Here is a 131,239-nt window from a genome sequence, read left to right on the forward strand (position 1 = left end):
AAATAGAGTCAGGGTCTCCTTCTATTGCCCAGGCTGGAGTGCAGTGACACGATCATAGCTCACTGCAGCCTTGACCTCCATGAGTTACTTTTATTACCTGGGTCTGTCTGGTGGTGAGGGTTTCTGTGATATATGATGGCCTTGGTAGGGTAGTCAGCTTAAGCCTGGCTTTTTCAGTTTGACTGCACCACCCTTTGAGTGTAGAAGCCGGGGCTCTGTGACCCCCAGGGCAGCCGCAGACTCCCACGTGCTGGATCATGGGTTCCACGTGTCCTTCTCTGTGTCAGCCTGGGATGGGACACACTGCAATTCCTGGTGCCCAGACAGATCAGAATCACTAGATGGAGAAACAGACTTTGTTCAACATCAGAAGAGAACTGGGCCTGGCGTGGTGGCTCACACCTGTAATCCCAGTACTTAGGGAGGCCGAGGCAGGCGGATCACTTGAGGCCAGGAGTTTGAGACCAGCCTGGCCAAAATGGCGAAACCCCATCTCTATTAAAATTACAAAAAATTAGCCAAGCATGGTGGCACATGCCTGTAGTCCCAGTTGCGTGGGAGGCTGAGGCATGAGAATTGCTTGAACTAGGGAGGTGGAGGTTGCAGTGAGCCAAGATTGTGCTGTCCTGGGTGACAGAGTGAGACTCTGTCTCAAAAAGCAAACAAACAAACAAACAAACAAACAAACAGAAGAGAACTGCATCATGCCTCTTTTGCACCCAGAGTGGCAGTTGTCAATGGATGGAAAATGCCTTTCCCTTCTCAAAGCTCCCCAAGAGGGGTAGGTGCCAACGGATGGAGAAGGCCCTCCCCTTCTTGAAGTTCCCCAAGTCAATGTTCTCGCCCAGACGCCACTCCCTGGGCGCTACTTCCTATGCCTCTCAGGGCACCAGAGGCCAGTTCACTCTTTGTGGCTGGGAATCACCTCCAGGGTAGAGCCTGCCCCTGTCTCTTAAAGGGTGGACGTGGGACAGAGGTCAGGGGGTAACCCCAGGAGTAGGAAGGGCCGTGGACCCTGTTTCTCATCAGATTTCACGTTTTTACCCATCTTCTGCCTGCCTCTGAGGGATGCTTGCATGTGCATTAGGCTCTTCTGTCTGTCCACCTGACTAGCCTGCGTTTCCTGCCCCACCACAGCTCCATAGATGGGGAGGGTATTTCTGGGTCTCCATCTTGTGCTTGTGAACACAGAAAGGAGACAGCCAGTGACCACCCTCGCCAAGCAGCTTGTTCCCAAACCAGATCAGGGCCTTCTGGTTCTGGTTTTGGAGTGGAGTCCCAATGTCCGGCCAGCTACCCCAAGAGAGGATGCTCACTCTGTCCCTAGAGTGGCTGCTGAGGAAGGTCCCAGAGGGCTGGCCTCGGCGCCTCTCTCTGCACGGCCTGGGAGCCGTGGTCAGTGATGAGATCCCCGCTGAAGCCATGGAGGCCCTGCCATGCGCTGAGCACTGGGGAAGACCCCAGGCACCTACACGCCCCGAGACGGGAGGACCCTCCAGGCCCGCAGTCTTCATGAGATGCCTTTTTTTGTGTGTGTGTGATGGAGTCTCGCTCTGTCACCCAGGCTAGAGTGAGGTGGTACCATCTCGGCTCACTGAAAGCTCCGCCTCCTGGGTTCACGCCATTCTCCTGCCTCAGTCTCCCTAGTAGCTGGGACTACAGGCTCCCGCCACCACGCCCGGCTAGTTTTTTGTATTTTTAGTAGAGACGAGGTTTCACCGTGTTAGCCAGGATGGTCTTGATCTCCTGACCTGTGATCCGCCCACCTCAGCCTCCCAAAGTGCTGGGATTACAGGCGTGAGCCACCGTGCCCGGCCGAGATGCCATTTTTTAATGATGAGAATAAGTGTTGGTGAGAGTGCCCATCAACAGACACTGCCACACTTCACGGGGAATAGCAAAGCTGAAACAAACCTTTTGGGACGTAATTGGACTCCGCATCTCAAAACACTTAAAAACCAGGTCCCAAAGGCACTTCCAGTGTTCTCTTTGACCCTCCCTTCTCATTTCAAACCTCATTTCCAACCCTGATTTTTTGTTTGTTTTTTTTTTGTTTTTGAGACTTAGCCCACCTCTGCTCAAGCCTCCAGGCTGGAGTGCAGTAGCCAGATCCTGCTTCTCACTCTGTAGTCCCTTCCCAATGCCCCTGGGTCTGGTGATTTGTAAGCCTGAGCTCCCAGTTTGGGACTGGCCAAGACACAAAAGCCACATGCCTAGCTAATTTTTGTAGCCTTTAGGAGATGGAAGAGCTGCCAGGCTGTTCTCAAACCTCCTGATCTCAAGATGCCCGATCACCTCCCAAAAGTGCTGGGATTACAGGCCTGAGCCACCACTCCCAGCCTAACTCCTGAATTTTACAAAATTTTGGGCTTGGGTTCACCTCTTCTCTGACTCTTCCCAGGACAGCACAATGCGGCTCCCTCGTGCCTGAGCACACGGCACCAGGGATGACTGCTACTGTGGATGCGGGTGACTGTGCTATCCAGTAAGCAAGAAAGTTGATCAAAAGCGGCTCACGCCTGTGTAATCCCAGCATTGCCTGGCAGGCCGGGAGATGGGGATCACTTGCATTCAGGAGTCTGGAGACCAGCCTGGCGGTACTGCAGTGAGTTCCATCTCACTGTACAAACCAGCCAGGTGCAGTGGTGCACACTCAGCACTCCCAGCTACTCGGGAGGCCGAGGCAGGAGAAGTGCTTGAACCCAGGAGGCTTAGGCTACAGTGAGAGATGAGATTGCACCACTGCATTCCCACCTGGGCGACAGAGTGAGACCCTGGTTCCCAAAGGAGGGAGGAGGGAGGAGGAAGAAGAAGAAGGAAGGAAGGAAGGAAGGAAAGAAGGAAGGAAGGAAGAAGGTGGAGGAGGAGGGAGGAGTGGGAGGGAGGAGTGAGAGAGGGAGGGGAGAGGGAGGAAGGAAAGAAAAGAAGGAAGGGTCTAGGTCGGCCAGAAGTTCACACCTGTAATCCCAGCACTTGAGAGACTGGAAGGGGAGGGGATTGTTGGAGACCAGAGTGGTTTGACCGTGCCTGGGTGAAGGAGGAGTCCCCATCTCTGGGTTTAAAATCTCCAGCCCAGCCGAAACAATGTGGTGGTGGCACTCTATAGTCCCAGCATGGGGCTGGAAGAAGCGAGGATCTCTGGAGTGTGAGAGGTTGAGGCCGGGCAATGAGCTGTGGATGGTAACCACCGCACCCTGCCTGGATGATAAAGTAAACCCAGCAGTTGGAAAGGGAAGGGAGGGAGGGGAGGAGGGAGGGAGGAAGGCAGCAAGGGAGGGAAGGAGAGGAAGGAGAGGAAGGAAGGAGAAAATAAAAGCCAGGCCAGGCGTGGTGGTTTCACCTGTAATCCCAGCACCCCTGGGAGGCTGAGGCAGGATCACCCGAGGTCAAGAGATCACCTGAGGTCAGGAAGTCCAAGACTGTTTCTCCCAGGCTGGGTCATGGCAAAACGCATCTACTAAAATGCAAAAAAAAAAAAAATAGTCAGGCTGGAAAATTTGGTGGCGGTGCCTGTAATCTCAGCTACTTGGGAAGAGAGAATTGTTTGAACCCGGGAGATGGAGGTTGCAGTGAGCCAAGATCACACCATTGCACTCTACCCTGGGCGACAGAGCAAGACTCAGTTTAAAAAAAAAAAAAAAATCTGAGGGTTTGGGGTCTCAATCAGACTGCAGAGAAAAAGACTCAAGCTGTGTCTAAGAAAAAGGCCAGTAACTTCATCAACTAGAAATATTAGGCATATATACAGGCAGCCTATAACCACCTTCCAGACAGGCTGCCCCTCAAGTCCACCCTTAATGTTTCTTCCCCCCTTTTTAACAATGTGATGTCTACTATCAGCGTTGGGGGCTGCGTAGGGCGTAAGCGTGACTTTCTCCGTCCATCCCTCACTAAGGGTGTCCACAGGGGTCTAAGTCCCGAGAGCATGCCCTCCAGAGCATCTGTCCTCCCTCTCCTCCCTCTCCTCTCTCTCCTCCCTCTCCTCCCTCTGGGGCGCTGCCATGTGGTGCAAGTTTCCCAGAACATGGCCCATGGCTAGGACCCCAGATTTTAAGTCCATAGACCTGGGTTCTTTCCTTCCCGGCTGTACGACCTTAAGTGAGTCATTTAACCTTTGCAGGCTACAGTTTCCTCATCTGTGACAGATACAAGAAGTCTTGTTCTTTCTCCCTTCCAGGTGGTAGGAATCAAACGAGACCACCAATGTGGGCGGCTCCACACTCTGCAATGCTTGCCACAGTCTTGCCATAGCAAGACCCTGTCTCTACAAAAATAAAACTTTGTTTTAAAAGAACTTTTAAAAAGAAGACAAAATGACTTAAAATGGATAACAAGAGCAACCTGAATCAGTGGGACCAAGACCGTAAACACCAGGCAGAGCTGCAAGGGGCTGTGTGCAAATCCTTGCACCACAAGAAGCAGGAGAGACCGTCTAGAGTTGCGGTGGCAGATGGGCTCTGGAGGGACCCCGAGATCTTGAGGTCCTCGGATGCAGGAATGGGGCCTATTCTTTATATTCTCCAGAACTAGCAGAGTCCCAGGAACCTCCTAAACTGCTGAAGAAGAGCAGTATAGAGCCTGAGAGGTGTGGGAGGGGAGGGATGCAGCGGAGGAAAAGGGAGGCCTTGTTTTCAGGCACCATCCTGCCCATGTGCCCTGGGAATGGAAGAAAGGGAGGAAGGAGGTTTGCAAAGCTGCTGTGGCCACCCACAAGCTGAGCCACTTCGCATCCCCGCTTCCTAGCATGATTCCTTGCGCCCCCACGGTTACTCTGATGATTCCGATTTGCCCCGCCATCACACTCCTGGTGATTCTGGGCACCGGTCTGGCTCCAGTGTATCCCCAGCACTGCCGCCACCATGAGCTGCATCCCCCTCCCAGGCCCCAAGAGCGCCGCTTTCCATCACTGTCTGCCCATTGGGTCTGCTCAGAGCTGTGCACCCCCTGCTGGACCCCACCCCAAAACAGTCATCATAGCAGAGGCTTCCCTGGAGGGGCGGGAGAGGCTGCAGACAAGCTGTCGGGCTGGGTATTATTGTCCAGACCTAAGAGGCCACTTATCTGGGCCGCCCACACAGGGAAATGAGATAGTCCAGCACGACTTTTCCCACTAATATTCTTATCTTGACTGGAAAGAATACTGTGTTTGTGTGTGAAGACGTGCGCGTGTGATTTTGCAAACTCCTGTGTGTCTATTTGAGTGTTTTCATCCCATGACTTCTGACCACATGGCCATACATGGGGACCATTTTCTGTGAATCATGTCTGCCTGGGGCGTGCTGTATGAGAAGGAGATGGCAAGAAGGGAGACAAGAAGTGGAGGATGCCAAGGAAAAAGACAACAATCAGAGGGAAAAAAAACATTTTTAAATGGAAAACAACTAGTTTTGGTAAAAGGATGAAGCAATGGGTACTTTCATATACTGATTATGAGGGTGTGTATTGATATAGTCCTTATGGAGAGCAATCTGTAAATGCTAAAATGTGGAAATGTTAAATGTGTCTTCTCTCGATTGGAAGTCTACCCGCCATATCTTCCCAAGAGAAATGCTTGCATCCAGACACACAGAAATATGTACAGGAATGTTCATGCAGAATTATTTGTAGTAGTGAAAATTATAAACAACCTAAATGTTCATTGACAAGGAAGTGATTAAATATAGTATTTTGTTGTTGTTTTTATATCTTTCCTTTAGTTTTTTTCTTTTTTTCTTATCTCTGATGTTTCCTTAGATAAATTATATTGTAGCACAGGATAACAGTGCTCTGGAATACTATGTATCAGTCAGAGACAACAAGAAAAGTCTTTATACCAGAATGAAAAGATTCCCCAAATATGTAAGTTTTTAAAAATTGTAAAACGCACATGGATTGTACCATATAAGCAACTAAAAGGAAAAAGCACATGTGTGTGTGCATATATATATGCATATATATCGATATATATATATCGAGAGAGAGAAAGAGCTGGAGGGAGTATACACTAAAAGGAAGACTAGAATTGAAGGTGGGAAAAGTGTCTTTTGCTTTCTGTGCATTATCTGAATTATTCTACAATAGAAGTAAGTTTCTGTATTACTTATGAATTTATAAACACTTTTTGATTTTTAAAATCAGCAAGAGTAGAATCCAGTCACTGTAGATGCTACGACATAAACAAAAGCCAAGAAAGAAAATAAATACCTTGTTTTCTGTGACGACTGTGATGTAGCCGGATTCCCATTCTGCAGGTGAAGTGGAGAGGGACACAGGAGGAGAGGCAGGTGGGAAGAAGGCATCCCCAATGCCAGGACATCCTGGAAAATAGCTCCCACTGCAGGGAACTCAGAGGGGTGGCTGGAAGTGTTCCTCAGTGTTAAATTCAGGAAAGGGTTTAATTTGGGTCAACATTGTGTCTTTATCAATGGTGAAACTGAGGCCTGGACTGAGAAAAATGAGATAGAGCATCACACTCAAAGTAAAAAGTAATTTCTGCAAGTCTACAATTATTTCTCTTTCTCTCTGTGTCAGTGGAGGAGGAGAGGGAAATTCAATCTATAGACACCAATGAGTGTTCATTCCTCCTCCCAAGGAGAAATTCTGGCAAAGTTCTTGAATGTGAGCAGACCCACAGATACTCACGGCCAGCACGCTCCAAAATCTAACTCTATTAGGAGAAAGGGGAACCAGGAAGCCTAGAACCAGAAGCTGAAGAATAAAGCTCCCAGTGCCTACTGAACCACCCCGCCCCAAATCTCCTTGTCAAGATGGCAACTTTATTCAGAAGGGGGCTGCCAAAGTTAAACAGAGCTATTGAAGAAGAAATCATTCCCCACCCCTCCACCACAGGCCCAAAGAAGAACTATAAGAGGATCCTTTGGAAAAATGAGATTGAATTTTGCTCTTGTGGCTGCAAGGGCACATAATGTAATAGTTCTTTCAACTAGTGTCTATGAATAGATAAACTCCATCTTTGTATGAACATGTTTTTGGTTTTTTGGGGGATTTTCCCCCCTTATTATCAAACAGTACCCAGTTTTGTTGGGTATAAAATTCCAGGTCTCCAGTCATTTTCCTTCAATGCTTATTCCATTGTATTCTGGTTTTTAATAACTGTTTAAAAGTCTATTGACCACCAAAATGCTGTGCCTTGGCATGCTAATCCATTCTTTCTCTCTAGTTGCTTTGGAAATTTTCCTCCTGTCTTTGGTATTCTACAAAACGTATGGAAATCGATTTTTTAAAATCTTTTTAGGACTTCTGTTTCCTGAATCTAAGGATACCTGTCCTTCATCAATTCTGAAAAGCACTCAAGTATTATTGCTTCAAATATTGCCTTTCCCTCACTCTTTGCATCTCCTCCTTTTGCCTTAGTTTAAGTTCCTGTGAAAGCGAAACCTGAAAGGAAGACTTGAGTTAATTTAAGAGGTGGTCACAGTGAACTGAAGTGATGGAATCGGAAGAGTAAAACAGAAAATCCAGTAAAGTTGGATTATGAGCTGGCTACCACTGAGATTCACTGAGGCTCAGTCCTGCAGAGGATTCTTTGAGTAAATTAATAGAGAATGCCTTAGATTGTCTCACCAAAGGACAATTGAGTTGATACATTTATCTACTTACTCTCATCCCTTAGTTGAGGGCTACTTCCCGCTGTGTCAACACCTTCAAAGGTCTGAACTCTTTGTGCATAAGCTAAATGGGCTTTTGCAGTGTTGGGGAAAGCCCAGAGTCAGAAGAACAGAGAGACACTCTGGTCTGCAGTTGAGAAGGGATGCTGGCATTGCCCATGAAATATGCATGAAATGTTGGCATTGTACTACGGCTGCACAAAATCAGGTGGGTCAAGCAAATTCGCACAATGCATGACCGGAATCATCTTCAAATTTATAGTGACACTTCTCATTTGATCTTTCATATCTCTTATCCTCATTTTTATATTTTTCATTGCTTTTTAGCTTTTTAGCTTTTTAGCTCTGAGCCTCATATGTGGCAGTTTCCTCAGATCTATATGATGATCTCAGATCTTGATGATTTTCTCTTTAGATGTATCTAAATAGCTCATCTCTCTCATAATAGCATTTTCTTATAGTTTCATCTCCCACATGTTTGTTTGCTTTCAGATTGTGTCATTATCTCAGTATCTTTGGCAGTAATCCTGCTACTCATTGTGCCTACTGACTATCATGGCAGGCTATTTTTCTATATGTTTTGTGATTTATTTTCGGTGAGGATTTATTGAACTTTAGTTTACTGAACTTTAATTTATTAATTTATTGAACTTTAATTTATTGAATTTTAATTTACTGAACTTTTCAGTGAGGATTTACTTATTCACTTATTCACTTATTTCAGTGAGGATTTTCAGTGAGGATTTACCACCCCACTCCCTGCCATTCTATTGTAGAAATTCTACACACTGGGAAGAGAATCATGTACTTTACTATTTGATTCTGCCAGATGCTCCATGAGGGGTATCGTAAACTTGGGATCATTTTTGTCTATTGTGATAAAATACACATAGCATAAATTGACCATTTTAAATATTTTTAAGTGTACTGTTCAGTGGCGGTAAGTACATTTGCATTGTTGTACAGCCATCACCACCATCCATTTCCATAACTTTTCCATCATCCCAAACTGAAGCTCTGTACCCATGAAACACTAACCCCCCATTCCATTCTTTCCCAGCCCTGATAACCACAATTCTACCTTCTGTCTCTATTAATCTGACTATTTTAGGTACTTCATGTAAGTAGAATTATACAGTATTTGTCCTTCTGCATCTGGCTTCTTTCACTTGGCATGATGTCCTCAAGGTTCATCCATATTATGGTATGTATCAGAATTTCCTTCCTTTTTATAGGCAGAATAATATTCCATTGTACATATATTCCACATTTAGTCTGTCCATTCATCCATGGATGGATATTTGAGTTGTTTGGACCAATGTTTAAGTGAATTTCTCAGCTTAGGTTTTGGTTTATTACATGAGAGATATTTTTTCCCCACCAAGAGCCCTAAGCAAATGAAGTCTCCCTCACCAGCAGGTAGGATTTGTCGGGTCCCCCATTCACTGAGCAGGCAGATTTTCAAGGGTCCTGGCTTTTGCACGAATCTCAGATCCAGCTCCCCTTTCTTAGAAGCCTAAGGCCTCATCATCAGTCCCCGTAAGTGTTAAAATCCAAGCCTCTGGCCAATAGGACTGATTTCCTGGTCCTACAGCCATTCCTCAGAATGTGCGCCCCCCCCAGGCTCCAGCTCCCCAGCATCAGCTCTCACACTTGCCACTCTACCTTTCAACGTCCTCTTCATCTCTGGCATCTGGGATTCCCCTTTCTTGATTGGAAGAAATGGTTTTCAATCTTGGCTTATATTTACAATCAACTGGGGACATTTTTTTAAAATCCCAGGACACAACCCAGACCGATTACATTCAAACCTCTGGCACAAAAAGTGAGGTTTTAAAAACATATTAGACAAATAACAGAACAATAGGCACCTGGATATGTAAAAACTCATAAAGGTATAACTTGAATTATCAAAATGTTGTGAGCCCTGCTCTAGTACCGCTGCCTGTGTTAGGTGCTTCTGGACTCTGGTTCTAACAGTGGGAGGTTGTGCTTGTGATCATTTCTAGGCAGCAATTTTAATCTGGAAATAAAATGGTCATTTGGGCTTTCTCTTTCAGCGTCCTACGTGAGAGTTTCCCAATTCTAAGAACACTCTGATGTTCTATGCCACATCTTCCTATGGGGTATGAACCATTTTTCAATAATAGCAAAGAAATGAGCCTTCTCAGTGTATCTTCATCTCATCACCACTGTTGAAGACGGCGATTCTCCTCTAGCCTATACATGAGTTTTGGCTGCTGTTCAGTTACTCCAGGAAACGCCAGGAAACTTATTACTGATGATAACAGCAGCCAACAAGTATTAAGAACTTTTGCTATTACATTGCCCTGCTACCATTGGCACCAAGAACCTGGACCACAAATTTTCCATTTTTATTTTTTATTTTCCTTCCATAAATGTAAGTATACAATATATAGTGAATATAAAATGTATACAATGTAATAAATATATAGTATAATAAATATATACTGTATATTGTTACTATTATTATAAACTGTATGTTTATTATGAACTATTCTAAACATAGAGATAAGTACAGAAAAACAGACCTCAGTATGACCGCCAGAAAGATTTAATAGATGTCAATACTTTGGCACATTGGTATCGGATCTTTTGAAAGAAAAAACAAATTGTGGCCAGGCACGGTGGCTCACGCCTGTAATCCCAGCATTTTGGGAAGCCAAGGTGGGAGGATTGCTTGAGACCAGGACTAGCCTGGGCAACATAGTGAGACTCCCATCTCTACAAATAAATAAGTGAAAAAAGAAATGGTTACAGATAAAACTAAAACCTTTACCACTCCTTCACCCCTACCCAATCCAAAGGTAACTACTCTCTTCAAGTTATGTTTACCATTTCCGAGCGTGTTTTTCCTCTTTCTACATGTGCATATATTCATAAATAGCCTATGATACATGTAAATTTTCTACATAAATTCCATTGTGTTGGAATGACTGGAGTGACTGAATGGCTGCCCGCGCACGTGCAGCGCCTGCTTGCTCCAGTAGATGTCACTCGGGTCCCAGTCAGCGAGGGCGCAGCTGTTCTGTTCTCAGCGGCGAGTTTGGGATTCGCTCTGCTGTAGTGCTGACTGGCTTTGCAGTCTGAGACTGTTCACCTGCAAAATGCAGTAGCTTTATTTTTCAAAACTTAAAGTAACATCGGAAACAATGACACCTCGAATGATTTCCTTTGCGGCCGGGCGCGGTGGCTCACGCCTGTAATCCCAGCACTTTGGGAGGATGACAGGGGTGCATTACTTGAGGCCAGGAGTTTGAGATCAGCCTGGGCAACATAGCAAGACCCGCATCTCTAGCAAAAATACAAAAATTACGCAGTCTCATAACCCGGTCTCAAAATAAATAAAAATGTAAAAATTAAAAAAAATAGTTTAACAAAAAGAATGATTTCTTTACCTAGAGAGAAAGCTCATGAGAACACAAGCACAGGGCAGAGGACGAAGAGCTGCGTTCAGATCCCTCCTGCTCAGCCGAGCAGCAGATAGGGCTTGGGCTGGCCAGGCCCCTCCCTGCCTCAGTGCCCTCCTCCTAGAATGGGAGAGCTGAACTGATTCAGGGGTGGCAAATCATCCCATGTCACACACCGCCTCTTGTCCATTGATAGTGGCTCCCTGGAGGCTGCTCTGGGCAGAGAAAGAAAAGGTTGTCCTGGACCGGCAATAGAGGGGCATGAGAGGGACGGGGCACCGTGCGTGCTGCTGACCCAGGAGGCCACCTGAGGCCCTCCCAGCATAAAACCCACCTCCTGCTCCCACCTGTATGCTGGGAGCAGCCCAGAGATGCAGACCCATGGCCAGGACCATGCTCCCATCTGGGTTACACACAGGTGTCATTATTTTGGAAGCGGTGTGGCTTCCTTTCTGGCCCAGGAAGGCTTAGGAAGCTTGACCTCACAGGTGACAGACTCAGGACCAGGGAGCGCAGAGGCTGAGAAACCCGCAGGTGCTGTGTGTGCTGTGATCAAGCTCTGGCCTTTCCCACCTGAAACCACCAGCAGGTTAACCTCGGCCCCCAGGTGCACAGCAGAGCCTGAACACACATCCACAACTTCCCCACTCACTCAAATTTGCCAACAGATCCAGCAAATTTGACGAAACAAAAACAAGTCCAGAGAAGTAAGTGCTGCCAGTTTGATATGGTTCCAGGATGCAGTTGTGGCCGGTGTCTTCCCTGGGACATCTGTTGGTCCTAGTGGCTGCCCTGGAGGCAGGAGCATGGACAAACTGGTCCCCAGGGCACACTCCAGAGGGCTGAGAGCCCATCAGCTGAGCCAAAGGCGCCAGCAGCCTCCCTGCCTGCTCCTCCTCTTGGCCCCTCCCTGACCTGCCCTCTTGCTGGCCTCAGGGCCCCGGGGGAGGCCTAAAGAGGCCGTGGGAGTTTGGCTACCATTATCCGGCCCTTATCACCACTAACGTTCAAGCTGACACTGAGCCCACTTAGTTCAATGACGAGGAGCCGACCTGGGGGTCACGCCTGTCTCCAGAGAGCCGGTGCTATCTCGGTGACCTGCGGAAACCTTGGCATGAGCTCATGTTTTCTGACGACAGAGGACCCCAGCCGTATCGCCGGCCCGCACCCCCACCCTCCGCGTCTGGCATAAGCCGGGTGAAGGCTCTACCATTACTCACTGAAATAGCAACACTGATAACTGCAGCAGACAGAAGCACATTGATGAATTTCCATTCAGAAAAGCACCTACTCCCGCCCTGCCCACTGCCTGCGTGTGTCCAAGGCGGTGGACACCCAGGCACAGGCAGAGCCGTTTTCAGACACAGCCCCGAAACATCAGCACCCCCAACCCCTGGCCCCGTTGTTGGGGAACAGGCCTCAAAATCTGGCCATAAACTGGCCCCAAGACTGGCCATAAACAAAATCTCTGCAGCACTGTGACATGTTCGCGATGGCCATGACACCCACGCTGGAAGGTTGTGGGTTTACCGGAATGAGGGCGAGGAACACCTGGCCCACCCAGGGCGGAAAACCACTTACAGGCGTTTTTAAACCACGAACAATAGCATGAGGGGTCTGTGCCTTAAGGACATGTTCATGCTGCAAATAACTAGCCAGACCCATCCCTTTACTTTGGCTCACCCCTTTATGTCCCATAAGGAATACTTTTAATTAACCTATAATCTATAGAAACAATGTTTATCACTGGCTTGCTGTCAGTAATACGTGGGTAAATCTCTGTTCAAGGCTCTCAGCTCTGAAGGCTGTGAGACCCCTGACTTCCCACTCCACACTGCATTTCTGTGTGTGTGTCTTTAATTCCTCTAGTGCCACTGGGTCAGGGTCTCCACAACCGAGCTGTTTTCAGCACCCCGTGAAGATATGATGTGTCCATATGCCCTTAGAGGAATATGTATCCCGAGAATTCATGCTACAGCGTACTCTTCTCCTCACTCGGGAAAATGCCTTTAGGATAGAAACCTTGTTTGATATATTTGTATGTTCCAAAATTGTCCCCGGCCTCACCAGCACAGGCTGTTCAACATAAACGGGCTGGGTTGAATTGAATTGGGCAGAGTCGACAGAACACAGGACCAGGAAGCAGGTCACCTGGGCTGCTGGCCCTGCCATGGCTCCTGGTGGACCTGAGGCAGGTGAGTTTCCTCTCCATGGTCTTAAGATCTGTCTATTAACAAGAGCACTTAGTGCATTTACCTTTAATGTCATTACTGACATATTTGAGTTAAATCTGCCACTTCTTTATTTATTTATTTTTGAGATGGAGTCTCGTTCTGCCGCCAGCTGGGGTGCAGTGGCACGATCTTGGTTCACTGCAACCTCTGCCTCCTGGGTTCAAGAGATTCTCCTGCCTCAACCTCCCAAGTAGCTGGGACTACAGGTGTGCACCACCACACCCAGCTAATATTTGTATGTTTAGTAGAGATGGAGTTTCACCATGTTTACCAGGATGGTCTTGATCTCTTGACCTTGTGATCTCCTTGCCTCGGCCTCCCAAAGTGCTAGGATTACAGGTGTGAGCCACTGCACCCGCCTCTTTTGTAATTTTCTATTTGTCCTGACTGTTCTATGTTTATTTTTCTCTCTCTTCTTACCATCACTTTTTTAATTTTTTTATTATATTCTATGCTTTTTTTTTTTTTTTTTTTTTTGTGACAGGATCTCGCTCTGTTGCCTAGGCTGTAGTGCAGTGGCATGATCACAGCTCACTATGGCCTCAACCTCCTGTGTTTAAGCAATTCTCCTGCTTCAGCCTCCTTCATAGCTAGAATTACAGGTGGAAGCCACCACACCCAGCCAATTTTTAAATTTTTTGTTGCGACAGGGTTTCACCATGTTGCCCAGGCTGATCTCAAACTCCTGGGCTCAAGCAATCTACCTGCCTCAGCCTCCCAAAGTACTGGGATTACAGGCGTGAGCAGCCACACCTGGCTCTTCATCACTTTATTTAATTTTATCATTCCATTCTTTCCCCCTACTAATTTGAAAAGTATATGCCCTATTTTATCGTGATTACCCCAGCAATTAAACATACAGAGTTAACTTCTCATCAAAGTGTAAAATTGAGTGCTATTGGCTGTGAGTGGTGGCACTTGCCTGTAATCCCAACATTTTGGGAAGCCAAGTTGGGAGGATCATTTTATCTCAGGAGATCGAGACCAGCCTGGGCAACATAGCAAGACCTCATCTCTACTCAAAATAAAAAGTGAAATAAATAAATCAATAAAAATTAAAAATTAGTTGGCTTTGGTGGTAGTGCACATGTGTGGTCCCAGCTACTATGGAGGCAGAGGCAGAAAAATCACTGGAGCCTGGAAGGTCGAGGCTGCCCTGGGCCGTGATCGCGCCACTGCACTCTGGCCTGAGTGATGGAGCAAAACTCTGTCTCAAGAAAAAAGAGGTTGGGTGCATTGGCTCACACCTGTAATCCTAGCACTTTGGGAGGCCAAGGTGGGTGGATCACCTGAGGTCAATTCAAGACCAGCCTGGCCAACATAGTGAAATCCCATCTCTACTAAAAATACAAAAATTAGCCGGGCGTGGTGGCACGCACCTGTGATCCCAGTTACCGAGGAGGCTGAGGAAGGAGAATCGCTGGAACCTGGGAGGCGGAGGCTGCAGTGAACCAAGATTGCGCCATTGCACTCCAGCCTGGGTGACAGAGCAAGAATGTGTCTCAAAAAAAAAAAAAAAAGAAAGAAAGAAAGAAAGTATTTGATTACCTTCGGGATTCTATTATTACCTTTTTTATTTTTTACTTTTTTTTTTTTGAGATGGAGTTTTACTTTTGTTGCCCAGGCTAGAGTGCAATGGCGTGATCTCGGCTCCTTGCAACCTCTGCCTCCCAGGTTCAAGCAATTCTCCTGTCTCAGCCTCCTGAGCAGGATTACAGGTACGCGCTACCACACCCGGCTAATTTTTGTATTTTTAGTAGAGATGGGGTTTCATTACATTGGTCAGGCTGGTCTCGAACTCCTGACCTCAGGTGATCTACCCACCTTGGCCTCCCAAAGTGCTGGGATTACAGGTGTGAGTCACCGCACCTGGACCTGAAATGAGTACTATAAATATATTTTTAGTGAGTCATCTTATTACCTTTCTTATCTGGCTACTTTAAGATATTTTTGTCTTTGGTTTTCTTCAGTTTTATTAAGATGTGTGAAAGTATATTTTATTTATTCAGGTAGCGATTTATTCTATTAGACTTGAGCTGTGGATTTGGGCGTTTTATCAATTCTAAAAAATAACCAACTATTATCACTTCAAATATTGCCTCTGTTTTATTCTCTCTTCTGGGATTCAAACTTATTCTGTCTTCTATGTATCTTATCCTTTCTTTTCTGTTTTCCATTTATCTCATTTCTTCATGTTACATTCTGGTTGATTTCTTCTGGATAATTTTCTATTCACTTTAATTGTGTCCAATTGGCTGTTATGCCCATTCATTATTGAACTTTTAATTTTCAGTTATTGTATTTTTCATTTGTGCAAGTTCTTTTTGCTTCCTTTTAAAATCTGCTGTGTCTCAAAGTCATTGAAAGAGAAGGAAAAAAAAATCTGCTATATCACTCTTGAAAGTTTCCTGCAGATATTTCCTAGCTTCTTCTTTATTTCCTTAAGCATGCTAATTGTATTTTTGGTGGGTTTTATTTTTGTGTGTGTCAGCGGGAGGGTCCCTCTCTGATTATTCCAGCAGTCAAAGCATTTGTAGATCTGATTCTCTTGCCTGTTCTTTCTCCTGGTTCTCCTCACAGTACCTTCTTTTCTTTTGGTGTTAGGTTACCTTTCATTGTGTGCTGCTCATTGCACTAAAAATACATTTATAGTAATCATTTCAGGTCCAGGATGACACTACCTTCCTCCAAAAAGGATCTTCTTGCCTCTGCCGGGTGCCTAGAGGCTCTGTCTCTCCAGAGCTACCTTAAACCAAGTCCAAAGTTTGATGTTCCTTGGACCACCCAGGCAGTGAGAACTCTAGCTGATAACCCCCAGAAGGACTGGTGTGTATCTGGTTTACCCTTACTCCAGAGTTGTGGCCTTTTGCAATCCAAAATTTTCTATTCAACTTCCCAACTTTCGTGGGCTTAAATATTTTTTTCTCTCTGGCATCATCCATGAGACTGTTAAAGAAAAGTCTAAATTTGTCAGGATCAAAAACTACCATCAAGGCAAAAATGATTTCTGAATTCTGTTTACATCTCCCAGTACCTATTTACATTTCAATGTTGGCCTAATAATTTGGTACTTATCTGGGTAAATCCCCAAACTCCTTCCCATGGCTGAGCCCTTTCAGGTCACATCTCCGAGCTCTGACTCCATCCTTCCTTAGTCCCGAGCTGCCTGCCACCTCCCAGGCCCCCACTTCTGCCCCCACAGCCAGGAGACTGCCACCACCCACCCGAGGCCACCCTCTCAGCTCTGTCTGCAGCCACGTCCAGCCCGGGCGTCCCTGAGAAGCTCCCAAGCTGGAACCAATGGGCATGTAGGCAGCGTTTTGGGGACACTGTGGGGAGACGGAAGGTGCTGAGGAATGGGAGATGTAAACAGGAAGGTGGAAGTGATAAGGAGGTCATTTCAAGGGAACTATAATGTATTTTTAAAAACAGCAAGGCTTGGGGAAATCCTGGTCTGAAGAATAGCAGTGCCTGGTCATCAGGATCAAAGCAAAGCTGACACACCCCTTGGCACAGAGCTGGGAAGAAGAGGCAGCTGTGTGCTGCTGGGAGTGGCTCCTCCCGGAGCTGCAACCGTTCATTCGTTCAATCCAACATTGATCAAGGGCCTATTTCTTTTAAGTTCTGCACAAACACAAATCTGGCAGGTCCCCCTGGGCCATGGCACCTGGGGAGTACCCAGGTTTACTTTTCCTGGGCATCCCAGGCACACAGCTGCCTCCACACCTTCGTACTCACTTTTCCTCTGCCTGGAGGGCGTTTTCAGTGATATCCACACATACCACTCCTTTCCTCTTCTTTAGCAAAATGTCACCTTCCCTGCCCATTGTATTTAAAACTGCAGTGACACCCCACCCCCCAGTCTCCATGCCTATCTTCCCAGGCCTGTCCCTAACATTTGGAGAGCCTGGAAAAAGAATAAAAATGGGCTGGGCATGGTGGTTCATACCTGTAATCCCAGCACTTTGGGAAGCTGAGGTGGGTGGATCACCTGAGGTCAGGAGTTTGAGACCAGCCTGGACAACATGGTGAAACCCCGTCTCTACTAAAAATGCAAAAAATTAGAAGGCGTGGTGGCATGTGCCTGTTACCTCAGCTACTCAGGAGGCTGAGGCAGGAGAACCACTTGAACCTGGGAGGCGGCCGCAGTGAACCGAGATCACCCCACTGCACTCCAGCCTGAGTGACAGAGTGAAACTCTGTCTCAAAAAAAGAAAGAGTAAAAATGATGGTTCATCCCCTTTCTCTTCCCACCCCCATTTCCATCCTGCACCTCAGTCATGCATCTGAACATCCCAGCTACATCCCCAGGAAACAGTCACCTCTTGACCACACTTTTGGCTTACAGGTACATTCCACCCTCTCAGGGTGAGACCTGTGGGAACACATACAAGCCCCGAACATGGGTTCAGTGCCATTTGAGCAGGAACTCTTGAGGTCTTGGATAACCAGAGTGAAACCTAGAGAAGGATCCTGGGCTCCCAGGGACCACATCCCCTAGTCCTGGCCGACTCCTTGCCCTGGAGGGACTTAGAGAAGGGTGGAGCTTGGGGCGAGGGTCCCTCTTGCCCAGGTCTAAGGATAGGACTGTCCCTTCCACTTTATTTTTCCGCAAACACTCAACACCGTCTAACATACTATATATTTTAAGTATTTAGTTTGTTTATTGTCTGAAAGCCTCCAGTAAAATGTAAGCCCCGTAGAAGGCAAGGATTTCTGTTTTGTTCACTATTATACTCTCTGAACTTAGTATCTGGCACATAGTAGGTGCTCAATCAATATTTATTGAATAAATAATGGATTGCCAGGTTTGAGATTCCAGAAGATAGGCTAAAGGCCCTAGTCTTCTTAAAACTTCCTTGTTCTGCAGAGAGCTTCTGGCAAGAAGAGTGTTAGGTGCATGGTGCAAAACCCCCTCTTTTCAAACCTGCAAACCCTAGAGAGGAAACGATGCATCCTGCTCTTTTAGAAGATAGCGGCGCCTGGGCAGCTCATGCTTGTAATCTCAGCAGTTTGGGAGGCCGAGGCAGGTGGATTGCTTGAGCTCAGGAGTTCAAGACCAGCCTGGGCAGCACAGCTAAACCCCATCTCTACAAAAATAATTAAAAATTAGCTGGGCCTGATGGTGCCATGAGTTCCAATCAAGTGGAGAATTCAGATGCATAAACCAACAGCCAAATGTAAGACAATAAGCACCAAAATTAAAGGGTGGTCAAGGTATCATCCACAGCCAGGTGAGAGTACAGTAAACACTGCCTGTGTGAGTCACAGAGACCTCCAGGGTGGAGTGACATGGGCTGCTCTTTGAAGGATGAGTAGGAGCTTCCGCTTTCGAGAAGCTCAGTAACCGTCTGTAGAGGCATAACTTCTTCACACTAAAAGATGGTTAGCACATGTGGTCCTATTCTTGTAAAATACGTATATGTATTTGCACAGAAAAATGTTTTTAAGTCTAAGCAATATGTTAATTAAAAATTAGCAATAGGGGCATGGTGCAGTGGTTCATGAGTAATCCCAGCACTTTGGGAGGCCAAGGAAGGCAGATCGCTTGAGGCCAGCAGTTCAAAATCAGCCTGGGCAATATAGCCAGACCCTGTCTGTCTGTCTGTCTCTCTCTTTTTCTCTCTCTCTCTATATATATATACACACACACACTTATATTAGTTATATACAGGTAGTGGAATAATTCAAGAAAGTGGGTGATACTTTTTCTTTACACTTTTTTCTGTATAGAAGAGCACATATAATTGGAAAACGTTAAGATAATAACAGGCCACATCTACACATCCAATATGAGCATTTGTGTAGATCTCAGGGTGAGCTGGGGGAGATGACTTCCAGGCCAAGGAAATGGCACCACAGATCGTGTGGAAGTGGGAAACCATGGAGATATTTTGGAGAACAGTGAGTCCCTCTGGCTGAGTAAAAAGTAGTTGGAGTCGGCCGGGCGCGGTGGCTCATGCCTGTAATCCCAGCACTTTGGGAGGCGGAGGCGGGTGGATCACGAGGTCAGGAGTTCTGAACTAGCCTGGCCAATATGGTGAAACCCCATCTCTACTAAAAATACAAAAATTAGCCAGGGGTGGTAGTGTGTGCCTGTAGTTCAGTTACTTGGGAGACTGAGGCAGAAGAATCGCTTGAACTCAGGAGGCGGAGGTTGCAGTGAGCTGAGATCGTGCCACTGCACTCCAGCCTGGGTAACAAAGCAAGACTCTGTCTCAAACAAATAAACAACAAAAAAATTAGTTGGAGTTGAGGCTGGAAGAGGAGGCCAGGCTTGGTGGCTCATAACTGTAACACCAGTACTTCAGGAGGCTGAGGCAGAAGATCCCTTGAGGCAGGAATTTGAGACCAGCCTGGACAATACAGTGAGACCTTTGTTTCTGCAAAAACTTTCAAAACTTGACTGGGCAGGTGGTGCTGGCTTGTGGTCCCAGCTTCACCAGAGGCTAAGGTGGATCACTTAAGCTCAGGAGTTCGAGGCTGCAGTGAGTTATAATCGCCCCCCTGCACTCCGGCCTGGGTGACAGAGCGAGACCTGTCTCTAAAAAGTAAATAAATAAAATTGGAAGAGGAGACTAAGGCCAGACTGCGGGGCCGTAAATTTCAGGCAAAGGCTTTTGGCCTCTGACCTACCTTCATGACATGGCTTGAAGCAAGAAGGTTTTGCTTTCAACCGGGGATGTCTCTCTGCACCCCGTTTCCCAGATGACAAGAAGCTCAGACGTGGCCGAGCTGAGCCGGGATCCCACCTCTGGTGACTGCATGGCCTGGGCGGAAGGGCTGGGGTAGGGGCAGCAGAGGTGCAGGTGCAGTTGCGGGTTGAGAACTCGGCGGCCCCACCTGCCCGCGAATGCGCTCCAGACACAGGCAGGAAGGTCCTGAGACAGACCTCATGGGAGAGTTTCCCAGTCCCCCAGACACAGCCCCAGCCACAGACCCCACTGGAGGAGGGAACGCTTACGTCACAACAGAAGCCACGGAGGCGGGCCTCAGGATGCTCCAGCAGGCGTGTGTGTCGCCCTCTGTCCTCGTGGGAAGGCTCCTCCCCGCCGGGATGGTGTCCACCGGATCGCAACCCAAGCGGGGCTCTCGCCACTCTCTCCGCCTCCCCGCTTCCTCGGAGTGAGGTGGCCGCTGTTTCCCAGATGGCCGCTTGGTGGCGCTGCCAGCATTAACCGAGGGCGCCGCCGGACCCCGCCGCCGCCGGAGCTCCGTGGAGAAGCGCTCCGTGGTGACTTCCAGTGGCCCCAGTGGCCTACATCACTTGAGCCCTGCATTCGACTCAGATCCAGGCCTGGAGAGGCCTGTCAAACCCACATAAGGTAGACAGATAGGACAGAAATGGTGGCTGTCCATCATTCAAGGACATGTGGTCCCTGTGAGGTTATACGCTCAAGTTTCCTTGGCTCAAATATCCAGCAAGCCACCCTGGGCAACCTAACGAGACTCATCTCTACAAAACATGAAAAAAATTAGCCAGGCATGGTGGCAGGCATCTGTAGTCCTAGCTACTCCCGAGGCTTAGGTGGGAGGATGGCTTGAGCCTGGGAGGAAGAGGCTGCGATGAGCCATGACCACACCACTGCCTTCAAGCCTGGGCAACAAAGAGAGACCCTGTCTCCAACAAACAAACAAAAAGTTTAGTAAACAGAATTGCTTCCCTTTTTGTTGTTTGTTTTCTGAACAGTGCATATTTATGTAGTAAACAAAATGCAGAGCTCAGAGGGATCAACAGGATATTGGTGGGTCCAAACTGTCCCCAACAGGATTTGGGTAGGAAAAAAAAAAGCGGACAGCCCTGAACTTTGATTTCAGAGCTCGGAAACTGTGGGAGGTCACAACTATAAGATGCAGGAGACAGCGCTGGGAATGGCTCAACGTGGGTCTCTGGACTGAGGAGAGAGTCAAGGCCCTGAACTGAGCCTGACTCTTCCTCCCAGCCTCTCAGGACCTGGCTCAGCTTAACTGTGAAGTGGGAACACTGGCCAATGCCCTGCTCAGCTGGGAGGGAAGAAGTCCGGTAGGCAGAAAAGACTCTTAAAATTATTACATGCTCAATGAAGACAAAGAATTATTAATATCATTATCTTAATCATCATTATTGGAAAAAGACTTCTCATCCAGTGCCCAGGAAGAGCAAAGACCAGAAAGCACACACTCCTGGCTCCTCCTATTTTACGTGGACATTAACATAGATGGGATTCATCTATGGTGTTTTCACTTTGCAGCCAAATTTCCTGGTACTTTATAAGTCATTAGCTTGAGGGATACTCAACCTGGAGTCATTTGGGTACTGGGGCCAAAAGCTTTCTGGGGGAACCCAAACTCAGAGTGTGACCTCCCCCACCGCAAGGGCCCCATTTCAGAGGTTATAAAGCCATAACCTTGACCTTGCCTCTCCCTCTTCTCTACCCTCTCCGCCTCTGCCATGTGACTTTTTTTGCTGCATTTGCTCCAGGTCCTCACAATTGCCCTCCACCTCCACCAACAGATTCCTAGCCACATGGCTGCAGCAAGCTACAGAAGTCAGGAGCAAAACTGGACAGGGACCACTGAATAACTGTCATGTTTATAACATCCTTTATATTTCTCATTTCACTCATGTAGAAGAAGACAAATGGCCATATTTCAAAAAAAGCTTGAACAAACATCTCATGAAAGATGTATGAATGGTCATTGGGCACAGGAAAAGATGCTCAGTGTCATTAATCATCAGGGAATTAAAGCCACAATGAGATCCCACCGCACCCCCACGAGAGCAGTTACATTAAAAAGACGGACCCCACTGATTGTCGCCGAGGATGTGGAACAACTGGAACTCTCATCGCTGCTGGTGGCAGTATAAAGTGGTACAACCACTTCAACACAGTTTGGTCATCTCTTTAAAAGTTAAGCATGTACCTACATATGATCCAGTGGTTTCACTTTTAGGTATTTACCCAAGAGAAATGAAAACACAAGACTTGCAGTAGAATGGCCACTGTGATTTTCCTTATAATGGCCAAGAAATGGAAACTTAAACTTCTGTCAACAGGTAAGTAGATAAACAAATTGAGGTCTGTCTATTTGATGGAATACTACTCAGCAATGAAAAAGAATGAAGTGTTGATACAGGCACCTGTATAGAGAAATCTCCAAATAAGAACCCAGACCCACTGAAAAAATAATGCATACTATGTGATCTCATTTGTATATAATTCTAGAACATGCAAATAAATCCCAAGTGAGAGCAGAATCAGTGGTTGCCTAGAGATAGTGGTGGAAGGAGCAGGAGGGAAGGATGATAAAGGGCCACCAGAAAGTTTTGGGAGGTGATGAGTGTTTTCATCGTCTTGATTCTAGTGATGGCTCACAGTGTATATTAAAGGGTTTAATGTTATTGGCAGGGCATGGTAGTTCATGCCTTTAATCCCAACACTCTAGGGGGCTAAGGCAGGAGGACAACTTGAGGCCAGCCTGGGCAACACAGCAAAACCCCACCCATACAAAAAAAAAAATCAAAATTTATCCAGGTGTGGTGGTGTGTACCTCTAGTCCCAGCTACTCAGGAGGGTGAAATAGGAGGATCACTGAGTCCAAGAATTAAAAGCTGCAGTGTGCCATGATCGCACCATCGCACTCCAGCATGGGCGACACAGCAAGACCCTGTCTCCAAAACAAAACAAAACAAAACAAAACTTATCAAAGTGTACACGTTAAACACATGCAGTTTACTGTATGTCAGTTATGCATCATGAAAGCTGTTAGTTTTTTTTTTTAATTTTTAAAAGGAACAAACCACTGATACACATAACAGATGGATGATTGTCAAAATCATTCTGTTGAATGAAAGAAGCCAGACGTGAAAGATAATGTTCTGTATGGTTCCATTTATTCAAAATGCCTAGAAATGAAAACTCATGGGGGCCAGGTGTGGTGGCTCACGCCTGTAATCCAAGCACTTTGGGAGGCAGAGGCAGGCAGATCTCCTGAGGTCAGGAGTTGAAGACCAGCTTGGTCAACATGGTAAAACCATGTCTGTACTTAAAATATATATATATGAATTAGCTGGGCATGCTGGCACACGCCTTTAGTTCCAGCTACTCAGGAGGCTGAGGCAGGAGAATCACTTGAACCTGGGAGGCACAGATTGTAGTGAGCCAAGACCGTGCCACTGCACTACAGCCTGGGTGAGAGTGAGACTCCATGTCAAAAAAAAAAAAAAAAAAGGAAAATTAATGGGAACAGACAGAATATCAGTGGCTGCCTGGGGCAAACATGGAAGTAAAGACAGATTGCATATAGTTGTTTAAAAATATGCCAGACACTTCAGGAGGCTGAGGCAGGCAGATCACTTGAGCCCAGGAGTTCAAGACCAGCCTGGGCAACACGGCAAGACCTCACCTCTACAAACAAAATACAAAACTTAGCAGGGTCTGGCGGCGCGCACCTGTAATCCCAGCTACTGAGGAAGCTGAGGCGGGTGGATCACCTGAGCCCAGGAAGTTGAGCTGTGATTATGCCACTGCATTCCAGCCTGGGCGACAGAGTGAGACCCAGTCTCAAAAAAATAAATAATAAAAATATATCAGAGCAGCCGGGCGCAGTAGCTCACGCCTGTAATGCCAGCACTCTGGGAGGCCAAGGCAGGCAGATTGCTTGAGGTCAGGAGTTCAACCAGCCTGGATGACATGGTGAAATCCCGTCTCTACTAAAAATACAAAAATTAACTGGACATGGTGGTGCATGCCTGTGGTCCCAGCTGCTTGGGAGGCTGAGGCAGGAGACTGGCTTGAACCCAGGAGGTGGAGGTTGCAGTGAGCCCAGATCACACCATTGCACTCCAGCCTAGGTGACAGAACGAGACTCCATCTCAAAAAAAAAAAAAAGCCAGGTGCAGTGGCTCACACCTGTAATCCCAGAACTTTGGGAGGCTGAGGCAGGTGGATCACAAAGTCAGGCGTTCGAGACCAGCCTGACCAACATGGTGAAACCCCATCTCTACTAAAAATACAAAAATTAGCCAGGTGTGGTGGTGCACACCTGTAATCCCAACTACTCGGGAGGCTGAGACAGGAGAATCACGTGAACCCAGGAGGTGGAGGTTGCAGTGAGCCAAGATCACAGCACTGCACTCCAGCCTGGGTGACAGAGCAAGACTTCATCTCAAAACAAACAAACAAAGAAACAAAAAAAAATCAGAGCATCAAATACTTTTGATTATAGTTGCTTGAGCACAATGAATCACAAAATCCACATATCCATAATGATACTCAAAGAAGGGAGACCCAAGACAATAAGAAAATGCAACTCATTTGTTACTATTTGAGGTGATTATAAAACTGGCTCCTGCTTTGGAAATTATAATTTAAAGGGAAGGAATTCTAGTTTATTCTACTTTTCCAGGAGGAACTATATTTCAGTTGATGAGGAAAAGCTCTGCTTTACAGAAAAATACGCCAGCTAATAAACATCAAATGAGGCCAGGTGCAGTGGCTCACGCCTGTAATCCCAGCACTTTGGGAGTCTGAGGCGGGCAGATCACTTGAGGTCAGGAGTTTGAGACCAGCCTGGCCAACATGGCAAAATCCCATCTCTACAAAAATATAAAAAAAATTAGCCAGGCATGGTGGCAGGCACCTGTGATCCCAGCTACTCGGGAGGCTGAGGCAGGAGAATCGCTTGAGCCCGGGAGGTTGAGGTTGCAGTGAGCCGAGATTGCGCCATTGTGCTCCAGCCTGAGTGACAGAGTAAGACTTTGTCTCAAAAAATAAAAAAAAAAAATTTTTAAAAGAGATTCATAGAATTAGAAAATAATTATTTTCCAGTCATTGAGGGTTATTCTTTAACGTTGAAATTACGAAGTGAATTGTAAACAGGGAACTGGACATTCGTACAATGCTAAGGGAACATTCAAATATTACTTTCTGGACACAAGCAGGAAAATATTGTCCAGTGGGGAAATCAAGGTGTCTCCCTCTAATCCAGGAGTTATTGTAAACAACACTAATGGAAGGACAACCAGATTCTCTGTGTCTCTTGATTCATCTCCTATGATTAATTCCAGCTAATGAGTTAATGTCAATCTACCTTTCAACTATAGGAAGTGTAGGTGTGAAGGAACAGGCTAAGCTTCACCACAGGAAGCAACTAGACAAGCCCAGAAAGTGGGGGGCATTCTGCAGAACTCTTGGTGCCAGGATCAGCGTGATGATGAAAGGGTCTACTTTTGAGTCAAAGAAACTTAAGAGACATAACAACCAGGTGCAATGCTTGGTTCTATATAAACTAACTTAAAAGGACATTAGGGGTCTACCTGGATTGAACATTAAGTGATAATAAAGAATTGTTACTTTTTAAGTGTGATAATGCTAGTTTAAGCTACATTGGGAAATCTTTTTTTTTTTTTTTTTCTTGAGACACGGTTTCGCTCTGTCACCCAAGCTTCAGTGCACTGGCACCATCATAGCTCACTGAAGCCTTGACCTCCTCAGCTCAAGCGATCCTCCCACTTCACCCTCCCAAGTAACTGGGTCTACAGGCACACGCCACCATGCCCGACTAATTTTTTAAAAAATTTTTTTAGAGATGGGGTCTTGCTATGCTGCCCTGGTTGGTCTCAAACTCCTGGACTCAGAGTGGGAAATCTTTTTTTTTTTTTTAAACATATACTGAATGCTTAAAATTTGTAATTCATGAAATACTCCAAAACCAAAATCCCATCTGTTTATGTTAATCCCTTGCATGTTCACATCATTGGTGGGAAGAAATCCGTGAGTCCAATTTTGATTACAAAATCAGGAAAACCTAAAAAGCTTCATGCTGTCGGATTCTGGAATCCAGTTAATGCTATGAAAATGCTGTTCCTGGCTGGGCGTGGGGGCTCATGCTTGTAATCCCAGCACTTCAGGAGGCTGAGGCAGGCGGATTACCTGACATCAGGAGTTTGAGACCAGCCTGAGCAACATGGAGAAACCCCATCTCTAGTAAAAATACAAAATTAGCCAGGCATGGTGGCACATGCTTGTAATCCCAGCTACGCAGGAGGCTGAGGTAGGAGAAACGCTTCAACCTGGGAGCAGAAGGTTGCAGTGAGCCAATATTGCACCACTGCGCTCTAGCTTGGGCAACAAGAGCAAAACTCCGTCTCAAAAAAAAAGAAGAACAGAGGCCGGGGGCAGTGGCTCACGCCTGTAAACCCAGCACTTTGGGAGGCTGAGGCAGGCAGATCACAAGGTAGGAGATCGAGACCATCCTAGCTAACACGGTGAAACCCCGTCTCTACTAAAAGTACAAAAAATTAGCCAGGCATGGTGGCAGGCGCCTGTAGTCCTAGCCACTCGAGAGACTGAAGCAGGAGAATGCCGTGAACCCAGGAAGCGGAGCTTGCAGTGAGCCAATATTGCGCCACTGCACTCCAGCCTGGGTGACAGAGCGAGACTCCATCTCAGAAAAAAAAAAAAAAAAACCAGAAAAAAAGAAAATGCTGTTCCTGTATTGAGTGTTTTTCAGCAGCCAACGCTGACATCCACGTTCGCTGGCCAGATGAGCAGTGTTGTACTTAGAGCTCAAGACAGCTCCGGCAATCCCTGCTCCCGGGAGTCACACCCCTGTGCTTCCTCTCTGGACCTTTGTCCTGCCCAGCGACCTCCACATCTGCTGATCCTCCTGTACTGCACAGGGCCGGCCTGTGTAACCACTGGGACACTGCAGAAATGACTGTGTGGCATCCAAGGCAAGGTCCTAAAAGAACTGCAGCTTTTGCCTTGCTCTCTTTTGTGTCACTCACTCAGGGAGAAGCCAGCACCACATGGAGAGAGTGCTCAAGCAGCTCAGATGAAGAGAAACTGAGGCCTCCTGCCAAGAGCCAGCACCAACTTGCCGGCCATGCAAGTGAACCACCTCAGAAGCAGAAGCAGCAGCCTCATCGAGCCTTCAGATGACAGTGGCCCCCAGCAGATCCCTTACACAGATTCCACAAGAGAATCCTAGGTCAGAACAGCCCAGCTCCATTACTCCCAGATCCCTGATTCACAGAAAACAGGAGATCCTAAATGACTGTTGTTGTCTTAAACCACTAAGTTTGGAAGTAAACTGCTTCTCAGCAAAAGATCACTGGTATAAGTAGTGACGGGCAAAAGCACAGACCATGAGATAGCAGAGATGTATTTCAGTTCCTGCGCTTCCATTACTGCTGTGCCTGTTTGAGCCTCAGTGATCTCGCCTAAAAAAGAAAATAGCATGAAAATACTACTGTCTCCACAAGTGTGTTAAAGGATCAAACATATATAAAGCACCTAGCACAATGTTAGGTCCAGAAAGATAATAAATGCTGGTTCTCTTCTTTAACCACACTTCCCACCCCACCATTCTCCCACTCAGTGGCAGATCTTCTCATCTGTAAAATGGGCTTGAAACACCTACCATGAGATTGCTGTGGGGATCAAATGAAAGTCTGTCTTTGGAGAGGTTTTGTAAATCCTAACGTTCTCAGCAAAGGCTCTTACTAGCATATAAGGGCCTGTCTCAGGAGAATCTGCCTAGCATGACTTTCTCTGTTGGAGGTTACAATCAAGGGCTCCCCCAAAAATCTGTTTTAGATTGGAGTCACGCAGACATGAATGGAAAGTGGCAGGAAGACTGTTCTCCACTGCTGACACCGGGCTCACAAACCAGCTATTGCCAAAGAGTTGGGGTTTTGAAAAGCTCAAACTCCAACGTAGATGGGGGCATGTGATTCCGTGGTCAGGAGACACTGAGGTCACTGTGCAAGCCAAAGATTGAGAGAGGAAGCAAAAATACAAAAATGAAAGCTCCTGTCTAAAGACTCATGAAGAAACAAGGGGAGTTTCGCTGTGTTGTCAGGTTTGTGCCCTCTCCTGGCCTGCGCGTGGACGGGTCTGACATCCATGGTTCAGCAGCTCCCCCGCCCCCCCTTCACACTGCCCTCAAGTCCTTCTGGAGTGGGAACTGGCCTGTGGGGGCCTCCACTCAAGCTAAGCAAACAACCCTCTTAAATCATGCCCTGACAGCAGGCCAGGAACCACGCAGACCGGGGGACAGAAAGAGAAAAAGAACAACAATCTGGTCAAATGACCTGGTCAAATGATGCCTGAAAGTCCCTGTGAAAGTTTTGCTCTCTGAAATGTTGCTTTAAAATCTGGATTTCTTGAAAGATGGCTGCACCTGGGCCAGTTCAGCGGAGGTTGCAGCGAGCCCCGGTGTGGCTGAGGAAGACTGGGGAGGCACTGGCTGCTGGGAGAGGGGAGTGTAATCCTTCCCAAGATGCAAATCAGCCCAGGCATGATGGCTCCTGTAGTCCCAGCAGGAGGCCAAGGGTGGGCGGGAGTCGAGGTCAGGAGATCAGAGACCATCACAAGCTATGCAGGTAGAGCCTGTCTCCTCAAAACTTCTGAAAAATTATCAGAAGGCAGTGGTGGGGAGGCGCCTGTCATCTAGCTACTCGGGAGGCTGGGAGGCAGGAGAATGCGTGAACCCGGGCCAGGCTTGCAGTGGAGAGCCAGGATCCTCACTGCACTCCAGCCTGGGTGACAGGTGAGACTCCATCTCAAAAAGATGCAAAATCATCAACCAGATGATACTATACTATCAAGGAAAATGTAACAATATTCAGGATCATAACCGGAAAAATTAATCAACTTTCATAAGCAGAAAGTAATCTGCGTGAGCATGGGATCGACATACATTGGACTGAACACTGCCCTTCATGGCTTCATGGCATAGTAGACAGTCTTTTTGACACACCTTAAATGTGGCAATGTGACATAGGCTCATAGAGCTGCTGGCTTACCAACGGCAGTGAGCTCCCCCCCTTTTTTCTTTTTTTTGAGACGGAGTTTCACTCTTTCACCCAGGCTGGACCGCAGTGGTGCAATCTTGGCTCACTGCAACCTCTGCTTCCCGTGTTCAAGCAATTCTCCTGCCTCAGTCTCCTGACTAGCTGGAATTACAGGTGCCCACCACCATGATCGGCTGATTTTTGTATTATTAGTAGAGACGGATTTTACCATATTGGCCAGGCTGGTCTTGACCTCCTGACCTCGTGATCTGCCCACCTCAGCCTCCCAAAGTGCTGGGATTACAGGCGTGAGCCACCACGCGTGGCCTAAATTTATTTTATTCAATTTTCCTATCATATTATTCCACAGAAGTGAAATAATAAGCACATTAAAATATTTGTGTGCTTCTGCAAGCAGAGCTTTTAAATGTTTTTAATTTAAATGTTAAAATATTTATCTTTAAAAATTTTTGTCCAAAGTTGATGCAAAAAATTTTTTTTCAATAGAGGTGGAGGTAGGGCATGGTGGCTCACATCTGTAATCCCAGCAGTCTGGGAAGCCCAGGCAGGTAGATGACTTGAGCCCAGGAGTTCGAGACCAGCCTGGGCAACATGGTGAGACACTGTCTCTACAAAAAATAAAAAACAGAAGTGAAGGAAGATGGCCAGATAGAAGCCCCCACTGATCATACCCCATGCAGGAACACCAAATTTAACAACGATCCACACAAAAAAAGTACTTTCATAAGAACCCAAAATCAGGAGAGTAATGACAGTACCTGGTTTTAACTTCATATAGCTGAAAGAGCCACTGAAGAGTGTGGGAAAGACAGTCTTAAATTGCCGATCACCTCCCCCCACCCCCCAACATCCCCTGACAGTGGCTGGCTGTGTGGCATGAAGACAGAATCTGTGTGCTTGTGAGCAGGAGAGCACAGCGATTGCGGGACTTTGAATTGGAACTCAGAGCTACTGACATGGGGCAGAACTGAGCCAGTGGCCCCGGAGGGGAGCATTTAGACCAGTTCTAGCCAGAAGGATAGATTCCAACCCATCCCAGAGGTTGGAACTTGAGTTTTGGCAAGCCTCACCACCATGGGCTAAAGTGCAATGGGGACCTAAATAAACTTGAAAGATGTTTAGGGCACAAGGACTGCAACTCCTAGGCAAGTCCTGGTGCTGTGGTGGGCTCAGAGCCAGTGGACATTGGAGGGCACATGACCTAGTAAGACACCACCCAGGGTGGCTAAGGGAGTGCTTGCAGCACCCCTCCCGCAATCCCAGGCAGCACAGCTCACAGCTCCAAAAGAGACCCCTTCCTGATGCATAGGAGAAGAGAAGGAAAACTAAAGAGGACTTTGTCTTGCAACTTGGATACCAGCTCAGCCACAGTAAATAGGACACTAGTCACAGTCATGAGGCCTCCATTCCAGGCCCTATCTCCTGGATGACGTTTCTAGACACACCCTGGGCTGGAAGGGAACCCACTGACCTGGAGGGAAGAGCTCAGTCCTGGAAGAATTAATCACTTGCTAAATAAAGAGCCCTTGGGCCCTGAATAATCAGCAGCAGTAACCAAGTAGTAGAGGCAGTGGGCCTTGAGTAAGACTCTGAGGCGTGCTGGCTTCAGGTGTGACCGGAAGCACATTCACAGTCTGGTGGCTATGAGGAGAGACTCTTGCTGCTTGAGGAAGAGAGAGGGAAGAGGAAAGGGCACTTGGTCATGAGCTTAGGTGCCAGCTCAGCCACAGTGAGGAAGAGCACCAACAGGGCCCTTAGGGCCCTCGATTCCAGGCTTGATCCAGCAGAAGAAAGAATGAGTGAGCTTGAAGACAGACTACTTGAAAATACACAGTCAGAGAAGACAAAAAAAAAAAAAAGAGAGAGAGAGAATAAAAAAAAAACAAAGCATGCCTACAAGACCTGAAAAATAGCCTCAAAATGGCGAATCCAAGTTATTGCTCTTTAAGAGGAAGTAGAGAGAGATTGGGTAGAAAGTTTATTCAATAAAATAATAACAGAGAACTTCCCAAACCTAGAGAAAGGTATCAATTTTAAAGTACAAGAAGGTTATTGAACACCAATCAGATTTAATCCAAAGAAGACTACCTCAAGGCATTTAATAATCAAACTCCCAAAGATCAAAGATAAAGAAAGGATCCTAAAAGTAGCAAGAGAAAAGAAACAAATGACATACAATGGAGCTCTAATCCATCTGGCAACAGACTTTTCAGTGGAAAGGCCAGGAGAGAGTGGCATGACATATTTAAAGTGCTGAAGAAAGAAACTTTTACCTAGAATAGTTTATCTAGCAAAAATATCCTTCCAACATGAAGGAGAAAAACCTTCCTGACAAACAAATGCTGAGGGATTTCATCAACTCTAGACCTGTCCTCCAAGAAATGCTAAAAGGGCCGGGGTTGTGGCTCATGCCTGTAATTCTAGCACTTTAGGACGCTGAGGCAAGTGGACCACTTGAGGCTAGGAGTTCAAGATCAGCGAAACACCATCTCTACTAAAAATACAGAAATCAGTCGAGCATGTTTACGTACGTCTGTAATCCTGGCTACTCAGGAGACTGGGACATGAGAATCGCTTGAACCCGGGAAACAGAGGTTGCAGTGAGTCAAGATTGTGCCGTTGCGCTCCGGCCTGGGTGACAGAGTGAGACTCCATCTCAAAAAAGAAAAAAAAATGCTAAAGGAAGTTCTTCAATCTGAAAGAAAAGGACATCAATGAGCAATGGAAATCCTATGAAGGCACAAAACTCACTGGTAAGTAAACAGAAAAACCGAAAATAATATATATAACACTGTAATTGTTGTGTGTAAACTACTCATCTTGAGGAAGAAGACTAAAAGATGAACCAATCAAAAAAATCACTACCATGACTTTTCAACTCATAGACAGTACAATAAGTTATAAATAGAAACAATGGGCCAGGCATGGTGACTCATTCCTATAATCCCAGTACTTTGGCAGGGGGAGGCAGGTGGATCACCTGAGGTCAGGTGTTCGAGACCAACCTGGCCAACATGGTGAAACCCTGTCTCTACTAAAAATACAAAAATTAACCAGGCATGATAATCTAAAAATTAGTACGCACCTGTAATCCCAGCTACTAGAGAGGCTGAGCCAGGAGAATTGCTTGAACCTGGGGGGCGGAGGTTGCAGTGAGCCGAGATAGTGCCACTGCACTCCAGCCTAGGTGACAGAGTGAGACTCTGTCTCAAAAAAATAAATAAATAGTACGCGGGGAGATCAAGTTAAAGTGTAGAATTTTTATTAGTTTTCTTTTTGCTTATTTGTTAGTTTGGTTTTTGTTTATTGCATAAATAAGTTGTCATCCCTTTAAAATAATTGTTTACAAGATATTTGCAACCCTCACAGTAACCTCAAATCTAAAAACATACAACAAATACACAAAAATAAAAAGAAAGAAAGTGACCAGGTGTGGTGGCTCACACCTGTAATCCTAGCACTTTGGGAGACCAAGGTGTTGGATAGCCTGAAGTCAGAAGTTTGAGACCAGACTGGATAACATGGCAAAACCCTATCTCTACTAAAACTACAAAAATTAGCCAGGTGCAGTGGCGTGTCCCCTCCTGTGGTCCCAGTTACTCGGGAGGCTGAGGCAGGAGAATCACCTGAACCTGGGAGGCGGAGGTTGCAGTGAGCCAAGGTTGCTCCACGGCACTCCACAGCCTGGGTGACAAAGCAAGACTCCGTCTCAAAAATAAAAAAATAAAGAAAAAAAGAAAAGAAAGGCCAGGCACGGTGGCTCATGCCTGTAATCCCAGCACTTTGGAAGGCCGAGGCAGGTGGATCACGAGGTCAGGAGTTCGAGACCAGTATGGCCAACAACGTGAAACTCCATCTCTACTAAAAATACAACAACAACAAAAAAAATTAGCCGAGTGTGGTAATGTGCGCCTATAATCCCAGCTACTTAGGAGGCTGAGGCAGGAGGATTGCATGAACCTGGGAGGTAGAGGTTGCAGTGAGCTGAGATCGTGCCATTGCACTGCAAGGAATCTGAGGGTTTAGTGGCAAGGGGCTTCATCCCAGAAGACTCAAATTTACTAGGCACTTCCTTTTCTGTTCAGGGCATCTGCCTCAGGCCAATGGTAATTGGACCCCAGAGAATCTTTATTCTACCATCTCAAAAACCTTGTTTAAGATTGTCTTAGCTATTTACTGCTGAGGGGCAAATGAGCACAAATTTAGCACCTAAAACAACACACATTGGCAGGGTGTAGTGGCTCACACCTGTAATCCCAATACTTTGGGAGGCTGAGGTGTGAGGATCACTTGAGGCCAGCAGTTTGAGACCAGCCTCGGCAACATAGTGAGATACCATCTCTACCAAAAAAATGAAAGTTTTAAAATTAGCTGGGCATGGTGACATGTGCCTGCCATCCTAGCTACTCAGAAGGCTGAGGCAGGAGGATCACTTGAGCCCAGGAGTTCAAGGATGCAGTGAGCTATGATCATGCCACTGCACTCCAGCCTGGGTGACAAAGCAAGATTCTGTCTCAGACACACCCACACACACACACCCATGTTCTCTCACGGTTTCTGTGGGTCAGTAATCTGGACACAGCTCAGCTGGTTCCTCCATTTTACGGTCTCACACAAGACCAAACCCAAGATGTTAGCAAAAGTTGAGTCTTATCCAAAGGTCCAACTGGGGGAGAATCTGCTTCCAAGTTCACTTTTTGGTTGTTGACATGACTCAATTGCTTTTAGGCAGTTGAATCAAGGGCCTTGATTCCTAGATGTTTTTGCCCAGAAGGCGCCCTGTGTTTCTTATCTTGTGGGCCTCCCTAACCAAGCAACTTGCTCTATGAACGCTTATAAAGGAGAGAGTCTGCCACCAAGACACAAGTCATCATCTTATATTTACAGAGGTGACATCCTATCATCTTTGCTCTTCTCTGTTAGAACGAAATCGAAGGTCCTGCTCGAACACAGTGGGGGACATTACACAAGGGTGTGAACACCAGGAGTCAGGGACCACAGGGAGCCATCTCAGAGTTCACTCTACACAAGGATATTAATCTTCATTAAGCTCTTTCTGCCCCAGAAAGCAGCCCAGCTTTGGTGGACGTTGTGGGGCCTGTCTCCCAGAAGAGCATTTACGAACCAAACAGTATACAAGGTAATATTAGTCCATTTTTATGCTGCTGATAAAGACGTATCAGAGACTGGGCAATCTACAAAAGAAAGAGGTTTGATGGACTTAAAGTTACACATGGCTGGGGAGGCCTCAAAGTCATGGTGGAATGTGAAAGTCACATCTCACATGGGGGCAGACAAGAGAAGAGAGAACTTGTGCAGGGAAACTCCCGTTTTTAAAGCCAGTAGACTTCGTGAGATTCATTCACCATCACAGGAACAGTGTAGGAAAGATCTGCCCCCATAATTCAATCACCACCCACTGGGTTCCTCCCATGACACATGGGAATTGTTGGAGTTACAATTCAAGATGAGATTTGGATGGGGACACAGCCAAACCATATAAAAGAGCTAGAGTCAAACTCTAGATTTCCTCTTTTTTTTTTTTTTTTTCTTTTTGAGACAGATCCTCATTCTGTAACCCAGGCTGACTGCAGTGGCACAAACTTGGCCCACTACAACCTCTGCCACCCAAGTTCAAGCAATTCTCGTGCCTCAGCCTCCCGAGTAGATGGGATTACAGGCATGTGCCAGCACACCTGGCTGATTTTGTATTTTTAGTAGAGATGGGGTTTCACCATGATGGCCAGGATGGTCTTGAACTCCTGACCTCAAGTGATCTGCCCACCTCGGCTTCCCAGCATGCTGACGCCTGGCCCGATTTCCTCATTTTCAATATAATATGGAATTATCTGATTTCTGGATCCCAGTTGTTTATGGAACTGAAACTTCCATTTATTTTTTGGATTATTTCCAAAAACTGATTGGGATTTTTTCACTGTTTTCATTTGTTTGTGTGTGTCATCAAAAGCTGTATTTGTTATGGAGATTAATAATATGTTCTAATTCCCCAGAACTTAGCCATGTCTAACCCTGATATGGACAAGGTTCCATTACCTTTTATAAGACCTTTACAGTAAGTCCTCAATAAATATTTGTTGAACAAATGAGTAAATGACTGAATGGACGGGTGAATGGATGCTTTCACTGGCCTGGGTTTGGGCAGACAGTAGGAAGTGGGGGCCACTGTTTCACCAAAGGAATCACGCTGGGGAAAACCCCTGAATAGCATTGAGTTGCACAACTATAAATCTATTCTCATAAATTCCAATCAATCCTGTAAACTTCAGAGCAAAACCGCCAGGCTGTGCTAGTTTGCTCGGGCTTCTGTAACAGTAGGCATTCATTTTCTCACAGTTCTGGAGCTTAGAAGTCTGAGATCAAGGTGTTGGCATGGCTGGTTTCTCCTGAGGCTCTTCCTTCTCTGTGTTCCCACATGTTTTTCTTTTTTTTTCTTTTTTTTTTTTTTCTTTTTTTCTGCGTATGTGCAGCCTTCATGTCTCTCCCTCCTCCTATAAGGACACCAATCAGATTGAATTAGAGCCCACCCTAACAGCTTCATTTAACTTAACTACCTCTTTAAAGACCTTGTCTCCAAAGACTGGGTGTGGTGGCTCACACTGTCATCTCAGCACTTTGGGAGGTGGGAGCGAAAAGATTGCTTGAGCCCAGGAGTTTGAGACCAGCAGGGCAACATAGTGAGACTCTGTCTCTACAAAAATTTTGGGCGGATCACAAGGTCAGGAGATCGAGACCATCCTGGCTAACACGGTGAAACCCCGTCTCTACTAAAAACACAAAAAACTAACTGGGTGTGGTGGCGCATGCCTGCAGTCCCAGCTACTCAGGAGGCTGAGGCAGGAGGATCACTTGAGCACAGGTAGTAGAGGCTACAGTGAGCCATGATTGTGCCGCTGCACTCCAGCCTGAGCAACAGAGCAAGATCCTATCTCTAAAACAAAACAAAAATCAAGACTTGATCTCCAAATATGGTCACATTCTAAGGTAGTTGGACTTAGGGTATCACCCTGTGAATTTGGGGGAAGTCACTATTTAGACCATACCACAGACCAGGCCTCATTTTCGCAGGCTTCCCCATTCTTGGCTCTCACCGTCAGACCCTGTCAACCCCCAAGTCAGTTGACTGAGGAGACTTCTATTAGCAGCCTCAGACCATTCTTATGGGGATGTGAGGGGACAGTGCAGGTCCCTAGAGGATATGTCCATCTTCTTTACCCTGGAGATCAGCCCCAGCGTCTGGGGCCCACAGTGGACCCCTCTGAACAGCTTCTCCCCAACCCACACACTCCCACTCCCTCCACTGGGGCACCTCTCTACACGCCCAGCCCTCCTGCACTGCTCCTCAATTCCCACCCCTAACCTTGTCTCCTCACACAACTCCAAACCCTGAACTGCCTCCCGATGGCCCTCAGATTTAGCAGTGGCTGTAGACTCATTCGCGCAGGCACAAACCCTGATGGTACGGAGCTCCCGATAGGCTACTCTGCCAAGCCCACGAGCAGAGCACACACCCTTCCGGCGGTCCTCCCTCCCTCGCTGCTGCTCCTCCTCTTCCCCTTCCTGGTCCCTCCTCGGATGGCTCACCTTTTAGCCTTAAAGTATTTGGCTCACTCCTGGGACCTGTGGAGAGCGTTTTGGTTTGGTTTGGGTTTGGCTGTTCTCGCTACACTGGTGAACTCTCAGTCCCATAGAACTGCTGCCATCTGTGCACTGATTGATTGCAAATCCATGTCCCCAGTTTGGCTCTCTGTGAACTCCAGACTCAGCTCTGTTCGGTGTCTTGGCTTGAATGTTTAATAAGGCATCTCATTCTTGACATGCCCAAAACTGAGCTCCTACTCTCCCCCATAAAACTTCCTCCTCTGAAGTCTTCCCCACCCACGTTTATGGCATTCCCATGGTTGCACAACCATCTCCACCATCCATCTCCAGAACTTTCTCATCCCCCAGCTGAAACGCTGCACCTATTAAACACTAGATCCCTCTTCCCCAGCCCTTGGCAGCCCCCATTCTACTTCCCGGGCCTGGGCTTTTACTTTGATGGCGTGGGCGCGATTGGTGGCCTTTGAGCAGAGGAGTATATGATTTGACTTGGATTTTAAAGAAGCCCTTGGGTGCTACGTTGAGACTGGCATGCCGGGGGTGAGGGAGAAAGCAGGGGGCAGGGGTCATTAGGAGGCGCCCAGAGGCTTAGCCAAAAACAAACAAACAAACCAAAGAACCCAACTCGGAATCATCCATTCTTCCTCTTTTTCTCTCATAGTCCACACCCAACCCATGAGGAAATCTCTGCCTTCAGAATATTCTCGCTTCTCACACCTCCCTGCAAGCCCCTGCTCCAAGTCACCCTCTCCTCTTGCCTCTATTCCTGTTCTGTCTTTCATTTGAGCCAACATTTAAAAAGCAGGAAGCTTCATCCAAAAATATGGATTTCTACTTCTAGCGAATAAACCAGAAGCCATGGCAACATTCTGCTATCATCCTCTCTTGGCAGGAATCTGCTAGAACTGAGTAGAAGCTACCCTCTCTATTTAAGGCTTACACGTTCCACTTTTCCTCCTCCCTCTTTTAGTTTCTCCCCAACATGAGGCCACGTATTAATTACCACTTGTCATTGTCACTGAACTTTTTCTTTTAGAAAAAAGAGAAATAGGGATAGGCATGGTGGGTCATGGCTATAATCCCAGTGCTTTGAGGGTTCAAGGTTGTAGGATCACTTGAGGCCAGGAGGTCAAGACCAGCCTGGGCAACATAGGGAGCCCCTGTCTCTACAAAATAATAAAAATTATTTGTTTATTTATTTAGCTAGGTATGGTGACACACACCTGTGGTCCCAGCTACTTGGGAGGCTGAGGCAGGAGGATGGCTTGAGCCCAGGAGTTTGAGGCTGCAGTGAACCATGATTGTGCCACTGCACTCCAGCCTGAGCAACAGAGTGAGACCTTGTCTCAAAAAAAATAAAAATAAAAATGCCGAATGTGGCAGCTCATACTTGTAACCTCAGCATTTTTGGGAGCCTGAGGTGGGAGGATCACACGAGTCCAGGAGTTCAAGACCAGCCTGGGCAACATAGCAAGACCCCATCTCTTAAAAAAAAAATTAGCTGGGATCTTCAGTTGTTATATAGGTGGGGGAAAAAAAAGAAAAAGAAAATAAAATAAAAAATTAGCTAGGCGTGGTTGTGCATGCTTGTGTTTCCAGCTACTCAGGAGGCGGAGGTGGGAGAATCAGTTGAGCCCAGGAGATCGAGGCTGCAGGGAGCCGTGATTGCACCACTGCACTCCAGCCTGGATGACAGAGCAAGATCCTGTCTCAAAACAACAGCAACAAAAACCCTGAATTGCCAACCCAGGGAGCCTCTGATGGACTCTGCCCTAACCAGGACTGTTTCTGAGCTATGGATGGGGCTCATGGGCTACTGTGTTCCACAGTGCAATTCACCTCACCCTTTATGTGAGTGGCACCCCCCCAAGGTTGTGCCATGGGCAATCACACAGCCATCCAGTGCATCCTGGAGGCAGAGGAGAATCAGATGTGGTCTGGGCCTAGGACCGGGAGAGCAGGGGGGGCAGGCATGGCCAACAGAAGGAGCCCTCTAAGCATCACTGGGAAAATGAACAGAAGGGAGGAAGGAAGGCGTGGGGCTGGTTACGGGGTCGGACTCTGTTTCCATGACCCTCAAAGCAGATTCGGCAAAGCAAACCCCTGGGGCCTCCGAAGGCCTCGCCAGTCCTGGCTGTGGGGGGGGGGGGGCTTGCAGGAGGCTGCAGGCTCAGGAGCACCCAGGACATCAGTGGCCTCTCCAGACCAGCCTGGTCTGGATGCTTCCGTCACAGTAAAGAGGAAGTTTCTGGACACCAAGAGACAGAGACCAGGCAACATGTTCTCACAGTCTCGGTCCCTGTCCAAAGTAATGCCATGCAATATGGGGGACGTCCCACACCGAAGGGGCATCCTCACTGCCCGGCTGTCCAGGGTCCTTACCACCACTGACAGGTCGCCTGGACCCTGCAGCCACACTCTGGAAGAGCCTCTGCAGAGAGACTTAAAGCCCCTTTTCTTTCTTCCCCTGGTGTAGACAAGGGGCTCACGAAAGCATCCCGTATGCTTCTCTTGCGTTATTTAGAATAATGATGGGCTAGGGTTTTGTTTTTTAACTGTCAAATCGAAACAGAAAAAAGCAAGTGTAGATTGTAGACCCAGGGGACTTTTGCAAGGGATCCTGCCTGCATGAAACTTTCTCTTTTCTCTGCCTGGCGTATTTTCTGGTAAAGGGGAACACAAATCTTGGGGAGGTATCTCGAGAGTCGATAATAGTCATGGTTCAGTTCCATCTGCTTCCCAGAGAATTCTAAATGTATTGTGTAGTGAGTGCCAAGACCTCCTGAGACGTGGGGGATTGCCTGAGGGGCCCCATAACTCCTCCATGGACTCATGTAGCAGGAAGGGGCTGAGGGAGGAGGCAGGCAGGAACAGGAACCAGTCCTGAGTGAGGGCGGGGAAGTGTAGGGTGCCATCTCTCCCTCCAGGGCAACCCAGGGTAGTGGCACTTATGCTGCAAGGTATAATCCCTGCAAGGCCACTGGCAAGGTGATGACCAAGAATGAACTCCAGCAGGCTTAGGAGAGGCAGAGTTCACTCCCCACCACAGGGATCAATAACGCTGCGGAAACACAGACGTATTCACTCTTGGCCTGAGCTCCCAGGTGGAAATGGAGAGAGGGGAGGGCATTTGAAGTACAGAGAGCAGCAAAAACACATTTCAAAGGCATGGCTATGAAAGACTCCATGGGAAACTTCTTCAAAAGAATGCCCCACGGTCTACTGTGGCTGCCATTCCTTCCTGGTGCTTAACCTCCCTCCCTCAGCTGCTCTTTCCGGCCACATCTAGTCCTCTTCCCAGCTAGATTCTACTGTCAGAAGATTCAAAGAAAGAAATCCCCTGTCTTCCCGTCTAACTCCGAAGCCTCTATGGTAAACCCTTCCTGAGTCTCTCAGTCTGAATTCCAGCCTCTCCTCCCCACCCTCCCTGACACAGCATTTGTGAGTGAGTACGTGTGTACTGAATGCTAACTCATGCGGATCCTCAGCTAGAATTCCAGCTCCTTGAGGGAGCCTCTGGGGCTCACTCTGCTTTCTGTCCCACCCCATGTTCTTCCCGCCGTGCTGGCTCAAGAAGAGCCCTCCATCTCTCTGTCTCTCTCCGTCACTGCCCCGGCCATCTTTGCTGAATGCCAGTCACTGAACTGAGTTCATGTCCTGCCTTTACTGCTGACCGATCTGGGATCTTGGGTAGGTTACCTCATTCCTTGTGCCTCAGTTTCCTCATCTGTTAAAAGGTCTTAAAAGATTGATATAAGGACTGAACGATATTGTACATTGAAAGTACATGTTAACTGTTATTACCATTTATATTTACTTGTTATGGATACAAAACGTATATTTTAAAATCTGTCTTTGAAAATTCCAGAGCCGTTTTTACCTTGCACCCAGAGATAAAAGTTTGCTTCAATAACTACAGGAAGAGAGTGACCTATCCTTGAGCGCACAGTGATCTGAGACTACTCCAGAAAGAAAAAGGAATTCCTGCCATCCCCTCTCAGCTCAAACCACAGAGTCGGCTTTTAGAAATCCATAAAATATTTAGGACAGGTTTGCTACACCAGACTTGCCGTAACTGGCCAACATTTTTACAAGTGGAACAATGTAATTATTTATAACAACAAAGGGCAGGACTTCATGAGGCCACTTGAATGTAAGGAAGGGGAAAGTGCAGGGACTGAATGGTGAGTCTGAATGTTAGAAATTAGAGGAAAAAGCCCTCTTTTTTTCCTCGTGTTGATGATCATATTGCTTCCTGAAGGAACAGCACCTGGATCTGTGTGAGAACCACTATGCCCCCTATTTCTTCTCCTCCTCTGACTTGGTTGCAACACATTTCTGTGAATTCCAGAAAAAGCAAACAATGCCTCAGTACTCCTAGCCCAAGAAAAATACCAGAGAGCAGACCCTGCATCTAGACGATGCTGAGCAGGCTTTACACGTTTTTCTCCTCCTGACGTCAGCTTTTCCCATGAAACTCTGAAAAATAGCACAAGCACTCCCTGCAGACTCGCCAATTCCCAAACCATGGAAACAGTCCGGAATCAGGAGGCGCTGCAGGAAGGAATTGAGAGCTCTTGTCATAAGAGCAGCTAGACAGAGGGTAGTGGCTCACGCCTGAAGTCCTAGCATTTTGGGAGGCCGAGGTGGGCCAACTGCTTGAAGTCAGGAGTTTGAGATCAGCCGCAACATGGCAAAACCTCATCTTTACAAAAAATACAAAAATTAGCTGGGACTGGTGGTGCATGCCTGTGGTCCCAGCTACTTGGGAGACTGAGGCAGGAGAATTGCTCGAGCCCAGAAGGCTGAGGCTACAGTGAGCTGTGATCGCACCACTGCGCTCCAGCCTGGGCGACAATGAAACTGTGTCTTGAACAAATATATAGATATAAAATGAACAGCTATAGTGGTGAACTGTGTCCCCCAATAATTCATACATTTAAGTCCTAACTCCCAGTCCCTCAGAATGTGGCTATCTGGAGATAGGATTTTTGAGGAGGTAAGTTAATTATGATTATTATTTTTTTTTTCCAAGAAATGCAGGCTGACCGGGCACAGTGGCTCATACCTGTAATCCCAGCACTTTAGGAGGCTGAGGTGGGTGGATCACTTGAGGTCAGGAGTTCGAGACCATCCTGGCCAACATGGTAAAACTGGTCTCTACTAAATATACAAAAATTAGCTGGGCGTTGTAGCACATGCCTATAATTCCAGCTACGAGGGAGGCTGAGGCAGAAGAATTGCTTGAACCCAGGAGGCAGAGGTTCAGTGAGCCAAGATAATGCCACTGCACTCCATCCAGCCTGGGGGACAAGAATGAGACTCCATCACAAAAAAAAAAAAAAAAACTTAATAGAGAGGTGTTACAGCAAAAGCACACACACACAAAAAGAACATGGAGAAACTCTGTCTCTACTAAAAATACAAAATTTAGCTGGGCGTGGTGGCACATGCCTGTAATCCCAGCTACTTGGGAGGCTGAGGTAGGAGAATTGCTTGAACCTGAGAGGCGGAGGTTGCAGTGAGCCGAGATGGCTCCACTGCACTCCAGTCTGGGCGACAAGAGAGAAACTCCGTCTCAGAAAAAAAGAGAAAGAAAAAGAAAAGAAATGGGGGCCGCTCGGGCACAGTGGTTCACGCCTGTAATCCCAGCACTTTGGGAGGCCAAGGTGGGTGGATCGCTTGAGGTCAGGAGTTCCAGACCAGCCTGGCCAACATGGTGAAACCCTGTCTCTATTGAAAATACAAAAATTAGCCAGGCGTGGTGGCACGTGCGGGTAGTCCCAGCTACTTGGGAGGCTGAGGCAGGAGAATTGCTCGAACCTGGGAGGTGGAGGTTGCAGTGAGCTGAGATCATACCGCTGCACTCCAGCCTGGGCAACAGAGCAAGACTCCGTCTCGGAAAAAAACAAAAAGAAAGAAAGAAATGGGGTATTTTTGTAGAGACAATGCCAACTGCTTATTGCCTAAGCTGGTCTTAATCTCCTAGACTCAAGCAATCCTCCCCCCTCAGCCTCCCAAAGTGCTAGGATTACAGACATGGGCTACTGTGCCCAGCCATAAGTCAAAATGAGGTCATACAGGTAGGCTTTAATTCCATGTGTCCACAAAAAAAGAGGTTTGGAGGCCGGGCACAGTGGCTCACGCCTGTAATCCCAGAACTTAGGGAGGCCGAGGTGGGCAGATCATGTGAGGTCAGGAGTTCGAGACCAGCTTGACCAACATGGGGAAACCTCATCTCTACTAAAGAAAAAATACAAAAATTAGCCGGACATGGTGATGGGCACCTGTAATCCCAACTACTCGGGAGGCTGAGGTAGGAGAACGGCTTGAAGCTGGGAGGTGGAGGTTGCAGTGAGCCGAGATCGTGCCATTGCACTCCAGCCTGGGGGACAGAGCGAGACTCTGTCTCAAAAAAAAAAAGAGGTTTGGAGACAGATACATACGGAGGAGAGCCCATGTGAGCACATAGTGAGAAGGCACCCATCTGCGAGCCAAAGAGAAGCCTCGGAAGAAATGAAACTTCTGACACCTTGGTTTTGGACTTGCCAGCTTCCAGAACGGTAAGAAAATGAATGCATAGTTTAAACTGCCCGGTCTGTGGTATTCATTACAGTGGCCCAAGCAAAGTAATACACCTGGTGTATTTCATTTCACCCTTAGAGCTACACTGATTATTTTTTTCTATCCTGCAGAAGAAATCAAGGCTCAGAGAAGTCATCTAATTTGACTCAGCTCATAGTGAGTGCCAGAGCCAGGCTTTGCAATCAGGTTTGTGTGGTCACAAAACTGACATTCTTTTTTTTGTTTTTTTTGGTTTTTCTTTTGAGACTGAGTCTTGCTCTATTGCCCAGGCTAGAGTGCAATGGCTTGATTTTGGCTCCCTGCAACCTCTGCCTCCTGGGTTCAAGCGATTCTCATGCCTCAGCCTCCCCAATAGCTGGGATTACAGGTGCCCGCCACCACAACCGGCTAATTTTTGAAATTTTAGTAGATACAGGATTTCACCATGTTGGCCAGGCTGGTCTTGAACTCCTGACCTCAAGTCATCCACCCGCCTCGGCCTCCCAAAGTACTGGGATTTCAGGTGTGAGTCACTACACCTGGCCAAAATGCACATTCTTTTTACCATATCAAGTTGCCTAATCAAATGAACATTTCACTAAAAATATTCTAGAATCTAACTGAAACTAATTACTAACCAGATCAGTAATTGAAGGACCTTCCAATGGGAGCGAGTTCTTGCTGATTCTACAGGTAGGCTGGGCAACACCAATTTAACGCCTTTGCCTGGCTTCAGTCTCAACCACGGCAAAGTCACATGGGCCTGATGACCACTGGCATGAGGAGGAAACTCCATCAAGTCCTCAAACCTTTTTTTTTTTTTTTTTTTTTGAGACAGAATCTCACTCTTGCCCAGGCTGGAGTGCAGTGGCACAATCACAGCTCCCTTCAGCCTCCACCTCCTGGGCTCAAGTAATCCTCCCACCTCAGCCTCCCCCAGTAGCTGGGACCACAAGCAAATGCCACTACCCAGCTAATTTTTTTTTTTTTTTTTTTGAGATGGAGTTTCTCTCTTGTCGCCCAGGCTGGAGTGCGATGGTACAATCTTGGTTCACTGCAACCTCCACCTCCTGGGTTAAAGCGAATCTCCTGCCTGAGCCTCCTGAGTAGCTGGGATTACAGGCACACGCCACCACGCCCAGCTAATTTTTGTATTTTTGGTAGAGATGGGATTTCACCGTGTTGGCCAGGCTGGTCTTGAACTCCCGACCTCAGGTGATCCGCCCACCTCAGCCTACCAAAGTGCTGGGATTACAGGCGTGAGCCATCGTGCCCAGCCAGATTTTTAATTTTTTGTAGAGACAGGGTCTCCCTATGTTGTCCTGGCTGACCCTGAACTCCTGGGCTCAAGTGATCCTCCTGTTTCGGCCTCTCAAAGTGCTGGGATTACAGGCATAAGCCACTGTGCCGGGTCAAGTCCTCAATACTTAAGTCCACCTTTAGCCATTCCTTGCACACTCTGAAGGCGGTGCTGACTGTTGCACAAACTCCTATCTCAGTCCCTGTGCTCACGGGTATCAGAGAGTGGGGTCCCTCGCAGAACAATAGTAATTATGGTGCCAACTATTACCTGCAGCCTAACCCCTCCAATCCACTGAGCACTGTGCTAGGCACATGACGTATGCTATATCTAATCTTTTTTTTTTTTTTTTGGAGATACAGTCTCGCTCTGTCGCCCAGGCTGGAGTGCAGTGGCGCCATCTCAAATCACAGCAACTTCTGCCTCCCAGGTTCAAGTGAGTCTCCTGCTCAGCCTCCTGAGTAGCTGGGAGGTACACACCACCACATCTAGCTAATGTTTTGTATTTTTAGTAGAGACAGTGTTTCGCCTTGTTGGCCGGGCTGGTCTCGAACTCCTGACCTCAAGTGATCCACCTGTCTCAACCTCCCAAAGTGCTGAGATTACAAGAGTGAGCCACCGCACCTGGCCCCTGGCTAGTTTTTGTATTTTTAGTAGAGACTGGTTTCACCATGTTGGCCAGGCTGGTCTCGAACTCTGGACCTCAGGTGATCCCACCTCAGCCTCCTAAAGTGCTGGGATTACAGGTGTGAGCCACCGCTCCCAGCCTGTCATATTTAATATTTCCCTCTGTTTTGTGAGAATATACTATCCCCACGCTGCAGAGAATAAACCTGAGCCTGGGAAAACCTGTGGGACTCACCCAGGGAGGCACCAACGAGACAGCAGAGAGCCTGGGTTCAGGCTCACCTGTGCTGGCCCCCAAAGCTTGTTCTCCCTCCTCCACCCTGCCTCGCAGTGAGAGAAACCAAAGGACACTGGGGCATACCTGTGTGGCTCATTTGGGCTGCCCCTAGAGACCCCTAAGAAGACCCTCAGAAGGTCCCTGAACCCCTTTCAGAGGGGAAACCACTATAGGAGTCGGGGAGCTCCAGGGTTGTCATCCACCTAATCAAAGCAAGTACCCAGCCAGTAATGGACCGAAGATGGTTCACAGAGAGCACATTCCTGCCGGCCCATCCCAGTGGCTCCTAGCACCCTGCTCAGCCCCACACCCTTGACCCACTCTCCAACAGGCAGCCAGGGACTGGGGGAGTGGTGGGATCAACACTATGACCTTGGCATTTGTTATCTCTGGCCCAGGTAACACCAGCATGAGGATGATCCTCATCATGTGAGTGTCTCTGTTTGTGGACATCTGGGTGTGTCTCAAGGACAGGCAGAGTGGGGCAGGGGACTGCAGGAGTTCCAGCTTGAATGAGCAGCAGGCCCATGTTATCTCTCTGGGCCTAATCCTCCTCAACTCTCTATTAAGGGTGTGCCTGGTCCTCTCTGAAGACCCTCAATGAAAAATGATTTTGCATTCCATTCCCTGGATTTTAGCCCTAACCGCGAGTGGCTGTACCACGCTTCTAGATGAGAACCAGAGTTGCACTTTATAATTCACACATTTACCCCATCCAGCTGATGTCTACTAGGTGCTGCTGTGGGCCTGATGTGGGAACAGCTACAGCAATCCCTTGGAGAAGCATAAGACAGCACTTGATAACCCGGGTTATCAGGCCCCCGAGGGCCTGCCGCTGGGAGATAAGCACGCTGTGTCTGGTTGGGCTGACTGATTGACATCTGTCTTCTGCAACCTAGACCCCAGTTCCATGCCAGGTGGGCCGACATTCAGTTCCCACTGCCTGGTTCGGTGCCTGGCACATGGGAGGCAAAATAATAGATGAACACTGCAAGCCTAGAGAACGACATTATTTCATTTTATTTTATTTTATTTTTTGGGACAGAATCTCCCTCTGTCACCCAGGCTGGAGTGCAATGGCACGATGTCAGCTCACCACAACCTCTGCCTCCTTGGTCCAAGTGATACTCCTGCCTCAGCCTCCCAAGTAGCTGGGACTAAAGGCACACACCACCACTCCCAGCTAATTCAGAAGGACATTATTTTTACATTAATACAAACATGAATATCTCATGGAGTATAAGTCCAATTTCACATGCATTTTTAAGATGAAACTTTAGTGCAAATTGCCTAAGTGGGTACATTTGTAGGACAAGGTCATTCTTCTGGGAGAGCTTATGGGACACCAGCACCAGACCAAGCCAACAGAGAAAAAGGGGCCCCACTCCACCCGCATTATCTCCCTGCTGGGCGCTCCCCTGGCCAGCCTATGGGCATGTTGAGAACCATGGAAGCCACTAGAAGATCTGGTGTTCAAGCACACATGACCCCACCAGCAGTCCTGCCCTGACCCCCTCCGTTGCGCTAAGCAAGGCTGGAATTTCTTAAGAAGCTTTTCTAGAGAAGTGAAATTAAAAAGAGAGAGAACAGCTGGCCCCAGAACTCTAACCAGTGAAGGAACTATCTTTAGCCTGGAGAGACCTGATTGGGGCAGATGACATCTTGTGGGACGAAAGTCCGCTCTGAGCCTGTAGGTCACGAGGGAGGCTGTTCTTCAGGGGACAGAGAAGACATGGGTTGTTTTGCCACTGAAAGGAATGGAGAGAAATCTGAGAATGAGGGTGAGAGGGAACCAAAAAATGAGAAGTTCAGGGTGAAATGAAATCTAGCCTGGAAGGGTCACGAAAGAATGTTATCTGAAAGGCAACGCCTGTGTTCTGGGTGCATTTCTACAAAGTAAATCCCTCCTCTATCTCTTGGTCAACCCCTCCTCATCCTCATTGCCTACCCCTGAGCCTCCAGAAAAGTCTAAACTCACTATGATTCCAGTGTACACAGAAATCAAGCAAGAGGCTGAATTTTACAGCCAGATCAAGCAGCATGCCCAAGAGACAGACACACAGAAAGCGTCCTCTTAGAGACAAGACATCAAAGCATGAATGAAAAACAACCACAGCCTCCTCCACCAGCACTTCCCTCTGCCCGGAGGCCTGCAAACATCTTAGAGACAGCTTTAAGCCACCAGACACCATGAGAACAGAAGGTTTTTGTCCATTTTACCTAGATCTAAAAGGAGGAGAGGCCACACATGGAAACCTAAAGCCCAAGCATGAAAAGAGAAAAGAATAAAAGGGATAAATGAACAGAGCACAATACTTTTGTCTGAATTAACTCAGGACTGTCTTAGACACACAGACCCCGGTTCCCTTCCTGCCCTGGTCTTGAGCTAATGGGCTGATTCATCATGAAGGCTTGGGCAAAGCTGGGTCTCCACCCTTGGCTCCAGACTGACATCTGGCCCAGCAGTACCACAGCCACTCTGACGACAGGCCCGGCCACGCTCCCACCCTGCCTCCACATGCCAGCTCCCTTCTGTTGGCAGGAGGCTCCATTCTCTGACAGGCTCACTCGCCTGCAAACCCTAACCCCAGTCAATCTTCCAGGAAGCTCCTGTTCCTGTTTTTCTTCTTTTTTTTTTTTTTTTGAGACGGAGTCTCACTCTGTCGCTCAGGCTGGAGTGCAGTGGCACAATCTCGACTCACTGCAATCTCCGCCTCCCAGGTTCAAGCGATTCTCCTGCCTCAGCCTCCCCGAGGAGTAGCTAGGATTCCAGGCACCTGCCACCGTGCTCAGATATTTTTTTTTTTTTTTTTGTATTTTTCATGGAGACGGGGTTTCACCATGTTGGCCAGGCTGGTCTCTAACTCCTGACCTCAGGTGATCCACCTGCCTCGGCCTCCCATGGGATTACAGGAGTGAGCCACCGTGCCCGGCCTGGTTCTGGTTCTGAAGGACACTTCCAGTGGAAAGGCAGTCAACCTGAGCTCTCGTTAAGCCAGCTGACCTGAAGCTGAAGATGTACCCTGCCCCTATAAAACGTTCAAGCCCTTCCCAGCTCTTGTTGCAAAATTTCACCAGCTTCCCACATGTTCCCGGGTGACTAATCCACCACTTCCCTCCATACACACAAACAAGATGGCTAACAAAAGAAAAATGTCTTCTGTGTCTAGTCACAGACACATCTGCCAATTAGGTCCTCTTGCCCACACAGAACCCTGAATAAACGAACAAGGGTCATATGCTCAGGTAGGTAAACATCTGGGAAAACAAATTATTCCATGCCTCAACATGGATTTCTAAACTCCAAAGCATCCTCAACCAAAGCAAAACTCACGAATAATAAAAACACTTCTTTAAAGATGAGTACATTTCTGAAAATGATTTCATGGCCATCTATGGTGAGCATGCCAACGATAATGAAATCCATAAAGCCCTTAGACCTTCTCCATGGATGATCTCACTGGTATCTAAGTAAGTCAGAGCAGGTCAGGTGCGGTGGCCCATGCCTGTAATCCCAGCACTTTGGGAGGCCAAGGTAGGAGGATTGCTTGAGCCCAGAAGTTTGAGACCAGCCTGGGCAACATGGCAAAACCCCATCTCTACAAAAAATACAAAAATTAGTCAGGTGGCCGGGCATGGTGGCTCATGCCTGTAGTCCAAGAATTTTGAGAGGCTGAGGCTGGTGGACCACATGAGGTCAGGAGTTCGAGACCAGCCTGGGCAACATGGCAGAACCACATCTCTAATAAAAATACAAAAAATTAGCCGGGCTTGGTGGTACACACCTGTAATCCCAGCTACTTGGGAGGCTAAAGCAGGAGAAAACCCGGGAAGCAGAGGCAGCAGTGAGCCGAGATTGCGCCACGGCACTCCAGCCTGAGCAACAGAGCAAAAAAAAAAAAAAAAATTAGCTAGGTGTGGTGGCACACACCTATAGTCCTAGCTACTTGGGAGGCTGAAGTGAGAGGATCGCTTGAGCCCAGGAGGCTTAGTCTACAGTGAGCCGTGATTGCACCACTGCACTCCAGCCTGGGTAACCCAGCGAGATACTGTCTCAAAAAAAAAAAAATTAATTAAATAAATAAATAGGTTGGGCGTGGTGTCTCATGCCTGTAATCCCAGCACTTTGGGAGGCTAAGACTGGCAGATCACTTGCAGTCAGGAGTTCAAGACCAGTCTGGCCAACATGATGAATCTCCATCTCTACTAAAAATACAAAAATTAGCTAGGTGTGGTGGCGGGCACCTGTAGTCCCAGCTACTCGGGAGGCTGAGGCGAAAGAATTGCTTGAACCCAGGAGGTGGAGGTTATAGTGAGCCAAGATCGCACCACTGCACTACAGCCTGGGTGACAGATCGAGACTCCATATCAAAAAATAAACAAACAAATAAATAAATAAGTCAGAATAACAATGATGCATGGAAATGGGAGTGGTTTACTGTCTACGTTTACTCCACCCACAAAAGAAGTCTCATTCACAAGCTCTTTCTGCTGGCCTGTGGTACTGAAATGTCTCTTCTGTTTGTTTGTTTGTTTGTTTTTTTGAGACAGAGTTTTGCTTTTTGGCCCAGGCTGGAGTAAAGTGGCGCGATCTCAGCTCACTGAAATCTCCGCCCCTGGGCTCAAGTGATTCTCCTGCCTCAGCTTCCCAAGTAGCTGAGATTACAGGCACCTGCCACCACACATGGCTAAGTTTTTTGTATTTTTAGTAGAGCCAGGGTTTCGCCATGTTGGCCAGACTAGTCTTGAACTACTGACCTCAGGTGATCCACCCGCCTTGGCCTCCCAAAGTGCTGGGATTATAGGCATGAGCCACCACACCTGGCCTGTCTCTTCCATTTGGACCACGGACTGGCCCAAAAATGATTGAGACACCCTGATTGGGGTACTTCCCAATTGCTTCCTTTTCTTGTCCACAGAAACTGAACTGATAAGTTTGCCAAGTGGACATTCAGTGTCCACCGTTGATGGCACAGATCTATTTTTCACAGATAGTGAAGTCAAATTTACTACCTAGGACTAAAATACTCCAAAATATTCCATGAAACCCCATGGTATGGGATCTGAAGTAGATGCCTCATTTTCCTGTGACTCAGATTTCTTCGCAAACTTCCCGGCAGATTTGGGGTGGGCCCAGGGGACCACATTGCACTCAAGGTGGTAACTGCGATCTCAGCAAAGAGACAGGAAAAGTGCTGGACTGTCAGGAGGCTGAGCTGTGTAAGTGCCATGTGACCTTGGCAAATCTCCCAGCCTCTCTTCGGTATTCTCATCTGTGAAATGCCTACCCCACAGCTTGCTGAGAAGCTAAAAGTAGAAATGGTTATGAAGATGAGAATGCATTGTAAACTGCAAGGAGTCACAGGAGCACAGGTGGTTCGCAGGGCTGGGTGGTAGCTCATGTTAACTGAGCTTGCTCTCACTGAGTACCAGGGGTACTAACTCCCTCATCTCACAACAGCCTCGTGACACCAGCCCAACATCACAACCCTTCTGCAGATGAAGAAGGAGCCATGGAGTTTAATGAACTTACCCAAGGAACCAGTGGGGAGGTGGTAGAACCAGGATCATAAACCCGTGGCCCAGATAAGCTGGAGCTCCCCCAAATCGTATTTTTTTTTCCTGGGAATGCAGCTTAACCACATTCCCCAAACCTGTGATACTCAGACAGTTGTCATTAATGGAGCACATATCTTGCTCACCAGCTGGGGTGGTTTTCAAGACATGAGGGTTTTTCCCATTGTCTCCCTTCCCTGGAGCAGGGACCCTGGGCTCCATGTGTAGGAAATGGTGGCGCATCCCAAAGCAGCCCGAGTCCCTCAGGAACCTCAAAGCACAGCACCTCCCCTCTTACCAACCCGCATGGTCTCCAACCTGAATAAGAAATTAACCATTGTTGGGTAGGCTTGTTTGTTATAGCAGCTTGCATTATCACCCTGATGAATACATCTCCAGTCCCCAAGGTACCTTCTTAACAAGGACTACTGAACCCTCTTCTGACTACAGCCACAGGCAGCAAAGAGGTACTACCATTTAGGATGGCTTAACAGTGTCAAGGTAGACATCAAGTATCAGCCAGGCAGCCAGCCCAGAATTATATGTGAAACCAATGAAGATTCTTGGTTGCAGTATAAAAAAATGAATGAATGCTACCTCCAATTATACATCAGGACACAACACAGAGTTTTCTTTTGTTTGTTTTTTGGAGACGAGGCCTCTGTTGCCCAGGCTGGAGTGCAGTGGCACAGTCTTGGCTCACTGTAGCCTCCAGGTCTCAGGCTCAAGGGATCCTCCCACCCCAGCCTACCAAGTAGCTGGGACCACAGGCATGCACCACCATGCCCAGCTAATTTTTGTGCTTTTTGTAAAGACGGGCTTTCACCATGTTGCCCAGGCTGGTCTCGAACTCCTAGGCTTAAGGGATCCTCTTGCCTCCGCCTCCCAAAAGTGCTAGGATTACAGGCATGAGCCACCATGCTTGGCCAACACGAAGATATTTTTTTTTTTTTTTTCCTGAGACGGAATTTTGCTCTGTTGCCCAGGCTGGAGTGCAGTGGCGCGATCTTGGCTCACTGCAAACTCCACTTCCCAGGTTCACGCCATTCTCCTGCCTCAGCCTCCCAAGTGGCTGGGACTACAGGCGCCCACCACCACGCCCAGCTAATTTTTTGTATTTTTAGTAGAGATGGGGTTTCACCGTGTTAGCCAGGATGGTCTCCATCTCCTGACCTCATGATCCGCCCACCTCGGCCTCCCAAAGTGCTGGGATTACAGGCGTGAGCCACCGCGCCCGGCCAAGATTTTTAAATGAATATAGGAAGGATCACTTGCTATTGCACTTATCTTCAAGGAAATTTACTTTGATTACTAATACATACGCCACCAAATCTAGGTGGCTTATAGCAAAATTTCCCTTGAACTTCCAGTTTGCAGTGCCTGTCACAGGCCAGGTTCTCAGCTAACATTTGTGGAGGGATGACTGGCCTTGCCCCTCATCGTTTTCTGCTCACTACCTTGTTGAAATAAAAATGCTCTCAAGATCAGGTGTGGTGGCTCATGCCTGTAATCCCCGCACTTTGGGAGGCCAAAGGCAGGAGAATTGCTTGAGGTTAGGAGTTTGAGACCAGCCTGGGCAATATAGCAAGATCCCATCTCTACAAAAAATAAATATTAGCTGAGCATGGTGGCATGCACCTGTAGTCCCAGCTAATTGGGAGGCTTAGGCAAGAGGATTGTTTGAGCATGAGAGGTTGAGGCTGCGGTGAGCTGTGATCAGGCCACTGCACTCCAGCTCCAGCTCCAGCTTGGGCAACAGAGCGAGACTGTCCAAAAAAAAAAAAAAAAAAAAACAAAACAGAATGTTCTCACCCAGTTTTTCTCCAGGGTTTCCAAACAGCCTGCCTCTGAAGCAGCCCTCTTCCCAAGCATAGTATTATGGGCTGAATTAGGTCCCCAAAACTTTGTATGTTGAAACCCTAACCCCTAGTACCTCAGAATGTGACCGTATTTTAACGTCTGGGTGTGGTGGCTCATGCCTGTAATCCTAGCACTTTCGGAGGGCGAGGCGGGCAGACTGCTTGAGCCCAGGAATTTGAGACCAGCCTGGGCAACATGGCAAGACCCGGTATTTATAAAAATAAAGTAAAATAAAAAAAACAGTCAGGCATGGTTGTATGCACCTGTGGTCCCAGGCAGTCCGGAGGCTGAGGTGGGAGGATTGCTTGAGCCCAGGAAGTGAAGGTTGCCATGAGCCAAGATCCTGCCGCTGCGCTCCAGCCTGGGTGACAGCGCGAGACCCCGTCTCAACATTTTTAAAAAATTAAATAAATGAAAAATAAAAATAAATCAAACTACAAGGGCTACTGAAACCCCGAGTGAGATAAAACATTTTGCTCCTCATGGAAGAGGACGAGTGAGTAAACCCTGCTCTTCTGTGGTGGGGAGGCCACAGTTAGAAGTAAAGGGGCCCCACCAGAAACGTAAATGGTGGGAAACGGTGGCCTCTGGAGGCAAAGCTTTGGGGGCTGTGGCCGTCTGTTGAGACCCTGGCTGCAGACGTGGCTTCCCTCCCGGGAGAGCTCCTGTGAAAGCCGAGGCCCCCACTGGTATTAGAGGGGCTGCCATCTCTTTTGCTCGCAGTTAAACAAGTGCACTCATAGTAGGATAAGCAGCAAAGGAGACACTGTAGGAGAATAAAGAGGAATCCTTCTGGAAGCCAACAGGAAAAAAAAAATGTGGCCAGCCCTCATAAGGCTAGAACCAGAAACTTAGTTCTCTGAAGCCGAGGCACTGTAATTTCCCTCCCTCTGATGACAGTCACACCACAGAAAGGGAGCTGTCGGGAGGAAGAAGGAGGAGCCCAGAGGCATGGCTCATGCCTCCTTGCTCGAAGGAGGGGTGAAGGGCATGAAAGTCCTAAGAGAGGAGAGGAAGGAAAAATACAAATGAACAAGACAGCGCCCTACCCCAGCCAACTTAGAGTTTAGATAGGAATGGAGACATATTTCTGAAAATACTGGAAACAATCACAGCCAAATAAGAAATCTAGTTCATTTCAATACTATGAATAGTTGAGCACTGTGGGGTATTCAAGGATAATTTTTAAAAATTAAAAAGTAAAATCAGGCTGGGCGAGGTGGCTCACACCTATAATCCTAGCACTTTGAGAGGCCGAGACAGCAGGATCATTTGACCTCAAGAGCTTGAGATCAGCCTGGGCAACATGGCAAAACCCCGTCTCTACAAAAAATACAAAATTTGGCCAGGCCCCTTGGCTCACGCCTGTAATCCCAGCACTTTGGGAGGCTGAGGCCGGGGAATCACGAGGTCAAGAGATAGAGACCATCCTGGCCAACATGGTGAAACCCCGTCTCTACTAAAAATACAAAAATTAGCTGGGCGTGGTGGTGTAATTCCAGCTGTCAGGCTTCTGGGCCCAAGCCAAGCCATCATATCTCCAGTGACCTGCAGGTGTACATCCAGATGGCCTGAAGCAAGTGAAGAATCACAGAAGTGAAAATGGCCGGTTCCTGCCTTAACTGATGACGTTCCGCCATTGTAATTTGTTCCTGCCCCACCTCAACTGATCGATTAACCTTGTGAAATTCCTTCTCCTGGCTCAGAAGCTCCACCACTGAGCACCTTGTGACCCCCGCCCCTGCCCACAAGAGAAAAACCCCTTTTGACTGTAATTCTCCACTACCCACCCAAATCCTGTAAAACTGCCCCACCCCTATCTTCCTTGCCGAGTCTCTTTTCGGACTCAGCCTGCCTGCACCCAGGGCGGCATAAGACTGGGAATGAGACTAAGAGTGAGTATAGAATTCACTCTTAGTCTCATTCCCAGTCTTATGCCACCCTCTACCTCTCCCCAGCTATCTCCACCACACTGTCAGTCTCACTCGCTCTCTCCTAGCCGTTTCTAATCTCTCCTTAGCGAACAATTGCTGGCTTTGGATTTCCCTTTCTTCCTGTGCCTACAGAGCTGTCCCTGCCTGACATACAGACTGGGCAACATCTCCTGTCTCCCTACACTTCCAAACTTCCTTCAACAGCCCTCATCTTTACCCTCCTGAAGAACTTCTTTACTTTCTAGACAGGTCCAGCAAGACCTCCCCAGACATTTCACATCAGCAAGCTGCCGCCCTCCTCCGCACTTACTTAAAAACCTCTCTCTCTCCTTATATCAACTCTACTCCCCCCACATTTGGACCCCCTCACAACACAAACTACTATTCCTGTGGCCACTGCTTTATGTATCTCTCGGCAAAGACCCACTGGAATTCCCCTGGGTAACCTTTCACCTTCTCAATGTTACTCACTCTTCATCTCCAAAGCCCAACTACACACATCACTGAAACAACTGGAGCCTTCCAGTTCCGTTTTAGAGATAAGCCCTCTATCAATACTGGCAAACTTGCAAACATTAGCAGTAATTATTGCTTAGGAAGACACTTACCCTGTATTTCGCTCCATCCTTCGCTACCTTCCCCTTGCTCGTCAGTCTCTCCTCCCAGGCCCTCTTCTTGTTTACTTAGACCCAGCCCTGTAAATAACGGTGAAAGTGGCTCGTAGACACTCAACGTTTTGTCACACGCCATGAAAATCGAATCTCCCCCTCTACGCAGTTACCCCATCAGTCCCCATGACAACCTCTGACGGCTGCCGCCCTAGCTGGATCCCTAGGAGTCTGGGAACAAGACACCTCTTTTAGTACTCCTTCTCACCTTTTCACTTTGCATCTCCAGTTTTGCCTCGCACAAGGTCTCTTTTTCCTCTGTGGATCCTCCACCTACACGTGTCTACCTGCTAGTTGGACAGGCACATGCACACTAGTTTTCCTTACTCCCAAAAGGCAATTTGCATATGGGACCGAAGAGCCCCTTGTTCCCCTCATGACACCAACATGACAAATAAAGAGTTATTCCGGCCGGGCGCGGTGGCTCAAGCCTGTAATCCCAGCACTTTGGGAGGCCAAGACGGGCGGATCACGAGGTCAGGAGATCATCCTGACCTAGACCATCCTGGCTAACACGGTGAAACCCCGTCTCTACTAAAAAATTTAAAAAAAACTAGCCGGGCGAGGTGGCGGGCGCCTGTAGTCCCAGCTACTCGGGAGGCTGAGGCAGAAGAATGGCGGGAACCCGGGAGGCGGAGCTTGCAGTGAGCTGAGATCGCGCCACTCACTCCAGCCTGGGCGACAGAGCGAGACTCCGTCTCAAAAAAAAAAAAAAAAAGAGTTATTCCACTAATTCCCTTGCTTATTGGTTTAGGACTTTCTGCCTCCACTATTGCCCTCGGTACTGGAATAGCAGGCATTTCAACCTCTGTCATGACCTTCCATAGCCTCTCTAATGACATCTCTGCTAGCATCACAGACATATCACAAACTTTATCAGTCCTTCAGGCCCAAGTTGACCTTTTAGCTGCAGTTGTCCTCCAAAACCCCTGTGGTCCCTTGACTTACTCACTGCTGAAAACGGAGGACTCTGTATATTTTTAAACAAGGAGTGTTGTTTTTACCGAAATCAATCTTGCCTGGTGTATGACAACATAAAACAACTCAAGGGTAGAGCCCCAAAACTCACCAACCAAGCCAGTAATTAGGCTGAACCCCCTTGGGCACTCTCTAATTGGATGTCCTGGGTCCTCCCAATTCTTAGTCCTTTAATATCTGTTTTCTCCTTCTCTTATTTGGACCTTGTGCCTTCCGTTTAGTTTCTCAATTCATACAAAACCGTATCCAGGTCATCACAAATCATTCTATACGACAAATGCTCCTTCTAACAACCCCACAATATCACCCCTTACTACAAAATCTTCCTTCAGCTTCGTCTCTCCCACTCTAGGTTCCCACGCTGCCCCTAATCCCGCTTGAAGCAGCCCTGAGAAACATTGCCCATTATCTCTCCATACCAGAGAAAAAAAAATTTTCTCTGCCCCAACATTTCACAACTATTTTATGTTATTTTTCTTATTAATTTAAGAGGGCAGGAATGTCAGGCCTCTGAGCCCAAGCTAAGCCATCATATCCCCTGTGACCTGCACGTATACATCCAGAAGGCCTGAAGCAAGTGAAGAATCACCAAAGAAGTGAAAATGGCCGGTTCCTGCCTTAACTGATGACATTCCACCATTGTGATTTGTTCCTGCCACACCTAAACTGATCGATTAACCTTGTGAAATTCCTTTTCCTGGCTCAGAAGCTCCCCCACTGAGCACCTTGTGACCCCCGCCCCTCCCCGCAAGAGAAAAACCCCCTTTGACTATAATTTTCCACTACCCACCCAAATCCTATAAAACTGCCCCATTCCTATCTCCCTTCGCTGACTCTCTTTTCAGACTCAGTCCGCCTGCACCCAGGTGATTAAAAAGCTTGCTCACACAAAGCCTGTTTGGTGGTCTCTTCACATGGACGCACGTGACACCAGCTACTTGGTAGGCTGAGGCAGAAGAATCGCTTGAACCCAGGAGGCAGAGATGCAGTGAGCTGAGATCGCACCACTACTGCACTCCAGCCTAGGCAACAGAGCAAGACTCCATCTCAAAAAAAAAAAAAAAAAAAAAATTAGCTGGATGTGGTAGCATGTGCCTATAATCCCAGCTACAAGGGAGGCTGAGGCATGAGAATCACTTGAACCTGGGAGACAGAGGTTGCAGTGAGCCGAGGTTGCACCACTTCACTCCAGCCTGGGTAACAGAGTGACACTCTGCCTCAAAAATTTTAAAAATGTCAAAGTGTTTCTTAAAACAAGGTGGCTGTACTCTCGTTCTCCCACCAACAACATATGAGAACTTCCACTGTACCACATACTTGCCAGCCTTTACTACTGTCAATGTTTTTTGTAAGACTAGAACCTCCAGCGTATCTGGCCGTGCGTATTAGAAAATGGGAGGGGCTTTGTGACCAGCGCACGCTGTATCTGTAAGCCATGTGGCTGGTGTCTCCTATAGAATCCAACTGAAATGTATTCCTCACAACACCGTGTTCTGACACTGGGAGAGGGATGTAACTGTGGGACTAGGATCCAAGCCAGGATTTCGGGGTCTCATTTTTTTTTTTTTTCCTCACCCTGGCTGTGAGGAGTAAAACGAGAGTGTTGGGAAAGGAGACCCCTGTGCAAGGGAATGTTTAAACCTTTTCCCCAAGCCCAACAGGAAGCTCTGCTTCATAGTAGTTCCAAACCTGTGGGTTTAGATGAATTGGGGGGTGTCAAGGGAGGTGAGAAATGCTCCTCCAAAGACACATTCCTTTCATCTGCTGGAGGTCGCAGGAAATCAACCCTTCAGGCTCATGAAAGGCCTGGAGGAAAAGTTTTTTTTTTTTTTTTTTTTGAGATGGAGACTCAATCTGTCGCCCAGGCTGAAGTGTGGTGGCGCCACCTCAGCTCACTACCACCTCTGTTTCCTGGGTTTATGCAATTCCGCCTCAACCTCCCCAGGAGCTGGGACTACAGGCGTGCGCCACCACATTCAGCTAATTTTTGTATTCTTACAGAGATGCGGTTTCATCATGTTGGCCAGGCTGGTCTCAAACTCCTGGGCTCAAGCAATCCGCCTGCCTCGGCCTCCCGAAGTGCTGGGATTACAGGCGTGAGTCACTGCGCCTGGCCTATTTTAAACAGATTTGGGTAGGAAGGTTGGTCTGATCTTACAAGACCTTGAACTCTAAGCAAATTTGAACTAATGGGTTTAAGCACTAATTGGGAGGAAAGAGAGGTTAGAGAGGATTCACTCTTACCAGGAGGCACTCTGTGGAGCCCGTACCTGGGAGAAAGAACTGGCCATCCCAAAACCGTCAGACTCCAATTGTCAACCACAGAAGAACCCACTGCATATCTACAGAGGCCATCCATTAAAAACCGTTCACCACAGTCTCACTTCCTGGGATTTAGAAACTGTTGGAGGTCAGAGGCAATCAGATTTACAAGGGTTTGTAAAATAAAGGAGAACAAATCGGGCATTTCCTCAGAAAAGAGACCTCTTAATAGGGTCTCATTTAGAGGGTGGGGGCGGGAAGAGTTGTTTTCAGGACTTCCAAAATCAACTTTTTGTTTTTTAGTTTTTGTTTTTGTTTGTTTGTTTTTGGTAACAGCTTTACTGAGATAGAATTGACATAAATATTCATCCTTTAAAGTGCACAGTTTAATCATTTTTAGTATATTCACAGAGTTGTGCAATCATCATCACAAATCAATTTTAGAACATTCATGGCCAGGCGCCGTGGCTCATGCCTGTAATCCCAGCACTTCGAGGGGCCAAGGCAGGTGGATCACGACGTCAGGAGATTGAGACCAGCCTGGCCAACATGGTGAAACCTCATCTCTACTAAAAATAAAAAAATTAGCTGGGCATGCTGGCAGGTGCCTGTAATCCCAGTTACTCAGGAGGCTGAGGCAGGAGAATTGCTTGAACCCGGGAGGCGGAGGTTGCAGTGAGGCGAGATCGTGCCACTGCACGCCAGCCTGGGTGACAGAGCAAGACTCTGTCTCAAAAAAAAAAAAAAAAAATTCATATTAGCCCCCAGAGAAACCCCACACCTTTTAGCTGTCACCTACCTAACCTCCCATGTGCACTCCCCCAGCCTAAAGGCAATTATGAATCTAGTTGCTATCTATAGATTTGCCTATTCTGAGGATTTCATGGAATCATACAACACGGGGTCCTTTGGGCCTAGCTTATTTTACTTAGCAAATGTTTTCAAGGTTTATCGATGCAGCGTGTGTCACTACTTCATTCCTTTTTACGACGGAATAATAATACTCCATTTGGTGCATTTATGACTGTTTATTCGTGCAATGGTTTTTAATGGATGGACATTTCAGTTGTTTTCACCTTTTGGTTATTGTAAATAATGCTGCTATAAATATCTGGTGCAAGTTTATATATATATGTTATTAACTTTTGGTTTAGAGATGGGGGTCTCACTATGTTGCCCAAGCTGGTCTTGAACTCCTAGGCTCAAGCAATCCGCCCACCTCCGCCTCCCAAAGTGCTGGGATTACGGGCGTGAGCCCACTGTGCCTGGCGGATTTTTGTGAGGACATATGTTTTCATCTCTTTCAGGTGTTAACTTGGGTCTCTTTTACAGATGTTCTCAAGCAAACAGCTTTTACACATGTAAGTCAGGTCTCTCTGTAAGTTCTGAGAGCTGTTCCCCAGGCCCTGAACCCTGATCCCCAAATCTAGCAGGTTAAGCCAAAATTCTCCTCAACTTCAAGGCCTACTTCATTCATTACACATCCACTCAACGCACATTTCTCCACCCTCTGCTATGGGCCAGACAGCCTGCAATGTGCTGGGATGAAGCAGGGGAACAACACAGGTAAAAATCCTTGCCCAGGTGGCGCTTAAGATCCAGTGAGGGCAGGAAGGAACATACACAAGTAAATATGCTGTACGTTCCTTTCTCCATGAAGTTTTCCTAGATGTCCCAGGAAGGGATGAATTCTACTCTGGTAGTAATTTATTTATTTTCTTTGAGATAGAGTCTTGCCCAGGTTGGAATGCAATAGCGTGATCTCAGTTCACTACAACCTCTGACTCCCTGGTTCAAGGGATCCTCCTGCTTCAGCCTCTCGAATAGTTGGGATTATGGGCATACGCCACCACACTCAGCTAATTTTTATATTTTTAGTAGAGACGAGGTTTCACCATGTTGGTCAGGCTGCTCTTGAACTCCTGACCTCGTGATCCGCCCGCCTCAGCCTCCCAAAGTGCTGGGACTACAGGTCTAAGCCACCGTGCCCAGCCTATTTCTTTTCTTTTCTTTCTTTCTTTTTTTTGAGAGGGAGTCTTGCCCAGGTTGGAGTGCAATGGCGTGATCTTGGCTCACCGCAACCTCCACTTCCCAGGCTCAAGCAAATCTCCTGCCTCAGCCTCTCAAGTAGCTGGGATTACAGGCACATGCACCACCACGCCCGGCCAATTTTTGTATTTTTAGTAGAGACTGGGTTTCACCATTTGGGCCAGGCTGGTCTGGAACTCGTGACCTCAGGTGATCCGCATGCCTCAGCCTCCCAAAGTGCTGGGATTACAGGCGTGAGCCACCACACATAGCCTGTTTCTTTTGTTTCCAAAGTTATTTTTACCTCTCAAAAGTGATTTATGTGACACTAATAGAAAATGCCATCAAACAGCCATAATGCATATCAAGCACTCTGCTCTGCATACCTCCTGTCACACTCTAAGGATGCGAGAGGGGAAAGAGTTATGCTGGTTCTGGCTGTGTCCTCCCCATTTTGGCTATCTTATGAGTTCTTTATAGAGGTCTGAAATGATTTGACATCCATATGGAAGACAGCATGCCCCAGCACTGATTTGGAGTCTGGAGTCCATGGCCCTCAGGATAGGACTAGGGTGAGCAGGCAGTTGGGACCACCTTGACCTCCAGCCTTCTGGTCCTCAGTTCCTTGGGTATCCCACTCCGCTGGGGGCTTAGTGACCATGCTTGGGCTCCAGAGATTATTTTTTCCTTCCACTCCTATCCTTAGTTTGGTACTAACCGGGCGGGAATACAGGTATGACTCTGAAGACCCTGGCAGGCTCAGGGCTGTGTGACAGCTGACGACCGGGCTGCAGGGAGCCACGTCCCTTGGAGTCCTACTGCCTTCTTACTGTCGCCACAGCCTGGATAAAATACGATGATTCTTCTGAACTTTTTTTTTTTTTTTTTGAGGCAGAGTTTCACTCTTGTTGCTCAGGCTGGAGTGCAATGGCGAGATCTCGGGTCACCGCAACCTCCGCCTCCCGGGTTCAAGTGATTCTCCTGCCTCAGCCTTCCGAGTAGCTGGGATTACAGACATGTGCCACCACGCCCGGCTAATTTTGTATTTTTAGTAGAGCCGGAGTTTCTCCATGTTGGTCAGGCTGGTCTTGAACTCCCAACCTCAGGTGATCCGCCCGCCTGGGCCTCCCAAAGTGCTGGGATTACAGGCGTGAGCCACCGCGCCCAGCCCCTTTGAGCCTCTTGAATACAGGGGTCATGCCTGCCTTGCAGGTTTGTCTTTAGGATTAGAGCTGTTTGGGGAGGGTCTGGAGGCGGGTGTCTTGAGCCAATCCCAGCATCTCCCCTCCAGGCCCTCCCACTAATAAACCCCAAGTAAATGTGCACTTTGTCAGTCCTCTCGGAGCAGGTCTCCCGGGACTCCTGTGCCAAGCCGATTTCCGCCCCCCAAGGTCCTTCTCCTCCTCTGTAGAAATCCTGACGCAGCTCCTAGGTTCCTTCGCGGTGACAGCCACCCTTTTCTCTTTGTACGTAGCTGGAGTGTTTTGTGGGTACGTTCTCAGAACAACAAAGTGGAGCTTTTAAAGACTGTTCTGTAGGGTCCACAGCCTCGCCACCCCCAGCCCCTGCAGCGGCTTCTGAATGAATGAAATAAGCGACGGCGCCCTCTCCCCCACCCCGCCCCCGCCAACCCGGCAGGCAGGGATCCCCGGCGCCGGTTCTGGCGGAAGCGGTCCCGCGAAGCGGGGGGACTTTTCTAGGTGGGGTGGGGGCTTTGGGACCACCTTTAGGGGCTTTTTCCCCATCCCCTGGCCCCAATTCGCAGCGTTTCGCCACCCAGGGCCCGCAGGGCTCCAAGCCCCTCTTCCCCAACCCGCGCGCTCAGGCCCCCGCCCTCCCCGGCGGTGTCCCCGGACCCCCGGCGGAAGGGGTGGGGGGGGGTGCGGGGCCGGGAAGAGGGGAGCGCGGGCGGCGGAAGGTGGCGGGAGGGGGTGGGGGCTGGGAAGCGGGGTGCGCGGGCAGCGGGAGGGCACGGGCGGGGCTGCGCGGTAGTCACGTGGCGCAGGACCGGGAGGGTACTTAGGGCCGGGGCTGGCCCAGGCTACGGCGGCTGCAGGGCTCCAGCAACGGCACCGGCTCCGCGGCGCGCAGGCTGGGCTGCAGACTCTCGGCGGCAGCGTTCGGTGAGTGCCGGGAGCGCGGGGTCACCGCGGCGGAAGTGACCTTGGCGGGGACGGTGCCACCGGCCGCCGAGACGGGTTCTTCTGCGTCCCGGGTCGGGCCTAGGCGCGGCCCCGCGGCGTTCCTGGGGGCAGGTGGGGAGCCAGGACCCTCGGGACTGACCCTGACGGGCGGGCTGGGGTGGGAGCTCGCGCACTCCGAAGCGTCGACGAGAAAAGCAGAAAACAGCCCCGCCCGCGCGCCCGCCAGCCCCCTCCCCTCTGCTCCCCTCCCCGGGCTGTGCGCGGGACCCCGGCCCCCGGAGCGGGGACGCGGCCAGGAGCCCCGAGGGAGGCGCCTGCGAGGAAGAGCTCGGCTAGGTCCGGAGGCTGCTGCCTGGGATCGCGCTCCCAGCGCCTGGGCCTCGGTGTCCCCGGGACAAACTGCCGAGATTACCGCATCTGCCGGCATCTATTTTCGGTTTATTTCCCCCTCGTTCCAAAGGATTTGCCTGGCCAACTTTCTGCGCAAGATCCCACACAATTCCTGGGACCCCAGAAGACAGGTCCTGTTGAAGAACAGGGATCTGGCACTGGGTGGGCTGGGGAGGAACCCGCACGGAGTTAAATCCATAAACAGGAAGAGAAACCAAGCTGCGAAACCAAGAGGCGAATGGGCGATTGGATGCCGGGTGGGGAGAAGGCCAGGGACGCTCCCTGCCCCTGGAGTCCAGTAAAGGGAAGCCGGGCAGAGTCCCTGGGGCCCTACCTCCCCCTCGGTTAGTAGCCCTGGAGGCCAGGGGGAGTTGGCCTCTGGGGAGCAGTAGGTGCCTGGGTGTGGGGCGCTGCAGGCAGGCTGGGGTGGGTGACCCAGCTGGAAGTGAATTGCACTTGGCTTCTTGGTGGGCCTCTGTCACCCCCTTCCCCAGGCATCGAGGAAGCCAGCAGGCTGGCAAGGAAAAGGATCCTAGCGCAGGCCCTACACCCCTCCTCCTAACGGAGGAGAGACCCCCAAACCCACTGGAGAAGCGATGCTGTGGTGCTCAAAGGCAGACCTGGCACGTTTTTGTAGCCTAGAAAAACTGATCCCCACTTCCTCCCGCCGGAGGAGAGGATAGCTGAGATGCACCCTCTTTCAATCCAAACGTTCAGGAAGGTAAGGCGAAGAGGCCTAAGAGGGCGTTGGCTTGGTTGAGGGCTGCTCTTTCTCTTCCATAACATCGGTTCTTTTTTTTTTTTTTTTTTTTTTTTGAGATGGAGTCTCGCTCGGTCTCCCAGGCTGGAGTGCAGTGCCGCAATCTCGGCTCACTGTAACTTCCGCCTCCCAGATTCAAGCTATTCTCCTGCCTCAGCCTCCCGAGTAGCTGGGATTACAGGTGCCTGCCACCACACCCAGCTAATTTTTGTATTTTTAGTAGAGATGAGTTTTAACCATGTTGACCAGGCAGATCTCGAACTCCTGACCTCAGGTGATCTGCCTGCCGCGGCCTCCCCATGAGTCACCATGCCTGGCCTGGCGGAGAACTGTTTCTTGTTGGTGATGGTGACTTAGAACCCGCCAGCTCCTGGAGAAAGGGGCTGGGCCGCCCACCCTGTGTAGCTTTCCCAAAGACAGAGTCAGACGTCTCCTGGAGAGCAGAGGCTTCCCCTCCTTTTTGGTCATTTGTCCCGGAGCTGGGGTACCCCCTGGTGGAAAGGCACAGGTCTCTTGGCCCAGGTGGCAACGCAGACCAGACACGGCCCTGGCACAGCTCTCGCCCCAACAGCTCTCCTGGATGTTGGCTCAGGACAGCCCTGTTGTCAACTTGTCAGGCGGCGAGGGGTGGCAGCCCTTTGGCTCCAGGTTGAAGCGGCCCATGTGGTGCTGATTTAGCAGTTTGGTGAGGCTCTTCTCCTAGGCAGGTTCTTTTCTTTCCCTGGCTGCTGGACCTGGGAGTTGGAAGATAAGTTGCACCCATTTTAGGGGTAACAGATATTTTCTGTTGCTCTTGGTTGGATTGGGAAATGAAGGGAGATCACGTTTCAGGGGTGCCTTGGGATGTCTGTCGGTGATGTTCTCTTTCTTTCTTTCTTTTCTTTTCTTTTCTTTTTTTTTTTTAAAGACAGACTTTCCCTCTGCCGCCCAGGCTGGAGTGCAGTGGTGCACCCTCCACCTCCCAGGTTCAAGCAATTCTCCTGTCTCAGCCTCCCAAGTAGCTGGGATTGCTGGTGCCCATCACCACACCTGGCATTTTAAAAAATTATTTTTAGTAGAGACGGGATTTCACCATGTTAGCCAGGCTGGTTTTCGAACTCCCACCTCAGGTGATCCGCCTCAGCCTCCCAAAGTGGTAGGATTACAGGTGTGAGCCACCACGTGGGGGTGGGGGTGATTTTCTTAAATCTGTTAATGAGTTATAGTTGTGTAGAATAATACACCTTCCTTTCGAGATATGGACTGAAACATTGAGAGGAGGAGTTACAGGTATGCCACTTCTTATCCTTTTCTCTTTTTTTTTTTTTTTTGAGGCGGAGTCTCACTCTCTCATCCAGGCTGGAGTGCAGTGGCAAGATCTCAACTCACTGCAACCTCCGCTTCCTGTGTTCAAGCGATTCTCCTGCCGCAGCCTCTTGAGTAGCTGTGATTACAGGCATGCGCCTCCACACCCAGCTAATTTTTGTATTTTTAGTAGAGATGGGAGTTTCGCCACGTTGGCCAGGCTGGTCTGGAACTCCTGACCTTGTGATCTGCCCACCTCGGCCTCCCAAAGTGCTGGGATTACAGGTATGAGCCACTGCGCCCGGTCTGCTGCCTCTTTTTGATGGCCTGGTGTAAGGAAATTATTGGAAAAATGTGCTGTTGAGTGATATTTACTGGGCACTTCCCCATGGTATATGTAAAGGGAGAAGGTTGGGGTGGCAGGCAGTTGAGTCTAGGGGAGGCATGTACAGATGTGTTGTGCCTCTGGGACATTAGGGTGTTAGGCAGCAGTCTCTATGTCTGGTCCCAGGCTGCCTGAGAAAGAGTGTGTGGGAGGCAAACCTTGCGCCCTGGCATGGTTGTTAAAGTTTATATTTACCCTAGCTTGTGTGGGGTAGGAGGTTTAGGGATCAAATTCCACTCTGTGTTTAGACTTTTTTTTTTTTTTTTTTTTTTTGAGACAGAGTCTCACTCTGTCACCCAGGCTGGAGTGCCGTGGCACAATCTCCCAGGTTCAAGCAGTGCTGCTGCCTCAGCCTCCCGAGTAGCTGGGATTACAGGCACGCACCACCATGCCTGGCTAATTTTTGTATTTGTAGTAGAGACAGGGTTTCGCCATGTGGGCCAGGCTGGTCTTGAACTCCTGACCTCAAGTGATCCCCTGCCTTGGCCTCCCAAAGTGTTGGGATTACAGGCGTGAGCCACTGTGCCCAGCCCTGTGTTTAGACTTTTAACTAATCTCGTTTTTAGCTTCAAGCCTTATCCTCTGCCTCTACAGACCACTCCTGTGCCTGTTTACTGGTTCCCTGTCTGCTGCTCCTCTTTTGGATTCTCCTGCACATTTTTTTGTTCATTCATTCATTCATTCATTTATTGTTTGGTTCATGGCAGGGTCTTGCTTTGTCTCCCAGGCTGGTGTGCAGTGGTGCGACCATGGCTCACAGCAGCCTCGGCCACCCAGACTTAAGCGATATGGTTCCCACCTCAGCCTCCCAAGTAGTAAGTAGCTGGGAGCACAGGCGGTACCCAGCTTTTTTTTTTCTTTGTAGAGACAGGTTCTCTGTGTTGCCAGGGCTGCTCTGAAACTCCTGGTTTCAGGTGATCCCCTTACCTCCTCCCACTTGGGCCTTCCAAATGCTGGGATTATAAGGCGTGAGCCAACTCCAGGCCTTTTTGTACTTTTAAAACTCTGCATCAGTGTATAAATAATGTTTAAGTTTCTATGACTTCAGTTCCATTACATGGATCCTTTTTCACTCACGGTTGTGAGATTTATTTCTGTTGATACATCCAATTCTAGTCCATTTGTCTTAAGTGCCCAGTGTGTTTATCTACTGAGGGACAGTTATATTATTTCGTTTTCACTATTATCCCCTGCTACAGTAAATATCCTGTGTCTCCCAGATGCTTAGAAGAGTTTCTGCAGGGCAAATGCAGGGGAGCTTGTTCTGGGTCCTGAGGTGTATTCATCTTCCATCTTGCTAGATGTTGGCAAAGGGTTCTCCAGTGTGGTTGCATCAATTTACACGCCCAGCAGTGTGCACAGTTCCTGTTCCTCACATTTACCAACACTAGATACTACCAGACTTTTATTTTTGCCAATCTGATGGATTTGAAGTGGTACCCTTGTTTTAATTTCATGACCAGAAATTCAAATTTAATCTTTGCCATAGGAAAACATTAACCCACTTATGCCTAGTGTTCCATTATTGGAACGCTAAGCATGTGGGAGTTTTTACATCGTACTGCTCAAGGTCATCACCAAGGTCTGATGTTTTTACTCATGCAACAATTCAAAAAGTTGCAATCTCTGGCATAAATGGGTTAATGAGTGACATTTTTCCTGTTTTTATTATTGGTCAGTGATGGTGTATGTGCTGGTTTTTTTCTTTCTTTTTTTATTTGAGACGGAGTCTCGCTCTGTCGTCAGGCTGTAGTGCAGTGGCATAATCTCGGCTCACTGCAACCTCCACCTCCCAGGTTCAAGCGATTCTCCTACCTCAGCCCCCTGAGTAGCTGGGATTACAGGTGTGTGCCACCACGCCCGGCTACTTTTTGTATTTTTAGTAGAGACGGGGTGTTGCTATGTTTGTCGGGCTGGTCTTGAACTCCTGACCTCATGATCTGCCCGCCTTGGCTTCCCAAAGTGCTGGGATTACAGGCCAGAGCCACCGCCAGCCTATTTATTTTTTATTTTAAATTTTAATTTTCTAAATAGAGATGGGGTCACTATCCTGCCCAGACTGGTCTTAATCTCCTGGATTCAGTGGATCCTACCACCTTGGCCTCCCAAAGTGTCAGAATTATAGATGTGAGCCACTGTGCCCAGCCCAGAACTGATGTTTTGTAAATGCTGGGTGCTGAGAAGGATGTGTGGCTGGCAGTCTTGACTGTGTTATCTGTCTTTACCAGGCCAGTAACTTCTTTGGTCTGGACATCAAGATAATCTAGCATCACCAGCAAGCTTGCGTGGAGGAGGATGGGACCAGTGTGGCCAAGATGGTGACGGGACCAGTAGAGAGCCCTGTAGAAGACATCTGGATATTCTGTCCTAGGAGACCTGGAGGGCTAGGCTGTGTCATGGCCCTCTGACCTGGACTCCGGCAGAATGTGCACACACATAGTCACGCAGCTTCCTGGCTTGCGCAAGTCCTGGGAGGGCGGTGCCAGCCACAGGCTTCTCCCATTGGAGGGTTGGAAGCGTATATCAAACCACATCAGAGTGCTGGGGGCCACCTGCCACCCATTCCCAACCCACCTAGCCCTCCTGGTGTTTGGGACGCGCTTTGCTTTGGCAGTCAAGACAGCAGAACCAATCAACTTTTGAGGCCTTGTCACTGGGTACAATTGCCATTATTTTTCATCCAAATTAGGATACTTCTGAAAATAGAAATGATGACTCTGGGACAGCAAATGTTGGCTGTCCTATGTTTAAGGAGGTAGCTTTTCACCCTCCCAGTGACTGAGGAAGTTTCTCCCAGATGGCACTGCTCTGAGCCTGGTGCGGGGTAGGCACTTGCAAAAGAACGTCTCCTTGCATCTTCCATCAGCCTTGTGAGATGAGTATCTGTTCCCAGGGCCCCAAGGGAGGAAAACAGGACCTAGCTGGATCCGAGAGCTAGGCCTTTCTGTGGCTCGCCGTCATGTCAGCCAGGGCCTCGACTGCCCTGGTGTAATCTCACCCGTGGTTGAATTAGGGAACCGCCGTGTTCTGCAGGCTGGAGAGACACAGAACACTAATCTCACTGCAATCTCAAAAGATCTCTAAAAGCTTTTATAAAGCAGGCCCAAGGTCCTTTGGTATCCGATGCAGAATGGTGAATGCATTGGCTCCGTCAGCGTCTGGGCAAGTCAGTAACAGAACTGGGGAGCAGAAGCTTTCAGAACTTTCTAAAACATTGACTAACCAAATTGTCTTGTTTCCAGCCACCACCACCACCAACAACAAATCAGCTGCTGAGGGCCTTCGTAGCGTCTGCTATTTCAAGCATACGGTAGTCATTTTGTCTGCAGGATGTGGGGTTGCTGTGGCTGACCTTGTACAATATTCCACTCATGGCTGTCTTCAGGCCTATGGAGAGCAGCCTGCGTGGGCTGGCCCTGCAGCACCTGGTTTGCATATAGGTGGGCAGCGCGGGGAAGGACCTGTGAGTGGCCAGCCTGGTTCAGGTGAGGGAGGTGGAGTGGGGCTTCTCTGCTTCTCCTGGTTCCCTGGAAGCCTCCAAGGCTGATGAGCATCGCTGCTGCCTCTGCCCGCCTGCGTGCTGGGCGGGTTTTCTGACGGGTTTGCAATTGCTCACACCTATAATCCCAACACTTTGGGAGGTCAAGGTGGGCAGATCATTTGAGTCCAGGAGTTTGAGAACAGCCTGGGCAACATAGCAAAACCCCATCCCTACAAAAAATATAAAAGTCAGCTGGGTGTAGTGGTGCATGCCTGCAGTCCCAGCTACTTAGGAGGCTGAGGGGAGCAGATCTCTTCAGCCCTGGAAGCAGAGGCTGCAGTGAGCCGTGATCGTGCCACTGCACTCCAGCCTGGGCAACAGAGTGAGATCCTGTCTCAAAACAAACAAACAAATGAACTTTCTTTTCATTTAAACTCTTGTCAGCGTTGGGGACCTATTGGAATAGGTTTAGTGTGAACTGAGGGCTAGAAGTGGTGGAGGAAGAGAAGAGAGGGAGGGAACAGAGCCCACTGGAGCAACCGCCCTTCCTACCTTATTGCACACCAGGCGTGTGCTGGCGCTTCAGTCCTCAGTTCATTCTTGACTGCCACCTGAGACGTGGTTACTGGCTCCATTTTACAGGTGGTAAAACTGAGGCTTGGGGAAGGTCAGACCCCAAGGGTGCCATTTAGTCAGTGGCAGAGCCAGATCCAGATGCAGGTCTCCTGACTCCAAGTGCAGGGCTCATTTTATCAGCCAGTTGCAGCAGGCTGGCAGCCCCTTGAATCCCAACCTGGATGCCATGTGGGAGGAGCAGAGAAGCCAGGAACACCACAGCCCTGGGCCAAAGTGCGGGACTGAAAGAACTTCCCAGCGCTCAGCCTGGGACTAGTGGAATGGGCTGGACCCTGGGGCTGGTGGTGGCGGGCCCAGGGAGCCTGGGAATGAGTGGGGAGCACAGGCAGGTGTGGGAGGGCCTGGGAACAATGAAAAGAAGGGTGGGTTCAGGGAAGTTGCCCACTAGTGAAGTGGCGAGGGGGCCCTGTGGGACTCCAGGGAATAGCCGTGGCAGGTTGTCATCCAGCCGCTGAGGGCCATTGGACATGGCAGCTGCCTGTGTTCTCAGCCACCACAGAAACCAAAGAAATCTTGGTTTAAAAATTCAAGTTGCCATAGAAACGCTCCCATCCTCGACTTGGCTTATTATTTAAAATAACATCTCTACAGCACAAAAGCCCCCGGGGACATCCGAGGACACTCCTGTCTGCCCACGAGACACGCTCACCTCACAGTGTGGAGGCTGTATGGGTCGGTGACACGCAGGACCACGTGAGATGCTGCCTACCCACAATTCACGGAAGAGGGGAAGATTATTAAGAAAGTAGCTAGGGGCCAGGTCCAGTGGCTCATGCCTGTAATCCCAGCACTTTGGAAAGCTGAGGCAGTCAGATCCCTTGAGGCCAGGAGTTCGAGACCAGCCTGGCCAACATAGCGAAACCCCGACTATACTAAAAAAAACCAGCCGTGGGGTAGCACAGGCGTGTAATCCCAGCTACTCAGGAGGCTGAGGCACAAGAATCCCTTGAACCTGGGAGGTGGAGGTTTCAGTGAGCCAAGATTGCGCCTCTGTACTCCAGCATGGGCCACAGAGCGAGACTCCTGTCTCAAAGTCACCAGGGAGGAAGCCTCATTGGTGGGAAGGCAGACCAAATTGGAAATGCTGTGAGGAATCATTAAACCAAATGTCCTTTTATCAGTTTGGTGGCTCAGGGCCTTTAGTAACACCGCCAACTATTTTTCCTAGAAGAAACGAAACTGAAGTAATAGGAACATAGTCACTTTTTCTTTTTTTCTTAAAAGTAAGAGTATGTTGTGAAAAAAAAGTCTTCCCACTGTAGTGACCGACAACTGTACATCGTCCTCGGCATTTCGCGTGTGGTAGCAGGAGTGTGCCTGCATGTGTAGATTGTTGAGAGGGTCAGACGCTTATGGTCCTCGGTCACCCACAGCTTGCTTTTTCCCCACTTAACACTGGGACTTGGGGCATTTTTACTTTGTTAGTACAATAGAATTTACTTCAACTAGCTGCTTTTTTATTTTTATTTTATTTATTTATTTTATTATTATTTTTAGACGAGTCTCTATCTGTTGCCCAGGCTGGAGTGCAGTGGCGCAATCTCAGCTCAGTGCAACTTCCGCCTCCTGGGTTCAAGCAATTCTACTGCCTCAGCCTCCCAGGTAGCTGGGATTACAGGTGTGAGCCACCACACCTGGCTCATTTTTGTATTTTTAGTAGAGATGGGGTTTCACCATGTTGGCCAGGGTGGTCTTGAACTCCTGACCTCAGATGATCCGCCCACCTAGGCCTCCCAAAGTGCTGGGATTACAGGCATGAGCCACCGCATTTGGCCTATTTTTATTTTTATTTTTTTTAATTTTTGAGACGGAGTTTTGCTCTTGTTGCCCAGGCTGGAGTGCAATAGTGCGATCTCGGCTCACTGCAACCTTTGCCTCCTGAGTTCAAGCAATTCTCCCGCCTCAGCCTCCCAAGTAGCTGGGATTGCAGGCATGCGCCACCATGCCTGGCTAATTTTTTTGTATTTAGTAGAGACAGGGTTTCACCATGTTAGTAAGGCTGATCTTGAACTCCTGACCTCAGGTGGTCCAACCACCTCGGCTACAGGCATGCGCCATCATGGTGCCTGGCCAACTAGTTGCTTTTTTAATGGTTGCTTCATATTCTATTTAACCACTTACTATAATTTAACAATTACTCTGTTACTAGATACTTGCTTCATTTCTGGTCTTTTGCTAATGCAAAAATTATTGAGCGAGCACTCCTGTGCATGTATCTTTGCATTTTGTGGGATACATTTCTGAATGTCAGGTTGCCAAGTCCCAGGACATGCAGATTTAGAAACTGGTGGGTGTTGCTGTATATCAAGGAAAGGAAGCCTAAAGTATATGTTAGTACTGCTTTGTCATTTTTGTTTTAAAGAGACTTTTCAGTTTAATGCAAGCATTTTCCTTTGAAGGCTATGTTTTCTGTCAATCCTAGGCTTTCCTCCAGCATTACTTTAAAAAAAAAACTTTATTTTCTTTAGAGATGGGGTCTCACTATGTTGTCAAGGCTGGTCTTGAACTCCTGGTCTCAAGTGATCCACTTGCCTTGGCCTCCCAAAGTACTGGGGTTATAGGTGTGAGCCACCGCACCCGGCCCATTTTTAAAAGGGCATTGATTTTTTTCATAAAACCTTTATAATTAAGATCTGTGGGCCGGGCACAGTGGCTCACACCTGTAATCCCTGCACTTTGGAAGGCTGAGGTGGGTGGATCATGAGGTCAGGCATTCGAGACCAGCCTGGCCAACATGGTGAAATCTTGTCGCTAAAAATACAAAAATTAGCCGGGTATGGTGGCATGCGCCTGTAATCCCAGCTGCTCAGGAAGCTGAGGCAGGAGAATCGCTTGAACCCAGGAGGCGGAGGTTGCAGTGAGCCGAGATCATGCCTTTGCACTCCAGCCTGGGCGACAGAGCAAGACTCCATCTCAAAAGTCTGTGGTGCATGTGGTACTTTTTGTGTGTGAGGAGTCCAGTGTGAAGATTCAGCCTTCAGGCAGCCACTTGTACAAGCACTGTCTTGTTTCGTCTCTGGCCTCACCTAGGTACGCTGATTCCTCCATGGAGGAGGTGCTTCCGAGCGGTCTGTTGGGTGCTCTGCTGATGGGCATCACCCAGCGTTTTATGATACATTTGCTGCCCCAGAGGGCCGGGCTCCCATCAGAGCTACTTTCCACTGGCTGGGTGCGGTGGCTTATCCTTGTAATCCTAGCACTTTGGGAGGCCAAGGCCAGCGGATCACCTGAGGTCAGGAGTTCGAGACCAGCCTGGCTAACATGGCAAAACCCCATTTCTACTAAAAATACAAAAATTAGGTGCATGTGGTGGCGCACACCTGTAATCCCAGCTACCTGGGAGGCTAAGACATGAGAATTGTTTGAACCTGGGAGGCGGAGGCTGTAGTGAGCCAAGATCGTGCCACTGCGCCCCAGACTGGGTGACAGAACAAGACCCTGTCTCAAAAAAAAAAAAAAAAGAACTTTTGTTCCAGAGCCGTCTTGCTGTCCTCATATATTTATTCTCCCAGATGAATTGTTGCTTAAGCAACAATGCAGTTTAAATTGTTCTTCAGATAGAATCCACAACTTCAGATAGTTCCAGTCAGTTTGTTAAGCACTGACACCACAGTCCTGTGACTTTCATGTTGACCTGTGACCTGTGGGAGGTAGAGCACTTCACTCACCCGCGGAAGCCCCTGGAGTGAGGGACAGGAGCCCCTGCCTCACCCATCTCCCCACGCTGCGGTTCTCCCCAGCCCTGGGTGCAGGCGCCCAGGAGACATGTATTGATTTTGTCGAGCTGCTTGCTCAGGAGGGTGACTCAGAGTTCAAGCTGGAAAGCACTGGCTTGTGACTCATGAGCCAGTCCCAGATCAAAGGGCTGAGGCATCAAGGTGAGAATTTTCCTTCCCAGAAGCCTCATCTCTGCAGCCGGAAGCAGAGCCCTTGGCTGACTGGAAAAACCAGAGAGGCCCCGGGAGTGGGTGGATGGGCAGCCCAGCCCCACCTCTCAGCCTCCACCTCGACCAGCCCACACCAAGCTTGTTTGTCTGTGTCCTGTCAAAACTAGGACTCCTGTCTTTTCTTACGTTTCTTTTCTAACTTTTCTTACATTTCCCTGTCCCATGGGTGTTCCACTTAGGGCGTAATGACACAGACAGGCTCTTCACTGTTTCATGTCACTTACTTGGGCAAGTCTCTCAAGCTGTTCCACAAATCCATGCAAAGGCCGTTTAAAACTAGTGGAGCAGGCCCTGGACTCGGTCTAGTCCAGCACAGCCCCTTGGCTTTCTCTCCTGGCTCTGGCCGCCTGGCCCCCGGGGACACACACGAGGCCATGGCATGCTGCAGGCACCAGGGCAGGGAGGCGGGGAGCCCATGGGCACCTCAGCTCCTCAGAGTTCTCCGCCTGGGCCAGGACGAGCACGGGGGTCCACTGATGTCTGAGACGGTGCCCGTGTGTGTGTGAGCCTTTGACCCACACAACAGAGAGGTGTCCTGATGCCCTCTGTCCTCTCCAGGTGGATCTAGGATCCGGCTTCCAACATGTGGCAGCTCTGGGCCTCCCTCTGCTGCCTGCTGGCGTTGGGTGATGCCCGGAGCAGGCCCTCTTTCCATCCCCTGTCGGATGAGCTGGTCAACTATGTCAACAAACAGAACACCACGTGGCAGGTAGGCTGTGGGGCTGCGTCCTACGTATGTCCCCTCCCAGGTCGGTCTGTGCACACTGACTTCAGGGATGGGGAGCTGACTCTCACTGTGGCCCACAGAACATTATGTCCTGGACTGTTGAGGAACAGCCCTGACCCCGAGTCACGGCGGCTCTGGACCACACCTGCCTCCTCTGTCCCATACCCCATCTGTGTGCATGAGTGTGTGTGCATGTGTATGAATGTATGGTTGTGTGCACGCGGAGGTGCATGGGGGAGTAGGTGAGCTTTGGAAGTGTTCAAAACCAGCTGGCCCCTGTGACGCCTGCCGTGGCAGAGTGGCAGTTCATCAGTCCTGCCCCTGATTCCCTTTGTCTCTGTCCAGCTCTGACCCTGGGACTGAGAACCAGGAATGAGGAGTGAGCCATGTTGAGGGCCGGAGAGGGTCTCTGATTGTCAGCAAATGGGAGCAGATCAGGGGAGACACCCACTCTGCCTGTGTGTCACTCTGGGCTGTTCCCCACTGCCCCCAACCCTCGTGCCCTCGAGCTGGGTAGGGCCCCTGGCTTTCCCTGGGTTGGGCCTGGTGTGTGGGCAGCGTGCCCATCCACCACTATCCCAGGAAACCCCTCAGTCAGTGGGTGACTCTCTTCCAGGCCGGGCACAACTTCTACAACGTGGACGTGAGCTACTTGAAGAGGCTGTGTGGTACCTTCCTGGGTGGGCCCAAGCCGCCCCAGAGGTGAGTGCCCGCTCCTCCGCACCACTGTGATGTGAGTGGCGGGCGTTGGTTTGGGGCAGTGGGAAGTGGGAGAGTGAAGGCCTCTCTGGCATCCGCAGGGCTCATGCCACCCAGGGCTACCGACACCGCTTGAGGTACAGCACTTGTCTCTTCTTTTCATATTTGTATTATTTACTTTTTCTTTTTATTTTATTTTTTTCCTTCTCAAGTTATTAGTAGAGAAGATGCTGGTGCTTTCTTTTGTTTTGGGGAGGGTCTCTCACTCTGTCACCCAGGCTGGAGTGCAGTGGCGCCATGTTGGCTCACTGCAACCTCTGCCTCCCGGGTTCAAGCGATTCTCGTGCCACAGCCTCCTGAGTACCCGGGGCCGCAGGCTTGCACCACCATGCCCAGCTAATATTTGTATTTTTAGTGGAGACCGGGTTTTGCCATATTGGCCAGGCTGGTCTCAAACTCCTGGCCTCAGCAAGTGACCTGCCCCCGTCGGCATCCCAGAGTGCTGGGATTACCAGCATGAGCCACCCCCAGTGTTTTCTGTTGCGCTTCTCCAAGGTATCTCAGCCCTAGGTGTGACAGACTAGGTCTGGGTCTCCACTATGTGGGCAGACTCAATCTTGAGTAATTTAAGGAAAATCTAAGAAAAGCCAGATGAGGCCAAGTACAGTGGCTCTACTAAAAATACAAAAATTTGCCAGGCCTGGTAGCAGGCGCCTGTAATCCCAGCTACTCAGGAGCTGAGGCTGGAGAATCGCATGCACCCGGGAGGCGGAGGTTGCGGTGAGCCAAGACCGCGCCACTTCCCACGTGAGGATGGGGTAGTTAAGTTGCGAGACACTGCCTTCTGCACAATGGGGATGATATGAGAAATGATGAGAGGATCCTGGGCAGACGTTGAGGCAGGAGAGCGGGGCAAGAAACACTATCTGGACTGGATAAACTCATTTTAAAAATCCATTACATAAGCCTAGAAAGAAGCATACAACATCGCAAGTCAGACCAGGCATGGTGGAGCACGCCTGTAACCCCAGCACTTTGGGAGGCCGAGGCGGGCAGATCATTTGAGGCCAGGAGTTTAAGACCAGCCTGGCCAACATGGTGAAACCCCATCTACTGAAAATACAAAAATTAGCCGGGCGTGCTGGTGCATGCCTATAACCCCAGCTACTCAGGAGGCTGAGGCACCAGAATCACTTGAACTCAGGAGGCAGAGGTTGCAGTGAGCAGAGATCTCACCACTGCACTCCAGCCTGGACAACAGAGTGAAATTCTGTCCGGCCCGCCCCCCATCCCCAAAGAAAAAATCGCTAGTTGCATTGAGCCATGGAATTTCCTTTGGTTTTGTGAAAGTCCCAGGGACACCTGCCTGCAGCCTTCTCCTGCGTGTCTTCTTGTGCTCACTTCCTTTCTAGGGGATTGTGGCCCAGCCACAGTGACTGCTCTTAAACCAAGCGGCCTTTGCAGGGACTGGGGAGGGAGCTGTGGGATGAGAGCTTGTAATGAAGACCTTCCTTTATCCAGAGTTATGTTTACCGAGGACCTGAAGCTGCCTGAAAGCTTCGATGCACGGGAACAATGGCCACAGTGTCCCACCATCAAAGAGATCAGAGACCAGGGCTCCTGTGGCTCCTGCTGGGTAAGGCCCTGCTGGCCGGCGGGGGAAGGGCTGGAGAGAGAGGAAGCAGCAATGGGGAGTCTTGGGGGATTCGGGGTGGGGACAGCTCTGACAAGGCAAGTTATAGAAACTTTCTGAGTCCCAGTTTCCATCCATACAAACATCACAGTCTCTCTGGCCATGAATTATGGCAAGGATTGGGCAGAGTGGCGGGCAGAGCATCCTGCAGATTGCAAGTCCACGTGTATGGGTGGCGAAGCAGCTCCCTTCCCCTGACACGCTGCCCCATCCACAAATACCAGGAGCTCTCACCGCTACTCTGCTTCAAGAAAGCGTCCCTTTAGTGTCAGCGAGCTGTCTTAATTTTGTCACTTAATTGTGGTAAAATACACGTAACAGAAAATTTAATAATCTTAGCAATTTTCTTTTTATTTTTTGGAGATGGAGTCTTGCTCTGTCACCCAAGCTGGAGTGCAGTGGCGGGATCTTGGCTCACTGCAACCTCTGCCTCCTGGGTTCAAGCGATTCTCCTGCTTCAGCCTCCCCAGTAGCTAAGATTACAGGCGTGTGCCACCACACCCAGCTAATTTTTGTATTTTTAGTAGAGACGAGGTTTTGCCATGTTGGGCAGGCTGGTCTCAAACTCCTGACCTTAGTTGATCTGCCCTCCTCCGCCTCCCAAAATGCTGGGATTACAAGCGTGAGCCACCACACCCAGCAACTATTTTCAAGTGTACAGTTCTGTGGCATTAAGTACATTGACAGTGTTGCTCAGCCATCACCACCATCTGTCCCCAGAACTCTTTTTCACCTTGCAAGACAGAAGCTCTGTCCCCATTAACACCAATCCCCCAGCCCCTGGTGACCCCCACCCTACACCCTGTCTCTGAATTTGACTCCTAGGGACCTCATACAAGTGGGTCACACAGTATTTCTTTTCTGGGTGAGCTGTGTTTTTTGTTAAGAAAAAAACATGGCCAGGTGCAGTGGCTCCCGCCTGTAATCTCAACACTTTGGGAAGCTGAGGTGGGCGGATCACCTGAGGTCAGGAGTTTGAGACCAGCCTGGCTGGTGAAACCCTGTCTCTACCCTGTCTCTACTAAAAATGCAAAACAGCTGGGTGTGGTGGCGGGCACCTGTAATCCCAGCTGCTCTGGAGGCTGAGGCAGGAGAATTGCTTCAACCCAGGAGGCAGAGGTTGCAGTGAGCCGAGATTGCGCCACTGCATTCCAGCCTGGGCAACGAGAGTGAAAACTCCACCTCCAAAAATAAAAATAAAAAAGTGAAAAACACACACATACAAACTAAAACTACACATTTGACACATTTCAGAAATGAACTGAGTTCCCAGGCGGAGGTTCACAGTGGTGGTTCTCTTGCTTTAAAAGCTGAGTTGGGCAGATACCGAGGCAGGAGAGTGGGGCAAGTGGCTCATCATGCCTCCAATCCCAGCGCTTTGGGAGGCCGAGGTGGGCAAATCACTTGAACCCAGGAGTTCAAGACCAGTCTGGCCAACATAGCAAGACCCCATTTCAACCAAAGAAAATGAAAGCTGAGTTTGAGCCCCAGGCTCCTCCCCTGGTGTTGAGAGATCAGTTGCCCACAAGGTCTGAGGTGCCCCTGTGGCCCTTTGAGGGGACCGCGGCAGAGGGCCCAGCCCAGATGTGGCAGCCTCGTGCGGTGGGACTCGTTCCTACAGGCCTTTGGGGCTGTGGAAGCCATCTCTGACCGGATCTGCATCCACACCAATGCGCACGTCAGCGTGGAGGTGTCGGCGGAGGACCTGCTCACCTGCTGTGGCATCATGTGTGGAGACGGGTGAGTCAGGCTCTGCTTCCGCAGCGGGTTTAGTGCTGGGAGACCCTGGGCCCCGGCTTCTCGGTGCAGGGGACTCCTGGGACTCCTGCGAGTCAGAAGTGTTTCAGGGAGACTCCGGGAGTCTGGCAGGCAGGGCCTGGCACGGCTGCTGCTTCCTGAGGTGCCTGAACCAAGGCTGGCCCGGCAGAACTGTCTGAGGGGTGGTGTCCCAGCAAAACAGTCTCAGAAAATGTGGTGGAATGTCTGACCCCGGCCTGGTTCGTGTCATCGCATGTTCCTTTTTCCTGCTTGGGGAAGCAGTCTGGGCATTTTCTTATGTGTAGTTCAGGAGGATGGAGCCACCTTAACAGCAAGGTGGTGGCACAGAACTTCCCAGCCCAGCCTCGCCTTGGTTCTGCAGTAGTGGTGCTCGCCCGCAGCTGCAGATCCGAAACACCTGAGGCCTTCAGACATGTGCCTGGGCCTCTCCCCAGACTGGTTAAATGGGAATCACTGGCGGTTCTCATTTCAGAGAACTGGTGGTGCTCTCGTAAGAACCACCAATGGTGGCTTTTCATAAGTACCTCGGGGAAGTTTAGTGTCCGCTCAGTTGAGGATCACTGTTCTACCGGGAAGGACACGAACGGGAGAGCCTCCTGTCTTCTCCAGGATCTTTGTGGGCAAGGGTGGGGCTGGGGGTTATTTCCTGCAAGCTGTGCTAATCTAGGGGGCGTCCCTTGGAGGGTTTGGTGTCTGGGAGGGCTGCTGCACCACTTGCTGAAGGTGGGGCGGGTCCACGAGTGACCTCGGGCACGCGGGTGGCACGCAGTGGTCTGGAGAGCCGTTAGTGCTGCTTCCGGAGGTTTTCATGAGAGGCTGTCTTTTCAGCTGTAATGGCGGCTATCCTGCTGGAGCTTGGAACTTCTGGACAAGAAAAGGCCTGGTTTCTGGTGGCCTCTATGACTCCCATGTAGGTGAGTGTCTCCCCTCGGCCCCTTGCCGGCCAGATGGATGGTTTCAGCAGTTAACCATCGTGGCTTTATTTGCCTTTATAAAGTGGAGGTTGAGACAGAGGGCCGGGTGAAAGGTGCGAGCAGGTGCACAGGCCTCTGGCAGGACCTGCCTGGCATCCATGCTGCAGGCACGAGGCTGGCCTTGCGCCAGGTCTGCCTGTCCCAGCGGGGCTTCTTGGTGGGGGCTGTCGGTTGACTCCGCTTTCTCCCGGGTCCCATCAGGGTGCAGACCGTACTCCATCCCTCCCTGTGAGCACCACGTCAACGGCTCCCGGCCCCCGTGCACGGGCGAGGGTGATACCCCCAAGTGTAGCAAGATCTGCGAGCCTGGCTACAGCCCAACCTACAAACAGGACAAGCACTACGGTAAGGGGCCTGGCCACGGCCGCGTGAGGCTGGGGAGCTGCTGCATCCTTCCCTGCGCTGCAGGGAAGAGGTCAGGGCTGAGAAGCCTTGGGGTCCAGGAACCCTAGGATAGAGAAGGAAAGGGAAATGATGCCCTCTTGCCAGGGGAAGCAGCACACTCTCCACTTGCTGTCTGTTCCCCCCTGAACTCAGCCTCAGCCCTCCCAAGCTGGAAGGGACCAAAGCCCTCATTTCACAGGGGAGTGGCGTGTCCTGGAGTCCTGGGGTATCCTGGCCTCTTCCAGGGCCGTATGCTCACTGTTCCCTTCTCCCACTTCTGAGCTTCCAGCCCCAGCCCCGTCCTTACTCCCTCAGGGGAGCCTTCCTCGAGCTCCCCTGGCTGGGCAAGTCCCCTTAGACGCACAGTCTTCCCCTGGAGGCCACCAGAAATCAGTGACTGGCTGACGGTGGCACAGCACAAGGCACTGTCACCGCCCTCCCCAACCGCCAGCTCGGTTCATTTTCCAGGATACAATTCCTACAGTGTCTCCAATAGCGAGAAGGACATCATGGCCGAGATCTACAAGAACGGCCCCGTGGAGGGCGCTTTCTCTGTGTATTCGGACTTCCTGCTGTACAAGTCAGGTGCGCGCTGATAACGGTGGAGGCTCATGCTGACCCTCCAGGGGAGGGGAGCCCGGGGGGCCAATAGGACTTGATTGGGTAGGCAGGCAAGGGGCTGGGGAAGAGGCTGTGAGGGGCCTCCTGTGCAGGCTCACTCCTCTGTGGACCAGGCTGGCTCCTCACAGTCTGTCCCTCCACCTGCTGTGCCACCACACAGAATTCCGGAGGCCTCTCCCAGGGCCTCTGGGCTAGTTCCTTCCCATCCCTTAGAGTCCAGCTCACATGTGTTTTCCGTGGAAGCGCCTCCCTCCCTGGCGGCTGACCATGCCTGCCCTCGCCTCCATAGCTTTGCATTGCTTTACCAGCATGTTCCCGTTAAAACGGCAGGCCTTTCGTGTCTGCACTGGCTGGCACATTTTCTTCATCTTTGTCTTTGCAAAGGCCTAGATCATGCCTCACACCAGTGGATGAACACACAGGGACCTTGCCCTGGGCAGTGTTGTAGGGACTCGAAGCAAGGAATCCGGACAGTCCCCATCCCCAAGTCCTGTCTTAGAAATCCCTTGCTCCAGATGAACGGTCTTTGCTCACCGCATCGATCTCATTAATATTTTGCTAGATGGGAAACTCCAAAGCTCTCAGCGCTTATAAAACAACAGTTTGACAAAGGAGGATGATTCTGGCAAGAAAAAATGACTGTAAAGATGGTAGTTCTTAGCACAGTCCTTGCCCATATTATTAAAAGATGTGTTTCCACTTTGATAGTGATTTCCCTACCAGTGGAGAGCCTGGTTGGGCAGTCCTGAACCCCTTAGCCGGTATCTGTCTCATCAGCTAGCACTGGCCGCCACCAGCCCGCCCTTCTCCCTCACCTCTCCAGGGTGTACCTGGAGCAGCTGTTAAAACTCTTTAAGCCGTGTAACCCTTCTGACAAACCCTTACTTACATGGAATCCCAGTGTATAGAACAGATAAATCTGTCACGTAACATTAAATGTTTTACAAACTAGAATGTATTAGAAATTCTATTTTTAAAGACAACCAACAAGCACATTTTGTAGGAATCTATTTTAATATTTACTCAACAGATTTGAGTGTGTTGGGCCTTCAGAAATATATTTAATATTCCCCAGTGTTGTGGTAACCCTGGAGCCTTCTGATGGAGCAGCAGGGTCCCTCTGGAAGCTGTTTCTCCTGCCCGGAGGGTGACCAGCGGAGTGTGGGGGGTACTGTGGGGTGCGGGCCAGTGGCCTGGTCTTGGTCTCAGCCGGTTCTTTTCAGGAGTGTACCAACACGTCACCGGAGAGATGATGGGCGGCCATGCCATCCGCATCCTGGGCTGGGGAGTGGAGAACGGCACACCATACTGGCTGGTTGCCAACTCCTGGAACACTGACTGGGGTGACAATGGTGAGTGGCGGCCCCTTCCTGTCGAGAACAGGGAATTGTGAGCCACACACAGTGCCCGTCTCGGCTTTCTCTGTTCTACCCGCTGCACAGCCTCACACCCTAGACCTAAGGCCAGGCTGTGAGCTCCTCCTATGTGCCAGGCACCCAGGAGTTTCCTTTTGCTGCAAGGGCAGACCCCGAGCAGCTTCAGAGCCCACGCCTGCCACAGTTCCCACAGCATCGCGCCAGATGCCGTGATGGGGGCGGTGACCGGGCAGGAGGGTTGTCAGTGGAGATGTGCCCCGCGGCTGCCTCCGGAAGCCTCATGGTGCTGAGGGCTGTGCTACTGGGCAAACAGCAGGAGCTGCTAGGGATTGGTGATTACTCCCAGGTCTTTTAGGGATGAATCTGAATATATTGATTGACCCTTGTCACACTTTAAAAGCACCTTACTTTTTATTCCCAGGCTTCTTTAAAATCCTCAGAGGACAGGATCACTGTGGAATCGAATCAGAAGTGGTGGCTGGAATTCCACGCACCGATCAGTACTGGGAAAAGATCTAATCTGCTGTGGGCCTGTCCTGCCAGGCCTGGGGGAGTTTTCCCTGAATACAGTCAGGGATCGGGGTGAGATGGGGGTAGAAATGCCTTTTATTCTTTGAGTTCACGTAAGATACACGTTTTAGACAGGGCTTGAAGGACTGGATTGGCCAAACCTCACATCAGCCATCAGAGCTGTCTTCCAAGGAGACACATCCCAAATCCTGGCTACATCCCAGCCTGTGGTTACAGTGCAGACAGTTAGGCCATGTGAGCCACTGCTGCCAGCACAGCACGTCCTCCCCCTATAGACCAGTGCCACAGGGAGTGCCTGCTGCCCCAGCTGACTGTGGCCCCCTCCCCGATCCATCCATCTCCAGGGAGCAAGACCAGAGACCCAGGAATGGAAAGCGGAGTTCCTAACAGGATGAAAGTCCCCCATCAGTTACCCCCAGTACCTCTAAGCAAGTAGCTTTCCACATTTGCTATAAGATCAGAGGAGAGATGGTGTTGGGAGCCGTTTGGAGAACGCCACATTCTCCCAGACCCCCTGCATCTATCGAGTTTGCAGTGTCACAACTTCTCTGATCTTGTGCTCAGCATGATACTTTTTTAATAGAAGTCTTCTCTTTTGTGCACTCTGCTAATCATGTGGGTGAGTGAGTCGAACAGCTGGGAGCACCTGTGCTAGTTTTACAGATTGCCTCCTAATGGCGCGGCTCAAAACGAAACCAAGTGGTGAGGACTTGTTTCTGACACACTGGTCTCTACCACCACAAGGAAACTAGTTTAGGAGAAACCAGCTTTTACTGTTTTTTAAGAATTACTGCTTTACCCTGTCAAGTTAACAAGGAATGCCTGTGCCAATAAAAGGTTTCTCCTTCAACTTGAAATCGACTCTGATGGGATCTCAGAGGTCATTTGTCACTGCCTATAGACTTGTGGCTGCCGTCTGTCCTCATCCCTGCAGAGAATTACGTCCTGGAACTGCATGTTCTTGCGACTCTTGGGATCTCATCTTAACTTCTTGCTGCCCCAGCCATGTTTTCAACCATGGCATCCCTCCCTCTTAGTTCCCTGGCATCCTCATCAACCTTCTCTCTAAGTCCTTGGTAAGCTTGCCCTTGCTTAAGAACTAACAACACAGCTGTGCTCTGTTTTTTGTTGTTGAGAGAATCTCTGTCTGTCGCCCAGGCTGGAGTACAGTGGCGCCATCTTGGCTCACTGCAACCTGCGGCCTCCTAGGTTCAAGCGATTCTCCTGCTTCAGCCTGCCAAGTAGCTGGGATTACAGGCACTTACCACCATGCCCGGCTACTTTTTGTATTTTTAAGTAGATACGATATTCACCATGTTGGCCAGGCTTGTTTCAAACTCCTGGCGTCAGGTGGTCCACCTGCCTCGGCCTCCCAAAGTGTTGGGATTACAGGCGTGAGCCACCATGCCTGGCCTCTCTTTTTTATCAGCCACAAATCCAGCAGCAGCCTGAGGATTCAGCTCATAAAACAGGCCTGGTGTCTTGGTGATCTCACATAACCAAGATGCCATCCCATGGAGAACCACATCCCCCTGGATGCCCTCCAGTCTTGGTTTGGGCTGGCATCAGAGCCTGTAAACGGTATTTTGAATTTGTATGCCACTGGTTTGCATTGCTGGTCAAGAACTCTAGTGCTTTGCATAGCCCTGGTTTAGAATCCTGTTACAGCAGTTCTTGGTGCAGAGGAAACTAGAAGACCCAGCAATCATTCCATTGCCCTGCCAAGGTACACCTCAGTACTCCCCTTCCCAACTGAGGTTGTGTGGGGCTAGCTCTTTCCAGAAGCATTGAAGTTTGGTTTCTGATGTGACTCAGAAGTTAGGAACCAGAAGCTACATCAAATAAGCTCTGAAAATCTGAGGAGCATTGTAGGAAAGGTTATGCTCATCATGGCACTTAAGAGATGCTTAACAAAGGTTACCAAAGCCACAATTCATAACCACTCACTCATCCGGTTTCAACTAGAGTATATTCATAACCTCAATAAAGTTTTACCTGCTCCCAAACTGAGTTGAATCATTCCACGCGCACTGTCTCCCTCACCTCCATCGTATCCCCACCTGCAGCTCCCTCCCTGCCTCTGCATGGAGCCGGTGGGGATGGGCTAGTGACAGAAGGAATTGTGGGGCATCTCGACCTCAGCTTAAGGCTTTGTTAGAAACACCTGCCTTGCAGTGTTTGTGACTGGGACAGAGCCCAGTGCTCTAATGCACCTCAGATCACCCCAATGGTCATCACTTTGTCACCTCAGTTCAGTAGTTCCTCCTGGATTCTTGTCCAAGTGACAATGACAGGTGGAGGTGACAATGCCTTTTCAGTCTTTATCTAGACTCTCCAGAGAGTCACTCCAGAATATAAATTAGAGTATAGGTAGGCAGTCCAACCTTTGCCTTTTAAAAAATTTTTTTTGAGATGGGAGTCTCGCTCTGTCACCCAGGCTGGAGTGCAGTGGCGTGATCTTGGCTCACTGCAACCTCTGCCTCCTGGGTTCAAGCGGTTCTCCTGCCTCAGCCTCCCAAGTAGCTGGGATTACAGGCATCCGCCACCACACCTGGCTAATTTTTGTAGTTTTAGTAGAGACGGGGTTTCGCCATGTTGACCAGGCTGGTCTCGAACTGATTTCAAGTGATGCACCTGCCTTGGCCTCCCAAAGTGCTAGGATTATAGGCATGAGCTACCGTGCCCGGCTGCCACTCTTTAAAGAAAGCAGTAATTTGCCCTCTTCAATGTGCCTCAGCCATACTCAAGTGGTCCACAGCACGGCCGTCACCTGAGAGCCTGTTAGGAAATGCTCTCCTCAGTGTGAGAAGGCCAGACCTCTGAACAGCATTCGCATCTCCCAAGACCCCAGGTGTCTCCCAGGCACATTCAAGCTCAGAATACCTTTCCAACTGCTCCCTGATTAGAACACTGCCTGAGAATTTAGGAATGCAAGCTCTTGGGCACCCCATCAAACCTACTGTGTCAAAGTCTTTGGTCCCAGCAATCAGGCAATTCTGATATAAAGTCTGAGAACCACAGCCTTAGAACTCTGTTTCCAAAACTGCTAAGAATAACCTAGAATGCTTGTTCACATGCTTGACTCGCCCTCTTCCTCCTATACACACCCGAGCCCCTGGGAAATGGCTCAGTAGATGGAAGAAGGGGCCCTCCCCGCACTTGGCCACAGGCATCCAGAAGTTCCCATATGCAGACGTCAAACTCTTGTTCCCAACCATTGTAGTTGTTTATGGTGCTAGATTCAGATGGGTCAGAGGCTCCTCTGAGGAAAACTTAAAATATTCCACCATTAGGTAGGATCCAAATAGACTCTATGCCAGAGATGCTATAAAATTATATTAGAAGTGGGGAGTAGAGGGTAGTGTTGCTAGAGTTAGCAAACAGAAATACAAGATGGCCAACTACTTTTGAATTTGTGGATACGCAAGTTTTTTTTTTTTTTTTGAGACAGTCTTACTGTCGCCCAGGCTGGAGGGCAATGGCGTGATCTCGGCTCACTGCAACCTCTGCCTCCTGGGTTCAAGCAATTCTTGTGCCTTGGCCTCCCGAGTAGCTGGGGCTACAGGCATGTTCCAAGCCCGGCTAATTTTGGTATTTTTAGTAGAGACGGGGTTACGCCATGTTGGTCAGGCTGGTCTCGAACCCCTGACCTCAAGTGATCCGCCTGCTTCGGCCTCCCAAAGTGCTGGGATTACAGGCATGAGCCACCACGCTGGGCCATCAACTCCATTCTTGAGCTCCATCTTTTCCACAGTCAGGCAGGCTTTCAAGTGAACTGAACTTGACAAATGCAGAGCAATTAAATTCTTTATTATAAAAATCTCAAAAATGTCCACCTTTACTGAAGGCCAATCTTCTGAAATGGGGTCAAAGGCAATCCTGCTGTTTCTCTCTGAAAGCTAAACTCCCTTATGATAATAGGAGAACACCCAGAATTTTATTCCCAGCCTTCGTGTGCAAAAGGCAGTTTGCATTCTTAGGAAACACCTAAGTGTCACCTAAACCATAAATATTTCCATCTACTCCATTCAACCCAATTAAAGAAAATAAAATGATGAGAAAACTAGGAACTCAACAGAAAGAAATTTCACATCATTTTCTACTATTGTGAACATTCAAAGGTTGCTTCAAATTAAATACTTTTAATTATCATTCCAGCCAGGATCACACTAAATAGGATCTCATGACAGTTACATACGCAGCCATTTCACCTAAACTGTGGCACAGAGTGCTCTGCCGTGAGTCACAAGAAGCACAGTGATCACCACCCACAAGGACAGGTTGCTGGGGTGAGGCGCCCTTTGCTTTCATGTTTAGATTCTTCTCAGCTGCATCTCGCTTTCCTAAAGGCCCCAGCCACACAGTTCTTTCAGGGATTAAAGTAGGAGGAAAAAAATAAAGAGAAGCCAACATCCATCCTTAAAGAAAAAAAGTAAATCCATTTGATGGTGAACTTCACCCACGGACAAATTTGGGATCAGTGTTCTCCAGTCTGAACATAGTCTTCTGTGACCTGGGAGAGCGTGGTCAGGTACTGCCAGCTCAGGGCAGCCAAGAGCATGACAAACGACAGGTAGATGGGGGAGTAGTGGCTTCGGGAGATCAGCTGACAGTTGGGAAGATTCTGCGTCCGGATGGTGGAGATGATCTGCCTTGTTTTACTAGAAGATGGGTCTGAGTCGGGGATTCTATGATAAATCTGTTAAAGACACAGGAAAAAACGGTAAGTGCTTTACATTTTCCATGGCTACTTACAATCCTCCACTGGTAGGTAGTTTATGCCTATTTTACCAATGAGGAAAGGGAAGCTCAGAGAACATGAAAGTAACTTACCCAAAGCCACCCCAATGATAAGGTGGGGATGTCAGCCCCAGCCTACTCGTCGCAAAGCCTGTCTTCCTGAGCAAACGGGAAGCACAGGTGTGCATACTGCACCCCGGAGGCCCTCAAGAGCAGCGGCTGAGCCACACTGATCTTCACATCCCCAGCACCTCACAGTGCCCTTCCAGGAGATAAGTAAGGTGAATAAATGAAGAGAAATCTCGGTTGTGACGGTCCCTGGTAATGCAATTAGTGGCAAAACTTTTGAGTCCTTTGATGATCACTTCTAATATATAAGCATGACAGCACAGCCGGAAGAAGCTGCAGTCACTGGTCCTCAGACATGTCCTTACCTAAAACAGAGCCACTAAGGCCAAAGGGACCTTCTAGATGCTTCGTTGCTAGCCCAAACCCCACTTTCCATTTACCTGAAGGCATACAGTAGGTTTTTGCAAACTCAATTATTCAGGTCTTAAAAACCTACCAGCCTCAGTCAAGGAGATACATCTGCTTGTCAAGGACAGGTTGTGGCAAACTTTTCATCTACATGCCTGGCATATAGTTGAAGCAAAAGAAATACTTGAGGGGTTTGAGACAGGGCCTCACTCTGCCCAGGCTGGAGTACAGTGGTGCCATCTCAGCTCACTGCAACCTCCACCTCCCGAGTTCAAGCGATTCTCATGTCTCAGGCTCCCAAACAGCTGGGATTACAAGTGTGTGCACCACCACGCCTGGCTAAATTTTGTATTTTCAATAGAGATGGGGTTTCACCATATTGGCCAGGTTGGTCTCGAACTCCGGACCTCAAGTGATCTGCCTGCCTCAGCCTCCCAAAGTGTTGGGATTACAGGTGTGAGCCACAGTGCCAGGCCTGATGATTAAATGACAGAGGCTCCTGTAAGTGCTTACTGGACTGAAATAAGCTCTTGTGCAATGCTGTGCTACCGGAGCTCCTCTGTGAGTCCATGTGGTACTTTCAGGTCTCAGCAGTTCTACTTACAACAATAGAATATGGAATCAGCTTGATAATCATTTAAAACTCTCATCTATGAATATCTAAACTCCCATTAAAGCAAAAACATCATTTGGAAAAAAACAAAAAAAGGCAGATTCCGATTCGACAGGTTTGGGTGGGGGCTGATGTCTAACGGGCTCCCAGGTGATTCCCAGCGGCTGCTGGCTGGGACCATCCTTGAGCAGCGAGGCACCTGGGGTCCAAAGAGCCTGATGATGCTCTGACTTAACCACAGGAGGGCACAGGAAGTGTGCAGAGACACGAACAACATTCTCCCTGCCAAGGAATCACTTTGGCAGAGAGGGGAATGGGGGTTTCCGGCCGTTTGGCTGAGCATTTATTTATATCCCAAAATAGCAGGTTGATCTTCTCCCCAACTGACAGGCGTCCAGGCTGGTTTAAAGCGGCGGCTGCTCCAGGGTGGGGTGAGGGCCCTGCAGAGTGTGGCCACCTGCTTGGGAAGGCCTGGGGCTGCACTCCCAAGTTCTCACTCAGCACTGGAGATGCATGAGGAGGTCCTCTGGCAAGTCCCTTCCAGGTGCATGCTCGCTACAACACTAAGTCCAGAGATCCTACAGTCAACATTTCCTCCTTTCTTACTGCAAAGGACAGACTCGGTCAGCGAGGAGAAACAGGATCAGTGTTCATATCTGGACACCAGCCAGAGGCCAGACGACTTGTGGCTTCACACAAAATGTTTTCATTTAAAACTTTACTTGTAAAATGTCCTTACTGCTGAAACTAAAACCATTAACAGGTTCTGTGGCTTAAGACTTAGAAATCTTCATAGATTTGTCTAAATCAAATCAACTTAAGTATTAATATTAACATTTCTCCCCAAATGCCTTGAGTTTTACTTGGATAACTTTAAACAAAACAACTGATGCCCTAAGCCAGAGGTCAGCAAACCTCTTATTCAAGGGCGAAAAAATATTTTTAGCTTTACAAGTCATCCCCGTTGCAGCTCCTCAACTCGGCCGTTACATTGCAAAAGCAGCCACAGAAGATACAGAAGCAAATGGGTGTGGCTGCATTCAGATAAACTTTATTCACAAAAACAGGGCTCGGCCAGCTGTGGGTTGTCCACCCTGACCCTCAAACTATGAATTACCACTAGGATTTAATTCCAATAGTTAAGGAAAAATCAAATACATCTGAATTTTAATATAGTAATGGAATTGGCCACAAAATGTTTAAAAACTGGTTTCTAAAACGAGTGATCAGAATAAAACTGCAAGACGGAAACACTCTGAACTTACTACATAAAATGTTTCTAATTTATATAAAATGAAGAAATGGCGCTTAATATGGCAGGATTCCATTTAGAAAGGGTAGCTGAACCCCTTAGAATTGGGGTTAACATCATGGATTCTGATGTCAGACAGACCTGGGTTCAAATGATCACTGCAGCCATGAGGCTGGGGCTCAAGTTTCCCTGAGATTACTCCTATCCACCTACTCGGTCACTACCGCAGGCACATAGCTCAAAATAAGTCCTGGCTACATGGCAAACTGGAGAGCCTTGGTAGCAATTTTTTTGGTCAGTGGCTGAATACTTTCATCTAGTGACTATAAAATTTTAGGATTTTTAAAAGCAATTTGGTCTTCTGTTAGACTTCTATAGGTGCCTCTGATGTTTTGGACATCAGCATTTCTATGACAGAATGAAGGTAGGGAGGAAATAGAAGGACAATATACAACATGCAAGAGAAATCAGAAATAGCTATTTTGTATAATTCTATTTAGATGAAAACACTGTTGCAAACCATATTCCTGTAAAGGCATAACAAGGGGACTAGAAGGATGTACAAAACCATGGACAGTGGTAACTTCTGGGGAGGGAGCTCAGGCAAAGGAAAAATGATGAGCGTCCTGTATGTTTTCATAAAGTCTATAGTGTTTCAATCTCAACAAGATCACACCTGAGGATCACAGCATCATCCTGGGCCTCTACTCACCAGATGCCAGGAGCACCCGATTCCTGTCCTCTTGTGGGAGGGGAGCAAATCACCTCCATTTACAAACCACTGCTCTAGGGTCTAGAGATTCTAGAGATTACTAGAGATTACAGAGACTTCTGGTTTCTAAGAAGTAAATTTTTTTTTTGAGACAAAGTCTCACTCTATCACCCAGGCTAGAGTGCAATGATGAGATAACAGCTCACTGTAGCCTCGACCTCCCAGGCTCAAGTGATCCACCTGCCTCAGCCTCCTGAGGCAGCTGAGACCACAGGCGTGCACCATCATGATCAGCTAATTTTTAAATTATTTGTAGAAATGGGGTCTTGCTATGTCACCCAGGCTGGTCTTAAATTCCTGGCCTCAAGTGATCCTCCCACCTTGGTCTCCCAAAGTGCTGAGATTTCAGGAGTGAGATACTGTGCCTGGCCAGAAATAAATTTTCTGAACCTAGTCAGATATTAGAGATTTGACCTGAGAAGGTATGTTTTCTTTTTATAGGATGCTTTTGGTATTTGAAATGAAATTTTCCAAAGAAAATTTAGGAAATAATTGCAACTGGATGGCTTTCGTTGGCCTAAATTCCCTACCGTGATTTTTCAATTGAAGCCTGTGGCATAATGAAAGTACCCGACTGGGAGTCAGAACACATGGACCAGGAGCCAGAGATCCACTCAATCACGTACTGCATCAGCACAGACAAGCTTCAACCTCACATTCCTCACCATCAGCAAGAAGCTTGGTTGGCCTCTGGCATCATCTTGCAGCTCAAAATCTATGACTGTACTCAAGGGCTCCATCCTACAGTCTTGCTCCATTTATCTCCTCTCATCAGGGTACTACACAGCAGTGAGCAATCTGCTCGACTCCTGTGCATAGATTTTTTCCCTAACAAAGGATATCAATTCCTGTCTCTTTAGGCCATAGGACAGTGAGTTGTTAGGATCATCTAATATCCAAACATGTTTAAACAGTGACATTACTAAATCATAAAAGTAGCTACGGCCGGGCGCGGTGGCTCAAGCCTGTAATCCCAGCACTCTGGGAGGCCGAGACGGGCGGATCACGAGGTCAGGAGATCAAGACCATCCTGGCTAGCACGGTGAAACCCCGTCTCTACTAAAAAATACAAAAATCTAGCCGGGCGAGGTGGCGGGCGCCTGTAGTCCCAGCTACTCGGGACGCTGAGGCAGGAGAATGGCGTAAACCTGGGAGGCGGAGCTTGCAGTGAGCTGAGATCCGGCCACTGCACTCCAGCCTGGGCGACGGAGGGAGACTCCGCCTCAAAAAAAAAAAAAAAAAAAAAAAAAAGTAGCTACAAATTATCCAAGTAGTTAAATAAAAACCCACCTCTTCCATATACTGATATATGATGGCTTTGACAGCTGGCATATTGGTGGCATCCATCATCAGGGTCACCGCTTGCCCTTTCCGAATCTTCACTGCCCCTTTGAACACCTGCTGGTTATTGTAACAGGCAGCCAAAGTGGCAATGGCCATCACCTACAGAGAGTAAGAAGAGAGGGGAAAAAAGAAGAGATGGTGTTGTAAGCTATCATTATCACATTCTGTCGATCGGGCAATTGCTAACTGCTAATGAACTAAGATGTAATTAATCAAGAAAAAATACCCACGAAGAAAGTATGCCAAGATTTTTACCTTCCCGACTCCTGCCTTTCTCAACAACACACAGAATTAAGCAGCGTAAAACAACTCTACAGTTTAGCCACAAAAGTTCCATTTTATTTGGAAAAAGCAAACACAAGTAAATCCAACATTTTCCATGCTAGAGCAATGGATTATTAGATCTGAAATATCTATTTCAAAATAATATATGGAAAGAATTTTCTGTTTTACTTGTTTTTCTATTTTCCTACAACAAACATAATCATTACATATTTAAAACTAATGCCAGGGGGAGAACAACAGAAGGGGATTAATTTCCTGTGCTCAAAGATAAACTATTTCTAGGTAAATTGAAACATAAGACAAGGATATAGATTTTACTTTCAACCACCATTCCAAGTTGGTCATTAGAACAAGATCAAACCAAGTTCCCAAATCAGTTAAATGCTATTACTTTCTTCACTTATTTGCAGTAGTATCTGAAATACTTGGTAAAGGCAACTAAAAAGTGTTAAGTTCCTAGCATACTGAGGAACTAGGTCTACAGGACCAGGTTCTTGTTATCCTGGGTCTAGGAAAAGGACAGCAATAATTAGATGCTTAATGAAGACATTTTAATGATAACAGCCTCACCCATGTTTTACCCAGCACTCCCCATAAATCTAGGCCAAAGACCTTGACTTCACTGAGGATAAGAACCTAACTAGTTTAGAACAGCTGTGGAAAAGAGGAAATCCAGAAAGAAGGTTCTGAAAAGGAGCAGGCTTAACCTCAAGGCTGAGCTGAGTCTGGGAGCTCGAAGCAAAGCCGGGTGCTATGAAACCACCAGCAAAATCAACTGGAGCCATCATCTTTTTAAGGAATCATATCCTTGAATACAGCATAGCAAAATCCACCCTTACGCCCACCCCACTCCCTTTAGCCCCATATCCACCCAGAGGAGTCCCATTCCCTACCTGTGGAATAGCACAGAAGTTAAACACACTCTGGTTTCTGAGTCTTGAAAGGTAGGTGATGACATCTGGGATGTGGTGCAGTGCATTGGTTATAAGTTCATTCAGGCACTGCACGGCCAAGTCAATATTCTCTGGCTTAGCAAAATCCCCTAACTTCTTAACATACCTGCTCCAAACCTAGACAGATAAGATTAAGGAACAGGTCAGCATGTGCATAGGGGAGAATTTATAAACAATATTAAAGGATCTTTGTGCATAAGAACTATGATACAGGCTGGGCGCGGTGGTTCACGCCTGTAATCCCAGCACTTTGGGAGGCTGAGGAGGGTGGATCATGAGGTCAGGAGTTCAAGACCAGCCTGGCCAAGGTGGTGAAACCCCGTCTCTACTAAAAATACAAATATTTGCTGGGTGCGGTGGCAAAAAAAAAACTATGATATACAGTAAAGTCTCTCTTAGCTGCAGACTCATCTTCCACCAAGATCAAGTTCATTTTAAGCTCCATGCAATGGCTATTTCTGACTACCAGTAAGGGTCCATTTGCAACCTAGGAGTGAGTTAAGTATTGGAGAACATGTCTTTATGGACAATTAGGGCAATGCTGCACTACTTGGACGAATTCAGACTAAAGAGGCTCCTGTTAGAGCTGTCGGTCTACTTCTGAAAAAAATAACCCAATATACAAAAATAGTTATAACTGTACTGCAGACTAAACATTAAACATTCTCAAGATGGCCAGGCCTCTAAATAATGACTAATATTCTATTCCTCTGGTAAGAATGCTGCTGAAAGGCATACCTGGGAAACAAGCTAAGTCTATCCTCTAAGTGTATTACCTCCCTGGATCCTGATAATTAGAAAGTAAAATAAAACCCTCAGTTCTAACAGTGGGATTCGGCTTGATGATTTTTAATGATATTATTTACAGGATTCTCTGAAGCTAGCAAAAGTTCTGGAAAGATAGCGTTGACGGTTATATAACATCATTAATGTACTTAATGCCACTGAATGATACACTTAAAAACAGTTAAAATGGCAAATTCTCTATTATGTACATTATAAATAAGAAAATGTTAAGTATATATACATACAGTTAAAAAGAGATAACAGGAAGTGTTGGTGAGGATGTGGAGAAACTGGAACTCTCACACTGCCGATGGGAATGTAAAATGGTGGGGCCACCTTGGAAAAGGGTATGGCAGCTCCTCACAAGGTTCGAGCTGCTGTATGAACCAGCCATTCCACTTCTCAGTATAGACCCAAGAAAAAGGAAAACACACATCCACACAAAACCTATTCACCATAGCCAAAAAAAAAATGGAAAGAACCCAAATATCCTTCAACTGATGAATGGATAAATGTGGTCTGTCCACACAGTGGACTAATACTGGGCAATAAAAAGGAATAAAGCACTGATGCAATGCCCCAGCACGGAAGAGCCCTGAAAACACACTAGCAGAAGAAGCCAATCACCGAGGACCACATCTGGCCTGATTTAACTACTATGAAATGTCCAGAACCTTTATTAAGCATTCTGTGCTGGAAGTTCATCTCATTTTATTTACACCACCACACTGTGGTAGAAATAATTCTATTTTACAGATAAAGGAAGTAAATGAGAAGAGCAGGGCTCTGTGCCCGTGTGTGCAGGATGGTGTGGCTCATGCTCATGAATCACATGCCCATGGCTGATGTTCTGTCTGGGAGACAATGGAACAGTGGTCAGGTGCTGGCCGAGGAGCCGGGAGACTGAGACTCCACTTCCAAGGCAGCCACTGCCTCACTGTGCATCCCCAGACAAACCCCTTCCCTTCTCGGAGCCCTGTTGTCAGCAAAAGATGGGTAGACAAGAGTGGTTTCTCAACCCTGGCTGCACACAAGTCACCTAGGAAACTTAAAAGGCTGTGGCTGAGCTCTGGGTAGTGTTTTTGTTTTTTTTAGAGACAAGGGTCTTGCTCTGTCACCCAGGCTGCTAGAATGCAGTGGTGTGATCGTGGTTCACTGCAGCCTTGAACTCTTGGGCTCAGGAAATCCTCCTGCCTCAGTTTCTCAAGAAGCTAGAACTATACGGTCATGCCACTATGCCCAGCTAATTTTTAAAATTTTTTTTTTTAATGGAGTCTTGCTCTGTCACCCAGGCTGGAGTGCAGTGGTGTGATCTCAGCTCACTGCAACTTCTGCCTCCTGGGTTTGAGCGATTCTCCTGCATCAGCCTCCCAAGTAGCTGGCACTCCAGGCATATGCCACCACGCTTGGCTAATTTTTGTAATTTTAGTAGACACAGAGTTTTGCCATGTTGGCCAGGCTGGTCTCAAGTACCTGACCTCAAATGATCCACTCACCTGGGCCTCTCAAAGTGCTGGGATTATAGGTGGGGAGTCACTGCGCCTGGCCAATTTTTCCGTTGTTTTTTGTTTTTTGTTTTTTAATAAAGACAGGGTCTCACTACGTTGTCCAGGCTGTTCTTGATATCCTAGCTTCAGTGATATTCCCGCCTTGGCCTCCCAGTGTGGAGATTACAGGCGTGAGCCACCGCACCCAGCCCCCAGGGTAGTTTAAATGTGAATTTTTCTTAGGAGTAAGACTCAGCATCTTTTCAGGTTTTTAATAATCATCTGCATGTCTCTTCCTGTGAACGATCTGTTCTTATCTCCTTGCCCATTTTTCCATGGGGCAGTTGGTCTTTTTCTTAACTTTTAGAAGTTCTTTTTATATTAGGAATATGAACCCTTTATCTGCTCTATGAATTGTAAATATTGTTTCCCCCTTTGTCACTTGTTTTTCTTGAGATAGTTTCATTCTGCCACCTAGGCTGGAGTGCAGTGGTATGATCATAACTCACTACAACCCTGAGCTCCTGGGCTCAAGGGATCCTTGTGCCTCAGCCTCCTGAATAGCTAGGAATACAGGTACATGCCACCATGCCCGGTTAATTTTTTAAATTTAGTTTTTTCTACTTTCTTTAATTTTTATTTTTGCTCTCTTTCAGCAGAATCATTTTCAAACAATTTTTGGTAGAGATGGTGTCTTGCTGTGTTGCTCAGGCTGGTCTTGAACTCCTGGCCTCAGCACTGGGATTACAAGTATGAGACGCCTCACTCGTCTTTTTAAAAATTTAAAGTACTTGGCTGCAGGAAACAATTTTATGGAAAGCAAAAGGTAAATGCTGGAATAAATTCAGGAAACAATCATAAAATTTTCCAGTTTCCTTCTGAACAAAATCAGTATTAAAACCTTTCCGTTCCCTGTCCATGTTTTAATTAAGTTAAAGATCGACCCTTGTCTCTTATTACAGACACCTGGAGTGTTTTGTCCACCTGGCATCCCTTTCCCCTTCTTGCGGCAGAATTCTTTCTTTGGGGGAAACCCATTCTGTGTGCACTGTGTAGACACAATCCAGGTGAGGCCAGAGAACTCAGCTGCATAGCAACGGATTCAGGGCTGAGCCGAAGAACCAAGCCCTTCCTCTTTTTTTGAGATGGAGTCTCACTGTCCCCCAGGCTGGAGTGCAGCGGTGCGATCTGAGCTCACTGCAATCTCTGCTTCCTGGCAACTCTCCTGCCTCAGCCTCCTGGGTAGCTGGGATTACAGGTGTACACCACCACGCCTGGCTAATTTTTGTATTTTTTAGTAAAGACGGGGTTTCACTATGTTGGCCAGGCTGGTCTCGAATTGCTGACCTCAGGTGATCCGCCCACCTCGGCCTCCCAAAGTGTTGGGATTACAGGCGTAAGCCAGTGTGCCGGGCTGAACAAAGCCCTTCCTAAGAACTTTGTGTTAAGCTAGTGCACGTGGGTTGTTATCATATCCACCGCCTGGAGAAAGACTGTCTGAAAGAAAGCAAAGACAGCAAGGCTTGAATATACTGATTACAACGTGTAAATCCTGCGATTCAGCCAGTCTACCTGAAGCACACTCATCTCAAACGATCCTATTTTCCACATCCTCTTATGTTGCCTGGGGGAGGTCTGACTTGTGCTTCTGTCACTCCCAACCTCAAGAGTTAAATGATTTTTCAGAGAATGTCTAAAATTTTTTTCCCCCAAAATACCCTGAATCTGTTACCTCTTGAGGCCAAAACTCTCTTCCTTCTTGCTGGTCTTCCAGATAGTCACGAATGATGTTTGTTTTCTGCAGAAACAGGCCCATAGAGTTGGCACGTTCCGTATCTTCACCAACTAAGGGGTCTTCGAACTCTGAAGCCGAGAAGAGACGGGAAAGGCCAATTCCTACCAGCCCAGCGACATAGTGGCAGTACTGCAAGAGATGATTTTTAAAGTACTTTAATCATGGAATTTTTATTGAAAGGGACACACTAGAGATCATTAGCTCCAAAAAAGCAGGTTCGAAACAGAATGGGTAAGAATGCATTTTGATTTTAAAATACAAATATACATACCAGGATTTTAAAAAAACATCCAAGAAAGATGTGCTCAAAAGACTTCACAGCAGTCTCTGGCTGATGGGAATCAGATGTTTTTATTTTTTACCTGTATTTTCTAAATTTCTACAATGCACATGTACTGCTACTATAATAAAAGGCTATTGAAAAAAACTAGTCTAGTAAACATTTTTTATTTTATTTTATTATTATTATTATTATTATTTTTTTTTTTTTTTTTTTGAGACGGAGTCTCGCTCTGGCGCCCAGGCTGGAGTGCAGTGGCCGGATCTCAGCTCACTGCAAGCTCCGCCTCCCGGGTTCCCGCCATTCTCCTGCCTCAGCCTCCCGAGTAGCTGGGACTACAGGCGCCCGCCACCTCGCCCGGCTAGTTTTTTGTATTTTTTAGTAGAGACGGGGTTTCACCGTGTTAGCCAGGATGGTCTCGATCTCCTGACCTCGTGATCCGCCCGTCTCGGCCTCCCAAAGTGCTGGGATTACAGGCTTGAGCCACCGCGCCCGGCCATTTTTATTATTATTTTTTAAGAGATGGAGTCTCATATGTTGCCCACGTTAGACTCAAACTCCTGGGCTCAAGCAATCTTTATGCCTCAGCTTCCCAAATAGCTGGGATTGTAGGCAAACACCACTGTGTCTAGCCTTACCTTACAATAAACTTTTTTTTTTTTTTTTTTTTTAGATCAAGTCTCACTTTGTCACCTGGGCTGTAGTGCAGTGGCACAATCTCGACTCACTGCAACCTCTGCCTCCTGGGTTCAAGTGATTCTCCTGCCTCAGCCTCCTGAGTAGCTGGGATTATAGACGCCCACCACCATGTCCAGTGAATTTTTGTATTTTTAGTAGAGACAGGGTTTCACTATGTTGGCCATGCTGGTCTTGAACTCCTGACCTCAACTGATCTGCCCGCCTTGGCCTCCCAAACTGCTGGAATTACAGGCCCAAGACACCATGCCCGGCCTAGCTTTACAATAAACTTTTTGATACATAAAATTGTGAGAGAAGGCAACGATGAATGATGGAATATTCTGGCTAACAGAAACTAAGACAATACTAAGTATAGTTGAATCTTTTTTTGACCAACCTGAAAACATTTCAAGATCTGCAGGCCCTCAGAATCACCATTATATGAAAGAACAAATAACTATCATATGTTCTTGACACAGTTTTAAGAACTTTGCACATTCAATCCTCACAAACATTTATCAGGTACATAGCACTATGATCTCCATTTCAGATGAGGAAACTGAGGCACAAAGAAGTTAATTAACTTGCCCAACATTGCCCATCTGAGAAAAAAAAAATTAGCCAGGCAGGGTGGCACATGCCAGTGGTCCCAGTTACTCAGGAGGCTGAAGTAGGAGGAACACTTGAACCCAGGAAGGAGGGGCTGCCATGTTTGTGGCAGGGGCTGAGGGTTCAAAACTAGGTAGTCTGACTTAAGTGTCAGGCTTTAACAACTTTGCTAAAACCTCCCCCTTTTTTTTCTTTTTAATTTTTCTTTTAGAGATAGCGTAACTTCCCCCCTCAACAGAGATTTCAGTAAATGCAAGTCTTAATTGTCAAATACTTTTTTTCCAAGACACCAATTTGTTAAAAGTTATCGTCCTCTGAAAAGGGTATCCTAAGACAACTTAACACAACATTCACATACAATAATTGTCTATTAGTTAATTTAAGAAGAGAAAAGTAAAGAAGGTAAGCTCTGGAGTGTCATTAGGAAGGGTCAAAGTTCGGCAATGACCAAAGTGCACCCCTGTAATCCCAGAATTTTGGGAGGCTGTGGAGAGGGGATTGCTTGAGCCCAGGAGTTTTAGACCAAGCCTGGCCAACAAAGCAAGACCCTATCTCTGTAAAACATTTTAAAAGGCTGACTGTAGTGGCTCACACCTAGGAGGCCAAGGCAGGTGGATTGCTTGAGTCCAGGAGCTCAAGACCAGCCTGGGCAACATGATGAAAACCTGTCTCTACCAAAAACTTACAAAAACTAGCCAGGTGTGGTGGTGTGCACCGACAGTCCCAGCGAATCGGGAGGCGGAGGTGAGACGACTGCTTGAGCGCAGAAGGTCGAGGCTGCAGTCAGCCTTGATCATGCCACTGCACTCCAGCCTGAGCGACAGAGCAAGACCCTGTCTCAAAAACAATATAAATTAAAATAGATTAGCCAGGCACGGTAGCAACATGCCTGTGGTCCCAGTTACTCACGAGGCTGAGGCAAGGAAGACTGCTTGAGCCCGGGAGCTTAAGGCCGCCTTGTTTGTGCCACTGGATTCCAGTTTAGGTGACAGAGTGAGACCCTGTCTCAAAAAAAAAAAAGTCATCTCTGATTGAAAGTAACACAAGGCCAGAGACTAATTGGGGGCACAATGAACAGGCGAAGAGAAAGCGCTTGAAATTTGTTCTAGGAGAAAAGTAACATGAAAAAAGTAACATTTTGCTGAAATTACGTGTAAATAAATTAGCTTTGGGCAGCTATACAAAATCTTAAAAAGAATTACTAGAAATTTTAAAACCAAAAATATATTTTAAGATAATAGTTCTTTTGGTAGAAATACTCCTAAAATGAAGACGTATATAATTCATCTTCCTCCAAAGTTGAAGAAAAAAAATAACTCCTTAAAATATTTGGCTGGGTGCAGTAGTAGCTCATGCCTGTAATCCCAACATTTGGGAGGCTGGAGTGGGAGGACTGTTTGATGCCAGGAGTTTGAGACTAGCCTGGGCAACATGGCAAAACCCTCTCTCTACAAAAAAAAAAAATACAAAAATTAGCCTGGTATGGTGGCATGCACCTGTAGTTACAGCGACTTAGGAGGCTGAGGTGGGAGGATCATTTGAGCCCAGGAGGTTGAGGCTGTAGTGAGCTGTGATCACACCACTACACACCAGCCTGGATGACAGAGCAAGACCCTGTCTCAAAAAAATTCAGTTTTATCTGATCAGAACGTCTATTCAACAACCTACAATTAAGTTTCCTGAATAAAGCTGCACAACAGAAAATGAAGTTACTATCATAACCAGTGCTGGTTCTTGGCCAGAAGTTTTAACTTCAACTTTATTTTCTTTCAGATGGGGTCTTGCTCTGTCACCCAGGTTGGAGTGCAGTGGCACAATCATGGCTCACTGCAACCTTGAACTCTCAGGCTCAAGCAATCCTCCCACACCTCAGCCTCCAGAGTAGCTGGGACCACAGGCACATGCCACCAATGCCCTGCTAATTTTTTAATTTTTTGAGGGATGGGGGTCTCGCTATGTTGCTTAGGCTTGTGTCAAACTCCTGGGCTCAAATGATCCTCTCACCTTAGCTTCCCAAAGGGCTGAGATTACAGGTAAACCACAGTGCTGAGATTACAGGTAAACCACAGTGCCCGGCTAACTTCACCTTAAATGCAGAAATTGATTTCTAGCACTCATTATATGCTGTTAACTTGGGAAGCACAAACCAGCAGTTCCAAAGACGTTGCTGTTATGTTTTGAGGTTTGAAAAATTAAGAGGCCCAAGACCTTGGACCCACTAACTTGGTGACTATGTAGCAGCATCTCTTTGGAGATCCTAATTTAAGCACTGTTAAAGGTATGAAATACATCAACACTTTAGATGTTTGAAATGTCTTTGATTGTTCAGTTTGACTGGCTTTAAAATAAATTAATAAAATGTCTTTGCTTCCACAGAGGTGATAAGTCTCGCAAACACCATTCCTATGAAAAATAGGCAAGACTCCTAACCCTACCTTATGTTTTGATGTGTAGTTTAATCTTCATGGTCAATTACATCCCTTTGTCTAGATAATCACTGCTCTCCAGCCCCTCCTCCTCACCTGGCCGATATCCTACATAGCTGCTGGTTTGGAATCACCTCTGGAACCAAGTGTTTATGATGAGACATTCAACCTAAACAGATGAATTGTAAAACCAGAGGGCCTGGAACTAGTGAACGACTTTTCTTGCTCTGCGCTTCACTATGAGGATTGCTAGCTGTGTCTAATACATCACACACAGACACTGTTTTATAAGACTAACCTTGTCCCACTCCTGTTCAGAGGTCACATGCTTATCCAAAAATTCTGCCATCCCAATTCCCATTCTCTGGCAAATGTCGGCAATCACCGTTTGGTATTTCTCAGCCAGATTTCTAAACTCGAGGGAGATCTGAAATAGAAACCGTAAAAACACAGAAATCATGAAATATGTACAGACATGGCACCAAAGATCACAAGGCAAACAATGGTGGAATTAATTATCACTCTGCAGTGGTTCATCCATAAGCCTAATTTAGGTCATACATGTTTTGTTTTTGTTTGAGACGGAGTCCCGCAATGTTGCCCGGGCTGGAGTGCAATGGCGCGATCTCAGCTCACTGCAAACTCCGCCTCCCGGGTTCAAATGATTCTCCTGCCTCAGCCTCCCGAATAGCTGGGATTACAGGAATGCACCACCACGCCCAGCTAATTTTTATATTTTTAGTAGAAATGGGGTTTCACCATGCTGGCTAGGCTGGTCTCAAACTCCTGACCTCATGATCCACCAGCCTTGGCCTCCCAAACTGCTGGGATTACAGGTGTGAGCTACTGTGCCCAGCCTCATGTTTCTTATTATTCCATAAATTTTATAAATATTCTAATAGAAGGGTCTGAAAATGCTAACGTTTCTAGATTAAAAAGAAGATTCAAAGTCTCACTACACATTTCATCTTTCCAATGTATAATGAGATGCTTCAACATAAAGAAAGCTGGGTATAAGAATTTTAGGGAGAACAGCTTGTTTAGACAAACCTCATTATGAGAAAGACTCATTTGTGCAAACATGGATCAAGCACTTCCTATGTAACAAGTATCATTCTAGGCACTGGGGATGTACATCACAGACACAAACAGAAACTCAGACCCGGAGCTGCTTCCAAGATGCCCAAATAGGAACAGCTCTGGTCTACAGCTCCCAGCAAGATCAACGCAGACAACGGGTGATTTCTGCATTTCCAACTGAGGTACCTGGTTCATCTCATTTGGACTGGTTGGACAGTGGGTGCAGCCTACGGAGGGCGAGCTGAAGCAGGGCGGGGCATCGCCTCACCCGGGAAGCACAAGGGGTCAGGGGATTTCCCTTTCCTAGCCAAGGAAAGCCGTGAGTGACTGTACCTGGAGGAACAGTACACCTCTACCCAAATACTGCGCTTTTCCCACAGTCTTCACAACTAGCAGACCAGGTGATTCCCTCCAGTGCCTGGCTTGGCAGGTCCCATGCCCACGGAGCCTTGCTCGCTGCTAGCACAGCAGTCTGAGATCAAGTTGGGATGCTGGAGCTTGGCGAGGGGAGGCACGTCTGCCATTGCTGAGGCTTGAATAGGCAGTTCTATGTTCACAGTGTAAACAAAGCAGCAGGGAAGCTCAAACTGGGAGGAGTCCACCACAGCTCAGCAAGTCCTACTGCCTCTCTAGATTCCACCTCTGCGAGGAGGGCATATTTAAACAAAAGGCAGCAGACAGCTTCTGCAGACTTAAACGTCCCTGCCTGACAGCTCTGAAGACAGCAGTGGTTCTCCCAGCATGGTGTTCGAACTCCGATAATGGACAGACTGCCTCCTCAAGTGGGTCCCTGACCTCCATGTAGCCTGATTGGGAGACTCCTCCCAGTAGGGGCCAACAGACACCTCATACAGGTGGATGCCCCTCTTGGACGAAGCTTCCAGAGAAGGATCAGGCAGCAATATTTGCTGTTCTGCAGCCTCCGCTGGTGACACCCAGGCAAACAGGGTCTAGAGTGAACTTTCAGCGAACTCCAACAGACCTGCAGCTGACGGGCCTCTCTGTTAGAAGGAAAACTAACAAACAGAAAGGAATAGTATCAACATCAACAAAAACGACATCCACACCAAAACCCCATCCATAGGTCACCAACATCAAAGACCAAAGGTAGATAAGATGGGGAGAAATCAGAGCAGAAATGCTGAAAATTCCAAAAACCAAAACACCACTTCTCCTCCAAAGGAACGGAACTCCTCACCAGCAAGGGAACAAAACTGGATGAATGAGTTTGAGGAATTGACAGAAGTAGGCTTCAGAAGGTTGGTAATAACAAACTTCTCTGAGCTAAAGGAGCACGTTCTGACCCATCACAAGGAAGCTTAAAACCTTGAAAAAAGGTTGGACAAATGGCTAACTAGAATAACCAGTGTAGAGAAGAGCTTAAATGACCTGATGGAGCTGAAAACCACAGTACGAGAACTTCGTGAAGCATAGACAAGCTTCAAGAGCTGATTTGATCAGGTGGAAGAAAGGATATCAGTGACTGAAGATCACATTAATGAAATAAAGCAAGAAGACAAGATTAGAGAGAAAAGAGTGAAAAGAAATGAACAAAGCCTTCAGGAAAATATGGGACTATGTGAAAAGACCAAATCTACATTTGATTGGTGTACCTGAATATGGTGTACCCTACATTTGATTGGTGTACCTGAATATTGGTGTACCTGAATGTGGGATTATGTGAAAAGACCAAATCTACATTTGATTGGTGTACCTGAAAGTAATGGGGAGAATGGAACCAAGTTAGAAAACATTCCTCACAATATTATCCAGGCCTAGCAAGGCAGGCCAACATTCAAATTCAGGAAATACAGAGAACACCACAAAGATACTCCTTGAGAAGAGCAGTCCCAAGATACATAATTGTCAGATTCACCAAGGTTGAAATGAAGGAAAAAAATGTTAAAGGCAGCCATAGAGAAAGGTCGGGTTACCCACAAAGGGAAGCCCATCAGACTAACAGCAGATCTCTCGGCAGAAACCCTACCAGCCAGAAGAGGGTGGGGGCCAATATTCAACACTCTTAAAAGAATTTTCAACCCACAATCTCACATCCAGCCAAACTAAGCTTCATAAGTGAAGGACAAATAAAATCCTTTACAGACAAACAAATGCTCAGAGAGTTTGTCACCACCAGGCCTGCCTTACAAGAGCTCCTGAAGGAAGCACTAAACATGGAAAGGAACAACCAGCACCAGCCACTGCAAAAACATGCCAAATTGTAAAGACCATCAACACTATGAAGAAACTGCATCAATTAATGGGCAAAATAAGCAGCTACCATCATAATGACAGGATCAAATTCAAACATAACAATATTACCTTAAATGTAAATGGGCTAAATGCCCCAACTAAAAGACACAGACTGGCAAACTGGATAAAGAGTCAAGACCCATCAGTGTGTTGTATTCAGGAGACCTATCTCATGTGTAAAGACACAAACAGACTCAAAATAAACGGATGGAGGAAGATCTACCAAGCAAATGGAAAGCAAAAGAAAAGTATCCTAGACTCTGATAAAACAGACTTTAAATCAACAAAGATCAAAAGAGACAAAGAAGGTCACTACATAATGGTAAAGAGATAAATTCAACAAGAAGAGCTATCCTAAATATATATGCACCCAATACAGGAGCACCCAGATTCATAAAGCAAGTCCTTAGAGACCTACAAAGAGACTTAGGCTCCCACACAATAATAATGGGAGACTTTAGCACTCCACTGTCAATATCAGACAACAGATCAACGAGACAGAAGGTTAACAAGGATATCCAGGACTTGAACTCAGCTCTGGACCAAGCGGACCTAACAGACACCTACAGAACTCTCCACCCCATATCAATAGAATATACATTCTTCTCAGCACCACATTACACTTATTCTAAAATTGACCACATAATTGGAAGTAAAACACTCCTCAGCAAATGTAAAAGAACAGAAATTATAACAAACTGTCTCTCAGACCACAGTGCAACCAAATTAGAACTTAGGATTAATAAACTCACTCAAAACCACACATCTACAAGGAAACTGAACAACCTGCTCCTGAATGACTACTGGGTAAATAACGAAATGAAGGCAGAAATAAATATGTTCTTTGAAACCGATGAGAACAAAGACACAACATACCAGAATGTCTGCGACACATTTAAAGCAGTGTGGAGAGGGAAATTTATAGCACTAAATGCCCGCAAAAGAAAGCAAGAAAGATCTAAAATCGACACCCTAACATCACAATTAAAAGAATTAGAGAAGCAAGAGCAAACACATTGAAGAGTCAGCAGAAGGCAAGAAATAACTAAGATCAGAGTAGAACTGAAGGAGATACAGACACAAAAAACCCTTCAAAAAAATCAATGAATCCAGAAGCTGGTTTTTTGAAAAGATCAACAAAATTGATAGACTGCTAGCAAGACTAATAAAGAAAAGAGAGAAGAATCAAATAGACGTAATAAAAAATGATAAAGGGGATATCACCACCGATCCCACAGAAATACAAACTACGATCAGAGAATACTATAAACACCTCTACATAAATAAACTAGAAAATCTAGAAGAAATGGAGAAATTCCTGGACACGTACACCCTTCCAAGACTAAACCAGGAAGAGGTTGAATCTCTGAATAGACCAATAACAGGTTCTGAAATTGAGGCAATAATTAATAGCCTACCAACCAAAGAAAGTCCAGGACCAGACAGATTCACAGCCAAATTCTACCAGAGGTACAAAGAGGAGCTGGTACCATTCCTTCTGAAACTATTCCAATCAAAAGAAAAAGAGGGACTCCTCCCTAACTCATTTTATGAGGCCAGCATCATCCTAATACCAAAGCCTGGCAGAGACACAACAAAAAAAGAGAATTTTAGGCCAATATCCCTGATGAACATTAATGCGAAAATCCCAATAAAATACTGGCAAATCGAATCCAGCAGCGCATCAAAAAGCTTATCCACCCCCAATCAAGTCAGCTTCATCCCTGGGATGTAAGATTGGTTCAATACATGCAAATCAAAAAACGTAATCCATCACATAAACAGAACCAATGACAACAACCACATGATTATCTCAATAGACGCAGAAAAGGCCTTTGACAAAATTCAACAGTCTTTCATGCTAAAAACTCTCAATAAACTAGGTATTGATGGAACGTATCTCAAAATAACAAGGGCGATTTATGACAAACCCACAGCCAATATCATACTGAATGGGCAAAAACTGGAAGCATTCCCTTTGAAAACCTGCACAAGACAAGGATGCCCTCTCTCACCACTCCTATTCAACACAGTAATGGAAGTTCTGGCCAGGGCAATCAGGCAAGAGAAAGAAACAAAGGGCATTCAGTTAGGAAAAGAGGAAGTCAAATTGTCTGTTTGCCGATGACATGATTGTGTGTTTAGAAAACCCCATCACCTCAGCCGAAAATCTCCTTAAGCTGATAAGCAACTTCAGCAAAGTCTCAGGATACAAAAGTCAATGTGCAAAAATCACAAGCATTCCTATACACCAAGAACAGACAGAGAGCCAAATCATGAGTCAACTCCCATTCACAATTGCTACAAAGAGAATAAAATATCTAGGAATCCAACTTACAATGGATGCGAAGGACCTCTTCAAGGAGAACTACAAACCACTGCCCAACGAAATAAAAGAGGACATAAACAAATGGAAGAACATTCCATGCTCATGGATAGGAAGAATCAATACAGTGAAAATGGCCATACTGCCCAAGGTAATTTATAAATTCAAGCTATCCCCATCAAGCTACCATTGACTTTCTTCACAAAATTAGAAAAAAACTACTTTAAATTTCATATGGAATCAAAAAAGAGCCTGCATAGCCAAGACAATCCTAAGCAAAAAGAACAAAGCTGGAGGCATCACACTACCTGACTTCAAACTATACTACAAGGCTACAGTAACCAAAACAGCATGGTACTGGTACCAAAACAGATATATAGACCAATGGAACAGAACAGAGGCCTCAGAAATAACACCACACATCTACAGTCATCGGATCCTTGACAAACCTGACAAAAACAAGCAATGGGGAAAGGATTCTCTATTTAATAAATGGTGCTGGGAAAACTGGCTAGCCATATGTAGAAAGCTGAAACTAGATCCCTTCCTTACACCTTATAAAAAATTAACTCAAGATGGACTAAAGACTTAAATGTAAGACCTAAAACCACAAAAACCCTAGAAGAAAACCGTGGCAATACCATTCAGGACATAGGCATGGGCAAAGACTTCATGACTAAAACACCAAAAGCAATGGCAACAAAAGCCAAAATAGACAAATGGGATCTAATTAAACTAAAGAGCTTCTGCACAACAAAAGAAACTATCATCAAAGTGAATGGGCAACCTACAGAATGGGAGAATATTTTTGCAATCTATCCATCTGACAAAGGGCTAATATCCAGAATCTACAAAGAACTATAACAAATTTACAAGAAAAAAACAAACAATCCCATCAAAAAGTGGGCAAAGGATATGAACAGACACTTCTCAAAATAAGATATTTATGCAGCCAACAGACATGAAAAAATGCACATCATCACTGGTCATCAGAGGAATGCAAATCAAAACCACAATGAGATACCATCTCACACCAGTTAGAAAGCTGATCATTAAAAAGTCAGGAAACAACAGAAGCTGGAGAGGATGTAGAGAAATAGGAATGCTTTTACACTGTTGGTGAGAGTGTAAATTAGTTCAACCATTGTGGAAGACAGTGTGGCGATTCCTCAAGGATCTAGAACTAGAAATACCATTTGACCCAACAATCCTATTACTGGGTATATACCCAAAGGGTTATAAATCATGCCACTATAAAGACACATGCACACGTATGTTTACTGTGGCACTATTCACAACAGCAAAGACCTGGAACCAACCCAAATGTCCATCAATAATAGACTGAATAAAGAAAATGTGGCATATATACACCATGGAATACTATGCAGCCATAAAAAAGAATGAGTTCATGTCCTTTGCAGGGACATGGATGAAGCTGGAAACCATCATTCTCGGCAAAATATCACAAGGACAGGAAAACCAAACACTGCATGTTCTCACTCGTAAGTGGGAGTTGAACAATGACAACACGTAGACACAGTGAGGGGAACATCACGTACCAGGGCCTGTTGGGGGGTGGGGGTCTGGGGGAAGGATAGCATTAGGAGAAATACCTAATGTAAATGACGAGTTGATGGGTGCAGCACACCAACCTGGCACATGTGTACCTATGTAACAAACCTGCACGTTGCACACATGTACCCTAGAACTTAAAAGTAAAATAATAAAAAAAAAGAAAAAAAAAAACTCAGACCCTTGAAGAGCTTAGATTCTAGTGAGCAGATCTGCCAACCATTTCATCTCATTAGTTTACCCAATTTATATTATGAAGCTACAGAGTCTCTCTCACTATTAAGGCTATACTTTTACATTCATTAAACAACTCAATATGAGGCATGCTGCCCAATACTTTTTCCATAGTCCAAGCCCTAATGTAGAAAAGTTGAACTGATGTTTTTAAAATTTATTGTTACTGCCCGAATATCTTGTTTTAACTTCAAAGAATTGTTCATAGGTTGACGAAATACAATATAAAAACACCATGGGAAGTCTTAAAACAACCTACATATAATACTGCAAACAGCGGAGAGATTTGGTTAAACATTGAAAGTGTGCAATATACTTGGTCTGTGTTTACAGAAAAGTTAGAAAAACTTCCTCGGAAAACACCTAAAATTAAGGGCCCAGAGGAAAATCAGGTGGCCGGCTGATTGCAAAGCACCAGGAATTCACAGAACTTAGGATTTCTGATTAACATCAACTGTCGACACCCCCATGCCCCTCCCAAAAAAAACAAAAACAAAAAACATCAAATCAATCAAATCAATCTGGTCTTTCCAGAACTCTTTCCAAAAAGTTGTTCTTTGCAGAACAGCTGTTCAAGCTAATGCCAAAACATAATTCCTTCTTGTGGCTGAAACAAACTAGTGATTCAACAAGAGGTTATTAGAATCCCTGAATCTCCACAGGACTCTGCTCTTTCCACAGATCCTTGGCTAGACCAGTTTTATTTATTAGAGAGGAAAGGCCAATGAGAGTGGGGAGGAGCTTAGACTCCTCCAAAACACTTTCACTTCTGAACTTGACCTATCCTTCCAACAACTTGTGGTATTTATTATATAATCGTACAGTTCCAAAAGTAAAAACAAAAGTATACAGGAGAAAGTGACAATGAAGAGCTCTATGGTTTTTCCCAGAAACCCAGAGGACGGACAGGGCTTTGCTGACTCCACACTCAGTGCCCAGTTTTGTATATTCCCTGGGTACAATAAGCCCTGACATGTGAATTGAGCCAGGAGGGCCTTTTCCCCTTCCAGGTAATTCTGTTCCACAACACAGTAGTTTTCTATGTTCTCAGATCACTTTCTGGTGACTCCAAGCACAAGAAGGAAGGTACTAGAGCAAGTCCACAGGGATAATGGAGAAAGGCCAAATCCCACATAGGAGGTAAGAGTAGCAGGGAATACAAATACAAATTCCTCTGATTATAAACCTTAGGAGTACTGTGATCAAAACACTGGGTGGGTCTACCTTTGCCTATGTTTAAACTGTTTTTGGTTTGTTGGCTTTGTGTTTTCAACCATTTTTTTTTTAAAGTGGCAGTAAAGTATGCCAGTGACTAAGCACAAGGGATCTGAGGCCAGACCTTCCAGATTCACTGATTCTGCCACTTAACTTTACAGGTAATCCTAGGCAAAGTACTTAATTTCTCTGTGCCTCAGTTTCCTCATCTACATAAAATGTAGATAATAGCAGTATGTTATGTACTAGGTAATTTCCCTGTTAAACGATGTTGTAGATGAAATAATACAAACAGTAAATTAACAATGAAATATATTTAGCAACTAACTCATAGTAAATTGCTCAATAAGTGAATGCTATTATCGCTATTATCATTTAAAAATAAGGAAATAAGGCTGTATTATTACTTAAATTATGTTTACAGGTAGAGTTCTAAGCTTTCTAGCTTTCCACTAGTACCAGGTGAGAAAGATACGTGGTCATGTATTGTATAATGATGTTTCAGTCAACGACGACTGCAAATACAACGTTGGTCCCTTAAGACTGTAACAGCGTATTTTTACTAAATCTTTTCTATGTTTAAAGACACAAATACCACTGTGCTCCAATTGCCTGCAGCATTCAGTACAGCACCGTCCTGCAGAGGTGTGCAGCCTTGGAGCAATGGGCTGTACCACAGAGCCTACACGTGTAGTAGCTATGCCATCTTGGTATGTGTGAGTACACTCTATGATGTTCGCAAAATGATGAAATCATCTATCGGTGCATTTCTCAGAATGTATCCTGTGCCACTCATTAAGTGATGCATGACTGTGCTCTAATCGAACCCCTAATATACAATGAGAGTTCTAGAAAGTTCTACTAACGCATAAAGCATCAGGTTCAATCTACTGTACATCGAGATGGAGGTCACTTGGTTAGAATACTGTATTGAGGCTTATTCCTAAACAAGCCTGCAAGGCCTGGGATAAGAGGACAAATGGAGGCCTACTACATGTAGCTAAAAATTTTTAAATGATCAATCGAGTTAACAACTTGTTAAATAAAATATATTCTATCCTCCTGCCTTGACGAACATATTTTCCTAACAACCTGGTTGATTCAGGTTTGAATTTAAAATTCTTAGTCCCTCAGAGTTTTATTCCAAAAGGCAGCAGGGCACAGACAGCTGATTCTCATATCCCAGGCTCTTCCCTTCCACTGCTTCCTGAATCCCACTCTCTCCAGCACAGGAGGCACCTCACATTCATTTGAGAGGATATCCCAGCCCTTAGTGCCAGGATCTATCCACGACACTCCCCAACACAGCCCTGGGCCATCACTCAGGCCCAAGGGCACAGTCAATGGTGGCATGTTCCCACCTGGAGGAGATGGACGGACCTTAGGAAACAGACTGTGTGGATGCGGACATGGGCTCAGGGATTCGGGGCAAGGAACTCCAGATGTCCAGAACGTGGTGTAGGAGAGCCCATGAGAGCTGAATAAGCACATTCCCATGTGACCCCTCACCCCATGGGGCCCTCTAAAGTGAGGAGTTCCACTTGCCCACGTTTAAGAGCAGTGCTGTGTGAGTGAGGCCAAGCTATTAGTCCTCTTTTACACTACTTGTTCTATCCTGGGACGTCTTAGCCAAAAGCTGATTGCAGGCCTAGCCCCACACAACTGGTTTCAAAGAGATGCTGGGCTACATCAGCACATATACAAATCATTCCTTAAGAAGACAAGGCACTATTAATTCCCATACAGTCCCATCTCAAGCTGAATCACAGGCTGGAGGGACCCATAATTCAAGCAGCTTAAAATTATATATGCACACAAAACACACAACTTAGTACATCTTTATATTCGTAAGGATACAAAAGGTTAACAACAGCGAAAATAGCTGTGCCTGGCTTGCGCTTTCTGCTCCCTTTTACTCTCCCCAGGGCAACTCTGCTTTCCGGAGGACTGCATCTCTAACTCTACTACCCAAAAGAGAAAACGATCAGTTCACATCTGAAACCTTCCAGAACTAAGCATTATTTTTCCACCGGAACACTGTATGAACAAAGGAAGACACTGAAGTTTTACAAACATATTGGAATATCATCTGGAAATTTGCTAGTGATATTCCCCAAAATTATGTTAGCATTCACACACTTTCATATTCTTTCACTTTTGCTGAGTGGATAGGGCTGCCTTGACTTATGTAATACCTAAGACATTTATCCCATGCCCCAGAAATTTTTTAATTATTATGAATCTACTCAAGTCAAAAGTAATTTGGCTGTTTATGGCAATAAAATGACTTTTTCAAGATTATGTGATTTAAAAGACTGACTCTTTTGACAAAATAATATGTATTCATTATAGGAAATATACACAAATAAAAACAACATAGTTCACTTAAACCCCCCACCAGAGCCCAGGGTTCACTGTTACCATTCTGAAGTGACTATGGAATTTCAGGCTAGGTCCAACTAGAATAATATTAGTTGTTTCTAAGTGAGAATGTGCTTCCATCATAAATGGGGTATGACTACTTCCTCTGCTTTGGCAGAATTCAGAGGCCCATCCATGAATGGTCACAGATTTCCCATCAAAGGAAACCCATCCTCTGGTCATCAGGTGTCCTGTGAGAGCCAAATCACCAGGACCTTCCCAGGGTTGCAGCTCTAATTCTCACCCAGTTACTCGTCATAAATTTTCTTTCTTCTTTTGAATTTACTGTATAAACTCGAATTATTCTTCAGATATTTTCTTCTCATTTGTATCGTGTTGTACTATATTTTGGGCTTTGGTACTGAAGGTCTGATCTCAGCAATCTGAAATAGCCTTTGCACCAAAAGAGTCTTCCCCAAATATTCCTTTTTTTTTTTAAATATTGCTCTCACTATGCAGATGAATCAAAGATTCATTTCTTTGGCGGAGGACTCTCCATCTGTCCACTTAGCTCCCTCCCAACTCAGATACAGATTAGGTTTCTTTCAATAACATAAGGAATGTTCTCCAAAAGCTCTAGCAACTGTGGATAAAAAGGGCTTCTTTGGGCTATTACAGAACATGTGACTTTGCCAAATCAAACTTTTATTTATAAGATATGGAAGAATCAGTTATTTATGTGATTCAAGACATGCAAATTCTAAGATAGCAGGACCTAGTCAGATGTCCACATAAACTTGAGGGACTTTTTAAAGCTTAGGATTTTAACTATAACCTACTTTACTCCAACAAAATAGACCAAATAGCTAATATTTTCAGAACACTTACTCTGTACCAGGCACTAAGTACTTTATACATGTGAAATTACTCAATCCTCTCAGTTCTAACTTTACAAATGAGGAGATGGAGACACAGAGCAGATAAGGAATTTGCCCAGGATCACAGGTGAAGTGGCAGAGGCTCACCCTGCTTCTCAATCCTCACCCTAGCTGCCAACAGACACCACCCCCTATGCCAGGCTGCTACCCATCTTGAGCAGCAGTCCCTTGCTACCAGGCTCAGGGTAGTCAAGAGACCAGCAGTGTCACACAGGTAGGATGCATCATACAGTCAGCAGGCTTTTGTGAGCTAGCCTGAGAATCTTTTACAACACTAAAATGTGAGTGCGTCTTCCCACAGGAAGAAACACTGGACTTCCAATACTGATAATAACAGCAGTAACTAACATCCTAAGATCATTACCTATGTTAATTCTTTGAATATTCAGAATACCATGAGGTAGGTGTTATTATTACCCCTATTTTATAGACGAAGAAACTGAGGCACAGAGAGGCTTTGCAAATAACCAACAGTTTAGTAAGTGGGAGATCTGAGATTCCAACCTGGGCAGCCTGGCTTCAGAGTCTTGGCTACCAGGGTTCTTAACCATCACATTATGCTGCCCTCAAACTGCTTATTTCACCTTTCTCCATAAGTATGCAGGCTAGCAGACAACCACATTAGCAATTATGAACGCAAGGGTCAGTCGACAAGATGCGTAACCCCACTCACCGTTGGGAAGTCCTCCAGCACCTGGCGATCCTTCTCCTTGCTCTCCATGAACCGCCAGTCTGGTTGGTAAAGGAAAGAGTGAAAGTTGTGTAACAGCGGGACCTTCTTTTCCACACTGATGGTCATGTCATCTTCCAGTGTGTCCAGAGCTCGGAGAACCAGATAAAATATGCACACTGCGTTGCTGTAAAAAAGGAAAACCTATTAATATATTGGAACAAACAGCCAAAGTTATCTTATTTTAAAATAACTTATGCCAGGCCATTTTCCAAACCCATCTACACCCTTAACTCTAAAGAACTACAAGGATATCCAAAGTTTTTCATACTTAACGAAACTTACATTAGTTTTCCTTTCTTACATGAGACTAATGAACTTCTGTAGTTTGTTTATTAAAAAATAAAAAGCCTACTAGTTGGGTGTCACTAGTACTCCCAGCAGTGAGTTGCATTTAACTAATGCAGAACAACTATAGAGACCAAAAGACTGAACTAATATTTGGCAAATAGAAAAGAAAGTCAGAAAACACAGTAACTTCTTGGTATAAATACGATCATACATAAAGGCATCTGGTGTTAAGTTCATGGGTGTAATCTGCACAGAGATAGCTTCAAAAGAATCAACCCAATATGCTAGAAATAGCAATGCAAAGTTGGATAAGAGAAGCCGAGAAAATACACGACCTGCTCACAGACAGGTTCAGCTGCCAGGACTAAAAAAAGTTAATAAACATCACCCCCTCCCCCCTTCTCTGAAAGGCTGGGCCCAAAGGGACACTACTAGATGGCAAAGAGCCTGGAAGGGCTTTCTAAAGTAAACACATAGGGCAGGGCTATGTTCTGGGCAAGCCACAGCAACGAGGCTGCAACGCTGAGCGCTATATCAACACGTAGCCTCCAACCACTCAAAGCTCCCCGACAAGCTTTCCTCCAAGCCAGAGGCGCTGCCTCCATCACTCACCGCATTTCCCCATCCAGCGCCTGGATAACAGCTGCGAAACTGCGACTGGTCTGATTGAGATACTTGTAGCAAGTTTTCAGGCTGCTGCTGAGCGAGTCCTGCGGGCAGACAAGACACACGGCGGTGGGAGACGTCGAGGAGCAGGAGTGGGAGTGGGACTGGGGCAGGCGGCTCCACAGCCTGCCGCCCTCTCCCCGGGGCCAGTCCTTGCAGGGCCAGGCTGCAGGAGGCAAGCAGCAGCCCCGCGGGGCGGTGCCTGCGCCCGGGCCCCTGGGCGCCGCGGCGGGACTCAGCACCAACGTGCGCTTGAAGAGGGCCATGGCCTTGGTGCCGCAGGCGGCTGCGGCCATGGGAATCGCGGACCCCGCGGAGTTTTTCCTCCATAGACTCGAGCGGATCTGGGAAGCGCCCAACAAGGGGCGGGACGGGGAGCCCTCTACTCGAATACGCGCTGGGCCGACCCAGAACGGGCCCGCCCCGCACGTGGAGGCCGCTCCCGGCCCGCAGCCCCGCCCCCGGTCTCCCGCTCCGCACCCCTTCGGCACCTGGCGCCTGCTTCCTCCCGGTCTTGCCCTTCTCAACGGAACCCACCTGCCGCTAAGGGAACCCAGCGCACTTCAGCTCGCTTTTCCTCCCAGTGACAGAGTCTCCCTAGACCAAACTCTACTCGGGCTCCGCTGAATCCTCTTCCCAACAAGGCCTGGACTTTGTACTCAACGCGTCTGTCTTTGCATCGCCCAATTTTACCAAGAATCCTGCTACATTGATTTGACTAGAATCCCCCAATTTCAATATCTGATCACCCTAGACACCTGATCAGGTTCCACATCCCCCTGCATCCCTCAGGTGATGTCTGATAACTCCGGCCTGCCTTCAAGAATCCTTACCCCTGTGTTTCCTCGTAATAATTTTCCATCCACTGACATCCGGCTCCTCCGTCATCAATTCCTACTTTTCCTTGTATTCGGAATGGAGCCCAGTTCTGTACTGAGGTCTCTCTCCTCTTACTGTAATAGTTGTTCTGAATAAAATCTGTGTTTTGCCGTTTTACTACCACTGTCCAGCTATGGTTTTTCTCTGACACCCGTTTTCAGAGAAAACTATGGTTTTTCTCTGATACCTGTTAAGCCTCTACTATTCTCTAGAAAGCCAGCCATTCCTGTCTTCTCATCTTTCCCTTCGAAATTAATGGAAATGCAGTGCACTGACCTTTACTCTTCCCTAAAGCAAACAAGGACTGTGTTTTTCCAAAAGGGAAAAAAAGCCTCATTTTAAATGCAAGCATATCAGAAAGAGTTGCTGTTTGAAGTGTGTATATTTTCATAGACTATTTTTCAGAGCAGTTTTAGGCCCACAGGGAGTCGAAAGTACCGCGGGTTCCTATTCCCCACTTCCCTCTCCTCACCCCACAGTCTCACAACAGTTCTTTTTGGGAGAGAGATGGGAATCATTTATCTAACAGGGCCGGGTGTGGTGGCTCACGCCTGTAATCCCAGTACTTTGGGAGGCCAAGGTGGGAGAATTACTTGAGTCCAGGAATTTGAGGGCAGCCTGGGCAACATAGTGAGACCTCGTCTTCACAAAAAAGTTAAAAAAATTTTTTTTAAAAAAAGCCAGGCGGCCAGGCGCGGTGGCTCACGCCTGTAATCCCAGCACTTTGGGAGGCCGAGGCGGGCGGATCACGAGGTCAGGAGATCGAGACCATCCTGGCTAACACGGTGAAACCCCGTCTCTACTAAAAATACAAAAAACTAGCCGGGCGAGGCGGCGGGCGCCTGTAGTCCCAGCTACTCGGGAGGCTGAGGCAGGAGAATGGCGTGAACCCGGGAGGCGGAGCTTGCAGTGAGCCGAGATCGCGCCACTGCACTCCAGCCTGGGCGACTAAGCGAGACTCTGTCTCAAAAAAAAAAAAAAAAAAAAGCCAGGCATGGTGGCGCCCACCTGTAGTCCTAGCTACTCAAGACTAGCTACTCAGGAGGCTGAGGTGGGAGGATCGCTTGAGCCCAGGAGATACAGGTTACAGTGAACTATGATATTGTATACTACTGAGACCCCATCTCAATAAAAATTTAAAAACCCACAAATATCTAATAGGAGTGGTTAAAAAAAATATGGCATATCCACTGCTAGGAAATTCCACAGTCACTTCAGAATGGTAACAGTGAACCCTGGGCTCTGGTGGGGGGTTTAGGTGAACTATGTTGTTTTTATTTGTGTATATTTCCTATCATGAATACATATTATTTTGCCAAAATAGTCAATCTTTTAAATCACATAATTCTGAAAAAGTCATTTTATTGCCATAAAAATTATTAGTAAAAACAAATATTTACTGGACACCATAGTATTAGTAAAGTTCAGTGTCTGGCACATAAACATATTCGGTGAAGGTGTGATGAATAAATGAAGACATTCATCGAGTATTTTAAAACAATTCACCAACTCCTTCCCTCTCAAAATATGGGGAGGCAAGATTTCAGAGTGAAAGAAACAGAATAGCTGCTCCGGACTGAGCTCCAGATCAGCTCTTCACATAGCCTGACCATTACCAGGCTACAACAGGCAGTGTTTTTAACTGCACTGCCAAATGTCATGTTCGGTCCAACCAAGAGTTTGGGGGCTGATGTTTTGTTTTGTTTTTTTTTTTTTTTGAGGCGGAGTCTCCCTCTGCCGCCCAGGTTGGAGTGCAGTGGCCGGATCTCAGCTCACTGCAAGCTCCACCTCCTGGGTTCACGCCATTCTCCGGCCTCAGCCTCCCGAGTAGCTGGGACTACAGGCGCCCGCCACCTCGCCCGGCTAGTTTTTTGTATTTTTTTTTAAGTAGAGACAGGGTTTCACCGTGTTAGCCAGGATGGTCTCGATCTCCCGACCTCGTGATCCGCCCGTCTCGGCCTCCCAAAGTGCTGGGATTACAGGCTTGAGCCACCGCGCCCGGCCCGGGGGCTGATGTTAAGCCAGGAGTTTCAATCAATGCCAAGACACAGTCCCCCTAGATTTGAACACCAACACTCTTCAAGAACACTACCCCTCCTTTCCATACAGTTCTCCACTCTGAAAGGGAGCAAGCTAAGCCACTTACTCCTCCAGCTCGTACCCCTGCTGCTCTTTTTCCTGTCACCTATTTGTTTCAGTGCCTTACCTTGTAACAACAGTTTCTTCAAATCATCAGGAACAAAACAGGAAGGCACAACTAGTAAGCACACTATGGAAAACACCACTCACTAAAAATTTCCATGAGCTAAGGGAGAAAGAAAGCTCAGGCTACTGCTGCCTGTCCCTCCTGGGTTTTCTATTGCAGTCTGAGATTCAGGGCACTCCCAAGAGCTCGCAAGTGGGAGAAAACAGGGATGGAGGGAATTTAGAGGAGGGGTGTGGGGTGGTCAGGAGGACAAGAGCAGACTCCCAGGAAGGGGCTCCAGCCTCAGGCTGAAAGTTCCACAAGTGAACAGCTACCAGCTACCGGCCCTCTATGCAGCCTTCCTCACTTTAAAATAGAATAGGTTTCTCCAGGAGGGGAAAAATACCACAAACTTGAGAACTGAATTTACATAATCAGATTGATAACCACCATTTATCAGGCACCTAACTCCATGCCAAGCACAATGTGGATATCGCCTGTTATCCTTACTCAACCCTTTAAGGTCTCAAAGGCCCACAATCCACTGAAACATTTGTGGCAAGACCTGGGGCAGAATTCATTTTTAGTGTTTTAGAAAATAGGTAATAAAACGCATATACAACCCCAGTCAGTGTGCAGTAGCATCTCATAATTATTTCTTTAGCAAAACATTTGAATATTTATACTAAGTGGGATGAATGAAGCCTCAACTTCAAGTCAGGTTTTGCTGCCAAGCGATTTTGAGCCAAATTGACAAAAAATCGTTTTCTGACCATCTTAGAGTTGGGAAGTTGTGGTTAAAAAATCGTGACCATACATACATCCCTATTTTACAGATGAAGTAACTGTGGCTCAGAGGTTAAGTTACCAAGGTTGTTCACCAAATTTAATAGAGTCAGAAACTGGACTTAATAATAATAGACTTAAGATACTAGTCTAAATAACAGGATTTAGATTTGATAGAAGCCAGATCTGCCTGATTACAAACAGCCTGCTTTTTCCATCACTTGGCTTTTGGGTGATGCCACACACCTTGCAGGCAGCATATGCCCCTAGATTTACTGATATGCTCCTAAAAATGCAATATAAATCAAGTTTACTAAACCCTGAAATTCTATAGCCAAATCCTTCTGCGATAGAAATAATCAGCCCTCAATATCTGCTAAGTGTAAATTTTTTCCCTAGTTTGTAGAGAGAAACTGGTTGGGTGCAGTGGCTCACACCTGTAATCCCAGCACTTTGAGGCTGACGTGGGAGAATCGCTTGAGCCCAGGAGTTCAAGACCAGCCTGGGCAATGTAGCGAGACATCGTGTCTACAAAAAATTTAAAAATTAGCCAGGCATTGGTGGCACGTGCCTGTAGTCCTAGCTACTAAGGATCAGGAAGCTGAGGTGGGAGGATGGTTTGAGCCAGGGAAGTCAAGACTGCAGTGAGTCATGTTCAGGCCACAGCATTCTAGCCTGGATGACAGAGTGAGACCCCGTCTCAAAAAAAAAAAAAAAAAAAAGCCGGGTGCAGTGGCTCTCACCTGTAATCTTAGCACTTTGGGAGACCACAGGCAGATCACTTGAAGTCAGGAGTTCAAAACCAGCCTCACCAACATGGTGAAACCCCGTCTCTACTAAAAATACCAAAAAATCAGCTGGGTGTGGTAGCAGGCGCCTGTAATCCCAGCTACTCGGGAGGCTGAGGCAGGAGAATTGCTTGAACTCGGGAGGCGGAGGCTGCAGCGAGCTGAGGTCGCGCCACTGCACTCCAGCCTGGGCAACAGAGTGAGACTCCACCTCAAGAAAAAAAAAAAAAAGAGAGAGAGAGAGAAGCTAAGATAATGTTAAGTGAAGGGAAATGTATTTTCCAATTTGTTTCCCCTAATTACAACTCAGTTATTTTTTTAACGGCTCATGGGGATTTAAAAAGTGCCCAGAAAGACTACAACAAAACAAATAATACTGTACCATATTATCAGAGCTAGAAGGAATAGCTCAAGTCTCACTTTAAAAAAAAATTCAGTATACTGTGAAGTCTTTCACTACTCACTTACCATGACCACCCACTTTCCCTCCCAACAGGTAACCAATGCTACCATTTTCTCTAATAGTCTCTTTCTGTAGAAAGGAAAGAGACAGAGGAATGAAGTCTCTGGACCCAAATAAGCTCTGACTGCACTCAGATCCCTTGCCCTGCTAGCATCTTCCTCTGCGGTGCTTTTCTCCACCTGAAAAACTGTACATTTGTTTTTTTGAATTGTCTCTCTTCCACTAAAAAATAAGTTTTATAAAAGCAAGGTCTTCACCTATCTTGTTCACTGTTGTATCTCCAGCACCTAAAACACAATCTGATATACAATTGGTGGTCAAATATTTGTTAAATAAATGAATGCTACATCTAAATATAAAAAGTGACATCTGCTCTATCAAATAATAAAAGTTATTCTGCAGCAAAATAATTAAAATAATGTAGCACCGGCAAAGAAAAGATGGAGAAAATGGAATATTCTACAAATAGGCTGAAGGATGTACCTGTCCTAAAGCTGGCATGTGAAAGATAACATCAAACGAGGGTGTAGTCTACTGGGGACAAAAACCAGAAATTTATTTTCTGGTGTGTTTACTGAAGCACATGGACACTCACAGAAAGACTCCAATGTTCAGGCACCTATCAAGCCTCGGCCTAAGTCACCTCGGCCTGAGTCACATTTGCTACTGTCCTGTTGGCCCAAAAAAGTCACAGAAATCAGCCAGGCTGGTCCAGACCAGAAGAACTTGGCTGAATGTGTCTATTCATTCAATAATCACATAGAATAATTTTCTTGTTGGAATAAAAACACCTCTTATGCATTCATTTAATAAATAGTACAGGCATGAGGCAGATAAAATGTAAGTAAAACCAAGTTCTGACCTTCCACCAACCACCTAGCTAATCCGTAGACGTACAGATAACTCATTAGAACTCGGAAGTGTAGATAGGCGATTTTAAAACTCAGGAAGCGCTGAGGATGAAGCGGTGGACAGCAGCAAGGCGGGGAGAGCTCTGGAGGAGGTGAAACTGGAGGAGTGAGATTTCATTCCAGAAACGGTGTTCATGTGATGTTACCTGCATAGTTCATTTTGCTTACCAAAACACTCACTCCTCCTCTCCCACGTAACCCACCCACATCGCCTCAGATGTGCAACCCGCGGGTTAGAACACTGGTAAGCGCCGATGCTCACGGAAGGGACGAAACGGGGAGCGCAACCGCCGGGAACCACGCAGAAGCCGCTCAGGCCCAGGGCGGCTTGCGTGGGCAGGGACAGGCCTGCCAGGAGGGCCGCGTCCACCCGGGCCCGACGTGGGGAAGGCTCGAGGTAAGGGGGACGGGAACGCCCAGGCGTCGGCCCTGCTCGCTGCGCCCCTTGCCCCAGATCCGGGCCCGGCCGCTCAGGCCCTGATGCCGTCCCGGCGCGCTGCCTCCCCGACCCAGGAAGCAGGGATGCTCGGCCCACCTGGTCCATCTTGGGCATCACCTTCCGCTTGCCCCCGATCCGGAAGCGCACCAGGTTGTAGAACTCTTCGGGGTGGCCCAGGCACTTCACGAACTCCATCCTGGCGCAGGTGGCGGACTCTCGGGAGCGGCACTCACCTCTGCGGTCCCCAGGCTCTCACCGGCCGGCCGGACCTGTGGAGTAGGCGCGCCCGGGGCTGGCCGGGCAGGGGGCGGGCACAGCACGACGACGCCCCGCCCGCCGCTCCGCCCACTTCAACGGGCCTCGGGCACTAGCGTGGCTACCTGCGGCTGGCGGGGTGGACTGACGGGCGCTGATTCGCCAGCACCGCTCGCACTAGGAAGACGCCGGCCAATCAGTGGCGGAAGGAGCCTGGCGTGACAACACCCTAGAAGCTCATTGGAGGCGGAGAAAGAGGCCGACGAGCGGGATTGGTGCCCTGATGGAGCCGGGCCTTTGTTTTCTCCAGCTTACGCCGCCTGGGAGTGCGAACGTTGTGGGGACGCGACGTGAGGCAGCGGGGTTAGGGTTCGCAGGAGCCCAACGGTGGTCGGGCGTCTGGAGAGCAGTGCCGGCCGGCGTGCGCCCCGCTTAGCCAATAAGTCGCCCACGTGTCCGGCCTCGTTGGCTCCTGCCAAATGAATGAGCTTTGCAGCCGTTTCCGTGGAGCCTAAGACCGTGAAAAGGCTGGCCTAGCGCCAAGCTGGGCGTCTTCACTGTAACACACCCCAGCACAGCCCCGCTCGCCTGCCCGCCACCGCCATCCGGCCCCAGGGATCCCCGCACACTCCTGGAGCTTCAGCTGCCTCCTCTCTAAAGTGTTTACTTGAGATCCAGCTTAGTCCTAGAAAAAAGAGCTGAAGCCTTAGAGGGCCTATAACAGGAAGGTGGAAACTTCTCTCATCCTGGATCTCTCCAGCCCTAGAAACTACTGGCTACCCGGCCGGGTGAGGTGGCTCACGCCTGTAATGCCAGCACTTTGGGTGGCCGAGGCGGGTGGATCACGAGGTCAAGAGATCGAGACCATCCTGGCCAACATGGTGAAACCCCGTCTCTACTAAAAATACAAAAAAGCCGGGTATCAGGTGGCAGGCGCCTGTAGTCCCGGCTACTTTGGAGGCTGAGGCAGGATAATCACTTGAACCCAGGAGGTGGAGGTTGCAGTGAGCCAAGATCAAGCCACTGCACTCCAGTCTGGGCAACAGAGCAAGACTCCGTCTCAAAAAAAAAAACAACTGGCTACCTAAGCCATTCTGCAGTCTGTTTTAACACAGCAACCAGTAATCCTCTTAAAACCTGTCCTGTCTGGCCGAGCGCGGTGGCTCACGCCTGTAATCCCAGCACTTTGGGAGACCGAGGCGGACGGATCACCTGAGGTCAGGAGTTCAAGACCAGCTTGGCCAACGTGGTGAAATGTTGGTGAAATGTCTCTACTAAAAATACAAAAATTAGCCGGGTGTGGTGGCAGGCACCTGTAATCCCAGCTACTTGGGAGGCTGAGGCAGGAGAATCGCTTGAACCCAGGAGGCAGAGGTTGCAGTGAGCCGAGATGGGGCCATTGCACTCCAGCCTGGGGGACAAGAGCCAGACTTCGTCTCAAAAACAAAAACCCATCAGGTCTGTTCACTGCCCAAAGCCGTTCAGTGTCTCTACAGCAAAAGCCAAAGCCCCTACGGGGATCCCAAGAGGCTGCAATGAATAGTCTTCCACCCAGATTACCTCTCTGGCCTCCATCTCTTATGCTTTCGCCTTCTCTAGTCCCAGGGCTTTTTGTCTAGCTGTTCACTATTCCTGCACTATCCCCCAGATACTGGCTTGGCTAACTCCTGTGCCCCTCACACCTCATCTAGACCCACCTGCTTGCCCTCTCCCGCGTTTCCACCACTGCTGATCCCATTTTCCTGCTCCACTTGCCTGTATTTACCATATTCTATAGTAAATACATCATTTACGTATGTATTAGATTACAGGGTGTTTCCCCTTGCTAGTGTAAACTAAAATTAAAATTCTAAGCCCCTACCACTGGACAGCCCTCCCACTCCCCACCTTGGCCAAGGGAACCCCAGAAAAATCTTAAAAACTTAGTTTCCAGTCATGATGGTGTAAAAAGTAAAGTAGAGGTTCCTCTTCAAAGACTTTCCTCCGCATTTAGTTAGGAATAAATAGTAACTTCTCTTAGAAGCAAAATTTATTCAAAGACCTGTGCTAACATTCTTAAATATCTGCTAGCCGTGATAAAGAAATCAATGTACTTTATGTTCTTAGCTCCCACAATTTAGCCTAAATATTTGCCCTGGCATGCTTATACTGGTCCAAGCAAGCCTGTTCCTCTTTCTTATTTGAAGGTGTTTTTACCTTTCTCACCATTCCACAAGTTACTTCCTCCTTCCTTTGTTCTCCTCTACCTTTTCCTCTTTTAAGAAGTTCTAAGTTGCTAGACAATCGGGACAAATAAAGAACGTCAGGTCCCATTTCAGACAACGGAAACCGGACACAGCAGTAGGGCGGACGTGTCAGGTTATGAATGACCCTTTCTCCTTTGTTTGGTATACTCTCGTGACAAAACTGCTGGCAAGTGTACCCTTTCTGCAGGAAGTAAAAATAGCCTTGCTGAGTAAATTAAATTTCTGTTCAAGTGCCTTTTTTTTTTTTTGAGACGGAGTTTCATTCTTGTTGCCCAGGCTGGAGTGCAGTGGCGCAATCTCGGCTCACTGCAACCTCTGCCTTCTGGGTTCAAGCGATTCTCCTGCCTCAGCCTCCCTCCTACCCACCACCACACCTGGGTAATTTTTGTATTTTTAGTAGAGACAGGGTTTCACCATGTTGGCCAGGCTGGTCTCGAACTGGTGACCTCGTGATCCACCCACCTCGGCCTCCCAAAGTGCTGGGATTACAGGTGTAAGCCACCGCGCCCAGAATTCAAGTGCTGTTTTATTTTTTTTTGAGATGGAATATCACTCTGTCGCGAGGCTGGAGTGCAGTGGCGCGATCTTGGCTCACTGCAACCTCTGCCTCCCAAGTTTAAGCGATTCTCCTGCCTTAGCCTCCTGAGTAGCTGGGACTACAGGCATACACCACCACACCCCGCTAATTTTTGTATTTTTAGTAGCGACGGAGTTTCACCGTGTTGGCCAGGATCATATCAATCTCTTGACCTCGTGATCCGCCCGCCTTGGCCTCCCAAAGTGCTGGGATTACAGGTGTGGGGCACAGCGCCCCGCCTACAAGTGCTATTTCTTTTTTTATTTTTTATTTTATTTTATTTTATTTTTTTTTTGAGTCTGAGTCTCGCTCTGTCGCCCAGGCTAGAGTGCGGTGGCATGACCTCGGCTCACTGCAAGCTCCACCTCCCCGGCTCACTGCAAGCTCCACCTCCCGGGTTCACGCCATTCTCTTGCCTCAGCCTCCCAAGTCGCTGGGACTACAGGCGCCCGCCACCATGCCTGGCTAATTTTTGTAGTTTTTAGTAGAGACGGGTTTTCACCGTTTTAGCCAGGATGGTCTTGATCTCCTGACCTCATGATCTGCCCACCTCGGCCTCCCAAAATGCTGGGATTACACACGTGAGTCACCGCGCCCGGCTCAAGTGCTATTTCTTTAAGGCACAGGGGAACAAGCATTTCAAATAACGGGACAGGAGATCAGACAGCCCTCACTGTACCCCCTCCCTTTTGGAGTTCATACACAACTGACCGGCATTAACATTAAAACAGAGATCATAAGACTAATGGAACAGACTCTGTGGCAGTAAGACACCCAATTATAAACAGGACCTAAGGCTGTGCAGGCAATGGTGAAGTTAGGCACCCCTACTCTTAAAGAATCAACTAAGCTCTCGGTGGCTCACGCCTGTAATCCCAGCACTTTGGGAGGCCGAGATGGGCGGATCACGAGGTCAGGAGATCGAGACCATCCTGACCCCAACAGTGAAACCCGGTCTCTACTAAAAATACAAAATTAGCGGAAGCATTGGCGGCATGTAGTCCCAGCCACGGGATTGCAGTGAGTGGAGATGTGCCACGCACTCCAGCCTGGGGAGACAGGCGAGACTCCGTCTCAAAAAGAATCAACTAAGCTCCTAACTGCTACCACAGGGTTCTTTTTTCCAGCAGCTAAACAACACTGGCCTTGAGATAAGCAATGAAATGCAAAACGCCTGGCTCCGCAGACAGTGACTAACTGAATCCTTGTTCCACCAGCCATAACTACGGCTTTACAACTGGTCAAGAGACTGATTTCAGTAACTTTCTGCTGATAATACCACCGACCGTGGACTGGTCTGACCAGTTTACAGAGACTGTACACTCAAGACACCTTCCTGTCCTAAAAAGACCTTTTGACATATACGGTCTAATTGTAATGCATTCACATGTTGAGTCTCTATCTCAAAGTGAATATGGGTCATATATTACATACATGTTTGTTCAATGTGTCAGGTCCACCTTCATAAATATTCATAGCTCCTCTTGTAACCTGTTAAATATGTATGTTTAGCCAACCCATTCAGCATAAAGCGCCTACCTCAACCCTTTCTCCTTCCAAGTGCCTGTCTCTGGTCTAAGCTGGAAGCATGCTGTAACCCTTTAGAATAAATAAAGTCTCTTCTCCTTTTCTAAATTGATAAATCGTATTTTTTAAGTGAACACTAGAAATCTAAGCTGAATGATGACGGATCTTTTTTTGCTCACTAATGTCCCCTCAAGCATCTAGAATAGTGCCCAGCACATACTGGGTGCTCAATGAATATTTATTGAATTGAGCTGCATGTTGGACATCTCCTCTTTGATGGCGCCTAAACAGTGCAAACTTAACATGCCCATTCCTTATATCTCTCTCCCACTGAATCTGCTTCTCCTGTGGATAGCATTAACAGCCTCTCAGTTTTGTAATCACAAAATCCAGGTGTCATTGCTAACTCCCTTTCTTTCCTTATATCCACCCCTTCAAAATAATTCATCAAGTCCTATGGAGTCCAAGAAAACAAATATCTTTCATTTTAATCTCTCCTCTCTGCTCCATCTTGGTTTAAGCCACATCTTCTTTCCCAAACCCTGTTGAAGTTGACTTCCCCTGTCCTTTCCATATGGCAGGTGGAGTTATTTGTCTAAAACACACACTGGGCTGGGTGCAGTGGCTCACACCTATAATCCCAGCACTTGAGGTCAGGAGTTCGAGACTAGCCTGGCCAACAAGGTGAAACCCTGTCTCTACTAAAAATAGAAAAATTAGCTGGGCATGGTGGTGGGTGCCTGTAATCCCAATAACTTGGGAGGCTGAGGCTGGAGAATTGCTTGAACCCAGGAGCCGAGATCACGACACCTCACTCCAGCCTGGGCGACAAAGTGAGACTCCGTCTCAAAAAAATAAAGAAAACAAAAACAAAACACACATGATTATAATCCTTCCATTTTAAATTCCTCAATGGAAATGTCTTTGAATCAATGAATTGATTTAAAGGAAATCAAGCCTTCTGGCATAGAATAAAAACTCCCTTGCCATTTGGCATCTACATCCTTTGTTGGGATTTCAGCCTCCTGTCCACCCACTCTTGTACTTTCACACCCTGATCCAGTCCTAGCAGCACTTATTGTTCCCCAAACAGGCTGCAGTACTTCACATCCGGCCTTGGCCCAAGCAATTCACCTGCCTGGAATACACTTCCTGCTCCTTGCCTAGCTACCTGCCACGCCTCCATTACAGGTCAGGTGGAATCTGCCTCAGGAATCATCCTTTTCTGGTGTTTCCTGGCCTCTCCTTTATCTGTTCCCGCCCCACCCACCCCCCTTTTTTTGTGTGCAAGACAGACAGGGTCTTAGGTTTTCCAGGTGGGCCTCAAACTCCTGGGATCAAGGATCTTCCCATCTTCCCATCTCAGTTTCCCTAGTAGCTGTGATTCTTTATCTCTTCTTTAAATGCAACAAACATTGGTTGAACATCTACAATGTGGCAACAGACATGGGAAAAAACAAAGATGAGTAAGATAAGGTTCCACACCCAAAGAGCTTACAAGCAGAGGAAGAGACAGACGTGTCATGTGATGGTGCTATTTATTAGAGACACAGTTGGAGCCCCTAATCCAACTCTCTCAATCTGACTGAGGTGCCCACTTGGAGGCTGAATATACAAATGGACAACAGCCAGACCTTATATGATAACAGAACTGTGGCTTAAACAACCACTGCTGCAAGCAGTCCGAGGAAATCAAACTGAGGTAGGAGATGACATTCAACTCCAGAGGCGGGGCTTAGACAGCCGACCAAATTGAGGACCAGCTAAAACACGGAGGGGCAGAAGCAGCTTTCCACCAGTGTGCCATGTCCGTTTACCATTGCCATGGCAACACCCTGGCTTTAGGACCCCTTTCCATGGCAATGACCCAACAACCGAGAAGTTACTATCCCTTTCCTAGAACTGTCTTCAGAAACTGTCCCTTAATCTGCATGCAATTAAAAGTAGGTATAGATCTGACGGCAGAACTGTCCTGAGCTGCTGCTTTCAGCACACTGCCTGTGGAGCAGCCCCACTCTGCAGGAGCAGTCACAGAGCTGCCACACTGCCTCTTTAATAAAGCTGTTTTCTTCCACCCTACCACTGGCTCACCCTTGCATTCTTTCCTGGGCAAAGCCAAGAACCCTCATGGGCTAAGGCCCAATTTGGGGCTTGCCTGTCCTGCATCAAAACCACAATCTCAGCAGCAATCAGCCCCAAATGGTCAGGACTCTCGCAACTCAGAATCAATCACAGAAAGACAAACACGCTCCTCAAACCAATCACTGAAGACACCTACCTCTATCAGCTGCCTCCAGCCTGCCCAGGCCAGAAGCCTCCAATCAGAGCACCCCTGCAGCCTTCTCCTTTTCCATTGTAAAGCTTCCCACTCCCCTGCCTGCCTCGGAGTGTCCACCAAGTGCAAAACTCCGTTGCTAGAGCAAGTTCGGAATCAAGAGCCTCATTGTGTTGTGCTCATTGGGCTGGTCTTTACTTTCACAGACCTCAGTACTTCTAGTACTTCTACCATGTTCCGTGGTTCCTCCCATCCTGAACTTGCTGTGTTCTAACAATTCTTGTCTGTCTCACCACCTCACAGTGGCCCCTCAAGGGCAAGCACTGGGCCTACACAGTATCTGGCAGAGTGCTCACAGCATAATCAGGTCTGTCCTAGAAAGCTCAGAACATGGACAGTCCAGTCACTTATCCCCCATCCTCACACAGCACTTTTTCCATGAACAGAAACACTTTTCACACTCCCATTACAATAGGATTTGGCTTTGTGTTTTGTTTATCCTTGTATTCCCAAATCCTAGCATTTAGGAGGTATTTAAGAAAGATTTATGAAATGGCTAGAGCCACTGTGAAAGCTTACATTAAATCCCACGTTTTTCACAATGTCAGTTATCTCAAAACCCCAGCTCAGGAGCTAAACCGATCTTTCCCTTAGAATCTGTCGAGTCCAAGTATCCCGCCTCTCCTTACTTTGACGGAAGCCTAGATTCGCCCCCCACCCCCCATATTTCCATGCCCTCCTTCACCGTCCTGTCGAGCAAAAACCTCTGCTCCTTCCAGGCAACAGGCACAGGCACAAAAGGCATAACCGCCACTGGTCATGTTCCACCCTGCTGTCTCTGTACCATCTCCTCCTCTCTCTTTCAGTCCACTTACACTATAGCATGCCCACCTTCTTTTATGTATTTATTTTATTTTATTTTATTTTTGAGACGGAGTCTCGCTCTGCCGCCCAGGCTGGAGTGCAGTGGCCAGATCTCAGCTCACTGCAAGCTCCGCCTCCCGGGCTCCCGCCATTCTCCTGCCTCAGCCTCCCGAGTAGCTGGGACTACAGGCGCCCGCCACGTCGCCCGGCTAGTTTTTTGTATTTTTTAGTAGAGACGGGGTTTTACCGTGTTAGCCAGGATGGTCTCCATCTCCTGACCTCGTGATCCGCCCGTCTCGGCCTCCCAAAGTGCTGGGATTACAGGCTTGAGCCACCGCGCCCGGCCTTTCTTTTATGTATTTATTTTAAAATTTTATTTATTTTTGAGGCAAGGTCTCACTCTGTCACCCACGCTGGAGTACAGTGACATGATCTTGGCTCACTGCAGCCTTGACCTCCTGGGCTCAAGTGATCCTCCCACCTCAACCTCCCTAGTAGCTGGGATTACAGGTGTGCATCACCATGCCTGGCTAATTTTTGTATTTTTTTGTAGAGATGGGGTCTCACTACATTGCCCAGGCTGGTCTTGAACTCCTGAGGTCAAGCGATCCTCCTGCCTTAGCCTCCCAAAGTGCTAGGATTACAGATGTGAGCCACTGCACCAGGCCCTACCTCCTTTTGGAACCAACTTGAAACCCACTGAGAGCCTACTGCCAGGGTGAGTTAGATCTCACTCACTGGGAGAGAAGCATGGGAGTGTGGGTTGTTACCTGCCCACATTCCCGGTTCCCCACCTCTTCCATGTGGAACACGCTCTATGGAGTTCCAACGGCACCAACCACAACCCTTACCCTCAACTGCTAGGTACTAGTATTTTCCCAGCTATTAGGTTTTCCCATAAGCCACTGCAGTCAGAGACACTATTAGCAAGGCTGCTCCAGAGAACCTCCTAAGGCAAGGACGAAGGTCATTCTTTCACGTTTCACTCTATAAACTTTATTGTGTGACTGTTTCGACGTTTGTAATTTAAAAAAAATAATGTTTCTCCTTGCCCCTTTGGTCTCCCACCATTCTTACCCCGACAAACGTCCACGTCCATTGTGGGGTAATCCAACATCCAGTGTCTTCATTTTTGATCCTAAGCCACTGGATGCTGTCAGGAAAAGTCAGGAAATGCACAAGTGCCCTGGGCTTGCCGTGTGGCTCTACAGCCCTTCCCTCTAACTGGAAGTGATCATGTTTCCCTTACAGCTGTTACAAACCTCCTCACTCTTCTGTACCCCAAACGCCTCACTTTTAGCAAATTTTCTAGGGACTTGTTATTCTTTCTCTTCCCACCCTAGCCCAGTCATCTTTAAGTGACAGCTCTGGTGTAAGCTTTCTCTCTCTCTCCTGATTTTCTCCCCTGAACTAACTACACACAAACCTTCACGTTATATTCATCCTTTGCTCTCCTCCCTGCCTTTCATTTTCTTTTTCTTTTTTTCCACATTTCTTACTTTTATTTCAACATTTAAAATATTCATAGATGGAGTATTATATTCAGCCATCTCCATGGAAGATGTATGAAAACAAAGCATACAGGTATTTCACAATTACAGAATTACGTATTTGTGATTATGTGAATATTTACCCTAGAGTTTATCTGGAAAAACACCATTAAAAAAAAAACAACTTTTGAGTGTTTCACTGGATTAATTTCCATAAAAAAACGAACTGCAAAGAACTTGAGGATACCTAAATATTAGTACTTTTTAAAAATTTCAAACTTTTATAGTATGCTGCTAACGTATCTCCTATAAGGAACACTTAATACTGAATTCTTTTTTTTCCCCCTCAATAGCCAGGTCAGAATATACTTATTTCATTTTTCTTTTTTTTTTTTTGGAGACGGAGTCTCGCTCTGTCGCCCAGGCTGGAGTGCAGTGGCCGGATCTCAGCTCACTGCAAGCTCCGCCTCCTGGGTTTACGCCATTCTCCTGCCTCAGCCTCCCGAGTAGCTGGGACTATAGGCGCCCGCCACCTCGCCCGGCTAGTTTTTTGTATTTTTTAGTAGAGATGGGGTTTCACCGTGTTAGCCAGGATGGTCTCGATCTCCTGACCTCGTGATCCGCCCGTCTCGGCCTCCCAAAGTGCTGGGATTACAGGCTTGAGCCACCGTGCCCGGCCATATACTTATTTCATTTTTCACCCAAGTCTTTGTTTCTAAACACATTATGTAGAATAGATTTGATCGTCACAGCATCTTGAGTAGCTAATGAGGTAGGAGTATTCTTAAGTTCTTAGGCATTGATAAAGCAAAGCAAAAGACAATCAAGTTAC

General features: G+C 47.5%; 2 protein-coding genes across 10 annotated transcripts; one reads left to right on the plus strand and one right to left on the minus strand.

Moving 5' to 3' along the window:
• Window positions 1–62,146: 62,146 nt before the first annotated feature.
• Window positions 62,147–84,565, plus strand: CTSB (cathepsin B). Of its 7 annotated transcripts, none has more exons than XM_009212488.3 (10): window positions 62,147–62,214; window positions 74,334–74,484; window positions 75,119–75,204; window positions 76,723–76,837; window positions 78,516–78,634; window positions 79,502–79,587; window positions 79,849–79,992; window positions 80,500–80,616; window positions 81,876–82,004; window positions 82,450–84,565. In XM_009212488.3, exons 2-10 carry the CDS (start codon window positions 74,359–74,361, stop codon window positions 82,545–82,547), a joined length of 1,020 nt encoding a protein of 339 aa, XP_009210752.1. In that variant the 5' UTR covers window positions 62,147–62,214; window positions 74,334–74,358; the 3' UTR covers window positions 82,548–84,565. The 7 variants fall into 7 exon arrangements, with proteins under 7 accessions (XP_009210752.1, XP_009210753.1, XP_003902454.1 ...); XM_009212489.3 differs by having other exon boundaries at window positions 62,154–62,238; XM_003902405.4 differs by lacking the exon at window positions 62,147–62,214 and adding an exon at window positions 62,739–62,871.
• Window positions 84,566–86,348: 1,783 nt separating this feature from the next.
• Window positions 86,349–121,583, minus strand: FDFT1 (farnesyl-diphosphate farnesyltransferase 1). 3 transcript variants are annotated; one of them, XM_003902406.2, is made up of 8 exons: window positions 121,270–121,583; window positions 114,669–114,766; window positions 113,709–113,892; window positions 101,355–101,483; window positions 97,001–97,192; window positions 92,936–93,112; window positions 91,704–91,856; window positions 86,349–87,258 (listed from the first exon to the last, which is right to left on the minus strand). In XM_003902406.2, the coding sequence occupies exons 1-8, from the start codon at window positions 121,366–121,368 to the stop codon at window positions 87,037–87,039; spliced, it is 1,254 nt and encodes a 417-aa protein (XP_003902455.1). In that variant the 5' UTR covers window positions 121,369–121,583; the 3' UTR covers window positions 86,349–87,036. The 3 variants fall into 3 exon arrangements, with proteins under 3 accessions (XP_003902455.1, XP_009210756.1, XP_009210757.1); XM_009212492.1 differs by lacking the exon at window positions 121,270–121,583 and having other exon boundaries at window positions 114,669–115,092; XM_009212493.2 differs by lacking the exon at window positions 92,936–93,112 and having other exon boundaries at window positions 86,674–87,258.
• Between the last annotated feature and the right edge of the window lie 9,656 nt (window positions 121,584–131,239).

Source organism: Papio anubis, chromosome 8, assembly GCF_008728515.1.
Source record: "Papio anubis isolate 15944 chromosome 8, Panubis1.0, whole genome shotgun sequence".
Lineage (NCBI taxonomy): Eukaryota > Metazoa > Chordata > Mammalia > Primates > Cercopithecidae > Papio > Papio anubis.

What these genes read in the sequence shown, in the direction of transcription:
- CTSB (XM_009212488.3), top strand. Translation starts at nt 74,359, where the DNA reads ATGTGGCAGCTCTGGGCCTCCCTCTGCTGCCTGCTGGCGTTGGGTGAT. An exon ending in AACAGAACACCACGTGGCAG is followed by an intron (nt 74,485 to 75,118) that starts GTAGGCTGTGGG and finishes ACTCTCTTCCAG; the next exon opens with GCCGGGCACAACTTCTACAA. An exon ending in CCTCTATGACTCCCATGTAG is followed by an intron (nt 79,588 to 79,848) that starts GTGAGTGTCTCC and finishes GGGTCCCATCAG; the next exon opens with GGTGCAGACCGTACTCCATC.
- FDFT1 (XM_009212492.1), bottom strand. Translation starts at nt 115,018, where the DNA reads ATGGCCGCAGCCGCCTGCGGCACCAAGGCCATGGCCCTCTTCAAGCGC. An exon ending in GCGCTGGATGGGGAAATGCG is followed by an intron (nt 113,893 to 114,668) that starts GTGAGTGATGGA and finishes CCTTTTTTACAG; the next exon opens with CAACGCAGTGTGCATATTTT. An exon ending in GAGAGTTTTGGCCTCAAGAG is followed by an intron (nt 93,113 to 97,000) that starts GTAACAGATTCA and finishes TTATCTGTCTAG; the next exon opens with GTTTGGAGCAGGTATGTTAA.